Below are 121,896 nucleotides of genomic sequence, written 5' to 3'. Positions count from 1 at the left end.
CTAAACATCCTATAATGCACAGGACACCCTCCACACACACACACACACCCGAGAATTATCTGGTCTAATACGTCAACAGGTGAAAAAAGCCTGTGTTACAGGAAAACTGATACATATCCCTTTCCCCTAGTAAATTTATAAGAGAAACAAGGTCATGACTTTCTGAGCCATACAATTGAAAAAGAAAAAAATTAGTTAATGAACAAATAAATAAGCAAGATAATTGCAGCTTGTGGTACACACTGGAAAGGAAATAAATGGATTAACAATAGAGGATAACTGGGTAACCAGGAGACACTTCAGATAATAGAGCCAAGGAAGCCCTCCCTTACAGAGATTAGGATATTTTTGTCAGCAGATAAAGTGTTAGTTGCTCATTCATGTCCGATTCTTTGCAACCCCATGGACTGTAGCCCACCAGGCTCCTCTGTCCATGGGATTCTTCACGCAAGAATACTGGAGTGGGTTGCCATTCTCTTCTCCAGGGGATCTTCCTGACCCAGGGATTGAACCTGGGTCTCCTACATTACAGGTGGATTCTTTACCATCTGAGCCACCAGAGAAGCCTGTCAGCAGGTAACAAACTCCCAATTCAAACTGACTTAAACTGTAAGGAAATGTATGGTTCATGGAACTCAAAGCAGAGGTGGGGTGGGTTTTGGGGTTGGCTTAGGCCCCTGGTTCCAATGTCTATCCAACTCCACACTGCAGCTTCCTTTTGAGGATGGTAACATCACTGTGACATCATAACCTCACAAGATCGTGCCTGGAGGAAACAGGAGGAGGTGGAGGGCACAAAGATGGATAGGGGCAGAGAAGTAAGGCTCCCATCCCTACTATCTTTCTTCTTTAAAAATTATTTGGCTGTGCTGGGTCTTGGTTGCAGCATGTAGAATCTTTGGTTGTGGCATGCACACTCTTATTTTTGGCATGCAGAATCCAGGTCCCCAAACAGGTATCAAACCCCAGCCCCCTGCACTGGGAGTATGAAGTCTTAGCCACTGGACCACCAGGGAAGTTCCCCCATCTCTACTTTCTAAGTGATGGTACTGAGAGTCACTTGGTTGGGCTGAGTAGGTCACGTGCCTACCCTTGAACCAATGACTATGGTTGAGAGGAATGAATGTGCTGATTGGCTCAAGCCAAATAGTGACTACCCTCTGGTGCCAAGTTCACCTTAATAACTAAACAAACACTGGGTATTCCTTGGGGAAGGGTGATGTGCTTATAGGTTAGCATTCAGGAACTTCTGTGGGAGATGAGATTTATATTGAGCCTTGAAGAGTGATAAGGAGCTGGCCTAGCCAGGAACCTGAGGAAGAGATTTCTATAGACTAGACAAGCACAGAAGCTTCCAGGTCGTGTGAAAGGCCTCGTGTGCTCCAAGGGAACCGGGTCTCAGAGAGCTTGGAGGGACAGATACGAGCATTATCCCATGATTTAAGTTTTAGCTTCACCACATTTGTTATAAAATATGATGATCCTTTGTAGGTTAGAAGAAAAAAAACCCATATAGTCTTGGTTTTCTTCAGGATTTTTCCATGTATTTCTATTTTTAGGTGATCTAACATGACTTAGTTCAGTTCAGTTCAGTCACTCAGTCGTGTCCAACTCTTTGAGACCCCATGGACTGCAGCACACCAGGCCTTCCTGTCCATCACCAACTTCCGGAGTTTACCCAAACTCATGTCCATTGAGTCGGTGATGCCATCCAACCATCTCATCCTCTGTCTTCCCCTTCTCCTCTTGCCTTCAATCTTTCCCAGCATCAGGGGCTTTTCCAATGAGTCAGCTCTTCGCATGAGGTGGCCAAAGTATTGGAGTTTCAGCTTCAACAACAGTCCTTCCAATGAACACCCAGGACTGATCTCCTTTAGGATGGACTTAAAAACAAGACAAAATAGAATCTATGAGTACCAATTAATTTTTAAAGAATACAGTTCAAGTTAATGTATGAGAAGGAAAAAAAATAAACCCTTTAGAAAGCAGATACTGAAAGAGACTGAAATGGACAAGATTTCAGGTACTGACATTACAGAGAAGCTTTACCAAAGGCACCCTGATTTAGAACAACTTTGATACTTCTTCTGTAACCTCCAGCACTCGGCACCTTGCTGAATACAGAGGAGACCACAACATACTGGCTCACATCAAAAGCTGAAAGTCATGAGCACTTTCATGTATATTATTCTGTCTATATATCCACTCTTTGCTCATCTCTTCCTTCCTTTCAAGGAAGTCTATCACAGCCCTTTACATCTACTGCACATTATCTTTTGAGATTTTGATTTGGGCTTTTCTTTTCTTAATGTTTGAATTTTTGTTTTATCATTTTTTTTTTCTGCCATGTGACATAACATGTGATATCCTAGTCTCCTGACCAGCGATAGAATCCATGCCCCCTGCATTGGAAGCGCTGAGTCTTATCCATTGGACTGCCAAGGAAGTCCTCATCATTGTTCCTCTTTGGGAGCTGTTTCTGTTTCCAGGTTTGAAAACCCTCTTTGTTCTTTAAGACACATATGGGGGAAAAAACCCAGTAACTGCAGTGGTAGCCACCAGCAGACTTAGGATAAAGTCACCTTTATTCCCTGTTTACCTCTGGATCCACAATGACAGCAATCTGTTGGGATTACTTTTATTTGGTTTCATTCTAAAATTTCTCACACCATAATAGAAATAGTGTGAGAAATTGTATATATATATAAAAAACATAATAAATCAAAATAAATAAAATACAGTAAGGTAATAAAAATGATAAGGATTTCAAGCATGTCATAAATGCATCATTAGATAATACATATGATGGTTCATATGGCCCCCACTCATTCACCTGTTTCAATAAATAAATAAGTAGGCTGATTAAATACAAGAGGGCTATACAAATGTACAACTCGGCATCAACAGTATGAGTTGAGCTCAAAGTTCTGGCACTTGCTTTTCTTGAATAGTATTACTAATACACAGAGAAAGCAATGGCAAGCCACTACAGTACTCTAGCCTAGAAAAGCCCATGGACGGATGAGTCTGGTAAGGCTGCAGTCCATAGGGTTGCTACCAGTCGGACACGACTGAACGACTTCACCTTCACTTTTCACTTTCACGGATTGGAGAAGGAAATGGCAATCCACCCCAGTGTTCTTGCCTGGAGAATCCCAGGGAAGGGGGCGCCTGGTGGGCTGCCGTCTATGGGGCCACACAGAGTCAGACACGACTGAAACGACTTAGCAGCAGCAGCATTACTACAACAACTTTCTGAATATCTGAGCTTCCCTGGTGGCTCAATGGTAAAGAATCCATCTGTCAGTGCAGAAGAAAAGGGTTGGGAAGATCCTCTGGAGAAGGAAAAGACAGTCCACCCCAATATTCTTACCTGGGAAACCCCATGACAGAGGAGCCTGGCAGGCTACAAAATTGTTGGATAAGACGTAGCGACTAAGCAACAACAACTGAGTATCTACTACCAAACTAGATGCTTTATTTATATCTAACCCTTCCAAACTCCCAGAAAGATAGGTATATGTCCATTTTACCCATATTGAACTGAAGCCCAAGGGAGAATATGAAGAATATTAAATGAAAATCAAGCAATAATGACGTATGTTTAGTGCTTTACACATCCTTTTAATCATTACACATATCCTGTAGGGCCAGGCACAGGAAAGCTTAGTAATTATCTCAAGGTCACAGAGCTGGCAAATGACTGAGAAATATATATGGCCAGGATTCATGCCCATAAAGTCTACCTTCAGGAGGCCTGGTGGTATTGTAAGCTATATTATAAAGCATATCAGTATTGCCCAGGATTTGAACCTGATCCAAATTCTTCTGGCTCCAAAGACCGAGAACTGTTCCTTTCTCCTTTCTGCACAACAGTTTCCTCATATAAATGTGGGAAGCAGACCAAGAAAAAAAAAATCTCAAAGTTCTATTTCTGTTCAAAAGTGCTATGATTCCAGGGAAAAAAATTTTTGCGGGGGCCATGACATGTGGCAAGAGGGATCTTAGTTCCCTGATCAGGGATAGAACCCGTGCCACCTGCAGTGGAAGAGGGAAGTCTTTTAACTATTGGACAGCCAAGAAAGTCCCCACGGATTTCAATATAAGGTTTTGATATGCAGAAAAAAAAAAGGGGGGTAGGGGAGGCAAAACAAAAAGTAACAAAAAATAAATATAGCTAACTATACTTTCAAATTTATGAATACAATCACCTTTATGAAATTCTTCCCACCTTGAAGGTGAGTTAACTGAAGCATGTAACATTATCTAGCTTGTCTGAGCCAACGGGTACAATTGACTATATTTGTAAGGTAAACCTGGCCTTCCTTCTTGTCTCTAGAGGATCGCCACACTGTTGTTGCTTTTTTTTTTTTTTTTTTAATTGGAGGATAATTGCTTTACAACGTTGCATTGGTTTCTGCCAAACAAGAAGGTGAATGGGTGTAAGATTACATATATCCTCCCCGCTCCCCTAGACTGCCTTACTCTTAATTTTTCTAACTGCAGGTCTAAATTTCTACCTTTTCATATATCTCTATGTATCTGAGAGTCGGCAAAGAGCAAACTTAAAAAGACACCGAAAGGTATAAAAGATTCGATAATAACAGCAAACTGCCATTCCCCCCTCCCCCCGTTTTTAATGCTCACCTTCTAATAAAAAATAAGTAATAGGGACATAGCTTTTCAGGGGAAAAAACAAAAGCTGTTTCAGACCAAGTGAAAAGCAAAACTTATCATTTTGGCTTGGGAGTGGCAGGGCAGAATAATGTCTGTTCAAGTCAGATGGAGCAAAATTAAGGAGAAAGTGGTATCACAGATAGCTTTCCAAATTACGCCACACCTAAAATTCGCTTATAAAAAGTAAAACGAAAACGCTGACATTTTATTCCACAAAAGAATATCCTGCCGCTGATGAATACAAGAACATTTAACACAAATTCTAGGATTGTTACTAGAAGTTGAAACGGAAATTCCTTCTTCCAATTCATAATTCACCAGCTGTGGCGTAATCAAGACAATAATAGAAGCAGATACCGAACAAGCACGCAAACAAAACAACGCTGTAGAGGGAGAAAGCGCGCAAGAGCAGCACAGAAACACGGCCTCTCCCTAGAGCCTCCCAAGACAAAGCCGACTCCCACCACGCACCGCGGCTAGGACTACACATCCCAGCATGCAAGGCGACCCTGACTCCCAGCTGGACTACGGTTCCCGACATGCTCTGTGACAGCTGGCCAACCTCCCCAGCGTACGGAGGTCTCGGGTCTCCGCAGAAGTGGGGGGGTGTGTCTCCGCCACCTGAGCCTCCTCTCCCAATCTAAGGGCCAGACACCATCGCCCACTTGTACATTACGAAGATTACGATTTTTTTGAGTCATTCTTCGTTGCCCATTTTATTAGGACGGCAAAGAGCCTCTAGCTAGGGCGGGCGGGGGCGTAGGCGGGTCAGCCTGGCCAGCTTGAGCCAATAGCGCAGGAGTGGCTTTCTGGCTGCCATGGCAACGGCGGCCGTCCCCAGAGGGACCAGCCACTCATTGGGTAGAATCTTTCGAGAAGGCTCGAGAAGAAGGAAGCGGAAGTAGCACGTGGAGGGGCCGGTGGAGGCGCCGGTGAGTAAATGCCGCAGATTCTGGAAAGTTCCGATCAGTGAGATACATAAGGCTGAGGCTCTGGGACCTCCCCTTCTGGGTCGGTAGTTCAGCGTCGCGCCGGTGAGCGAGCGGCGGAATATCCGGGCCGGCAGCCCGAGCTGCGGAGCGACTCGCGGACACCGAGCGCCGCCTTCTCCCGTGGCTACTGCTCTGCGAACCACCACTGTCCCTGGGAAGCCGGAGGCGCCAGACCGGGAGACTGTCCGTGTGTCCGTCCGTCCGCGTGACAGGAGCGGACCCCACGGGAGCCGAGTGCGGCCGGGGCAGGAAGCGGCGGCCAGGAGGACGCAGACCCAGACTCATAACCGAGCCGAGGAGGAGGTGGACCGAGAGCCGGCCATGTCGGTGGTGGGGCTGGACGTGGGCTCGCAGAGCTGCTATATCGCGGTGGCCCGGGCAGGGGGCATCGAGACCATCGCCAACGAGTTCAGCGACCGATGCACCCCGTAAGTGGGAGCCTGGTGGTGGGGGCAGCCGGCGGGGGCTGGGGATCCTGGGGAACCCAGGCTTGCGGCTGGCCGCGGAACGCCGGCGGCAAACGGAGCGCGGTGTTGGGAGCGGTGCCTCTCTCCGTGGTGATCGGGATGCGGGCTGCCTGGCCGCCGGGTAGGGGAGGGCGCCTGCAGCCGCATATCGGAGAAGGGGTGTCTCTGGGATTCGCGGGGGCCAAGGGAAGCCCGAGAATCGAGTCTCCCCTGGGTGGTCACTTCGGGCGGGCTTCTTCCTGGGAGCCGGTCGGGGGCCAAGCCGGAGACTTGGCTCGCTTTTCTTGGCGAGAAGTCTCTGCCAGCTCCTTCCGCGACCGCCCCCGTTTCCCCACCCGGCTTCTCGGAGCTGGCTGAGCCGCCCCCAGCTCGTCCCCCTCTTTCCTAGCCTGTCTTTGCGCACCGCAGAGCTGGGGCTGCCCAGCCTTTTCTTCCGCATTGTGAATCTCGAAATGAGCTGGAAGCTTCCAGAGCCTGTATGCTGCTGCTTGTGCTGTGAGCCAGTGGATTGTTGTTAGCGACCACAGACTCACTGCTCTGATAGATGAGTGTATCTTCTTACTCAAGATTGGATCATTCGTGAAAGATGTAAAAGACCTTTTTGCTCGTTTTATGAAAGCCATTATAGAGGAATCGTGTTCTAGTTTTTTTTTTTTTTTAATTTTTGCACAGCTTAAATAAGGAGAGAAAATAAAAATTGCACACTTGTACACTAGAACTGGATGTTGTCACTGAATTAAACGGTATATTCTACAGCGGCATGGGGTGGGCAAAGGGTAACGTTTTAAAAAGCAACTTTTTGGAGAGGGTCTTAATTTTTGAATATAATGTATAAGGAATGAAGCATTGAGCCCAGAGGTGAAATGACTGGGCTTCTATCAATATTTGAGTGCAGATGAACATTTATAAAGTGATTGGAAATGAGAAAATACCCAGAGACAGTGTCAGTACCAATGGGAAGACTTATTCCCTAAGCATCTCATGCATCAGCCTTTTTATAAATCTACAGTCTTTTCTTTAGCTGTGCCAACGTCTCTGATTGGAGTATATAGTAAGGAAAAAGACAGAATCTCAGGTTTTCATGCCTAGGGGCAGTTTATATCTTTGTTCTCTTTCGTCCAATAAAAGGATGCAAAGCTACTGTAGGAAAAAAATTGTATTTGTGGTTGTAGAGATCACCGTGAAACTAAAGATGACAGATGTGTCTCTCAAAAAATACAAGCGGAGGGCAGTATTGGAGTTTAATATTTTATATAATAGATGTTTGACTCAACTGCATTGGCTACTATTAATTTGTTTGGTGTAATTAATTTTATTCTCCCCTTGGAAAATGAGTAAATTCGTCGGGCAACTGTATGTTTACTTTGAGTCGGGAGTGACTGTTTTCAGAAGGTATTTTAAAGGTCCAGCCTTTGCTCCAACAGTTCTCTGGCTTTTTGGAGGCTATTTAGCACCTGCTCAGATGATTTAGGTCTGAGATGTCTCTATTACAGCAAATTTGAATTTGATTCGGCTTGGTATTTAATGTCCTCAGTGTATTCCCACTTTGCTCCTATCGCACTGTTGCTCTTTTTCCGCCTTCTAATATGAAACCTAATTCACTTACATTCTTCTGACAAGACTTGTGCTTGTCTCTGCTTTGTGCTGCCATTCTGTTCCCACTGCTCTGAAGGCTATTTCACAGTTAAAAGTCACTTCATCTCTTAAAAGCTGACTTAAAATGTCACTGATTATTCATTTTGCTCAGCATTTGTACTTGGTTCTGTTGTGGTACTTGCTCTGCATCATTTTTACTTGACTTGCTCAAGTAGAGTCTTCTGTATAGGACCCTCTTTTGTGATTTTAAATTCCAGAAGCATAATTGAGGCCCACTTGTTTCTCATTATATAAAAATTTTCCTAAGAGTCAAATGGCTTATTAGAACAGCAGTAGGTAGGATAGTGATGTTTAGATTTCTATGAAGTTGGTAACTGCCATATTTTTGTCAGTGGTGTCTAGGACCAAGTTAATAATACACTTTAACTGTTCAAATCATTTTCAAAGTAAATGTCCACTTCCTAACCAGTGGGGCCTGGAGAATTATGCTTGTACTTGTGCTCTTGAAAAATGTCCTCTGAGCCTTGAGCAGCCTGGAGTGGGAGCTGGGGTTGGAGTAGTGGGAGTATGGCTTCCACTGATAGGATTCTCAGAGTAGCAGTTAAGTTGGGCCCTCCTAGAGTAGCTGACCAAAGCTTTAGACTCCAAACTTGTGCTAAATTGTGTCCCCCTTGCCTAAGAATGGAAATTTATAGAATTTTCCTCATGTCAGTTAAGAAACATTTGTGAAACATAGGCTTTTTTCATCTTTTCTAGATCAGTCATATCATTTGGATCAAAAAACAGAACAATTGGAGTTGCAGCCAAAAATCAGGTATGTTCAAGAGGATTCTGATCATTTTTAAAAGAAGTTGTTTTAAAAGTAAAATCTCAGAAACATACAAGAATATGAAATACCTAAGCCTATCTGTTTTTGAGTTTGTGGACTATAATGCAAATAATTCTCATGAGCCCTTGCATGTATGTTCAGTCGCTCAGTCATGTCTTGTTCTTTGCAACCGCATCAACTGTAGCCAGTCAGGCTTCTGTGTCTATGGAATTTTCCAAGCAAGAATACTGGAGTGGGTTGCCATTGCCTACTCCACTTATGAACCCTTACATCCTTATTTTCCTTTTCTCTTCCTTTTGTTTTATTGAATAAGATATACTTTAACTCTCTAATCCTACAACCTTAGTTTTTAATGTGTATCCTATTTGCTAAGACATTTGATTTTTTAAAATGAGGTACATGAAATTCCTTCATGTGAAGTTTCTCATGATACTCATTTAAGACTTAAAGATTCCTTTTATAGAAGGAACTTCTAAGGAGTTCTGTTTAAGAGCATTTTCAAGTTACTTAGTAATTAAGGAGAACTTGTTGTCTAGGCCTGTGGTGTCCTATAGAGTAGCCATTAAATATGGTTCTTGAGCACTTGAGATGTGCCTAAAATCTGGGTTAAAATGTGGAGTATGAAATACATGCAATTTTGAAGGCTTAAAATGAAATAAAAAAGAAAACCATTTCATCAGTTTTCTACAATGAGTACATGTTGAAATGACAGTATTTTAGATATATTAGGCTAAATAAGTTATTGGAATTAATTTTACTTATTAAGAGGACTTGACAATTTACCTATGTGACTCCCATTTAGGGCTCACATTATAACGAATTTTTTGGGTTGGGGAGAAAAAATAAATATGAAAATCTAAGAAAGGGACTGAAAGCAGTCCTATATATGTAAACATACCAAAGTAAACATACTCTGTATACCTTAAACTTACACAAGGTTATACATCAGATTTACATAATTAAAAATAAGGTTGAAAAAATTGTTTTAAATACAAAAAATAGTATTGCTACAAAGGAAACAAAACTCTATATAAACGCTGGAATTCTGTGTCACGGCTAGTTGGAAGAGAGGAACGAAAGAAAAGACAAAGCAGGGAAGAGAAATGGGCATGCCACTCAGAGTGACCTACTCAGGAGGGAGAGACTGGTGGGTAGCAGCCTCCCTGGCTGGCTGTAGAGAAGACTCATCCCAGACCTGAGAGCCACTGCATTGTTACACAAGGAGAATCCACTGAGGCTTCGATCTAGCCTGTAGGGTACTAGACATCTGTCATCTCAGTTCTAGAATCACAAGGAATGTTAGTACATAAACATTGTTTGAAATATTCCATATTATTTGAAAGCTAGTGTTGCCAAGCTGTATTTTTCCCCTTTATAAGAAGTAGATCAGAGACAGACGTAAACAGTGAACTGTTTTGCTGTTTGCAAACTAGTCACTTTAGAAGTCTTAGTTTTTCATCTTTTATTGTAATTATTTTTGTGCTTTAAATAAGGTTCCCACTGCTGACATCTTTGAGTGAAGTATGCTATCAAGTGTAACTTTTGTATATCCAGAGCCTAACCATCAAAAATACCTACAAGCAGTTGAAAGCATTTCCTCATATGGAAACTGTTTGAATTATCCTTACCTTTTCAGAGTCCAGAGTGCTCAGCCTTACACCATGGAACCACTGTCTATCCTTACCTTTTCTGCTTTTTGGTATAGATTATTAATATTCCATGCTATTGATAGGAAAAGTAGCAATCCATACATTTTGTGGCTCAGAATAACTTATCCTGGCCACTTAGCGACTTAATAGACTATAACAGTTAACTCGTTTTTAGAAAAATGTGATTGGACTCTAGGGCTTTCTAATTACCCTTTTTCAGTTATTCGTTAGGTATAAAACAAGTGCAGTGGGAGAAAAGGAATGAAATAAAGTGATACATAAAGTTCTTGGGGCTTGTTCCGAGTTTTAGTTGATAGTTTCATTACCTTTGAGTTCATCTTGCAGATTTGGAAGCCTGTGTGTGTATTCCTCTCACTGCTTCCCTCTTGGCATTTCTGTAGGAAAAAGAGAGAAAATAAAGTGTATTCATTGGTGGAGAAATTCAGGGCTCTTGGGCAAGTTACTTATATCCTGGTGATTTGAGTTGAACAAGTGACTTGCTTTTTAATTGCTATAACTAGTGATAGATGTTGAAATTAGAATTTAATTTTTTTTTTTTTTCCAGCAAATCACTCATGCAAACAATACAGTGTCTAATTTTAAGAGGTTTCATGGCAGAGCATTCAATGACCCTTTCATTCAAAAGGAGAAGGAAAACTTAAGTTATGATCTGGTTCCAATGAAAAATGGTGGAGTTGGAATAAAGGTAATTTAATTGAACAATGTTAGATTCCTTACTAAAAAACTGTTCAGTTCATCTACAGAGAAAAGTACTTAATTCTTAGTAAGTATTTAACTTGGTTTCTCTAATTGGGCAAGGTGGTCTTTTATTTTTCATCTGGTTTTTCTTAAATTATGGGTCTATGTTTAAATCATCCTTGAAGAATTAACTCGGATGGTATATACTGCTATAAAACTCAGTTTGTGTTTCTTATAACATCTTGGCAATTAGAAAAATGTAGAATTTCTGGCGTCTAAAGAAATCTAAATTGTGTTGTCGTATCAAAAGCAGCCTGTTCACTGTAGCTCGTTCGCAGTTGTTTGGAGCGCTCTAGTGTAATACAAGCAGAAACCTTTTTTTAAACTACAGAGGCATTCCTGTCTTATGATCTACACAAAATCATATTTGTCTCCGTGATTCATCTCTTCAGTGAGATTGGAACTTCACTGCTGTCTAGAGTGCTTGGTCTAGTACTTTGGGTAGGGGAAAACATGCCCCAGCTTCGTTTCTCCTCTTCATCGCTGGGGAAGAATATTTCTTTTTTCCTTCTGCTTTGCTTTCCTATCCACTTTTCTCTTTCTTTTTCCCTTTCCTCCTTTTAAACAGCCAAAACAATAAAGGTTTTCTGGAAGAGAATATGTAATTATGTTTGGACGTTAATATTAGTAGCATGTAGCTTTGAGGACTGCAGTAATGAGAGCATTTTCTTTCCTCAACGCAGGTGATGTACATGGATGAAGAACATCTGTTCAGTGTGGAGCAGATCACAGCCATGCTGTTGACTAAGTTAAAAGAAACTGCTGAAAACAACCTCAAGAAGCCAGTAACAGATTGTGTTATTTCAGTAAGTAGAATTCAGCAAGGCAGTGTGTTTTATTTTAATTTGCCTTCTTCATGTTACTTTTTAGTATTAAATGTGTGAAAGCTGTCCTGCTACCAGAGATGAGAATTCTGCTGCACTGTATCACTGCAGTGATGAGCAGCATTGCAGAGTAGGTTTGAATGCTATCTTTAGCCAGAAGTTGCAAAGTTTTTTGTGTGGTGGTGCATATCAAAATTTCCTGTTGGGCTTTTTGAAAATATAGACTGGCTGATCAAATTGGAGGATGTTCTAAAGTTAGTTACTGTATTGAGAGACAATTGTATACGTCCATGAGAGATTTCACCCACACATGAGAACCAGTGAGTTCTTGGTGAGCAGTAGTTTTAACTAGGGACTTCCCTGGCAGTCAGTGGTTGGGATTTCACCTTCCAACACAGAGGGTGCAGGTTCTGTGAGCTAAGATCCTACATGCCTAAAGGCCAGAAAGCCAAAACCTGAAACAGAAGCAGTATTGTAACAGATTCAATAAAGACTTTAAAAATGGTCTACATCACTCAAAAAAGATTTCATGCCTTAAATGTTTTTGAACTGCTAGCAAAATTTTATCAAGGCTACCAGTATATACTTCACAAATGGTGATATGCCTGATGGTCCCTAAAGATGTCTAATAAATGGAAAAATTATGGGGTAATGTACTCTGAAAAGAGAACTTACCATTTGACCTGAGGCAGTAACTTACTTATTCCTCTGGGTTAGAATTTTCATGTGGTAAAAATCAGAAGTTTATTATGGTAAAGATTAAATGACTTTAAGGTTCTTATATCCTTAAATTACTAGGATTCTAAATCTGTATTCTCTAGTATGGTAGCCAGTGGCCACACATGGCTTCTGAGCATTTGAAAAGGAGCTAGTCAAAACTGAGATGTGCTGTATGCATAAAATACACACCAGGTTTTGAAGAGTTAATATAAAAGAAAGAATATGAAATATTTTGGATATGTTGGATTAAATAGAATATTTTATTAAAATAAAAAATAAAAATGATCCACATAAAAAATATCTTTAAAAAAAAAAATGTAACCAACCAGTAGTGACAGAACCCAGGTTTTTAGCATTGGTAAACTCACTACTTCCAATGGACAGTCAATTGTTAAGTTATTCAGGAGGATTTACAGTGGACAGGAACCCTCTTTTCTTGGTAGGGTGACCTGCCCAAGACCCATCAGGAGCCTTTATGGTCATGCACCTTGGGATATGAGAGAATCCTGAGATAAGAGATGCAGAAAGTGTTCTACTAAAGGAATATCTTGGAGAAATGCTGTTAGAGAGGGGCTTCCCAGGTGGTGCTAGTGGTAAAGAACCCACAGCTATTGCAGGATATGTGGGTTCAGTCCCTGGGTCAGGAAGATCCCCTGGAGGAGGGCATGGCAACCCACTCCAGTATTCTTGCCTGGAGAATCCCATGGACAGAGGAGCCTGGCGGGCTACAGTGTCACACAGAGTCGGACACGACTGAAGTGACTTAGCACAAAGTTATAGTTTTGAGTCAGTGGTCCTTCCTCCTCCCCCACTTCCCTTTAAATAACCTCATATGGAAAACTGCAGAAAGTAGGGTTATGATTGGAAAGGTGAGCAGAGACCTTTGCTCTTGGCGCTCTTTCCAAAGCATTTATAGATACTTAGGGATAAAATGTGGAAGCTCCTGTACCAAGTTTTTTCTTAGGTACTTTCCAGTTAAGTGATTATGTGAATGTATTATTAGATGCTCTTCTGGAAGAATGTGCTAGTTAAAATGGTGTCCTAGAAAGTGATCAAGAGGGTTCATCTAGGTAGAAGACAGCACTGTTAGAAACTATCCCTTGAGCTGCTTTTTGTTCTTCCTCTTAAAAAAATCAATAGGCTTTGACAAAAAGTTTCATTTTTGTAATCTTAATAGGTCTGCTGAATTAAAAGGTACCCCATCTACTAATGCTTAAATCCAACGAATAGCAAACCCAAGGGCAGTGGCTAGAATTAGCTTTGTATTATCTTTAAATTTCTGTAGTCTTTATAGTGTAATTACATTTAATGATGACTTAGCAGAATAATTTCCAAATGTCAGTAGAAGTACGACCACTTTAGAAGTAGTATTTCTTCCACTTAAATGTAAAACTTTGTTAGATTTAAAGAACTGGTTAAAGAACTGGTAATATATCTTATGAATATCTTGATTAGTTTTTATTTCAGGTTAAAATTTGGTTATAATAAACCTGATACTTAAAATTATAGGGCAGTCTTCTCAAAAGTAGTTACTGTTTCTTAAAGAACTTGCCAGAAACTTAATCTAAAGTCCTTCTTTTTCATGACATGGCTAGGCACCTGTTTAGCTGGACTGTTGTGAATTGATCGCTGGTGGTTGTGAGGGATTTGTATGTATTTTGGTTTTCTAGGTAAGTTAAAGTTTTTTCCCTTCTTGTTTGCAGGTCCCTTCTTTCTTCACAGATGCTGAGAGGCGATCTGTCTTAGATGCTGCGCAGATTGTTGGCTTAAACTGCTTAAGACTCATGAATGACATGACAGCTGGTAAGAAAAAAACTGTTTTTGTGTAAAAGTTAACATACTGTTGAAACTAAAGTTGAGACACATGTGGTCCTGTTATCAAACACTTCCATGTAGAAATACCACCTATTAAAAAACAGATTTGAAAGCAAAAGTTCTAGTCTTTCAGATGCTTGTTTTCATCAGAAGTTGGAACTTTGTCAAATGGATGAATCTGTTTTCATTAGGAAACACTTGTGTATATTTTTTAATCTTTTGAATTAGTTGTGTTGGGTTTAGTTTTTTTATTTCCTTACATTGTTTTTATAGTTGAGAAACAAGTTTTCCCACAACCTTATTATGGGGTTTTAGAACTACCTCAACTATTGATTTAGCGGAAAACTTTTTTTCCCCTCATATGTTTCCCAATTGTTGGTAGTTGGGAGTCGGTCGTTTCTCTTATGTCAGATGTTGATTTAAGCCGTGCCGTTTGCTGGGCACTTTGCTAGGAATGAGTCAATGGGGAGCATAGTGCTCAGTAGCGCTGGTGTCAGTTAATTGTGATTAAGGATGGACTCAAAGTCAGTTACACCCGAGTGTATTCAAGCAAAGCAAATATGACTTTGTTTAGCATATTTTTAATAGATATTTTAAGGATTCTTAAAGTATTGATAAAGGTGTGTTCTTGAGTATCCACAGTGGTTTCAAAATTCAGAAAAAGCAAACCATAGACTGTTTAAGGTAGATCAGTTATTTGCCTTGAATCCAGTTGGTAGGAACTGTAGTTGCTATAGTTATATATTAAATTCTTAAATTTTTTTGGATAAGCAGTCTCCTAGCAGGTTGTGGTTCAAATGTAAGTATTGCGTAATGAGTCTGATATTGTCTGTGTGTGGTTTCTTGTGGTTTACATGCCATTGTTTTTGTATTACATATGTCTTCTCTGTCACATCTCTTCATGTATTTAAAAGGGATGAAGTATGAAGTCAGATATAAAAGAAATGTGTTCACCTTTAACTGGTCGAAGTATAGTCAGGTTCCCTGCATGTGTAATTATATCAGTAACTATGAAATTACTGAAAGAATGTGAACCAAAGTATTGAAACATACTGATTTCCTTTTAGTTGCTTTGAATTATGGAATTTATAAGCAGGATCTCCCAAGCCTGGATGAGAAACCTCGAATAGTGGTTTTTGTTGATATGGGGCATTCAGCTTTTCAAGTCTCTGCCTGTGCCTTTAACAAGGGAAAATTGAAGGTAAGGTCATAAATTGGAACTAACTGACCCAGATATTAATGTGTGACAATTGTTGTTACTTTAAGCTACTGAGCTTCTTGGGTAATGAAGAGTTTGGGATAAAGCTATTAACAGAGAATTGTTCTTAAGGTTGCTGTCCATAAAGACAATGCAGTTGTCTTAGCATGCTCTTAATTGTTCTTGCTTAGGAAAGAAAAACTTTCTAAGATTATCTTCTATGTGATCATTAGAATTAAAAATATCATAGAGATGTAGCATTTCATTTGGATTTTATACTGACATACATCCTAATTGACTTGGGTTTCATGTTGTAGTTTAAATAAAAATTTTGAGCTTATTAGTCTTTGAGTTAGCAACATTTAAATTTTTGGTTACAAATATGATTGAAAATAACCAGATTTTTTGTTGTTTTAACTAAATTAGGTACTGGGAACAGCTTTTGATCCTTTCTTAGGAGGAAAAAACTTTGATGCAAAGTTAGTGGAACATTTTTGTGCAGAATTTAAAACTAAGTACAAGCTGGATGCAAAATCCAAAATTCGAGCACTCCTTCGTCTATATCAGGAGTGTGAAAAATTGAAAAAGCTGATGAGCTCTAACAGCACAGACCTACCACTGAACATCGAGTGCTTCATGAATGACAAAGATGTTTCCGGAAAGATGAACAGGTGTGTCTCAAATTCTGACAAATTAAATAGAAGGAACTTCTTGCTGAAACTCTAGTCCGGGTGTCAGTTCTAACTGAGGTCTTCTGAGTCCTGGCCCACATTTCAAGATTGTACTATCTGAAAGACTGTCAGCATCATTAGAACTAGAATTGCTTCTGCAAAGAGGGTTTTTAAGAAGATCTGTGCTAAGTGTTCTCATAGTGAAGTCTTTTTAGTATTATTTCTGGGCCAAAAATGTTTTGTAATGAAAATGGGATCACATAAAACATTAAGGACTAAAAATGGAAATCTTAAAAGTGATTTCTTCTGTAGTTACTAATTTTCTTTTCATTCTCCCTCCTGCATCTGGATTTTGTATATTTTTAGGGGAAAAAGTTATTAACTATGGTATGGCTAAACCTGGCCCATGTGGAATTCAGGGTGTCTGAGAAGAAAAAAGTTTGTTGGGTTGATAAGAATTATTTAAAAAGTAGGACAGGATATTGGCCTTAAGATCAATTTTCTTAACGTTTTCCTCTTAACTGCCAAGGGCACAATTTGAAGAGCTCTGTGCTGACTTACTGCAGAAGATAGAAGTTCCCCTTTATTTGCTGATGGAACAAACTCAGCTCAAAGTAGAGGATGTGAGTGCTGTCGAGATAGTTGGAGGCACTACACGAATTCCAGCCGTGAAAGAAAAAATCGCCAAATTCTTTGGAAAAGATGTCAGCACGACGCTCAATGCAGATGAAGCAGTGGCCAGAGGGTGTGCGCTGCAGGTACCGTCTTCGCGTCTTCTCCGGGAGTCACTCCTCAAACCACTTCTGCTTGATCTCATCCTGGCAGAGTCCTGTGCCCAGTTAGACACCACCAGGGAGTTACTTTTCAATAAATCAATAAGGCTGTGGGGACACAAGGATCTTCCAGTATTGGATGACTTGTTGTATTATTTATCTTTCATCTAGTGAATGCCACTGTTATGTATCTCTGTATCTAGTGTTTGGATGATACTTTATGAATAAGACATATATATACACTGTAAGCAGTTTTGAATTTGAACCTACCCGTCCTATTTGAATTGATCTTTATGTTAGAAGCTGAGTGGAATTTTTCATGTGCTCCTGACAATCTCTTTTTCTTTTTCTTTTTTAAGTGTGCAATCCTTTCCCCAGCATTTAAAGTTAGAGAATTTTCTGTCACTGATGCAGTTCCTTTCCCAATATCTCTGGTCTGGAGCCACGATTCAGAAGATGCTGAAGGGTAAGTAGGAGAAAATAATGTTCAGATACTTGGTTTTAATATATATTAAAAAAATGAACACATGACATTGACGGTAGAGTGTTTGATTAACTGAGATCTTTTAGCAGTCAAACTTAACAAAATACTTCTCTCACTTTGGGTTATACCTGGTGAGATGGGGTTGATAAAGCTTTTAGGTTGTGTTCTGTTTGTGTAGCGCAGTGAGCTTGAACCCTTGAAGTACTGAGTACCTTTGCTTTCCTCCTAGTATCCATGAAGTGTTCAGTAGAAACCATGCTGCTCCTTTCTCCAAAGTTCTCACGTTCTTAAGAAGTGGACCTTTTGAGCTGGAAGCTTTCTATTCTGATCCTCAAGGAGTTCCATATCCAGAAGCAAAAATAGGTAAGCAATTAATTGTATTTATTCTTTTGAAGATGTAGTGTACCAGCTTAAACATTCTGCTCTTAGCAGTGTTGAGTGGAATGCAGTGAAAACGTGAAGTGGAACATAATTGAAAATGTGAGGACGGTTTCAGTTTGGAATAATGAAGATGGGGAAGTCTCTTCTTTTATTCATGACTAAACTGGCCTAAAGAGATGAAATGACTTGTGTGTGTGTGGACACTTGAGTATCTTTCCTTTTCTGATACAATCTGTACTTGAAGATTATCACCTACTTTTAGTATTAACCTTTCCTCTGGGTGAAATGTTACTTGCAGAACATTACTTCAGTTTAAAACCTGGCTTGGAAACCGTTGAAACTATCTCCGAAAGCTACCTTTGTATTGTAATCTTTTTTTTTTTTTTTTTTAATACATTTTTTGGGTACATTTTTCTTTGAGAAGTTTGACACTGTCCATCTATTTTGGCCCAAAGTGACACTGAAAATCGGTGGGAGACCTACAGGCATCTTGTATCTCTTTTCCCAAGTAAAATGCCAGTATTGCTAGAGCCTGTTGGGACTCGCCTTTGCCCAGCACTGTTTCATAGTGAAATTGTTGGAAGGAGTCTGACCTGGCCAGTTGTGTTTTCTTTCTTAATCCTTAAAACTGAAAATGTTCTGACACAGGAGGGTTTTGTATTTTTAAATAATTTATTCTTGTATTTGTTGATAGAGAGTTTAAGTAATCATTGAATATAGACTAGACTAAAATTTTGACAGGCTGAATTGTAGTCCCCATTCAACAGAGGATAAAATCTAAGCTCTTTAGCCTGGCATTAGCTCTCTCATTTTGTCACCAAAACTGAAAAGCCTGCACAGACTTAGAGAGCCATCTTACATATCTCTCCTGTGAGTCTTCTTGAGTACCCTGTGGTTAATGCTGTTTCTTTAACTGGATCTTACGACAGTTACTTCCTGAACCTAGTGATTTGATAATTAATGAAGGTCTATTCCAACCTATTTCACTGACCTAGTAAATAAATGTAACTTTCTGTGTGTTTGTGTAAACAGGACTTTAAATACAAGACTGTTAAATCCCATGTAGCGCTCTGCACATAATAGGTTTAAAACGCTTAGTTTTTTTCAGTGGTATTTGTAGTAACAATACTGTTGGTAGAGGTGATAACTAACACGTAGCACCTGGTTCCGTAGTAAGTGCTCACCATAAACCCTTATGAACTCAAAGAAGCGTAGATGAAGTGACTTACAGCCGTCACAGGGCCAAGATTCAAGCCCGGGAAGTCTGGGTCAGAGTCACCACTCTTGATTTCTACTCGGTCATGCTCTGGAACTGCTCTGGAGTGCATCATAATTTTAGGCTTTGATAACAGGTTTTATCTCACCTCTCCTATTTGAAACAGAAGAAAATGTTTAGATCAGTCAGAAAACAGTATACCCTACCCTGAAGTTCCTACAGAATCAGAATGAGGCAAGCACTTGATACCATTTGCCATATACTTGGGATTTTCATGTTGAGGTTGTGCTCCCCTGTAAAGTGGGGTAGGAGGAGGCGAGGATGGCTGGTCTGTGTCTCACACAGTGTCTGTGTCAGAAGTGTTAAATAGAAAGTTGCGAGAGTGCCCTTGCCTTGGAAGGTTTCATGGCATTTTAAGACTAATCCCAAGTATTATAAGTATACTGTACTTATGAGTCTATTTTAAAAGGTTATGTTTCTGGTATATACTAAAGGACTTAAGTCTAACTCAGTTGGTAGAGAAAATGGAATTTTGGAATCGCAATCTTTCTTAGCCTTTGTCTGCGTGATAGATTTAGATTTGGTTCTGAAATTGTCGATTTCTTTTTGCTGTAGGCCGCTTTATTGTTCAGAATGTTTCAGCACAGAAGGATGGAGAAAAATCTCGAGTGAAAGTCAAAGTACGAGTCAATACCCACGGCATTTTCACCATCTCTACAGCGTCTATGGTGGAGAAGGTCCCAGCTGAGGAGAACGAAGTGTCTTCTCTTGAAGCCGACATGGACTGTCAGAATCAGAGGCCACCAGAAAACCCAGATGCCGAGGTAAGTTTGTAGGTAAGCCTTTGAGATTGAATATATAGTTGACTTAATTCTAAGCCTGAAGAGATGGGTAGGAAAAGGTTGAAGTGTATTTTGCTTCATGATAATTAAACTTTTCATTAATGATGCCAACAGTGATTACTAGAGGATGGTAATGTACAGCCTGCAGTTTGGTGGACTGCGGTTAAATTCTGTGTGGCTTTATTTGAACCAGCATGTGACAATTCGATTCAGAGTGGGCAAAGTTTCTTGGAATTATATTTTTTAAGACCTAGGCCACATATTGAGAAGTCAAATGCTGACTGATGATTAAGAAATAAAAGACTAAAGAACTGTTCATTGAAATATATAGCAGATACTAAAACTTTTTTTGTTTGGTTTGTTTTTTAGTCATATGGCAAAAATCAGTTTTGGTATTTTTTAACTTGCTTGTAGTTACATGGTTTTCTGGGTTGTGAGAGGAAGGAAGTGCAGTATCCGACTAAAGTTTAGAAAGTTGTTAATTGTTCATGATGTTAATTGAGACTTCTATTAGCCTAAGTGCTAGTTTTACACGGTCAACCAAAGAATTCTAAGAAACTTTAAAATAGATGAGCTCTTATAGTTTACTTCTAGACAGTAACCAGAAATAGCTTAAATGAAGAGGTAAGGTAGGCAGTGTTTTAGTTCCTATGAGCAAGTGTGACATCCCTGTGGTCAGAGAACTGTTAACCACTGTGACCATTCCTAGAACATTTAAGGAACAGGAGCATCTGAGCCTTAGCTTTGTTCTCATCAGGAGAAACTTCAGTGTAATGAATTAAATGACCAGTGCCACACACCAGTGCTTTCCCATCTGGCTACAGACACCATTATTCTAATGCCTGTTGTATCCAATCTCTTAGTACCTTTTAGATGTATATACACCAGGAATGCCTTGCTTCCGGTACTTCAGTCTGCCTTAGGATCTTGAGACTCTGGAAGAAAATTAATGAGAGACTTCAGTCATTAAAGTTACAATGCGTCAGGCTTCTAAGATCATAACAAGCTCTGATTTACTGGGGGATTGAGGCATCTACTAACATGTAGCATTTGTTCTTTTCCTGGGATTTTTTTTGAGGTGTAGACTGTTGGGTCACGGAAAGAGAGTGGAGACAGAGAGGGTCTTGCGTCTCTAAACCGGAGTGATGAGCTCCCAGATGATGGATTGTTGGCTGTTTTATATAACTCCTCAGTCCACTGACATGCGGATACGTTGAGATGTGTGATGGCTGCTGGTGAAGTTGGGTTTTGGGAGCTTAGTTTTGGGAGAGGCCTGGAGTAAACCTACTTGCTTTTGAGAATTAATGTCTGTGCAGTGCTAGAGGGGAGCTTCTTGAAGGACAGATGTTATCATCACATCAGTCAAAATGCCTACTACTTGTGTTACTTAACTATTAACTGTTATCATTCAAAGAATTTCTTACAGGTTTACAATATCTAAGAAGTTTTCAAATACTTGTTCGTTATGCTTTTATCCAGTATCTTTTCCCCCCACCTATTAAGACTTCGGAAATTGAGTGTACTGTCTTTGGTGCCCTGTATACCTTTTCAGTTTATACAAGTACACCTGCTTTCTACATCCTTTGTGCCTGGGCTTTCATTTCAGAAAAATATCCAGCAAGACAACAATGAAGCTGGAACACAGCCCCAGGTACAAACTGATGGTCATCAAACCTCACAGTCTCCCCCTTCACCTGAACTTACCTCAGAAGAAAACAAAATCCCAGATGCTGACAAAGTGAGTGACTCTTCTAGTTCATTCCATTAGACAATGTTGCGACATGTGATCATTAATGATATCATTCAATCTGCAGTTTCAAGAGCAAGCACCAAGTTACCTTATTCTAGATAGGATTTTTTCTCTCCTGTTAATTTTCTGTGTTTTTCAACTGAAACCAGTGAGAGGTACTCCAGCTGAACTATTCTACTTTTTGGACCTGAAAGCTTCTCTTGAGTAACTGCCGCTCAGGCACGCGGGGCGGATGCACAGCTTCTGTTGTCTTGTCTAGTGCTGCGGGTGCCTGCGATGCCAGCGTCCAACAGAGACATGTCAGTGCTGCGTGATGAGTTTTCACTCGAAGCCATCTGATGATAAATACATGGGCTATAGGAGTCTAGTACAACTTTTTTCTCCTCTCAAATTGCCTGTCAAATTTATATAAACTAATTACAATGATCTGGTAATAAGTTTCCATGGTTATTCCAGATCTGTGCTTTGCAGAACTTCGTTCTTTGTGCAGGTTGCATGTAAATTATTCTTTCATTCGAAGTTTGGTTTTCTCTCATTCTGAGGATAGAATTCTTTACCTTCAAATGAATTACCGAATGGTCCATTGCAGTCCAAATACACGTTACTCTTAGTAAAAGTATCTGGTTTTAAGCTCCCATGCCCTGACTGATCCCCTCGGGGGTCCTGATTCTGATTTCTCAAAGAAGCTGCCGCCGCCTCTTGAAGAGTTGGGTGTGGATGGTCTGGCAGCGATGGCCCCTTAACTTCAGTGTTCGTCCCCTTCACCTAGTGCTGAGCATTGACTGGCTCCTGCCAGTGGTCTCCATGCCTGTTAGAACACGACCTTAGCATCTCATGTTCCTAGCTATAAGTGGGACCACTAGAGCCAAGCCCTTTGGGCCATTATCACCCTTGGAGGGTCCCTTGTCCATGCCATGTCGGATCCATTTTGTTTTGTCAGCAGTTGGTTTAATGTACTGCTAGCCTATCCCACTTAACCTCCATACCTGTGGCTGTCGTCCATTCGATTCTCAGTATCTGTTGCACCCTGTGTTTCTGCCAGGTGTAGGTGTCGCTTTTCTTTCTTGGGTTTCGTGACCCCAGAGCACACACAGTATGTTGTGGGGGTGGTGGGGGAGTTCTCGTGCTCACTGGAGGGGAGAAGACAGGGATGCGGCAGGCTGGCTGACAGGATCCTCCTCGTGACCCAGCTCTCAGCACTTCACAGACAAGTGATCTCTCAGGAACGTAGAAACAGAAGCCTGGAAAACACGCCTGAAAAACAGTCTCTGTCCTTGTGATTGTCAAGCCATTGAGCCTCTTTCAAGTCCCAGTTTCTTTTATAGAGAGTCTGAAATTTTAGCATCCTTCATGACTCCCCCCGTTACCCAGTGTCAGCTCCTGTTGTGCCTCGTGGGCTCGTCCGTTGCTGTTTTACCATCGCAGCCAGTCAGGGTGCATGTTAAATGCCCCTTGGTTCCTCATCTGGTCTACAGCTGAGTTCGCTGAAGTTGTGCTGTTTGTCATTTGTGTCTAGAAGAACCTGCAGAAATGAAAATGCTAAGAACATCTTGGAAAATTAAAGGCCATAGGAGATACTTACTTCTTTAGCCCTGTATTTACGTATTTTGGAAAAACTTAACAGTAAACATAGCATTTGCTACATCATTCCATTTACTGTTCTAAGACTGTAAAACTTTTTTTTGACCTTGCAGAGTTGCTTATGAGAAGTGGTACAACTCAAAGGCAGATAGTAGAAATAAGGAGATGAATGTATACACACACATATATATGTGTGTATATAATATCCAAATTCAGGGAATTTTAAAAGGCACTCATCAGTGTACTGATAATTGTAGCTGGAATATAGGGATTCAAATATATATTACAGGAATAGAGTTGATCCTGACATGCTTAGCAGCTGGTCAGAGTCTTATCTGTGGTTACTATTAGATTATAGACTATAATTTAAAGAAGTGGTAATTTAATAGTATTTTTGACTTTGCCAAGTCGCAAACATCGCTTAAAGGGATTAGAAAGTTAAGGACCTGTGAAGAAAAGCTTTAGCCAGAGAGATTAAATTTGAGATGAAAATTGTTCTGTTGAATTCCTGAAGGGGGAAGTATGGCAGGTATAAGTGTGATTGCAGCCCTGATTTAAAATGGATGGGTGGGTAGGAGGTAGATGATTTTACACATTCTTCCAGCTTTATGATTTTAGGGATTTCACTTTTGCCTGAGTCCTCAGTAAGTATGATAGGGATATTTCTGTTATTCAAGAACTATTTAAGAATTTTTCTTTTCTTTTTTTTTTTTAACCCCTCTTCCCAAGGCTAATGAGAAGAAAGTTGACCAACCTCCTGAAGCTAAAAAACCCAAAATAAAGGTGGTGAATGTTGAGTTGCCTATTGAAGCCAACTTGGTATGGCAGTTAGGGAAAGACCTTCTGAACATGTATATTGAAACAGAGGTAATTACTTCACTTAAATATTTTTATTTTGGAATATATTTATTTGTTTGGCCCTGTTAGGTAAATGGCTATAATTCTTTTATACAACTTTTAGGGGCAGAATGAAGCCAAAAACTAATGGTTTTTAGTTAAATATTTTTAGCAAGTTTTTTTTTTTCCCTAATATTTTTGCAACTTTATTAAAGAAATCTATATCATAGATCATTCTGCTTGGTGTAAAATTGATTGCCCAGGTTCTTGTGAAGCAATTGAGTGCTGATACCTTCTAGCACAGAGCACAATACCATTGGTAGTCAGGCCACACTAAATATTTCTGTTAAAATACATTGTACTTCTCTGTAGTTTGAATAGGTGAAATGATTGAGACTCTGTTTTCCTTTACTGAGATGGGACCATTGTGTTTAGAAATTTAATAATAAATCCCTGTTTCCGTTTGATAAAGAATATGTTTGTGTATGTTAAGTACCTTCAGTCATGTCTGACTCTTTGTGACCCCATGGACTGTAGCCCGCCAGGCTCCTCTGTCCATGGAATTCTCCAGGAGAGAATACTGGAGTGGCTTGCCGTTTCCCCCTCCAGGGGATCTTCCCGACCAAGGGATTGAACCTGCGTTCCTTGTGTCTCCTACATTGGCAGGCGGGCTCTTTACCATTAGCACCAATAATGTGGTGGCAAAATTGTGTGGCTGTTACACATTGGTCAGTATTAATCCCAGTAGGAAACAACCATATAACTACATAAAACAAACAAAATTGTATAAAAACAGTAGATAATTTTTGTTCCCTTAATGTTAATCTGAATTGTGAAAGTTACATAATTTATTGCGTTCAGTTGTGTCCAACTCTTTGTGGCCCCTTGGGCTGTAGCCTGCCAGGTTTCTCTGTCCATGAGATTTCCCAGGCAAGAATACTGGAGTGGGTTGCCACTTCCTGGTCCAGGGGATCATCCCAACCCAGGGATCGAACCTGCATCACTTGCATCTCCTGCATTGGCAGGTGGATTCTTTACCACTAGTGCCACCTGGGAAGCCCTATACAATTTATTATATAATGTTAAAAACAAAAAACCCTCATTCTGTGTATTTAGAAGATGAAGAACTTCGTAGGAATTGTTGGAAGAATCTTATGAGATATAAATTAGAACTATTAAAACTGATTTTTGGTTGGGGGTTGTATAATTGTTGACTTTATTAATTCCAGAATCTAAATAGTTAAAGTTCAGTTGCATTTAGCAGAAGATGGGAATTAACCTTTTCTGTTTCTGGACAGGGTAAGATGATAATGCAGGATAAATTGGAAAAGGAGAGAAACGACGCTAAAAATGCGGTGGAGGAGTATGTGTACGAGTTCAGGGACAAGCTGTGTGGACCATACGAAAAGTTTATATGCGAACAGGTGTGTTTAGGGCTGTGTTTATTCAGATAATCTCACTTTGAAGTGCTTAATAGCAAATTTGACATTTAAAATCTCTACTAGATTGTGTAACTTGAGCTTTTTGAAAACAGATAACTTGAAATAGAAATCATATAAAGAGAGTCATGGAGAGAGAGAGAGGCTAACTAGCAGTGTGCAGTTTTATACTAGATTATCCTAGTGACTTTACTCTTTACCATTGAAGAAAGAACTTGTCAGCACTTTTATTCATAGTCTGCAACATCACAGTTATTGGGGAGGTAGAAGCATAAATAGGAGAAAATCCTTATTTTCAAAGACCTCAGAGCCTTGGTTGCTCTGTCATTGCTTTATCCATAAGACTAGTTCATCCAGTCATTCCAGAGTGTGTCAGGGACCATAAATCCCAGAGCAGAAGCATGTCTGTGGAAGATGGGCCTTGGAGAAAAATTGGGCTAGTTATAGAAATCCAGAGTGGATTTGTATAACTTTACTCAACCTACAGCTAGAGTATAACCACATACTTTCTGAGTTCATTAGGAATGGCAGTTGTGTGCAGTGATTGAACTAGCAACTTGGCTTGGTTCCCTTTCAGTATTTGGTGATTGTGGAAGTGAGTAGGAAGTTACTAATCAAAACCTAATTGTTTCGGAGAATAGGAAGAAAATTGCTCTTCTACGACGACATTTTAGTCAAATTGTGCAAAGTTGAACTAAAATTTATTTTAAGTCCATAAGAGCAGTTTACCACAGATTTTCATACATCCTTATGTGAAGAGAGACTAGCCTAAGCCTAGCCCCCTCCCCTGTGTAAAACACTGTATGGAGCAAGCTGTGGCATGTTTTTGCACCTTGATGTTTTTCAGTGAAGAGAATCCAGGTAATCAGGTTTGCCATCCTGGAAATAAGATGAGCTTGATACTGAACACTTCTGAGGATGACTGTTTTGTCATGAAAGCTTTTAAAGTAAGGTAGGCACTAATACTGATTTTCGTGTTCCGTATGTAGGATCATCAGAAGTTTCTGAGGCTGCTCACAGAGACTGAGAACTGGCTCTATGAAGAAGGGGAGGACCAGGCTAAGCAGGCGTATGTTGACAAGCTGGAAGAATTAATGGTAGGCGCTTCTCTCCCCTGGAAAGTGGTACTTGTGTTTCAGACTGTAGACTTCTAAAATATAATTACTGCGAATATTAATTTATCACATTTGGTTTTAGAAAATCGGCACTCCAATTAAAGTTCGGTTTCAAGAAGCTGAAGAAAGGCCGAAAATATTTGAAGAACTAGGACAGAGGCTGCAGCACTATGCCAAGATAGCAGCTGACTTTAGAAATAATGTAAGTCTTTGTACCCAGTGAAGACGTGAACCCTGGATTTACAAGCTGCTGCTTAAGTGGAGGAGTCTTCATTGTGAACAAATGGTCTTAAGTCAGAAATTAGGTTTTGGTGTATAAGACGAGGAGTTATTGATAGATTTGAACTTCATGGAGAATTGGGTCCAGTTAGATGTTAGTTACTGTTAAATACTTGATTCTACAGAATGGCCATGTTTTTCTATTTAGGATGAGAAATACAACCATATTGATGAGTCTGAAATGAAAAAGGTTGAGAAGTCTGTTAATGAAGTGATGGAGTGGATGAATAATGTCATGAATGCTCAGGCTAAAAAGAGTCTTGATCAAGATCCTGTTGTACGTGCTCAGGAAATTAGAGCAAAAATAAAGGTGAGTGTCACTGTCTAGTGTTTACTGCTGTGGTTTCTTAGGGATTCTGGTTGCAATGATTTGAATCTTGAAAATAGCCATTTTTTCTAAATCTTTTTACCTCATCCCAAGATCAGATTTCTTAATGGTTCGTTATTGATATTACAAAATGTGGGAAGGCCTTGTAAGTTGCGTCCAATTTCTATTTCTTCATTTAATTCAACAAATACATTTGTTGAGCTTCTACCATGTGCCCAGCTGTTGTTCTAGGGGTTAAACTGTCAGTGTACAAGGAAAGTCCCTACTCGTGTGGAGGTCACCTGCTGATAAATAAGTATGGAAGGGTATCAGACTGTGTTAAATGCCAAGGGGAAAAAATAGTCAAAAGGGACTAGGAAACTTGGCGATCAGGGGGAGTCCCAGGTTGGTATTTTATCAGGGAACGTCTTGCTGAGTTCATGGGGCTTGAAGAAGTTGGTAAGAAAACCAAGGAAGGTGCTCTGTCTGGAAGAATACTCAAACACAAAGATGGTTAACATGAGCTTTTGAGGTCATGGGCTGTAAGCTTGAATTCCAGCTCTTTGCTCACTACTTTTTCTGTTCCTAAGGTTAAGTTACTTAACGTCTCCTCTGTAGGAGATGATGCTAAGTCACTTCAGTCGTGTCCGACTCTGTGCAACCCCATAGACGGCAGCCCACCAGGCTCCCCCGTCCCTGGGATTCTCCAGGCAAGAACACTGATACCTTTTAATAATTGCTATGAGGAGTAAATGGGTTAATAATAAACTGAATAGTTAGCAAGTCCCTGACACATTGTAGATGAATATTTACATATCTAGATCAGGCTTCAAGCTATAGTTTTAGGCAAATGTACTGAGCAGGTAGAAGTCTTTGAGATACGTTATGATTGGAGTTGGTTGAAAAATACTGGTTTAAGTATGTAGGAAAGTAATTGAAAACATTGGAGTTAGCCTGATTATTAGTTTTGTTTTCCTTTCTTAGGAGTTGAATAATACTTGTGAACCTGTCGTAACACAACCCAAACCAAAAATCGAATCGCCCAAACTGGAAAGAACTCCAAATGGCCCGAGTACTGATAAAAAGGAGGAGGACTTAGACGGCAAAAACAATTTCAGTGCTGAACCTCCACATCAGAATGGAGAATGTTACCCTAACGAGAAGAGTTCCATTAATATGGACTTGGACTAGATGACATGAAACTAATTTCGTCCTTCAATTAATAAAATATTTTTGCCATAGTATGTGATTCTACATGACATACTGAGACTATTTATATTTTCTTTTTTAAGGATGTTTGGAAATTTTGTGTATTATATGGAAAAAGAAGAAGCTTAAGTCTGTAGTCTTTATGATCCTAAAAGGGAAAATTGCCTTGGTAACTTTCAGATTCCTGTGGAATTGTGAATTCATACTAAGCTTCTGTGCAGTATTACCATTTGCATCACTGAGGATGAAATTGACTTTTGTCTTTGGAGAAAATAAAGTGTACTGCTTGTTCAAGAGGGCTGTGATTAAACTCTTTAAGCATTTGTTCCTGCCAAGGTAGTTTTCTTGCATTTTGCTCTCCATTGCAGCATGTGTGTGGGTGTGGATGTTTATAAACAAGACTAAGTCTGATTTCATAAGGGCTTTCTAAAATTTAATTCTGTCCAATAGAATATGACTTTTGCTTTGGTATTAATTATATTAAAAATCCATTGACTAAAAGCAAAAGCTAGTGAAATGTGTTCGCAGCATGCAGAACAAAATCTTTAAAATATCTCTCTTGTTATACAGTGCGTTGTCATGTGAAGGTGCACCATGGAAGAAACATTGATTCTGTTTGTAACTGATATTGTGAAGCCTCTTATGAGCTTTAAAATAAAGTTCATCTTATGGTGTCATTTCTAAACAGTTTTGTCACTAATTTAAAAATGGGATGGGGGCAGCATGATACAAACTGTGAAAACCCAACTTCTTTGCTGTTTCCTACATATGCTATTTCTTTTATAAATGAGAATGATCCCCACCCTGATAAAAAAGGAGCATATATTGATTACAAATTTTTAAAACTATAGAGTTAAATATAACTCATCTGCCACCCAGAAAAACAAACTCATGGTTATTCTTCCAGCCTTTCTTTCCTGAAAGTGGTGTGTGTCTTTTAAAGTTCTGTGTATCAGAGGATTTGAAAAAAATGATCAGGTGTTCCATATACTCTTTTGGACTGGCCATGTGCCATGTGGGAGCTAGTTCCCTGACCAGGGATCAAACCTACACCCCCTACATTGGAAACACGGAGTTTTATTAACCTCTGGACCACCAGGGAAATTCTTGGTCAGGTGTAAGCCACTTCACTGTTGGTAATACTGAGTCCCATTATAAAAAGATCCATACATAAAAATATTTTAACTGGTTCCAGTATGGGTGGGCTTTATTGTAGGCTAAACACTGCTGCAGTGAAACTTAAGACAAAACTGAGGCTGTGTTGAGGGTTGGGTAGGGAGAAGGCCTGCATACTTAGGGTGGATAACTGACAACCACACTGCACACCAATGTGCAGCAGTCCCCTCCCTCACCAGCAGTGGAGTTCATCTACCTGCTGCCACCCACGAGGTAAAGTAAATTTACAAGATCACATAGGAAGTTGATCAGAGTGTAAAGCCTACACTCAGGACAGCCATTCTACCCTAAGTGACATGTCTTCATTTGTGTAGTGATAACTTTCACACTCTAAATTTGCTCATTAGTGTTTCATGAATGGAATATTCATTCTCATTTGTAATGTTTAAACATCAGTTTTTTCATGAAGTGTTCTTAATCTTCCTTGTGGCTCAGATGGTAAAGAATCTGCCTGCAATGCAGGAGACGGGTTCAATCCCTAGGTCAGGAAGATCCCCTGGAGAAGTGGGGTATGGCAACCCACTCCAGTACTCTTGTCTGCAGAATCCCATGGATAGTGGAGCCTGCTGGGCTACGGTCCATGGGGTCCCAAAGAGTTGAACATGACTGAGCGGCTAACACTTTCACTTTCTTTCATAAGGATCTTAACCATTCTCCAGGTAGTTAAACATTTTACCACTTTGTAATATCTTAAGTCTTGCCATCTGGAACCTTACATTTATATGTAATCTATGGGTTTTCATGGTTTTTCTTATGTTCTCTTAATGCATGGTAACATACATTCTGTGCGTATACATTTACCCGTTGAGAGGTGAACACAATTCTCTGTGTACAATCAGGAAGCTCATAAAAACAAAGATTTTTAAAAGTATGAATGGAAAAACTTTTTTTTTTTCTTTTATCTATCCCCAAATAGCGCCTGGTGATAATAGAGAAAGTACCTACCCAGTTGTAAATGGTCAGAAATTTTCTGTAGCGTCACTTTTCTATAAATACGAAGCAGAATCTCAAAAAAATGGCTCAACTTGCTACAGTTTGCAGGCCTCAGAACCGCATTTTTGGCTGTGGGGTGAACACATTGTCACGTTGACTATTTTGAGTACTTGTTAATATCATACCTAGTAATCACCTAGAATCCCCAGGACCTAGATCAGTTTGGATAAATGTTCTGTTTAACGAAGGAGTAGATTTTATAATTTTCCTTTATATTGTCACTTGAGGACTGTTTCTGGAAATGTCTAGTCATTCTAGTAGTTGAACTTTGAACACTGAATCTGGTTCATCTTAAACACTGGTAAAGCCACAATTAACTTGCTTTCTTGGGTAATGTCCCCAAAACTGACTTGATTTCCATTGTCCTTGATTCCTTATCAAAAAGAAATGTAATATACCCCTCTATGAAGTAACCTGTGGACAGTTAGACTTTCTGAAAGTAAAAATAAATTTCACAGTTAACGTGATCAATGACCACTCACTTTTATCAGCAGCTTTTGAGAAAATTTTTTTGATATTAACCACTTAATCAATTTACATCCAGACTTCTGTCTTGCTTGTGTTTGCTGTGAAGAAATATCTTACTTTATGTAATCAGCACAAAACAGTCATGTCATAGTTTTATGGGGAACACTGAGTCTTAATGTTTGGAGAGATTCGTTTTCTCCCAGTGGGCAGGATGATGAGAAAGTTTCCCTATGCTATTGCTATGTGCAGTGGCTTTGTTGTGGTCTAATTTTTACTAGCCCTGGGTGCTTGCTAAAAGAGAACTAGTGGTAAAGAATCTGCCTGCCAATGCAGGAGACATAAGAGACTCAGGTTCGATCCCTGGGTCGGGAAGATCCCCTGGAGGAGGAAATGGCAACCCACTTCAGTATTCTTGCCTGGAGAATCCCATGAACAGAGGAACCTGGTGGGCTACAGTCTATGGGATCGCAGAGTCGGACACGACTGAAGCAACTGAGCGCAATTATTTTTGAGTCTGCATGTGGTCTTTGAACAATATAAGCATGTGTAGTATAACTGAAAACTTTAGGATAAATTTAGCTTTGTTGGTCACTGGTGGTTTTACTTTCTTAGAATTGTAGTATAACATGGGCCCCTTAATTTTTCTGCTGAAGGACTAGTGGCAGTATAATGGAAAGAGCACATTTTGGGGGTAGGAAAATATTTGGTTTTTCATCCGAGAATCTAAACTACTGCTCCCACCCCGACTGGCTCCAGCACTGTGGTTTTTAGGCAGATCGTGTAACTTTTCTGAATCTCCATTTCCTCATCCAAATCTAGAGAAGGTAAACTGAGTCTGTTTCTGATGTGGATTCCTCTAAGGCAGGGTCTTTCAGCCTTAGCTCTATTGATATTTTAATCTGGGTAATTATTAAAAAATTTAACACTCAACTTGTTTTTATGTAAAAATGGGATATTTTGTTCATCATGGACTTTTTAACTTGAATTTTTAAAGTATAGTTGATTTACAATATTAGTTTCAGGTGTTCAGCATAGTGATTCAAAATGTTTATAGATTATACTCCATTTATCCTGGGGCTTCCCAGGTGATGCAGTGGTGAAGAATCCACCTGCCATTGCAGGAGACGTGGATTTGATCCCTGGGTTGGGAAGATGCCCTAGAGTAGGAAATGGCAACCCACTCCAGTATTTGTGCCTGAAAAACCCTATGGACAGAGGAGCCTGGCAGGCTATAGTCCACGGGGTTGCAAAGAGTCGGACATGACTGAACACACGTGCGCCTTACATTCCATTTAAGGTTGCAACATTTCGGCTAGATTCCCTATGCTGTACGATGTGTTCTGCTTGTTTATTATGCACAGTGGTTTATATGAGCTAGGTAGTTCTTTGTTGTGGGGGCCACCCTGAACGCTGAGGCCCGTTTAACAGCATCCCTGCCCTCCACCCACTGGAAGCCCTTGTTGAGACAACCACAAATGACCCTGTCCCTTGAGGACTTCAGCTCTAGGGAAAGTGGCTTTGGACTTCAAAATCCTACACAAAGAGAAGGAAGTATACTGGCACTTACTGAATGCATTCTAGTGAGCCGGCTCTGTGCTCTTCCTCAGGGATCATGATAATTCTCTCAACTCTTTTATTGGTGGGAAGGCGACGTGAAAGGTCATCTGACCAAGTTAAAAGGTTAATCAGAACTTCTGACAGACTCCAAAGCCCCCGTTCTTCTGTATGGGGTAGTAGAGTGACCATAGCATGCACTTACCCAGGCCGAGAAGTTGATCAGCACCGTCAACACACAGTTTCATCCTCACTGAAGACTGTAAATGTGAGTTCTCCGTATCTTTTCTCTGAAATTACCCATAAAGGTCAATCATGTTCAGCATTTGCTGTGTTTTCACCAGGCTGTACCCAGTTTTCCAACCCTGTACTTACATGAAACACTACAGCTTTTCTTTACTAAATAAATATTCTTAATCTGGTGTTTTCAAACCTGATCAAGATCAGAATCTTTCCTTGATATTCCCTAATATCAGTGCATTAGAAGGAGGCGAGGAATTATTTATTGAATGCTTTTGTTTGACAATTGCAATTGTTCCTTTGAAGAACAAGAAACAAGCTTGCCTTTTCTTTGACCAATATATTAGAAATAGTGATTCAGAACACTGGCTGTGTTTCGGAATTTCTCAGGGGCTTATAAAAATATGAACCCACCCTCAGAGATTCTGACTGAATTGGTCTGGATGGGAATGAAGCATCCAGATGACTGTAATGTATGAACTGAAGGACCACTGGACTGTGAGCCATCCTATGTGATAACTGACATCTCAGCCCTAAGAACTAGAAGTTTCATTTATGATCATTGATGCTGTATTTGAAGGATAAACTGATGTGCTTATCCATTTATGTGTTTCTGTACTTAGCTTTTTCTCACTGGCTATAGATGTTTACTACCCCTCACCCCAACAACTTCTGTACAAATACATCCTCCATCCCAGACATCTCCTACAAATATGGTTTTGTCTTTTATTATTAAAAATAAGTAAAGTGCAGATAATCAGAAAACAACCCCCTCTGTACTGAGTCTTGACTCCAGCTGAGTTAGAAGGCAGTTGGGCTTCCCTAGTGCAGAGTACATCATGCGAAATACCAGGCTGGATGAAGCACAAGCTGGAATCAAGATTTCTGGGACAAATATCAATAACCTCAGATATGTAGATGACACCACCCTTATGGCAGAAAGGGAAGAAGAACTAAAGAGCCTCTTGATGAAGGTGAAAGAGGTGAGTGAAAAAGTTGGCTTAAAACTCAACAACATTCAGAAAACTAAGATCATGGCATCTGGTCCCATCAGTTCAGTTCAGTTGCTCAGTCATGTCCAACTCTTTGTGACCCCATGAATCACAGCACGCCAGGCCTCCCTCTCCATCACCAACTGCCGGACTCCACCCAAACCCATGTTGATTGTCGCTGATGCCATCCAACCATCTCATCCTCTGTTGTCCCCTTCTCCTCCTGCCCTCAATCTTTCCCAGAATCAGGGTCTTTTCAAATGAGCCAGCTCTTCACATCATGTGGCCAAAGGATTGGAGTTTCAGCTTCAACATTGTCCCACCAATGAACACCCAGGACTGATCTCCTTTAGGATGGACTGGTTGGATCTCTTTGCAGTCCAAGGGACTCTAGAGTCTTCTCCAACACCATAGTTCAAAAGCACCAATTCTTTGGTGCTCAGCTTCCTTTATAGTCCAACTCCCACATCCATACATGACCACAGGAAAAACCATAGCCTTGACTAGACAGACCTTTGTTGACAAAGTGATGTCTCTGCTTTTTAATACGCTGTCTATGTTGGTCATAACTTTCCTTCCAAGGAGTAAGCGTCTTTTAATTTCATGGCTGCAATCACCATCTGCAGTGATTTTGGAGCCCAGAAAAATAAAGTCAGCCACTGTTTCCACTGTTTCCCCATCTATTTGCCATGAAGTGATGGGACCAGATGCCATGATCTTAGTTTTCTGAATGCTGAGCTTTAAGCCAACTTTTTCACTCTCCTCTTTCACTTTCAAGAGGCTCTTTAGTTCTTCTTCACTTTCTGCCACAAGGGTGGTGTCATCTGTCTCTGAGGTTATTGATATTTCTCCCAGCAATCTTGATTCCAGCTTGTGCTTCCTCCAGCCATCACTTCATGGCAAATAGATGGGGAAACTTTATTTTTGGGGGCTCCAAAATCACTGCAGATGGTGACTGCAGCCATGAAATTAAAAGACTCTTGCTCCTTGGAAGAAAAGCTGTGACCAATCTAGACAGCATATTAAAAAGCAGAGATATTACTTGACTGACAAAGGTCTGTCTAGTCAAAGCTATGGTTTTTCTGGTGGTCATGTATGGATGTGACAGTTGGCCTATAAAGAAGCTGAGCGCCGAAGAACTGATGCTTTGAACTGTGGTGTTGGAGAAGAATCTTGAGACTCCCTTGGACTGCAAGGAGATCAAACCAGTCCGTCCTAAAGGAAATTAGTCCTGAATATTCATTGGAAGGACTGATGCTGAAGCTGAAACTCCAATACTTTGGCCACCTGATGAGAAGAACCCACTCATTGGAAAAGATACTGATGCTGGGAAAGATTGGAGGTGGGAGGATAAGGGGACAACGGAGGATGAGATGGTTGGATGGAATCACTGACATGATGAACATGAGTTTGAGCAAACTCTGGGAGTTGGTGATGGACAGGGAAGCCTAGCAGAGTCGGACACGACTGAACTGAACTGAACAGTGGCTCAAATGGTAAAAAATCTGTCCGTGATGCAGGAGACCCAAGTTCGATCCGTAGGTTGGGAGATCTGGAAAAGGAAATGGCGACCCACTCCAGTGTTCTTGCCTGGAGAATTCCATGCACAGAGGAGCCTAACTGACTACAGTCCAAAGAGTTGGACACGACTCAGTGACTAACATACACACACACTGGATGGTAAAGTAAGTGTTTGTGTGGCTTTTTCATCAAGCACTCGTTGCTTTACCTTCTGGCTCCACTTTTTACACTCAGCACGGCCTTGGCATTGGTTTTCCCCGGGCAGTTTCCTCTGTGAGATGGGTTTGTCTCTCTGTGAAGTGATTGTAAGGATTAAAGGAGAGAAGTGTTTGGTGGTGTTCAGTTCAGTTCAATTGCTCAGTCGTGTCTGACTCTTTGTGACCCCATGGACTGCAGCATGCCAGGCTTCCCTGTCCATCACTAACTCCTGGAGCTTGCTCAAACTCATGTCCATCGAGTCAATGATGCCATCCAACCATCTCATCCTCTGTTGTCCCCTTCTCCTCCTGCCTTCAATCTTTCCCAGCATCAGGGTCTTTTCCAATGAGTCAGCTCTTTGCATCAGGTGGTGAAAGTATTGGAGTTTCAGCTTCAGCATCAGTCCTTCCAATGAATATTCAGGACTGATTTCCTTTAGGATTGACTGGTTTGATCTCCTTGCTCTCCAAGGGACTCTCAAGAGTCTTCTCCAACACCACAGTTCAAAAGCATCAATTCTGCTCTCAGCTTTCCTTATGGTCCAACTCTCACATCCATACATGACTACTGGAGAAATCATAGCTTTGACTAGATGGACCTTTGTAGGTCAAGTAATGTCTCTGCTTTTTAATATGCTGTCTAGGTTGGTCATAACTTTTCTTCCAAGGAGCCAGCGTCTTTTAATTGGTGATGTTGACTCAGGGCAGACACCCGGTGAAGGTTACCATAGCCATGACCAGAGGGCTCTGTCTTCTGTCTGGCCCTTGCTAGTTTTCTTTTTCACCGTCAGTGTATATCCTGTTTACTCCTCACCTCCCACCACTGCACACACACACAAACACACCAGTTTTTTAAAAAATTCTTCCCTTTAATGTTTTCTGTGGAACGTGTGGCTTTTTAAATGACACAGGCAGTCAGCTCATGCCTTTCTTCCTGCTCGGTGAACCAACCAGCCACTCACTATGGGTTTAGTGGAAACGCAGCATCTGCTTTCACTGCCCAGGGCTACCTCTCTGCTAACCACTTCCAGGCCAGGGAATGTTCAGAAAGCCAGATGGGGTCACAGATGTCTCTGGGGAATCACGCCGACTTGACAGTCCATAAACAGGGGACAATATCTTCCCAGTTCCAAAGATGGTGATTGTCAGAATTGGTGGATTGTCTATTAACATAAAAACCTTCTCTGCAAGAGCCGCTTTGATAATCTTCTTTTCCTTTCAAATGATAACAGTCCCAGAGTAGCATTCTTTTTTTTAATGCTCCACCTTTTAATTTAGAGAAGTTGAAAGCTTAGTGCGCTGAACCCAGGACCAGTTACTGCAAGACTCACCCAACATCTTCACCACAAAGCCTCTTAGCATAGGGACCTCGTCTTCCCAGCAGCAAGTCTGGTTTCAAGTCTGAGGACTCTCTTGTGGGCATGATAGTATTATCAGGTTCAATGTCCCCCAAATGTCCTTTACAACTATTTTTTTGGATTCAAGATACAATCAGGGATTATATGCTTCATTTGGTTTTCATAATCTGCTCAACACTTTTTAAAAATGAAACCAGTCTTGTTTCAGAATTTGGGGCATTTTATAGCAATATTATAGGTGACTCAGTGGTAAAGAATCTGCCTGCTAAGCAGAAGATGCAGGTTTGGAGGAAATGGCAACCCACACTAGTATTCTTGCCTGGGAAATCCAGTGGACAGAGGCGCCTTGCAGGGTACAGGCCAAGGGGTTGCAAAGAGTTGGACACGATTTAGCAACTAAACAACAGCAAAAATAGCAGTACTAGATGTAAATGTTTTGCCTAAAGGATAGCTTTATTAGAAGAACTAGCAAAAAAAAAAAAAAAAAAAAGAAGAAGAAGAACTAGCAGATGGTCTTTATCAAATAATTTTTGTTAGTACTTCTATCCACTTAAATAGACAAAAGCAGCATTACATGTGGCTCATCAACCAAAAGGTTCATATAAAATTTGTAGAATGTACTTGTTAAATTACATCTTTATAAAAGCCACTGGGTTGATCCAGTGATAAGGTCATAAACTTTCTTCCACTAGGATGCAATATATGACCAGGCATAAACAGTCCCAATGCTTAACAGCCACAAAAATAAGATCTAGGCCAACAAGGACTTATCGTATAGCACAGGGAACTCTGCTCAGTATTCTATAATAACCTATATGGGAAAAGAATTTGAAAAAGGATAGATACTTGTATATGCATAACTGAATCACTCTGCTGTACACCTGAAACGGACACAGCATTGCTAACCAACTATACTCCATATAACATAAAACATTTTTAAATTATTTAAAAACTAGAATAGAAGATCTCTGCTTGACAATTGCTATTGTTTTAATGGAACATAGGTGTGTGCCCTGCACATAGCTGATCTACACACTTCCCACGAACAGCTAATGTGTTCTGGTCATGCTCACCAGGAGTGCTTGTCTTCCTGGAATTTCTCTCTGCCCGGCAGCCCTGGGCCCTCTGGAGGGGCCGTTGCCTTCATGACACTAAGCAGGCCTCCAGGTTTATGGTGCATCATTAAAGAGCTTGCAAAACACAGAAAACGAAGCCCCTGCCCTTCCCCACTGTGCTTGCTGAAGTTTTGCTTCCTGGGTGGGACGGGAAGCCCCCAGCAGACACATACCTCCCTGTGTCAAAGAGTCCAGAGAACATTTGTGATGGGGACCCTCCTGGGGACCAAATATGCCCAGGGGTGGGCTCTGTAAGAGCTCGGCCACTGCCCTGAAAGTGGTGGGTGGGGTAGAGGGGAGGTCACTTCTCAGAACAGGGGGCTGCAGCTCCCAGAAGAGGAAACACACACACACACCTCACTGGCCCCACCTCCCACAGCCAGACCCCTTTACTCCCTCCCTAGGCCTCTCTCTCCCCAGGAATCCTGGCCAAACCTGCCAACATCCCTTAACTCTCCCTGGGGAGCTCCCTTTGTGTCTGCTCCTGACTCAATGGGCATGAATCTGAGCAAACTCCAGGAGATAGTGAAGGACAAAGGAGCCTAGCTGGTGTGCTGCAGTCCATCGGGCTACAAAGAGTCAGGCATCACTGAGCAACTAAACAACAGCAATAACAGTGATCTCTTTACATTTCTCTCTCCCAGTGCGCTGTGTGCTCCTAAGACAGGAAGAGAGTTTCTTATACTATCCATGTCCTCCAGAGCTTAGGGTACAGCCTGATGCATAGGTGAAATGTTAACTAAAGGAATAAATGAAATAATAACAGGTGCTGGCCAGATACCACATTCTTTGCCTTCTTTTTTATTAAAAAAATATTCATTTATTTGGCTATGCCAGGTCTTAGTTGCAGCACACAGGATTTTTTTTTTTTTTTAGTTACGGCATGTGGGATCTAGTTCCCCAACCAGGATTGAACCCCAGCTCCCTGCATTGGGAGCATGGAGTTTTAGCCACTGGACCACAGGGAAGTCCCTCTCACATTCTTGAGAAGGAAAACCATGTCCCATTCTAGAAACCTTGGAGTCTGTATTCATTTCCCGAGGCTGGTGTAACCAGTAAACACAAACTGTGTGGCTTAGAACAACAGAGATTTATTCTCCTACAGATCTGGAAGCCTGAAGTCTCAAATCAAGTTGTTGGTAGGCCCCGGTTCCCTCCAAGGGCAGAATTTCCCTTTCCTCCTCCAGCCTCTGGTGGCTCCAGGCATTCTCTGGCTTGTATTCCCTCTTTTCCTCTGTTTCTCCCTCACCTTTTCCCTTTTGTGTCCCTGCCATCTCCCTTTGCCTCTCATAAGGACCCTGGCAATGGCCTTGGGGACCCACCTGGAAAATCCTTAGTAAAATCATCCCATGAGCCTGAATTAAACACATGTGCAAAGACTTATTTCCCAATAGGGTCACATTCACAGCTTCCAGGAATTGGAACTTGTTATCTGTGGCTGGCCATGATTCAGTTCATACAGTGCTCCACCGTGAAAGAAAAAAATATTGCCTGTATCTTTCTTGCAATGTTTTCCTGCCTGTGCTTCACCAGAGAGACATCTCCCAGATGCAGTGTGCTTGCTTTGGTTTTGTCTAGGAAAATTAAGCTAGTAACACCTTTGATTGTCATAAAGATGCACACAGATGGCATCATTCTTCATGAGAGTCCACGAATAGGAGGTAGAAGGAAGAAGGGAGGCTGATGGGTGAGTTTCAGGATGGGAGGTCCAGGAAGGTGTGATAAGCTACAAAATATTCTCTTGGGGTTCTTGAAACCGAGGGGAGGGTGGGCCCAGGTTTCACCTGAGCTCAGCAAGGGCGGGGGTGGTGGTGGTGTGTGAGGGATGGAGGGAAGATGATGATGGTCCCTGGAAGGGGTCCCCAAGCAGTCAGGTTTCAGGAAACACAGAGTGGCCTCCAGGATCTAGAAGAATGATCCTGGCCCCATCCTGAATCTCAGAGGGACCTGACCACGCTTTCAGGAACTGTAGCCAGGCTCCTCCTGAGCATCTGAAGTGGAAAAAAGACCACAGTCCCTCCTTGATGGGCCCCTGTTTTCGTTATTTTTTCTTTCTTTTTGGCCGCACCATGCAGCGGTGCAGGATTTTAGTCTCCCAACCAGGGATCAAACCCGTGCCCCCTGCAGTGGAAGCTCCAAGTGCTAATCACTTGACCTCCCACAAGTCCTGATGGGGCCCTATTTTCTACCAAATAGGGGTAGAAAAAACAAACAGCTTGTGTCCTGAGGCTTAGCCAAGAAGTGCTCCTTTGGGTTGTCCAGACAGGAGGAGAGAAGACAGTCTAATCCTATGATACCACTGATTAGCCACCAGGATCCTGACTAGCCTTCATAACTGATGGCAGGTCACTCACACCAGGACTGTCAGGCTCACAAACTTGGGGTCAGATCTGGGGAGGAGGAGGCAATTCCCCACTCAGGAGCCAGGACAGACAAAAGTCAGATGTTCACTCCTTTGTTTCATGACTTTGCCCTGTTTTTTTCCAACAAGGCCAGACCAATTGGAAGCAGCATCTGGAATCCTGTTTGGCTTGATTTATAAGATAGGTTTCACTCTGAACACCGCTGACTTTGTATAATGGTGTTATTTCCTCATGGGATTAGTTAACAGAGGCAACACAGCCCTCAGCGAAACAACGCTGAGCTCTCAGTTGAAAACAGTACCAGGCAGGCAGGCTAGGACCCTGAGGATTAAACTCTAAATGCTCTGGTTCAAAAATCAAGGATTAGAAACGAATATTTCATTAAAATAGAAATCCAGTTTAAAGGTTTATGAAAAGTAGGGTGGAAAAAGAGGTCTGGACAAGTTAGGCTGATTGCTCAAAGATCTAGAAACAGAGAAGGGAAACCTGTCTGCTCCCCCACTGCCTTTTTAACAGCTGAAGAAATTAAGGCAGAAGGATAAAGTCATAATTTGCTCTGGCCCATTAGCAAGTTGATGCCAGAGCTGGGACTGGGTCCCCTCTGTGCCTCTGGAGCCTGGATTCAGTGTGAAGGAGAAAACTCAGAATTCAAACCCAGGTCAGGAAGGAAGGAAGGAAAAGCAGACCGAGGGGGATGGGGAGGGAAGGGGTAGGCAGACAGAAACAGTCTCATAGTCCGAGACAATGCAACTTGATCATAGACTTTAAGACACTGTGTCTGTGCACACAATGTCCTGTTCTTTTCTTTCTGGGTAACAGTGACCGCAGGGCCTTTTCATCCCCATGGCTCTGTTTTTTTTTTTTTTTTTTTTTTAATTTTAATTTTTTGGCCCAGTGGCATGTGGGATCTTAATTCCCTGATCAGGGATCAAACCCTTGTCTCCTGCATTGGAAGCTCAAAGTTTTAATTGCTGAACCATCGGGGCAGCCCCAGAAGAGCCATTCTAAAGGAACCAGCCCCAGACTTCAGTTGGTTAGGCCGAAGTAAGTGCAGACCTGGGGATCTGCCAGCCAGTGCCTTTGCTGGGAATCTGGGACTTGGAACCTGAGAGAACTCGAAGTCCGTCTCTCTGTGAAGCTAAGGCTGCAGATTAAACCTGGAAATTGTTGTGGCCCTGTTTCCTGCAACGTGGAGGGAACTGGTCTGCAGAGAGAAGACAGGCAGCACGGCAGGGGCGAGAGCTGGAAGGACAGTCCTGATGGGGTTTTTAAATTCCTAGTCATAGTTTTTCCTGAAGTTCTAGGAGTCTATATATATATATATATATATATATATATATTGGCCTAAGTTTGTTTAGCTTGGATTTCCTTGTGGGTAAGTCCTCACTGATGTGAAGGTTCTCCACAAGCACGAGCTGGAGGGGCCCAGGTCTGGATTCCTGGCTAATTGGGTCAGAAAGATCCTGGAGGAAATCAGACAATTTAACTTGGTAGCAGAGCAGCTGGCAATTCAGACACATGTGAACTGTCAGTCATGGTGGGGGTGGAGGCAGGGCTGGGAGTCCTAAAAAGTGCCCAGTGAGGATCCAGTAGTCTTGGCAAGGATGGTCTGTCAAGGGGGATTGAAGTCCCTAAGTTCTTGAGGTGTGGGGTTAGAGGAGTCTGATAAATGAGCAGGAAGTCAGGGCAATCTCGCCCCTAGTATTTGGGGGATCCAGGACAAGAGTACAGATGGAGACCCAGTTTTTAAACATTAAGTGTCAAGTTAACAAACTTAAATAAAATATTTAATACATGGTAAGTGTTCGGTCTTTCTACCTTAGCCATTCCGTGACGCCCTGGAAGGCCAGTTTGGATGTAGAATTCTTGGGGTCCTCATAGTTCCATGGCGGATCTGGCAATGCACGGACAGTCGGCCCCTGGATCCCAGACCTTGGCTGGCCCTCCTTCTCCCTGCACCGTGAGGACCTCGGCATGAATATGCAGGCACCCCCCAGCCAGAATGTCCAATATCTGTCTGCACCCAGCAAACACCGTCCCTCAGCCACCTTGAGAGCCTGGGACCGTGTAGTACTCTGTGGATGGACAGGTCCTGGGGAAGCTGCTCAGGCTCTGAACGTGGACTCGGGGCCACTTGGGCATGAGATCTCAAATTCCCGAGATCTGCAGCATGGTCTAGAAGTGGGTATATGCTCTGGGGGGATGCTTCTCCTTGGTCCTGTAGAGCCCAGGTCCAGTGAAATAGGCCTGGCTAGGACAGCACCATCCTGCCCCTCTGAGAAGGATAAGGTCATGGGCTGACCCAAGGCGGGTGAGTTGGTTCTAGAACATGCTGGACTGGGGGAGGTGGGCAGGAGGCTTCCCAGCTGTGCGGTTGTGGGCTCTCTTTGCTACAAGGTCTTTGTAAAATGATGGCTCTGAGTCAGAGTAGAGATTAATAATCCACTGTTTGGGGCCAAATTTAAGTTTGAATTTTGAGGGCTTTTAATCCCTTTGCTGTGTGATTTTGGGCAAAGTATTTAATTTCTCTGAGGACTGATTTTCTCATCTGTAAAGTGCAGACATACCCTCTCCAGGCGGCTTTGAGGATTAAATGATGTCCATGAAGAGATCAGCGCTCTGTAACCGGCAGCAGCTGTGTTGTTATTCTTTTCCTACTATTGTTGAGATGGCTCACAGCTCTGAAGTGACTGCTCTAGGGCCATGCTTGGAAAGGAGAGACCATTGGCCCTCCGATGTTATTCCCTCTTCTCCGAGAGTCACTGCTGTTGATAGTCAGGGGCCTGGGCTCTGATTTCCTTGTATCATTTACTTGACTGTGAACCACTGGCAAATCACTTTGCTTCCTGGAGCCTCAGTGTCCCTGTTGGAAAAATGGGACAATAACTGCATCCATTCCTGACATTGCTATTAGGAGTGAGCGAGATGATCCATCTAAGATCTTAACCAAGGTTTGCCGGGCACAAAGCAGGCTTTCAAAGCTGTTATTTACTTTTCAACACCTCCCTTCTCTCTCCTGCTGTCCTCGGCCCAGCTGTGGGCAGCTGCTGTTGTGATATTCAGGGTTCTAGGGGAGCTGTTTCAGGACCCATTTGTCCTGGGCAATCTTCACTCCATGGAATAACAGCTTCTGAGGAAGGAAGACCTCGAATCTGATTTGTTTGCTTAAGTCCAAGCTCTAATTGCTTTGGGAAAAGGCCCGTGTTGGCTGAAATCATTTCTTGTTTTGTTCTTTTTTGGCCCCTGTCGGGCAAAGCTTAATCTCAGTCAGACTTCTTGATTAACCGGGGAAGAAGAATTTGCCAAGGAAAGAAAACAGCAGGCTGGTTTCTTCAGAACTCAAACGAGGAAACTGCTATGTGATCAGTACGCTTTCTGGGCAGCCTCACTTCCTTCTTTTTCTTGTGTAAGAAAATCTAAGTTAAACATATCTGCACCAAGGATGGACAAATCCAGCTTCTCTGGGAGCGCTGATAGGCAGGGGACCTGGTGGCACTGGAGGCTCTGGTAGATGCTGGGGGTCCCCAGCGCAGGTGTGCCCCGGGGAGGCTTGCTCTGCTCCAAGGGCGGCCTGGAGGAAAGGAAGCAGGTGAGTGCAGATTCCTCAGGCACCTGGGGGCTCACTGCTGCCCCCTGCTTCCACGTGAGCCCTGGTCGAGCACCGTGGGCCCCATCATCAAAGCAGGTTGTCCACTTGCAAAGACATGTAAACACTGATTCTTTCTACTTGATCCTCCATCACCAGGTCTTTCCTCCTGTTGATCTCTGAACACGTTGAAAAGCCATCTACTTCCACTTCTCAAACACCTTCCTTTCACGTCCAGGTCCCTGCCACCGTCACCTTTGCCCAGTTCTGTGCCAACCCAGCTCAGAGCTCCCAGAAGCTCCCCTTTCTGCCTTGCCTGGGGCCATGCTCTGCCTTTATTTCTCTCTCTCTCTCTCTCTCTAAGTTTTAATTGGGGTAAAATATGCTTCCCTAGTGGCTCAGATGGTAAAAAATTCTACCTCCAATGCAGGAGACCTGGATCCGATCCCTGGGGTGGGAAGATACCCTGAAGAAGGGCATGGCAACCCACTCCAGTATTCTTTCCCAGAGAATCCCATGGACAGAGGAGCCTGGCAGGCCACAGTCCATGAGGTTGCAGAGTTGGACATGACTGAGTGACTAACACAACGCAGAACATAAAATTACCATCTTAGCCACCTTAAGTGCACAGCTCTGTGGCATTAAGTGCTTTCACATGGTCATGCAACCATCACCACTGTCCATCTCTGGAACACTTGTCATCTTGCAAAATTGAAACTCTGTACTCAGTAAAAAAGAATTTGCCCTTCTCCTCCCCACTAGCCCCTGGCAATCACCATTCCACTTTTTCACTTTCTGTGAGTTTGACTACTCTAGAAACCTTGTGTAAGTGGAATTACACAGCATTTGTCCTTCTATAACTGGCTTATCTTCCTGAACATAATGTCCTCATGGTCCACCTGTGTTGTAGCAGCTCTTCCTTCTCTTAGGGTTTCCTTTGGAATGGCTGCACCCTTCCTGTCTTTAGGGTCTGAGTGTGAACTCCTTTCTTCCAGGAGGCCTCCTCGACCCCTGCCACTGGTGCTCCCACAATGCTTTGTACCCTCCTTCAGGGATATCCAGGCAGAGTAGGGGCGGAGCCGAGAGACCCCTCTGCCCTCCCAAGCACAGATCCTCAGGGCACAGGCTCCTCTGCATTCCTGGCTATATCCCAGGGTCCCATCACAGCCCCGTGCCCAGCAGAGCAGAGCGGACCACAGCAAACAGTGCAGAGTGAATGCTGAACACACTTTTCCTAAAATATTCACTGACAGTTTCTACTGACAATTTCTCACAAACCTTGAGACCAAATTAGCACATACTTGGCCTATCGGGGCCTGGGGAATCTTAACCAGCACAAGGTTTGTCTCTAAGGCACAACTCTGCACCCGATCACCGATTCTCTGGCCTTTCCCTCAACCCTGCTCTGTTAGCACCCACTGCTTCTTGGGGAGCCCAGTGGTGTCTCCAGCCCTGAGTTCCAGGCGCAGTCTCTGTCACCCACTCGCCTCCTGGTGTGTGTTTGTGGAGGTGGTCTCCCCATCTGTCTCTCCTGGCCTCACTTCACCCTGCACAGCCTGGAAAGCGCCCACTCCTGGCCACCTCTCTACCCCTGTTCACTCCAGGAACCCCGGCCCTGGTGTGTCTCAGCGAGTAACACTGACGCCGTCACTCAGGGCTGCCCTCTGGGGAGGAGTCCTCATTCCGCAGTAATCTGCCCACTGCCAACAGCTTCTACTTCCTTCTTTTCTATGCTCATACAGAAGCCTTTCTCCAAGGCCTGGTCCTTTCACTGTGAGGGAGTGGACAGACGGTGGGGCCATGTTCCTGCCTTCCCATTGACCAGTGGTTTAACTTTAGGCAAATCACAATTCATCCCTAAGGCTTGGTTTCCTCATCTTTAGGTAGAGATAACAAGGAGTATGCACCACACAGACTTCGAGAATGATCTTATGATTACTGAGGGGAAGGATGGGAGGAAGGGATAGTTAGGTAGTTTGGGATGGACATGTACACACTGCTGTGTTTAAAATGGATAACCAGGGGCTTCCTTGGTGGTTCAGTGTAAAGAATCTGTCTGCCAATGCAGGAGACCTGGGTTCAATCCCTGATCCAGGACGATCTCACATGTCATGAAGCAGTTAATTCTATGAGCCACAACTATTGAGCCTGTGCTCTAGAGCCTGGGAGCCGCAACTCCTGAGCCCACTTGTCACAGTTACTGAAGCCTGTAGACCCTAGAGCCCGTGCTCTGCAATAAAAGAAGCCACCACCGTGAGAAGCCCACGCACCAATAGAGAGTAGCCCTGACTCGCCACAACTAGAAAAAAGCCCACGTGTAACAACAAAGACCCAGCACAGCCAAAAATAAATAAAAATTAAAAACTAAAATAAAGTAAAATAAAATGGATAATCAATAAGGATCGACTGTATAGCACAAGGAACTCTGCTCAATGTTATGTGGCATTCTGGATGGGAGGGGAGTTAAGAGGAGAATAGATACCTGTATGACCCAGTCCCTTTGCTGTTCGCTTGAAACTATCACAACACTGATAATTGGCTATACTCCAATACAAAATAAAATTAAAGATAAAAAGGAGTACGTCCCCAGAAGCCTGTGAGGATGAAGCCAAGTCATGGAGCAGTTCCCCACCTTGCTGTCAGTTATGGGCCTGGTGGAAGACTCTGGACAGGGGTTGACCCTGGAGGAGGCTGGTGCTGTTGGAGGAGGTCGGGCTGCACGGAGGTGGAGCTGGTGCAGGTGAGGTAGCGCTAACCTGGGAGACTAACCACGAAGACACCACCTGCCTCCTCCCACGTTTTCCCTCCCTGGCCTCCGTGCTGTGGCCAAACTCTCCACAGAAAGCATCCATCTGATTTCTAGGGACTCCTTGCTGCTCAGGGGATCACGTGTGGTGGACACTCTGTTGACTGAACTGATGGACTGACGGACTCTGTAAACACCCTGCGAAATGCCCACAGAATGCTCTAGACACTCACGTCTGCTAGATGGTACTTCTGCTCCCAAAGGCTGGGAGTTGAGTCGTGTACTTAACAAGAATCAGCTGTGTTTGCTCCCAAACTTGTGAATGCCAGTTGTACATTTTATTGTGATCATAAACGTATTTAAACAAAATGAAAATTGATGAGATTAGTGTGAAAGAACTTTGTGAAAACTAAGATGAATACTTGGAAAAGACTAGATGAAGGGTCATGTTGAATTGAGGATAGATGAGACAACTGTTAAAGCTTGAGGGAAATTATAAAGAGAAAAAACTAGAAGTCTAGTGCTCTCTCATTGCTTTGCAAATATCTTTAAGTTCTAGCTCTACTTTAAAAAAAGCAGAAACTGAAAACGATAAATAATGCATTTATGGCAGACTGTGTTGAACTTGCCTCTTATGCGAAGAAAAAGCCTTGGCCCTACATCAAAAGATTGGGGATGACTGTACGTTCTATTCTTGCAAATTGAAGTAAAATGTTTACAGGATGTACATATCATGTTTTAATGGCCCCTTGCTTTAACATCTGTATTTTTAAATTAACCCAACAAGCACTGATATTGATCCAGCTGGGTGAGAGGGTTTCTGCCGTTCAGCCTCCTGTTTGGGGCCCTCCAAGCAGCCCCATTCTGTCCTCACTCACTGCACACATCTCCCACTTTCTCTTCCACTCATTTAGCCCCTCACTGAAGATTGACTGAGAATCAGAACCAGCTCTGAGTTCAGAGCCGACTTCTCTTGCTGTCTCTACCTGGAGACGGTGGAAGCCAGAGAGTGTAAGAGTGTGCCTGGCCCCTCCTGCTGCATGGGAGCTGCTTGTCTATGGTGTCGTGGAGTCTTTCCCCACTTGACAGCCCACCACACTTTCAGTGCTTTGGATAGAATTGGGTCCCAGCCCGAATTCACATGTTGAAGCCCTATCCCCCAATGAGATGGTATTTGGAGGTGGGGGCCTTTGGGAGGTAATTAGGGTTGATGGGGTTGTGGGGCTGGGGCCCTTCTGATAGAATTAGTGGCTTCACAGGAGGAGGAGGGGATAGAGGTTGCTCTGTCTCCACCCTGTGAGGACACAGAGAAAGTGCCAGCCTGCCAGCTAGGAAGAAGGCCCTCCTGCACCTGGAACGGAATTGGTGGTGACCATGAACTTGGCCTTCCAGCTTCCAGGACTGTGAGAAGTAAATGTCTGTTTCTTGAGCCGCCTAGTCTCTGGTATCTTGTCACAGCAGCCAGGGCAGGCTAACACTCTGAGGCCCCTAAGACCACAGCAGGTCCTGGGGACGTATGTAGAGGATGTCTATGATCCTGCTGCCACCATCGAGGAAGATGCTGTCGGTGATGCCACACCCTCAAACCCCCAAGGGTCCCCCTTCCTTCCCAGTCTCAGACTCCAACACACTGGCAACATTCACCATCTCATGAGACCACAGACCCACAGGGAAATCTGCAGATGTACAGTCAGGGAGTTGATTGTACAATCAGGGAGTCTCACCTGAGGTCACAGTGTTTTCAAAGACACACCTGTGACTGTAACCAAAGCCCATGACATGTTCTGATAAGCCAAGTGGTCTCCCAAATAAAATTTTAAATTCAAGACTCTGCTGTGAAATGCATGATGAATGATGTTTCTATGTATGACACCCTCTGACTCTGATGGCATCCAGAGCATTTAACTATTTGACCTCCCAGAACAGAGATTTCTAGTTGTCTACCCTAACCCTCTCCTGCCGTTCTCCTTAGTTACAGAATTCCCAGCCTCTCCTGCAGGGAGATGTGGCCATGTGACTAAGTTCTGGCCACCAAGACATGAGCAGAAGTGTTCAGGACATCCTGGAAAAGTCAGTAAAGGGGATTGATCTGATTGGAAAGTGCACCCTCTCTGTCGTGGACCCCTGATTTGCATGCCATTTCTTCCCGCTGCCTGGAGTGTGGGTGAAGCAGGAGGCCCCAGCAGCTGTCTGGACCATACAGCACTGTGAACCTGGAAGCCAGAGCTGAGAGGGGGCAGAGGCATACAGAAGGGGCCTGGGCTCATGACCACGGAGCCACTGCACCGAGAAAGTGGGAACGTTGAGGTGGGGGGCAGGGGTCATCCCTCATGCAGGTGCACGACCTTGATCTTAGCCCCGTGATGAGAGTAGTGGCGGGGAACACTGAAGGGATCATTTCTATAGTTGCCTTGGTGATGGGCCCTCAAGAAGCCCGGTGTGGGGCCTGGGGAACTGGAGTGAGTTGTTATTCACTCCCCTTACTTCTCTTTAGAAGCCAGGCTCCAGTTTGGGGAGAAGGTGGTGCCCAGGTTCTCCCAGCTTTGGAAGCCCAGGCCCAGACCCCCCACCCTCTCAGGGGTTGCACGGAGCTCCCAAGGAAGGAACAGTGAGATGGTCCAGCCTCACACAGCCTGGTGGGCAGTTAACGATAGCCACAAAGCTCAAGACAAAGACCCTATGAGGTAGCCCTTGACTGCACGTGATGGCTAGACAACACAGGGACTTCTGAGAGTGTCTTGAGCTGAGCAGGCAGGACATTAAACTGGTGAGATTTGAGTTGTGACCTTGCTGTACTCACAGGCTGTGGGGCTTAGGGACAGATGACTCATGATGATGACAGAGTGGCCTGGATCCCTCAGCCAGGAAAGGCTGCCTTTTATTTCACCTTCAGCCTGGCTCACCTGTCACTGCCGAATCCATCCCCGCCGCAGGAGTCTTCCTTCACTTCAAGGACGCAGTCTCATGGAAAGTGAGGATCAGAGGTCTTTTCAGGCTGGAAGGAGATGGAGCAGATTTGGGAAGAGAAACCCAGGATCACACTGTGACGGGGAGCAAGTTTAACTCCAGTTACATGGAGTTTCTGTGTTAGAACAAGACCCTGGCTGGCTGAATCCATGAGATAACAAGAACATTTTCCCCTGAGCTTTCACTCAACTCTCAAAATCATTTGTGATGTTTTCCAGGTAAATTGTTTTCTGCATTCAGTCAACTAATTTTAGTTTGTGGTTGTGTTTGATAGGCTGGTATGCTGGGAAAAATCACTCCAGACATCCAGAATCCAATCAAAATAGATGTGCAGAGAAACACGTGTTTAGGGCTGAAATGAAACTGGAAAATCAGCCAACCCCACTCCTCATTTTACAAATCAGTGGAAGTGATTCCTGGAGCTCACACAGCTAATGAGGGCGAACTTCAGAGCAGACCTTAGTTAACCCTAACTCATAAACAGCGCTTCAAACACTTTGCTTCTTGGGTTTGTTTGTTTGTTTTTTTTTTGGGGGGGGGCTTTGTTTTTTGTTTGACCGTGCCTCAGGCATGGGGGATCTTAGTTTCCTGACCAGACCAGGGATCAAACCAGTGCCCCCTGCAGTGGAAGTGTGGAGTCTTAACCTCTGGACTGCCAGGGACATCCCCTCCAGATATACTACGTAAGAGCTCCTCAGGTTCTTTGTGTGTGTGTGTGTGTGTGTGTGTGTGTGTGTTCATTTTTCTTGTAAAGAATTTACAGAGTGTTTTCTGAGGCATTTGGGGTCAAGCTGGACAGAACTACAAACGTCGAAGCAGCTTTCCCTACACAAGATCAAGGTCACTCATGAAGTCTGTTGCTTGACCCTCTTTCCCATCATAGGAGTTGGGCATTTGGATTGTGCTGAACTGAGTATCCTTCCTCTCCTCCCCCTCCCCTTGTCTTGCTTCCTCCTCCTCCTCCATCCCCGCTCTCTCCTTCTGCCTGATGCTTCCTGCATCACAGTCTGATTTTCTCCAGGTTTGCTGTGCTGTATAGCATGGACCCTGGATTTTGTGCTGATCAGCATATTTCCCTCATTTGCTTCTTCCTTCCTCTCTTCCCACCCCTTTCTGCGCTTTTAGTTTCCAAATTGTGGGCCTATCTAAATTAATGAACTCATTTTTTTCCCTCTATATCAAATGCACAGCAAAATGACTGTATTTCTAAATAGGCCAATAGTACCATGTAGACGCACTCTGAGCCTCCCCGGAGCTATGAAAGCACCATGTTAAGCTCATGAGAACAACATGGGGAAATGAGGGAGCCCCTGTCAAGGCAGAAGGCTTTCTTGATCAATGCATGCCTGGTCCCTCTATTCCCCATGTTGAGTGTGTCTCTACGAAGATGTCAGTGACGAGGATCCATTGTGTGATCAGTATTCCAAGAGGCTGCAGATACAAAATCCTAGACACATTATTTTGTGGGCAGAGCAGGTGTTCTGCCTTGAGTTGTAACATAACCAGTGAGCAATACTTCATGAAATGACCTTTTTTTCAGTTTATTAAAGGGCAAGCATTTCCTGGAAATTCATATATTTTACTGAGCTCTAAATCAAGACTGCATCTACCAGGGTCTTTTCACCATCTCTTGCTCTGACATTGACTTTCATGGACCCAGGCACTGAACCCATTATTCCTTCCTTTCACTCAGGAAGCCCTGTGTTAAAATGTATTTCCTAATGGGGACTGTGTGCTGCGGGCTGCAGTTTCAGCGTCTGTCTCTCTGATGTGACAGAGTGTCGAGCATGGTGCTGAGTCTGTCTGTGTTCCAAGGCCACAGACAACAACCTTTTTGCTGGTGAAAAAGAGGGACAGTCAAGTGATGCTGGGAGATCAGCTCCAACTACCCCCAGATGAACCAGTAAGCCCCCCGGCCCTGGTCAGTAGAAGGATCTTGGGATATGCTTTTATTACTGAGTTGACTTGGTTCTCTGGGTCATGCCTTGACCCTTTCAGGGTGCAGTTTATAACCGGTGCCAATCTGCCTGGAGCTATGAGCAAGCCCAGGTGAACTGTATGTGCCAGGACCAACCTCAGCACTGGCCTTGCCTTCCACCACCTTGTCTTGTTCTTCTCCTCTGCACGTGGCAGGAACAGCTCCTTCTAGCACTGGGTGAGCAGGCATGCTCTGGGGATCTGTCAGGACTTCATGGGGCACTCTAGGGTGGCTCCAGGAGGCAGGAGTGAAAATATCCCAGGGGCTGCTCTGCCCAAAGGTCCCTGGAAAAGTAAATTGGTAAACAGTAAGCATAAGATGGGAGGTAACCTGTCTTCTCTTAACTCTTGTGTAACTCTCTTCCCTTCCCCAGGGGACCTTCCCAACCCAGGGATCGAACCCAGGTCTCCTGCATTGCAGGTGGATTCTTTCTTTACCAGCTGAGCCACCAGGGAAGCCCAAGAATACTGGAGTGGGTAGCCTATCCCTTCTCCAGCGCATCTTCCTGACTCAGAAATTGAAGCGAGGTCTCGTGCATTGCAGGTGGATTATTTACAAACTGAGCTATCAGGGAAGCCCCCGGGCCATAAAAAGACTCAGCAAAAGGTGTCCATAAAAGGAGCTCATCTGCAAACCAGGAAAAGTCCCCTAAGCAGCCCCTGACCATGCTGGGACCCTGATCTCAGCCTTCCAGTCTCCAGGGTAGCACACACGTGACAAACAAAATTCTGTGGCTTAAGCGGCCCAGTCTATGGCAGTTATTTCATCATGTCAGCCTAATCTGACCAACACCCTAGACCTCAGAGAATTCACGACCCGATGGAGACTTCAACTGAGGCCCCAGACTGGGACTGAACTGGTGGCCAGGTGGACGGTCCTTACCGATGAACGCCCCATCCCTGCTCCACAGGCGCACGGTGCGGTCCAGGGAGGATGAGAGCAGAAGCTCTTCTTCTTCTATCAGCTCCAAACTAATGAGATGAAAGGGCAAGGGAGAAGCACTGAGGCTGCCCCAGCAAGAAACGCTCAACGCGTCAATACCCCATTATTTACAGCTGGAATATAGAAGCCAGGTTCATTTCCTGGATTATTCTTGGTACCAGCCTCTCCCTGCCTCCTGCCATGCCACACTCCCTTCAGATGCCCCAACTCCAGTCCCAAGATAGCAGACAAGATATACTGGAAGCATTTCATGGACTGTGGGAACTGATGGGTCTGTGGGAACACCAACGGGTTGGAAAGAAACTTCTGACCAGGGTCCAGGCCCCACGCCAGCACTGACTCCTTTTAACTCCAGTGAAAAAAATCTTAAACATACTAAGTATCTACACTTACACTAAAATAGTGGATCAATTCAAGGAAAACAATCATCATTTATAAGAAAACTTACTTAGGATCTCTTCCTTTACTCTGTGTAGGGAACATAAACATCCAGTTCTCACAGCAGCAGAATTATAGCACTGCTCTTGTCTTCTGGTTAATTCAGAAGGCTTCTGAGAGAATCCATTTACTCAAAGCTGGGAAAAGTATTTTGACTCTGTTATACATTCTTAAACTGTAAAATAGATGGTACTCACAATGTCACCATGCTGATGTGGGCCCGCCAGAATGTCACATCTAAAGCAGAGGAAAGAGCACAGCTGAGTGCGGTGGGAGAGGTCCACCCTGATGGTAGATGCTGGGCAACAGTCACTGCAGGCTGGGGTCGGAGCTGGATGAGGGTCCAGCAGGGAGAGAGGCCCACCCTGATGCTAGACGCTGGGCAACAGCCACTGCAGGTTGGGGTTGGATCTGGATGAGTGTCTAGCAGAGAGAGAGGTACTGGTGTGACAAGTCGCCGGTCTTGCTACATTAATTTGATACAAGTTTATCAAGCATCTACTATGTGCAAGACCCCATGCCAGCTCCAAAGATATATAAAATGGGGCCTGTTCAAGGTCCTCACCCTACAGTTTCCTTTAGCACTTAGGGTTTGGTAAGCCTGCAGGAGTGGGAAAGTAATAAAAGATAATTTTTAATACAGCCTGGTGAAAGCTACGTTCCCAGTACTCAGAGTAAAGACCAATGCAAGGCTAATCACTCTTACTTCTAAATTCCAATTTCTCACACTTTAGCATTTAAACTTCTTCTGTGGTGGAACAGGAAAAAGTGAATAAGGGGAGGTAGGTGAATATTTGCCTCTAAATTGGCTTTATAGAAATATATTTAATGAAATATTATATAGCCATTCAAATATGCTAAGAAAAACCCCTAAATATGCTTATATGTAAAGCTGGCTAAGATACAAAGGAAAAGATGAGTCCTGAAAGTATGTATCGTGGGTGTGTGTGTATGTGCTCCTGTATATATTTTATATATATACACATGCATAGAAACTTTCTGGAAGGAAATTGAAATTCATTAATAGTGTTGCTAGGATGCAGAAAAGTTGGGCTGGGTGATGGAGGAGGTCAGAGAAACAACTACTGCTTTTCATTTTATATTCTATCATGCTGCTTGATTTTTTTTCTAAACATGAGCATTTCTACAACTGTATGAAAGGCTTTTAACACTTTAAACATATTCTGTTATTACCAAAGCATTATATCTCCAGAAAAATTAGAAAAGACATATTTTTAAAAAGAAGATAACCCTGTATGCAAGACAGCAAAAGAGACGCAGATGTATAGAACAGTCTTTTGGACTCTGTGGCGGGGGGGATGATTTGGGAGAATGGCATGGAAACATGTATATTATCATATGTGAAACGAATCACCAGTCCAGGTTCAATTCATGACACAGGATGCTTGGGGCTGGTGCACTGGGATGACCCAGAGGGATGGGATGGGGAGGGAGGTGGGAGGGGGGTTCAGGATGGGGAACACATGTACACTCATGGCGGATTCATGTCAATGTATGGCAAAACCAATACAATATTCTAAAGTAATTAGCCTCCAATTAAAATAAATAAATTTATATTTAAAAAAAGAAAATAAAAGCATAACTAAAACCTCAGTGCGGGCTTCCCTTGTGGCTCAGCTGGTAAATAATCTGCCTGTGGGAGACCTGGGTACAATCCCTGGGTTGGGAAGATTCCCTGGAGAAGGGAAAGGGTACCCACTCCAGTATTCCTGCCTTGAGAATTCTGTGGACTGTATAGTCCATGGGGTCACAAAGAGTTGGACACCGCTGAGTGACTTTCACTTTTCAAAACCTCATGTACAAAGAGGTAAGGATTTGTTACATCCTTGATGTATATTTTTCCAGACTTTCAATCTTCCGTATATGTCTTCATTTTAACAAGGGTTGCATTATTGTTTTGTGACCTAATTTTTCACTGAACAATTTTGTCATGAATAGTCTCCCTATAAATACATTTTCATATATGGCATCTTTACACAATAAACTCAATGATATTTCAATGTGTTATATTCTATACCATCACATATTTAATTATTCCCCTTACACTGGACAGTTTGGTTTCTCTATTATTTTCTTCTGCCTCTCTTATAGACAATATGCTGATTCACAACCTTATAACTAAGTCTTTGTTTATACTTCTTACTGTTTTTTTTGGCCAAATCCTTAGAAGTAGAATTGCTGGTTCAAAGCTTTAATGCACATTGTTAACTTGCCCTTTACGCCCTTCGGACAGTATATACCAACTCACCCTCCATCCAAGAGCATGAGTGCCATTTTCCTCTCACCTTGCCAATATTGAATACTTCCATGAAAATGTTTTTCTCTAGAAAAACATTAAATTTTATTTAATCTAATATTTAACTAAAACTAAAGCAATGCTCACCATAGCATCTCACATGGAGAGCTCATGCCTACTTGTGGGAGGCTGCAGCTCCTGTCCCTGCAGGCTGTACTCCTCAATGTCATAGACGTGCACAAAGCCGCACTGGTCAGCCACGTAGGCACAGGCATCTCCCGCTGTCACCACCATGCTGCTGACCAGGGCTTTGTCTCTAGACTGAAGACACGTACACACAGGGATCATTACACACACACACACACACACACACACACAGGGTCCATCACAGACAGACACACAGATACATGCACGCACACACACACATAGAGGGCTCATTACATACACACACATGCACACGCACAGAGTCCATCACATATACACACAGACACACACAGGGTCCATCACAGACAGACACACAGACACATGCACACACACACATAGAGGGCCCATTACATACACACACACACACATGCACAGAGTCCATCACATATACACAGAGACACCCCAGGGTCCATCACAGACAGACACACAGATACATGCACACACACACATAGAGGGCCCATTACATACACACACAGGCACACGCACAGAGTCCATCACATATACACACAGACACACACAGGGTCCATCACAGACAGACAGACAGACACACACACACAGGGTCCATCACAGACACACACACACACACACACACAGGGTCCATCAGCAGTAAAGCTTACCTGTCAGACAATAGCAAGTGAAATACATTCTCCTTAATGAGAGAGACACTAGTTTTTTGACACAGGCTAGTGTCAAAAACGGCAACCCACGCCAGTATTCTTGCCTGGAGAATCCCATGGACGGAGAAGCCTGGTGAGCTACAGTCCATGGGGTCGCAAAGAGTCGGACACAACTGAGCGAGCAACTTAAGGGTCAAAAAACAAACCAACCCAAACATAAGGTATAGAATTTATTTCCAACCCACTACCCAACTTACAGGAGCGAAGTTTGCAATGGGACGGGCCTCACCGAACAGCCTCCAGAAGGTGACAGAACCTGGGAGGAGGGAAGCAGAAGGGAGGGCCTTTGGGTGTTGGTGCTTTGCAGTTCTGGAGCTTCTGGTCAGAGTCTGGGAGTCTCTGTTGAGAGGCACCGTAGTCTCAGGACTCTAGGGTGGTGCCTGGGTTGCTTGGCTTAATCTGACCAGCTGAATGATCAATCTGTGTGTATCTGGGGAAGGGGCTCCTCTTGGAGGCTTTGGATTAAATGTCTCAATAGCCTCTCCCTTCTCCACTATTCCAGGCAGCCTTCCTGACAGAGGAGGCTTCCTTGGGCTGTGGAGGTGAGATATGGACGTTTGTGCTATGGTGACAATTAATGTGTGTGTATATGTGTGCACACAGGCACTTGTGTGTGTAGGCACATCTTTTAAACACATTATGGGACTTGCCTAGTCGAAGGAATTCTCTGGGACCTCTTTTGGCCTGACAGTCACAATTCTTGAGTGCTTTGCCGGTGGGTGTTCACAATAAGCCTGTGAAGTGGGAACCCTGTGCATACCTCTTCGCCTCAGGAACTCCCTAAATCACAGACTGTGGGATCCTCCTCTTCTCTCAGGGGAGGGGGTCCTGTGCTGCTGACAGGTAAAGCAGAAGCAAGGGATGCCCAGGGTGGAGGGCGCCTGGTGCCAACAGGCCAGAAGCTTCAGGGCTGGGCCAAGGTCGGGCATCGGGAGGAGGCGGTCCCCTTGAGAGTGGCAGCCGAGTGGGGAGGCAGTCTCCTTCTCTAGTGAGGAGACTGCAAACAACCGAATGCCCTGGGGCCTGGGCTCTTGCAATCAGAATAACACAGGTGGCTGCTTCTAACTCACTGTTTAAAATAAAATTCCTGTGCTTTGGAGCAGGACACTGGCCCACTTCTTACAGTTCACTGAAGCCAGAGGTCCTGTCATCTATGTGACATCACCAAGCTAGTTAGTGGTGGAAGTGGCCTCAGGAAATGTCCTCTACCCCAGGAGTCCCCAGCCTCCGGGATCTAATGCCTGATGGAGCTGATGTAACAATAATAGAAGTAAACTGCACAATAAATCATCCTGAAACCATCTCCTACCTCCCAGTCTATGGAAAAACTGTCTTCCACAAAACCGGTCCCTGGTGCCAAAACAGGCTGGGTATGACTGCATCCCTGCAGGCTGACCCTCATCACACGACTCTCAGCTCTTTTCTCAGGCCTCCCGTGGGTGCTGTGGCAGTCTGCCCCTCCCTGGCTAAATAAACATTTGATGTTTATTTAACCTCACTAAATGACATCCTTTGAGCCCTATGTCCCTGCAGGAATCACCAGAGGCCTCTGTGGAGGCAGCAGGCAGGGAGACTCAACTGGGAGGAAGCTGCCCTCCCCCAGCTGGAAGGCTAGGCTGAGTCGGCCAGGGAGTGCCTGGCGAGTCCTGAATGCCTGGGGGGTCCTTCCTCTTGGAACCCGGGCCTGCAGTGGCCACTTCTTAGAGACGAGCCGACGGCCAGTGTGGGCTCCATTCTCACCTCGGGGCCTGTTGGCCATCAGCGAAGCAGAGGCTGATTCCAAGTTGGCTGCCCGAGTCTTGAGGAAGGCGAGGCAGGAGACACTTCTTTCTGGGCCTGGAGACAAGGAGAGGGCTTTGGTTGTGCTCCTCATGCAGCTCCCAGCTCTCCTCTCGTCCTCTCTGGTGATTGCCCCGGGGCCCCAGAGTCTCAGAGCTGCCCCTGGACCTGGGTTGAAGCGGTCGAGGCATACACAAGAGCACAGTTGGCCTCGCTGGTTGAGAAGCAGCCCAGCCTGGCTGGGGGGTAAAGTCAGATGTGAAGGCAATCCAGGGCACCCTGCATTGCCCCAGGACCCTAGGGCTTTTAGAGAGTCAAGGATGGGGAACTTGGTTAGGGCTTGAGGGAGGGGCTGAGAGAGATGGTAGGGCAGTCAGGGGCTTTGCCTGGAGCTCTATGGGTATTTCCTAGGAGGTCCCCACTCTCTAGAATTCCTGGATGGGAATTAGTTGCTGTTCAGTCGCTCGGTCATGTCCAACTCTTTGTGGCCCCCATGGACTGCAGCACACCAGGCTCCTCTGTCCTCCACTGTCTCCCAGGGTGTTGGAATAACTTCTAAACCCACCTCCCTGCTTCCTTGCCATCCACTCCTCCTGCTGGACTTGAAGCACCATCAACACAGGGCTCACATTTGTCTTTTTCCCCACTCATCTCCAATGTCTCCAAGAGCTTAGCATATAGAACTCAAAATTTGCTCTTGCATATAAGTCCTGCAGACCTACTTAGATGCAAACCTCCAAGAACCACAAGAGACATAGCTGTTTGGGTGTTAGGAGATGGGTAGGGAGCTTCTTCATCTCACCCTCCTTGCGTCTGTGGGCTCTGGGGTGACTTGCCTCGACTGGAGGTGAAAGGAAAGTTCTCAATGTAAACAATGGAGTAGGTGCTGGAGTGAAATAAAGAGCTGCTGCTCCCTTGTCTCGGAGAAGGCAATGGCACCCCACTCCAGTACTCTTGCCTGGAAAATCCCATGGATGGAGGAGCCTGGTAGGCTGCAGTCCATGGGGTCGCTAAGGGTCCGACACAACTGAGCGACTTCACTTTCACTTTTCACTTTCATGCATTGGAGAAGGAAATGGCAACCCACTCCAGTGTTCTTGCCTGGAGAATCCCAGGGACGGGGGAGCCTGGTGGGCTGCCGTCTATGGGGTCGCACAGAGTAGGACACAACTGAAGTGACTTAGCAGCAGCAGCTCCCTTGTCTAGCGCCATAGGACACCCACGACCCAGGCTAGTCATTGTTCAACAGCGTTTGTTTGGGCCTGACTCTGAGCTCAGCGCTGTGTTGTGCACTTGGGAAGCCACAGTGGATGTGGCAGACTCAGGCCCGCCCTCAGGTGGACCACGATCACAAGTTGGATTACCCACCTAGAACACATTCTGTGCCAGACCTGGAACTAAGCACGTCTCAGCACCACCGTATTCAGCGATCACAACAATCCTAGTTAGACGTGATCTCTTGATTTTACCAAGCAGTGAGAGTGTGGTTTAGAAAGAACCGCATTGCCTGAGGTCATACAGCTGAGGGGCTGACATTCAAACCCAGATGTGTTTGTATCCAAAGCCCATGCCCTTGATACTGGGCTCTGTGTTTGTCCTTAGGGGGCTGAGGGATGTCCTTGAGGGACTGAAGGTTGTCCCTGGGGGAGCTGAAGGTTCTCAGAGGCAGATGGAGGGCCACCTACATGGTGTCCTCCCTGGTGCCTGGGGCACACAGTCAGTGATTGGGCTAAGGGTCGCCTTACACTCAGGTTATCCGGCTCTTGGGGAATTGACTTACAGGGTGGCGGGAGGGAACATGGTGAGTAGGGGGAGGGGCAGGAAGGATAACCCTCCCTAACTTGCCCACTTCATCTTGGGTGGGGGGCTGCAGAGTCCTGGGATATGGGCATATGTACAGCCTCCCCACTTACCCATGTGTGGGCTCAGGGAGCGTTTCACTTCCCTAAACCTGTTTTCTTCACCTGTGATAGGGAGACAATACTTCCTGTTTCACAGAGTTTCAGTGAAGATTACATTAGAGACTCTATGGGAATTGTGCTCCATGGCTTTGCAGTGGAGGCTGAATGGAGATACTGAACCTAAGGTACTCAGAACACAGGGACACTCAGCAAATGGTAACGGTTATAACGGCTGTTAGTTAAGTCTCTAGCCTCAGTTTCCTCATCTGTGAAAATGGGTCCAAGAACTCCTATCTCTCTGGATCAATGTGAGCACTAAGTGAGATAAAACATTAAAAGCACTCAGGAAAATTACATATAAAATCAAACATGTCATTTATGTAATTATTAACATATTGTTATTATGTTCATTATAATTCTACTATTAAACACTATTTAAATATTATTTTATTAAAATTATATTAAATATTTTGCTATAATAAATATTATTACTTACAAATGAAGTAAATATTATTAGTTTCCCTAAGTAAAAAACCTTAGTCTCTTAGAACCAATAAATGAATTCCTCAAAGAAGCAGGAAACAAAGTCAACACACAAAAAATCAGTTGCATTTGTATACATGACCAAGGAATAATCTGAAAAGTAAATAAGGAAAAAAATTCCATTTTCAATAGCATTAAGAATAACACACTTAGGAATTTACCTAGGAGGTGAAATACTTGTATAATGAAAACTACAAGGCACTGTTGAAAGAAATTAAGACATAAATAAATGGAGACACATCCCATGTTCATAAATTGGAAGAAAATATTGTTAAAATGAGAGTACAACACCAAATGATCTACAGATTCAGTGCAATTTCTATCAAATCCCAAAGACATTTTTGGCAGAAATAGAAAAACTCATTTTAAAATTCACATGGAATTTCAAGGGACCTCCAAATAGCCAAAACAATCTTGAAAAAGAAGAATAAAACTGGGGGCTCTCATACTTCCTGATTTCAAAACTGACTGTACTAAATGTACAGTCATCAAAACAGGGTGGTACTGGTATAAAGACAGATGGGTAGAAAAATGGAATAGAACAGAGAGCCCCAAAATAACCCCCATGTTTTTGGTCAAATGATTTTTGACAAGGGTGTCAAGACCCTTTTCAGTGGAGAAAGGACAGTCTTTTCACTAATGGTGCCAAGAAAACTGGGTATCCACCTGCAAAATAATAAGTCTGGACCCTTAATCTAATGCCATGTGTGAAAATTAACTCAAAATGGATGAAGGACCTAAAGGGAAGACCTACAACAAGATAATTCTTAGAAGAAAACAAAGGAGAAAAGCCTCATGACATTGAACATGGCAATAATTTTTTGGATATGACACCAAAAAACATAGGTAACAAAAGAAAAATATAGACAGAGTGGACTTTATGAAAACTGATCTTTTTCTGCATCAAAAGACACCATCTGTAGAGTAAAAAGACAGCCTGCAGAATGGGAGAGAATATCGGCAGATCATTTGTCTGGTGATGAACTAATATTCTTAGAAGAAGACTTCTAAGAAGCAACGACAAGAAAACAGATTCAAAAATGGGCAGGGGGTGGTTTCCCTGGTGGTCTGGTGATTAAGAATTTGCCTTGCAATGCAGGGGACGTGGGTTCAAGCCCTGGTTGGAGAACTAAGATCCCATGTGCCTTGGAGCAACTAAGCCAGCACACGCTGTAACTGCTGAAGTCTGTACACTCTGGAGCCCGTCTGCCACGACTAGAGAGTCTGTGTGCCGCAATGAAAGATCATGCATGATGAAACTAAGACCCCATGCAGCCAAATCAATTAAATATATATTTTTTAAAAAGGGCAAAAAAACTTGAACAGACATCTTTCCAAAAAAAGATATAAAATAGCCATTAACAGGTGAAAGGATGAGACCACAATGAGATACCACCCCACATCCATTAGGATGACTATTATCGAAGAAACAGAAAACAAGTGTTGGTCAGGATGTGGAGAAATTGGAGCCCTGTACACTGTTGGTGGGAATGTGGAATGGCAGGGCCAATGTGGGAAAACAGTAAGGTGGTTCCTCAGAATATCAAAATAGAATTACCATGAGATCCAGCAGTTCAGTTTCAAGTTTTCTGCCTGCAATGCGGGAGACCTGGGTTTGATCCCTGGGTGGGAAGATCCCCTGGAGAAGGGAACGGCTGGCTACCCACTACAGTATTCTGGTCTGGAGAATTCCACGGACTGTATAGTTCATGGGGTCGCAAAGAGTCGGACACGACTGAGCATCTTTCACTTTCACTTCACTTTTTCCCCAGCAATTCTACTTCAGGGTATATACCCCAAAAAACTGAAAGCAGGATCTTGAAGAGATATTTGTACAACTATGTTCGCAGCAATGTTATTCACAATAGCTAAAATGTAGAAGCGACCCAGCTATCCATCAATGGATGAATGGACAAGCAAACTGTGGCATATATAAATGGTGGGATATTATTTAGTCTTTAAAAGCAAGGAAACAGCAATATGCTACAACATGGATGAACTTTGAGGTCATTATGCTAAGGAAAATAAGCCAGTCACAAAAAGATAAATACTGTATGATTCTATTTCCATGAGTAATCAAAATCATAAAGACAGAAAGTGTAACAGTAGCTGCCAGGGGTTGAAGAGAAGGGAGAAGGGAGAGGCATTATTTGATAGATAAAGACCTTTAGTTTCAAGAAAATTTATGGGGAAGGATGGAGAGTATGATTGCATGACAATATGAATGTATTTAAAACCATTGAACTGTACGCTTAAAAATAGTTAAGATGGTATATATTGTATTATGTATATTCTTCGTGTGTGCTCAGTCACTTCAGTTGTGTCCAACTCTTTGTGACCCCATGGACTATAGCCTGCCAGGCTCGTCTGGCAGGGATTTTCCAGGCAAGAATACTGGAGTGGGTTGCCAGGCCCTCTTTCAGGGGATCTTCCTGACCCAGGGATCAAACCCATGTCTCTTAAATCTCCTACATTGGCAGGCAGGTTCTTTACCACTAACACCACTTAGGAAGCCCACATGTATTCTACTACAATAAGAAAAAGAGAAGAAAAAGTCTTCCAGAGAGCTCACAAATTTCCTGGATTTTAGCCTGGTTGAAATCTCTTGGTCTCTCTCTTTCACTCTCAAATTCTTTCTCTTGGATGTGGGAGAAGACATACAGTTCTCAATATGCATAAGGGAGAATGAAGCTAAAATGTAGAAAAGTTGGCAGAAAGAATGTATTTTCAGCTCATCAGCTTTGCTCACACAATTGCCTTTCTCTCTTAGCTCTCCTTTCCACTGAGAATGACTTCAGAAGACTCGTCCAGATGGTTTTCCAAATAAGACGGCGGTCTCTTAACCAACCCCATGTGAAAAGGACCACCGTGCTTTGTTTTGACCTTCAGGCCGAGCCCGTGCTGCTCTTTTCTGGAAGGCCGCAGGAACTTTCACATCCTTCCACCTAATTTGTGCATTTTTTTGCACTGTTGAAATGTGAATAATTAGGAACTAGGGCTGGCTTTTGCATTTTTGGAGAGAAGAGGAGTTTTTCAAAAACCAATGGCCACATAACTTGAAGCAATAAATGTTGCTGCAAAAAGGGTTTTAAATTAGAACTGCTGGCTGAAAGGTCAACACTGCATTCTTGGCCAGTGACTTAATTCTCAGTTTAATGCAATGAAAATAAACCTTTAGAAGGAAATGCCACCACTTTTTCCCCAAAGATTTTTTAAACTCTTAGGCACTCTCAGAAACAGCTTCACAGAAGGGTCTTTTTTTTTTTATATGCAGCAAAGGGGCTAGAAATAGACAGGATCATAAATCTACAGGTAAGAATTTCTTTTTAATCTCACGGCGTCCAAAGGTTTCGGTTTCTAACCACTGCCCTCCGGAGCGCCTCTCAAGCACAGCAGGCTGACTGCATCACTTTATCCTCATTTAACCTGTTGAGCATCACATCCTGTGCCTGAATTTAGACTGTGAGTCCCTCGGTGTGTACAGCACCAGGTCTCACATGTCTCTCTAGCCTCTGGTACACAACTCCCATGGGCTCCCTTGTGAGCCGTGGGAGCGGCTCACACATATTTTCTGATCCAAGGAGTCACTGGAGATTTTCCTTGGCTACTAAGTCATCACATGTCTAAAGCAGGGATCGTAGTCTGAGGGTCATGGCTCTCTAAGGGTGGGCTGGTTTGGCTTCTGGAGATGCAGGAACTCCCCAGTTTTATGCAAAAATTCCCAGCACTTCTGTCTGTGTCTCCCCTGCTGGGGCCCATGGGTGTGAGGAGTGGGACCTCTGGCTGTTGGCTGATGAGCATCTGCAGATGGCCACTTGGGAAGGATGAAGCTGGACTCTGGACATGGGGAGAGAGCAGTGGTAAGAAGCTGCCTGTGTGGCTCCGGGTTCCTGCCACTTTTACAGTCCAGCAGCACCAGCAATGGAACTGATAGATAAGTGGATCTCCCCACGTGTGTTTTCCACATGGCTCAGGACTCCTGGGGAGAGAGGGTTGCGATTACCAGCCCAAGACCTAGCACTAGGCCTGGCACATAGCAGGAACTTGTCTGTATTCTTTGAATGAATAAGTGAGTGAACGGACCCATGATCACATTAGCAGATAACAGAGAGAGAGCCTTGAAGAACTAGGACCTGTGCAGAAGAATTGGGAAGAGTGCAGTGGGACAGTGGGGAGTTTTGTAGCATACAAGTAATGGGGCTTCTCAGATGGCGCTAGTGGGAAAGAACCTACCTGCCAATGCAGGAGACATAAGAGACGCCCATTCGATCCCTGGGTTGGGAAGATCTGGAGGAGGGCATGGCAACCCACTCCAGTATTCTTGCCTGGAGAATCCCATGGACAGAGGTGATTGGTGTGCTACTGTCTGCGGGGTCACAAAGAGTCGGACATGACTGAAGCACACAAACATGTAATTGACTTACAATGCTATGTTAGTTTCTGGTGTGTGTGAGATGGGCTCTGAGGGACAGGGGCCCAGGGATGTGTACTGAGCTAGCTGAACTCTCAAGCTCCTCCCCACCGCTCCTGCCTTCCCCAGCTCTGAAAATCTCCATCTCACAAGTTAAGACCTGAAACCAGGCCACTCCCTTATAACTGGGAAGCATTCCAGAGATGAGCTCCCTTTAGATAACTTGCCAGGAGCCTGAGCCTGCCGGATTCATGCAGCGTGGCCATGGAGGCCACCCCTACCTTCCCTATCTTCTGTGCCATCAGAGGAGCTGGGGGAATTCAGCTTGCAGAACACATGGCCTGAGATGACATTCCAGATGATAATCCCCCCATCATAACTGGAGGTGGCGAGGAGAGAAGGTGGACAATGAGCCACACAGAGGATGCCTTCCTTGTGCCCATGGTTCTAGGAAAGAGAGAAGGGGACAGAGTGAGAAACCCAATCCCCAGTCACCCACAGCTCACTTGCCTGCATTTGACGCCTGGACAGAGGAGGAAGAGGCGTTCCTCCTGCGGTTACCCCTGGAACCTGGTGGCCCAGCCCAGATCAGCCAGAGAGGAGCTGCATCCTCCTGTGTCAGTTTCATCACCTTCCCCGGGGAAGTGCTACATCTATCAGCTTCCTTACCACCCCCAGTGCTAGCAAGGAGGCTCTTTGCAAGGAGCCCTCTTTGGGGCTGATGTTGATGGAAATGTGACAATGGAACCCAAGCACTGGCCAAGGGGGTCTGGCCTCCCATGAGCCCCAGGTCTAAATTCCAGGGTGTGGAGTCCCTCAGCTCAGTTCCTCCAGGGCTCCCCTCTGCCCCTCAGTGTGGCCTACAAGTACCCTTAGGAACTGGAATTACCTACTCTCCTTGAAAGGAGGATTTGGGTATATGCGTGCTTAAGAAAGACAAGAAACACAACAAAAATGTTTTTGTTTTTCAGACCAGAGCTGCAGAGCTCCAAGAGTGCCTGACTATTCTCCAGCTGAAGGTTGAAAGTTAAAACTTTCTCCCTGGGGTGCAGTTCCATTGTGAAGACAACTTCTCCTGGGACTGTAAATGATATTCTTTCTCCCTTGTCTTCATGTGCTTCCTGCAGAGTGTCCCTTGAGGACCTGTCTGTTATCGGCTAAGATGTTCCTTCTGCCTGAAAGCAGCTGGGAAGGTGATGGGAAGGACACGTGGAGAGAAAGTCAATGACCTTCTCCTCCCAACAGTCTGCCTCCAAATCTCACCTCCTTCTCAGGTCTGTGAGCACTGGTGTCTGGAGATTCTCCCTCCACGGTCCCCACTACTTGTGGAATGCAGTTTCATGCCTTGGATGGCTTTCAGACTCTGGTTTAACTTCCAGCCTCATTTCCCTCCTGTACCTGAATCTTCAGCCGCTCAGACTATTCATAGTCCTTCCAGACAACATGCTTCTCCTGCTTCCAGACAGGCCTCTCCCCATCTCCCTCATCCAGACTGCCTTTTCCTACTTGGCCTCCCAGAAAAATCCTAGTAATCTTTTAATATCCTCCATGATGTTAAAGCAAAATTGGTAGTTCCCATCTCTGGGTTTCTCTAGTATTTCATCCATTATTACATCATCTGTCACATCGTATAATGATTACTTCCTTAGTTTATCTCCTTTCCAGTCTGTGAGACCCTGGGCTGGGAATCACACTTTATTCATGTTTGTATCCTGTGTGCCTACCCACAAAGGACGGCACTATATCCGTGCTTGATAAGTAGGGGTTGAAAGAATTGATAACTGAATGAATAAATATTTGGATGAACTAATACTTCCCTGACTCTTGCATGATTTCTGCCCTTACAGTGGCTGTGGCTTTCCTAGGGACATTTTATGCAAACTCTGTTCTTTCACTTAATAATCACTCATCTGCAAACTTCATAAAGGCAGGGACCATGTGACGACTACTTTGCTCATCATTGCAAGCTCAGTGACCAGCACAGGCTGGGCGCATGTTTGACACATGTTGGTTGAATGAAAGCCTATTAATATAAGCTAGGCACTGAGCTACATCCTGGGAATACAATGGAGAAAGCAGACGAGGTCTGTCTTCATGACTTTGTATTCTAGTGACTTGTGGCTTTTGGAATATTTACAGGGCATAAGGTGGGGTTGGCTGATGGGAAATGCTTGTGCACAGTGACCTTCCTTTCTTAATACTTGTCTTAATGGCTTGACATCCAGACATTTTGTTAAATTTATTTTTAATTGGAGGATAAGTGTTTTACAATGTTGTATCCATCTTTGCTGTACTACAACAACGTGAATCCAGACAGTTTTGAGGGAGATCATTTGGCTCTGGGAAGCTGCAGAAGGTTGGGGGCAGTTTAAGTGCTAATAAGAATTATAAGACGTTCCCTGGTTCTGGGTCCCTAACAAGCCATGGGGCAGCAGGAACGTCATTGCTTAGGTTCCCTGGCCACCCAAGGATGGCATGGTGAATGCTTGTGGTTTTGCACTGGAGCAGAAGCAGGAAGTGGATGCTTCCTTGAAGAAAGTCATCCCCAGCAGGTCCTGGACTGCCACTCTTGCACAATAGGACTCCAGGCTGAATTCAAGGAGAGCTGTGCGGACTTGCTCCTGGGCCTCATGCCCCAAACAGCACAGGCCATCCCTCCTGTGGAGCAGAAGCAGCTGCCTGGAGCTCAGGGCTCCTGGCTCTACTTGGACCCAATCATGAGTCCCACCACACCAGAGGCTCTTGAGATGCTGTGACCACCCTAGGCAGGCCCAGAGGACTCAGGGTGAGCCTCTGGAGGGAATGACATCCCCATCAAGTGCCACTGTTTGGGTTTAGAGTCGGACAGTGGACCAGGGCTCTCCAAGTCATCTTGCCAGTGTGGCTGTGGCTTCCGGAAGTGATGAAAGTCACACGGTGTGTCCTGCATCCAAAGCCAAATAGGAGACGTTATACCAGCAATGAAATGAGCTGCCAACACACTCACAGCTTCAGGGAGAGGTGCTGGCACATTTTACAACCCTACCCCTCACTCCACCAGTGATGTAGATTTTCAAAATGTCAAAGCAAATTCCCCTAGTGCTAGTGGGAATAAAAAGCAATCCACTCCTGACGTTTGGGTGATTGCATTTCAGCAAATCATATGCCAACTGACAAGCTCTCCTTGGATGGTCTGCATAGCTTCACCTCCATAATAAGACCCATAGCTATTGCATGAGCTAAAACAAAAGCCATCAGCCCAGGAATCTATAATACCAAAGGGTGAATTCAATGCCAAGACCTCTCAGGTAGTCATGTTGCAGATTATCTGAGGATGCTGGGCTTAGGCTGTGAAATACAGCATACTTTCAAATGAATAAAGAACTTATAATGTTTAAAGATTTTGGAAATTCAGGACCATCAACATAGCAAGCAAGGGAAATAAAATGCCACAGGTAGATTTAAAATGAAGTTTTAAGTCAGAATTTTCATCTTCCCCTGTCTCTTAATTCCCTTTCCCAACTGTAAGTCATAAAAAAGAATTTTTTCCCCACAGAGATGCTTGGAGATGGCATTTATTTCCTCTTCTCATTTAGAGACGGACTGGGGCACAAAGAAAGAAATGATAACCCACTCCAGCATTCTTGCCTGGAGAATTCCATGGACAGAGGAGCCTGGCAGGATACAGTCCATGGGGTTGCAAAGAGTCGGACACGATTGACTTATTAACACTTTCACAGGGAATAAAGACAAGATGGGAGAGAGAAGGAAGAATTTAAAGAGCCAGAGAGTTGACAGTCTGGTTAACCTTCAATTAGGGGTGAGGGTATCAGAGATGAAGCTGGAAGCCCCTGCAGGGAGAGGGGAGCACAGCCACCTGCACAGAGGGTGAGGAGACCCGCAGGGTGCAAGGAGCTGCAGCTGTGGGGGCTAGCCTGGTTTGGATCCCCGGAGATGTCCTCTCTGCCCCCGAGAGCTTTTATACCCAGGACTTTGTGATATCATGATTTATAATAAGACCCATCTGTTTGGGCTTTGTCCACATTCTGGCACAGAGTTGCTAAAACCTTGCAGTTTCTTGAGTGATGAGACCAGGGAGGCTCCTTGCCCTTTCCCATACCTCACTGTCTTATCTCTTTCATCTGACTGTCCCAGAGTTATATCCATTTGTAGTAAAATGATAATCCATTAAGCAAAGTATTTCTCTAAATTCTGTGTGATGCTCAAGAAAATTAAAATAATCCAAGGAGAGGGTTGTTGAACCTTCTAGTCTATAGGCAGTTGGACAGGACTTGCAGATGGTGTCTGAAGTAGAGGGGCGGGAGTCTTGTGTCTTGGAAGAGGGAACTCTGCCCCATGGAAGCCGATGCTCTCCCCAGGCAGACAGGGTCAGAACCATAGGGTACCAGCTGGTGTTGGAGAATGGCTTGCTGGGAAAACCCCCACACATAGAACTGGATGTGGTGTCATTACACTTCTTCCCATAAAAAAGAACTAAAGAAACTGAAGGAGAAAAACTCAAGTTTTTTAAAGGGAAGAAAGGAGGAAAAATGGGGAGAAAAAGGGGAGAGAAGGAAGGAGGAAACACTTTTTTTCTGTATTACTGCTTGGCTTATACCAGATAGAGGTATAAAGAATTTCTCCAAAAATCTGTTTTTAGAGAGAAAAGATTCAGCAGGGGGTGGGGTGGGGAGATGCATATCGGTTTGAAGCAGGGTTTTGAAACATCATAATTCTGTACGTTTCACTTACAAAGTACACATCTATTCTTCTCTCCCATCCAACTGCTCTGATATACCTAGAACAATAACAGATGGTTATATTTTGATACTTAAGCTTATCATTTGCTTAATTTTTGCATGGAATCAGCACTGTGGCTTGATTTTGCCATGTTCATGTGACAAATGAAGAGAGCAAGAAAGTCACCTCTTCTGTTTTTTTATGAAGAGCAAGATAAAACATGATTTGGTAAATGAGGGTCAGTTTTTTAACTGGCTCCTAAAGGATTAGGAACAGAAACAGGATACTCTGTTGTTCCCAAGGTCTGTTCCATGAGCAGCTGCCTTTCTGAGGATTACTCGGTCCTGAGAGCCTGGCTGAACCATGGAGGCAAGGACGCAAATAGAAATGGATCAAGTACTGCTTTTTAACACTTTCATGTTCAGGAGGGAATTTATCGGATTTTTATTCTTTGACTTATGGCTGCTGAATTTAGCTACTCTAGTTTGTGATTTATTCCTTGATAAAGCATTTGGTGGAAGACGCACTGTTTCCTATCTCTACCTCTAGACCATTATCAAAATGTGAAGAGAATTGTTTCCAATATTCTGGAAGAGATGAGTTGCCTAAATTGCCATCAGGGAGCAACCACAGTTTGGGGAATTCTTTGACACATTTCCTTCTGGAAAATTCCCTTTGCTATCTTTAGTATCCTTCCCTAGGACAAAGTTTGTGTCAAAAAGGATACCCAACCAAATATTCCAAGTTGTCTCTCTTATATTCAAGCTGAATGTAACTCACTTATTTTGGTTCACTTCCAAGTAGGTACAATCACAGACTTCACCTTGGTCTCCATCTAGAAAGATAATATTATCAACTAAGAATCCAAGTACATAAGAGTATAAATAAAGTCCAAGTAAATAAGATAAAAAATTTTTTCTATATTAGCTCTTGAATCAGTTTACACATGTTGGCTCAATCCAACTGATGACTGGGGAAACTTCAACACTTACTTTCTGGTTTTCAGACCACAGTTAGGTGTCTGCGGGGAGCTGGCAGGAGGACCTCCACCCGTGGCAAAGGTCATGAGGAAGGAGGCTCGACATACGCAAAGGTGGGATCGAGCCTCAGGAGTCCCCCTGGAAATTCTCGAGCATCTACCCCCATAACCAGAGCCTGCCTACTTTACTACTTTGTGCTCTCACCTACACCTCTGACTTTACGGGGGGCTGTCCCCCACCACCTCTTTCGGAGAAGGAGTTAACTTAGAGCTCCAGTTAATAAAGCGTGATAGGAGTGTTTCAACCTACAAACTCCTCTGAAGGTTCTCTAGCCTGCCTGACAGGCTTGTCTGGCCACATGTGATTGCTCACAGCCTCCCAACCGTGAGAGGTACGAGATGCTTTAAACCTTCTAAAATCAGGTTCTTTAGAGAAGTTAGAAAACTATTAGTATAAGTATAGTGGGCTGATTAGAAATTGTATTGGTGAAGGGTTTTTCATTTGTTGAGCCAATGTTTACTGCTAAGTCTCCACATCCCCTGCCCTTACACACATTAATGAATATATAGAAGAAATAAGTATTAACCTTTTATATAAATCACATTAGACCTTAAGCTAAGTTAATTCTTTCCTTAACTAAAACCCACTACACCCTCACCCTATAGGAATGTAACTTTATCTGGTACCTTCGGAAGGTGGTGTCTGTTTCAAAAATAATCACCCCTGGAGAAATAAGTGTTCTGGTTGACTGACCGCTGTCACAAGGAGAGGGTCATAAAGTGTCAGCAGGCCCCCCTGGCCAGAAGATGATGTAACACCCCTAAGACCTCTGTATACATCTGTATGAAGCACCTGACTTTAATAAAAGTCAGGACTGCTGTCCCCACGTGACTTGTGTATACCATCTCAGTGTATAAATACAGACCCTGGAAAATAAAGAATGGGATGAGTTCCTCGAAATACTGGTCTCCCCATGTCGTTCTCTCTCTCAAACTCTGGCTGAGTTTCCATCTGGAGCGCGGAGCCCGCCATGCTTACTAACTATGCCTGGGCTTCTAAGATCCGACCGGGGAGGCCTCAGCGTCTCCTCTCCTTCGGGAGAACGGAAGGACGCCTGCGGCCTACGTAAGTGGTGCAAGCTTCTTGTCTTGAAGTTTTACTGGTTTCCCGCGTAAACCAAGCTACTCAGCCTCTTTTCTCCACTGAATTTTCCTACTGAGCTATTCTATTACTCTTTATATCTCTAATTAATATCTAATTAAAGCCAGTGTATTCGCCAACGGCGTCTCCCCTTCGAACTCCCTGGATCAGCTGGGGCTGGACCTCGGCAGGTGTCTTTTCAAGCCATCAAAACACAGTTGATGCCGCTCTCACTGCCCTAAAAGGTCAATTCAGCCCTGGATCAGCTGTGGGAAGAGGCTCACCTTCTCCTGCTGCGTGCCTGACACTTATGACAGCGAACCAGCAACAAACTCTCGAAGTCAAAGGCGAAACTAGGAACCACACACATGGCGCTGAGCAGTTTTTATCTTATTTACTTGGACTTTGTTTATATCCTCCGATAGTTGAAGAACATTTGCCTCTGATCTTCCTCATAGTTTCACAGGCCAGAATTGCGGAAATTTTTACCAGGAATAGACCTAGCACGTGAACAAAGGGAATAAGCAAACTTGAAAAAAAGATCACAATGACACATAAAAAAGACTTGCTTTTAGTTCATCTAAGTTCATCTAGACTCTGTGATGTTTGACTTATGTGATATTTAAAATGTTTAGAAAAATCAAATATTTTAAAGATTTTTTGGGGGGCGGGGAGGGGGGGTTGCTTTTCTCATAGCTCATGGATAAAGAATCTGCCTGCAATGCAGGAGACCTGGGTTCAGTTCCTGGGTTGGGAAGATCCCCTGGAGAAGGGAATGACAACCCACTCCAGTATGCTTGCCTGGGAAATCAGAGGAGCCTGGCTGTTTTTAAAGCATTTGTTGAATTTGTTACAATATTACTTCTGTTTCATATTTTGGGTTTTTGGTTATGAGGCATGTGGGATCTTAGCCCCCTGACAAGTGATTGAAACCTACACGCCCTGCGATGGAAGGCAAACTCTTAACCACTAGACTGCCAGGGAAGCCCCAGGTTAAACTTTTTAAAGAATTCAGGTCTATACCAGGCAGTGAGGGAACAAATGCACAGGCTATAGATGGGAACACAAACATATATGTGAAGTATGTCCCTCCTGCCCAGTAGTTTAGAGTCAGTGGCAACGAAATACCAGAGAGAAAGGATATAACATTGTTACATGCATCCTAGACTCTGTCTCATTTGATTTCTCCTGTATTTGCCCCAAATGCCTAATGTGTGTCATTATTTTATGGGGACCCTTGGTAGGAGATGACTCCCCATGTTTCAGAGTGTGCAGACAATGTCCACTGCTGTCGCTCCGTATTTTCAGACAGCTGTCTCTGCCCCCAGAAACCAGCCTAAAAAGCAGAACCCTCCATCAGGACAGAAGTCAGGGGTCATCCTGCCTAACAGTAGAAGATTCTGATGAAAGCACATACCTTCTTCCACTGGAGTCGAAGGTCAGACAGGTGATTGCAGCATTGCCATGAGCCCCAGTAAATTCAGACAACAGTCTTCCCGTTTCAAAGTCCCATACTTTCACCACCTGTAACAGGAAGTTTAAAAAAGTAGCTGGAGACAGGCTATCAAATTAGAGAGAATTTACATTTAGAGGTTTAGTGTCATAGATATGAAAAATATGTTTACTCTGAAGGTTTCTGTACTTTTAATACAAGTTGGCTCACCTGAGTGTGTTTGTTAGCTGCTGCTGCTAAGTCACTTCAGTTGTGTCCGACACTGTGTGACCCCATAGACAGCAGCCACCAGGCTCCCCCATCCCTGGGATTCTCCAGGCAAGAACACTGGAGTGGGTTGCCATTTCCTTCTCCAGTTCGTTAGCTAGGGCTGCCATAACAAAATACTGTAGACTGGGGCTATAAACAGCAGACGCATTTTCTCACAGTCCAAGATCAAGTTGCCAGCAGGGTTTGGTCTCTTTCGAGGCCTCTCTCTTTGGCTTGTGGACAGCCACCTTCTCACTGAGTCCTCACGTGGTCTTTCCTCTGTGCCTCTGCACCCCAGTATCTCTTTATGTGTACAAATTTCCTCTCGTTATAAGAACGCCAGTCAGATTGGATGGGGGAGGACCCACCCTCATAGCCTCAGTTTAACATGATGATCTCTCTAAAGACTGTCTCCAAACACAACCATATTCTGAGGTACCGAGCATTAGGACTTCAACACATGCATTTGAGGGGAACACAGTTCAGTCCATAGTACTGACTGAGAAGATCAGAAAATTTAGAAGCATTGGATAAAGATCTCCTGACCATATAACTCAGAGAAGAGAGGTGTGAATTGAATTTTGAGCAGCCAAATTTATTTACCACCAAAGCAAAACTGAAGAGAAAAGATGACACATTTTCTGGGAAGGATATATAAACCCTCAGCTTTAAAGCTTTGCTCAGTCCAGCTTGTTCCAGTCTTGCAGTTACTTTCTTTTTGCCTCATCTCTTGAGCACTCTTTGAATGAAAATAATCTTTAAAATTTTTAAAAATATTTTTTGACTGCCATGGCACGGTGGGATCTTAGTTCCCAGACCAGGGATTAAACCTGTGCCCCCTGCAGTGGAAGCAGGGTCCTAACCAATGGACTGCCAAGGAAGTCCCCAAAGTTGTTATTCTGATAAACTTTGGTATTACATGTAACTATGCATGTGTTAAGTTACAGTTCATAAGTAATATATTGTAAACATTTAATTGAACTCTATTAATCTTCATTGTACAGCTTATAAGCATTTTGAAGGCGTCAATTTGGTGGTCCCTAGTGCTCAGTTTATACAAATGAATGAATACAATGTGATATAGTGGTATTCATAAATTCAGGCCTTATCAAGATCTTGGGCAATGGAGTCTAGATGTCATGAATTGTGATGATGGGCATGACTATGCTACAAAGACTTCACACAGCAACAGATTTGCAAGGTCAGCAAATACTTAAATCAATAATTTAACTCAGTAAGTATAGGGGTGTTTATTACTGCAAGGCGGAGAAGGCAATGTCACCCCACTCCAGTACTCTTGCCTGGAAAATCCCATGGATGGAGGAGCCTGGTGGGCTACAGTCCATGGGGTCGCTAAGAGTCGGACACAACTGAGTGACTTCACTTTCACTTTTCACTTTCATGCATTGGAGAAGGAAATGGCAACCCACTCCAGTGTTCTTGCCTGGAGAATCCCAGGGACAGAGGAGCCTGGTGGGCTGCTGTCTATGGGGTCGCACAGAGTCAGACACGACTGAAGCGACTTAGCAGCAGCAGCAGCAGCAGCATTACTGCAAGGAGATCCAACCAGTCCGTCCTAAAGGAGATCAGTTCTGGGTGTTCATTGGAAGGACTGTTGTTGAAGCTGAAACTCCAATACTTTGGCCACCTGATGCGAAGAGCTGACTCACTGGAAAAGACCCTGATGCTGGGAAAGATTGAGGGCAGGAGGAGAAGGAGACAACAGAGGGTGGGATGGTTGGATGGCATCACTGACTCAATGGACATGAGTTTGGGACTCTGGGAGTTGGTGATGGACAGGGAGGTCTGGCATGCTGTGGTTCATGGGGTTACAATGAGTCGGACATGACTCAGTGACTGAATTGATTAATTGATTGATTCAGTTCAGTTCAGTAGCTCAGTCATGTCCGACTCTTTGCGACCCCATGAATCGCAGCACACCAGGCCTCCCTGTCCATCACCTACTCCCAGAGTTCACTCAAACTCACGAGTCAGTGATGCCATCCAGCCATCTCATCCTCTGTCGTCCCCTTCTCCTCCTGCCCCCCAATCCCTCCCAGCATCAGAGTCTTTTCCAATGAGTCAACTCTTCACATGAGGTACTGGAGTTTCAGCTTTAGCATCATTCCTTCCAAAGAAATCCCAGGGCCGATCTCCTTCAGAATGGACTAGTTGCATCTCCTTGCAGTCCAAGGGATTAAGAGTCTTCTCCAACACCACAGTTCAAAAGCATCAATTCTTCGGCGCTCAGCTTTCTTCACAGTCCAACTCTCACATCCATACATGACCACTGGAAAAACCATAGCCTTGACTAGACGGACCTTTGTTGGCAAAGTAATGTCTCTGCTTTTGAATATGCTATCTAGATTGGTCATAACTTTTCTTCCAAGGAGTAAGCGTCTTTTAATTTCATGGCTGCAGTCACCATCTGCAGTGATTTTGGAGCCCAGAAAAATAAAGTCTGACACTGTTTCCATTGTTTCCCCATCTATTTCCCATGAAGTGATGGGACCAGATGCCATGATCTTCGTTTTCTGAATGTTGAGTTTTAAGCCTACTTTTTCACTCTCCTCTTTCACCTTCATCAAGAGACTTTTTAGTTCCTCTTCACTTTCTGCCATAAGGGTGGTGTCATCTGCATATCTGAGGTTATTGATATTTCTCCTGGCAATCTTGATTCCAGTTTGTGCTTCTTCCAGCCCAGCATTTCTCATGATTGATTGATTAGCATATGCCTAATACATACAGTTATAATTGTAGAGTATTTATATCTCAACTTAACCTCTACTTACCACCCACCACTGGGGGAGACTTGCATATCAATATAATGCCATTGAGGGAGGCAGACTGTGTTAGCATAGAATTAGGAGCCCAAACACTAATGGAGCCATTCATTCTGCCTGGATGTGGGAGGGGATCTAGGACTGTTACAGGGGATGGTGTCTGAGTTGTGCCTTAAAGAATAAGAAGGCTTTTGACAGATTAAGAAGGAAAGAAGAGGGAAACATAGGTGCTCTGATTCCTGCCCTCAAACACCTGAAGAAATTGTTTAGAGGTGAGGCTCACACATGAAACAGAGCAGAACACCATACAGAAGGCTCAGGGGGTGATCAGGAAGAGGGAGGTGCCCACACAAGTCAGGGTGGAGAAGGCAAATTTTCCCTGGTGGAGACAGGACTTGAGTTGGACCTTGAAGGGTTGCTTAGGTGTGTGTAGGAAAAGAGCAGGAAGAAGGAAATTCCAGGGTGGGGATGGGAAAAGTTTGTGCAGACCCAGGGGCAGGAATGTGCAGAACGCTGAGAAGGATGATAAGACTGACTTCCTTGGAGTCAAATCTGGAGAATAAATGCTTCTCCGTAAGTTTGAACCCAAACTATGCAGGAACCCAACTATGCAGGAACCCACTTTCTTTGAGATGAACTGAGACTGAGTCATCATAAAAAATTTTTGACCAAGAGATCAGGTAATTTACTTCTTTTGGTACTTAATAAGACCATGGTGACCATTAATCTCTGGAGCAGAAGCTTGTCAAGAAGAGATGCTGAGAGTGCAGCTGAAGTGAATGTGATTAGGAAGAGGACGTGTCCGGGCTGTGATGCTCCTGATGCTGTAAATCCTAAAGGCAGGGTGCACCAGGCTCTGGCAGGAATGAGGGAAGAGGTCACGGCTGCACAGCCAGGGACACTCACTTGCAATGTTAGAGCCTAGGTCAGTAATAAAGTAAGTGATTGAACTAATATTAGAAGATTTCAGAACATTTCAGCAGCACCAGTGTACTTGGGATGTGCCCTCCCATTGCCTCAAGGACAGAAAAACATAAGTTGTGGGATGTCCGTGTTTCCGTGCTCTAGTTCCTTGTTCAAGGAGCAATGATTGCTGATTATGGCCCCTCCTGTGGGCCAGCCACTGTGCAGGTCCTCCAGGATGGGGCCAGCAGGGTCCTCATGAGCCCTGGTGAGAGGGGAAGTAGACGGCAAGTTGTGAACCCTCATTCCCAGACTAGAGTTGCAGGGGGTTAGGGGTACACTGATCATCCACACAAGAGCATTGCCATGAAGTCTTAACCATTCCATAGGACCAGACAGACTGTCCTTCCAAATAGCTCACACTGCAAGCCCCTGCAGAATCTGTGGGCTCTTCCATCCCTGTGAGCATTCACGGAAGAGTGTCCAAACACTACAGGTGGTCAGCAGAGCAGACCCGAACCTCTCATTTTTCACTTCTAGAGACAGATTGCCCCGTGAAGGTGAGGACAGTGGGGCCGCGCTTGCAAGCACATCATTGCTAAAGAGACTAACGCTTGATACTTACAGATGCTTCTGAACAGCTGACCACCTGCCTGAATGTGGGGTTGTACCGGCAGCCTACCACAGGCTCCTTGTGGGAAACCACTGGGTGAGGCTCATGGGGAGAACTTGTTCATGAAAAACAGAGAGAAAGAGGATGAAAACTTGAACCGAGGGCACAACATGCATACCCGGGATGAAACGTCGATTACTTTGATTAAGAGGATGGTCCTGAGCTCAAATGATGGGTCTGTGACCTTGGGCAAGTCACTTAGCTGCTCAGAACTCTACTTTTATGATCTATTAGATAGGAATAATGGTATCTACTTTAAAGCATTGTTTTGAGGATTAAATGAGAAGCCATATATACAGTCATCCCTCAGCATCTGAGGGGGGGATTGGTTTGAGGACCCCCAAGAACACCAAAATCCACAGGTTCTTGAGTCCCTTATGTAAAATGGCATAATATTTGCATATAACCCATGCACATTCTTTCATATACTTTAAAACATCTCCAAATTATTTATAAAAACCAATGCAATTTAAATGTTACATATATAGTTGCCATAGGTGGCAAATTCAACTTTGGGGGTCCTTTTGCTTTTTGGAAACTTCTGGAATTGAAATAATTTTTTTCTTCCATCTCCAGTTGGTTGAATGTCTGATGCAGCACCCACGGACAAAGAGGGCCAACATGACGTCCTTAGCCCAGGACTTCACATAACCTGATAGGTCTGCAATGAGGAGCAGCCACTAACCATGAGAACTGATGCCATGTCCCCTTGATGGGGCAAGAAGGAGTGTGACTTCATGAAACTGCAAGGTGGACCTTCTTCCCTATTAACGTACATCTTCCTGCAAACAAACAAACTGTATCATCCCGTTCTGAGTCCCCAGGCCTGAATGGCAGTGCTTTTCCCTCACAGCAGGGACAGGCCAGGCCAGATCCTGGGAGGCCCTGCAGAGTGCCTCCCACTGGCACCCAGGGGCATAGGGCTCGCCTGTGTCCTTGGACTTTGCCTCTTAAGCCACCCGATCCCTTTACACTCATCGCCTCATCTGTAAAATGGAATCCTTTATAGAAACTTTGTGAGGAAAAAGAGCGGGGAAGGAGGTAAAAGGCTGGCATGCAGTGGACACTGAAGAACCGAACGTTGGTCACCAACCGTCACTCTCCTTAGTGCCCTGCGATGGTCAGCCCCAAGCCTGGGCTACTCACAGAGATTTGGGGGACCCGCAACCTCAGACTTAGTGCTGGAAGAGTCTCGGTGTGGGCAAAGCAGGGCTTGGCATAAGGATGATTAGAACTTTTGGGAGCAGGGTCTCCACACGTCACAGATGAGACCGCAGGAGGCTTTTGGCTGACCTGGTCAACATCACAAGCTCCCCAGAGATGGAGCAGGGACTGGCAGACAGTATCTGGCATTCAAGTGTTGGTGCTAGAGAAGAGGCTATTTTTGCCGTGAGGTGGAATTTCAGACACTTTGCTCTAAAAAAATCAACCCAGCAGGCTGTTTGTTCTGCACAGTGATACCATGTAGAACAAACAGCAGTTTGACTCAGAGATGCTCCCGTTTTTCAGCTGGTTGTTTTGGCCTCTTGAGTGAAGAGTCTGCCTTCCAGGCCTGGCTGGAGTGATGACCTGGCAGTGCCCGCTGTGTCCTAGAGTGGCTGCCCTGCCTGAGGGACGGGGGTTTCGGGTATGGGCACTGCTGGACCGTGGGACTACAAGTAGGCCGATGCCTTAGGACTGAGTAAGCAGCCCCGGGCTTTGTAGGACAGTTTCCTATGGGGGTGGGCTGGTGGGTGGAACAGGCTCAAGGGGTGGATTTCAGTCTTTAGGATGATATAGGGAGGTGGTGTCAGAGTTAGCAGTGGGCATGTTAGGGAGAGCTCACCAGATATACAATGTGCTCTAGGGTGTGGGGCGTATAGCCGGGGCTCCCACAGAGTCCTTAGCTCTGGATTGTTAGGTAGAAGGTCCTAGGCAGCTGCACTGAGCTCTGCAGAACCTTCTGGAGAGCTGACTGCCAGGGCCCAGAGGACACCCTCCTACCTCAGCCTCAGGTGCAGAAGTGCTAGGATACCAGCGGCCACATACAGAGCTCTGGGACCGGGGAGACAGAGGCAGGCCCCGGGCTCACCCCGAATGCCGCTGGCTTTGGAGGAGGCAGTGAACAAGCAGCTGTTGGTCTCCAGATCCCAGATCTGAGGAGGCAGTGAGAAAAAAGTGATCAGAGCTCTTGACTAGCCTGTTTTGCTGGGTTTCCAAAGCCATCAACTGTTGGGGGATCTCTTAGGCTTATGCAAAGTTCACGCACTGTCCCTCCTCCCACTCCCCCAAAGGAAGAGTAGTTGTCTAAGGAGAAGGAAATGGCAGCCCACTCCAGTATTCTTGCCTGGAGAATCCCATGGACAGAGGAGCCTGGTGGGCTACAGTCCATGGGGTCGCAAAGAGTCGGACACGACTGAGTGACTAACACACACACACACACACACACAGACAAGGAAGCATGAAGTGGGGACCGAAGTCCTGAGCCCTTCTGCCAGGATGAAGCTGCCCAGCAACTGCAGCTAAACTCCCCAGAGTTCTGCTCTACTTTCCCACCAGGAGATGCTTCTCTTCCATAGACACAGCTTCCTCGATGGGGGCTCACAGTATGGGTCTGATCTGTGGCTCAGAGCTACTGCTGCCCCCAAGATATGCCCCCATTTCTTCCTATTGATCCTTAAAACCCATCCCTGGAGGACACAGGCAAGAAACCTCAGGGTGACTACTGGAGGAGAGCGTAACACCCCGTCCCTGGGTTGGAATCCCAGCTGTACTGCCTAATCACTGTGTGGTGGTGGACAAATAACTACATTTTCTTTCCCTCAGTTTCTTCATCTGTAAAATGGGGAGAATAATAGTAGCATTTGCCTTATAGAATTGTTTAAAGGAATCTAAACATTTAATAAAAGATGGAGTGCTAGAAGACGGTATAATATGGCTAGAATAATACTATTATTGTTCATCAGTAATTTTTTTTTTTTTTTTTTTGCCTGCACTGTGTGGCTCACAGGATCTTGGTTCCCTGACTAGGGATTGAACTAGCATCTCCTGCAATGGAAACACAGAGTCTGAATGGCTGGACTGCCAGCAAGGTCCTGACAGCTCTGTTCTTGAAGGGAGAAAAAGTGCCCCTCACCAGAAGCACTGGTGCTGGATTGTTACAATAGACAGAAATAAATTTACATTGTTTCAACCTATGGAAAAAAGGGGTTTATCTGTTACAGTGGCAAGCCTTACCTTAACTGACATACCATGCTATCTTCCTTCCAAGAAATAGCTTTCTTTCCACCCTAATTCTTGTTGACATAAAACAGCTTTGTTTGTGGTGTGCAATATTAAATGCACAAAAAATAACAAGTGAAAATGGAAATCTGAATCAGTCACTTTGCTCTTCTTTAGAGAATGCCAGAAACTAGCAGACTCTTGAAACATTTTGTGGGTCCCCATGATTTACAGACATGAAATATTCGGGCTAAAAAAAAAAAATCAACCAAAGAATGAAGACTATCTGATCAGGCATGCTAGAAATTTAGCTGTTTGCTTCCTAGTTGATTAGTTTTTATTTGATAGGAATAATATATTCTGAAATAAATTACACACCCTATTTCCAAGATAGGATTTCAATATATTTTAAACATACTTTGGGAAGTGATTCAATATGCCTGAATCATCACAGGCAAGATGCTAATCTTGTCATCATGAGTTTAGATTGGAAGAAAATGGAGAGGCACTAGGAAAAGAAATAGGATAGAAGACGTGTCCTCACATACAGAATTATGATTATCTGATGGTGGCAAGTTTTGAAAAAAAAAAAGTGAATTAAAAATATGAAATCTCCAACTTTGTGGCCCTGGAGAATGCCTTTGGATGAATTTGATTTTCAAAATAAATAAAAAACTAAAGTCCATAAATCTTACCATTTTAATCAGTTTTTCTTGGAGGACTGAATTGAGTTTAGGTCCTGGTTGTATCCCTGACTGTGATCTCAACACCTAATTTTATATAAATATGTTCTTCATTGCCATGAGATGGACTCTAAGCTCACTACACAGGAGCCATGCTGGACCCCACAAACAGTAAAATCCCAGAGTGTCACAGGGCCCCTGTTCTCAGTCTTTAGAGCTTTTCTCTCTTTTGCCCACTTTGGCTCCCTTTATGAGACTTCCCCGATGGTTCAGCAGGTAAAAAATTTGCCTGCAGTGTAAGAGACACAGGAGATTTGGGTTTGATCCCCGGGCCAGAAGATCACCTGGAGAAGGAAATGGCAACCCACTCCAGTACTCTTGCCTGAAAAATCCCATGGACAGAGGAGCCTGGCAGGATGTATTCTGAAGAGTCACCAAGAGTTGGACGCAACTAAGCAGGAAAGCATGCTCCCTTTATGATCTCATCTACTCCATGGCTTAAAATTCCATCTAAATGCTGATTCCCAAATTTGTATCTCCAGCCCTGACATCTCCCCTCTCTCAGGATGACTCTCTCCAGCACATCCACGACTGGGCTCCTGACATTATACTCCTCTCATCCACCACCTTCCTTATCACAGACCTAAAATCTTGGTGTCATCCTTGACTCCTCACTCGCTCTCTTCTTTAAAAACAAAACAAAACAAAATACAGCTTTACTGACATTTAATCCACATACTACAAAATTTGCATTTTAAAGCATACAATTCAATGGTTTTTAGCATATTCACAGAGTTGTGCAACCATCGCCACTTTGAAAAATTTTCATTCCTCCATAAGGAAACCCCATGCCCATTAATTGCTACCCCCTATTCCCAGCTCACCCCACCCCCTGACAAGCACTAAGCTCATTTCTGTCTCTGAATTTGCCTACTCTGGACATTTCATATAAATAGAATTATACAGTACACAGCCCTTTGTCACTGGCTTTCACATAACACTTAGAGCTTCTCATGTTTTCTGTGTTGTCCCATGTGATAGTGCTTCATTTCCATTTTTTGTTGCTGAATAATATTCCATTGTATGGCTGATCGGATTCTGTTTATCCATTCCTCGGTTCATGGACATTTGGTTTATTTCTACTTTTTGGCTGTCATGAATGCTGCTATGAATATCCATATGTAAGTGTTTTTGTGAACAGATGTTTTCAATTCTCTTGGGTATAAACTCAGGAGTGGAAATGCTAGGTCATATATTACCTTTCTGGTTAACATTGAAAGAACTACCAAAATATTTTCCAAAGTGGCTGTACCATTTAAATTCCCACCAGCAATCCACAAGGGTTCCAATTTCTCTATTTCTTTGCCAACATTTGTTATCATCTATCTTTTAATGTTAGCCATCCTAATGGGCGTGGTTTGAATTTTCATGATGTTGAGCATCTTGTCCTGTGGTTACTGGCCGTTTGAACATTTTCTTTAAAGGGCTTTCTGTCCAAGTCCTTTGCCCATTTAAAAATAAGCTATCTGTGCTTTTACTGCTGAGCACTGAGTTCTTTGTATTCTAGGTGCAAGTCCCTCATCAGATATATGGTTTGCAGGTATTTTGTCTCATCCTGTAGGTTGTCTAATCACTCTCTTAATATTGCCCTTTAAAGCACAAGTTTTCATTTTTGAGGAAATAACTCATTTTTTCCTTTAGCCTTTTATGCTTTTGATGCCATATCTAAGAAATCATTGCCTAGACCAAGGTCATGAAGATTTGCTCCCATGTTTTCTTCTAAGAGTTTGGTAGGTGTAGCTCTTTTTACAGTTAGGTCTATGATCCATTTTGAGTTAACCTTTTTGTACAGCGTGAAGTAAGAGGTTTAAGTCCAAAATCAAGGCATGGAAAGGTTTGGATTCTTCAATGACCTTTCTCCTGGGCTTGCAGAAGACCATCTTCCTGCTGTGTCCTTGTAAGGTTGCCTCTCAGTCTGAGTGTCCTGATTTCCTCTTTTTGTAAGGACATCAGTCATACTAGATTAGGGCCCACCAATATGACCTCATTTAACCTTCAGTATTTCTTTATAGGGGCTTCCCTGGTTGCTCAGTGGTCAGGAATCTGCCTGCCAATGCAGGGGATGCAAGAGACTTGGGTTCAATCCCTGGGTTGGGAAGATATCCTGGAGAAAGAAATGGTGACTCACTCCAGTATTCTTGCCTGATAAATCCCGTAGACAGAGGAGCCTAGCAGGCTACAGTCCATGGGGTTTCAAAGAGTTGGTCATGACTTAGCAAAAGAGTTGGACATGACTTAGTGACTAAGCAAAAACCCAGCAATTTCTCTATAGGCCCTATCTGTAAATACAACCATATTCTAAAGTACTGGGGGTTAACACTTTGACATATGAATTTTGAAGAGACACAATTCAGCTCAGTGTCTATCAATAATTTATTATGTGAGGGGTCAGTGAACTGGTTTATGTATCTGCAGTGAATATGATCTCTGTCCTGAGGTTCCAGCAACTCACATTGCTCCAAACACCCATCCTCTGGCCCTGTGACAGTCCAGAAAAGAAGGTGGATGAGCCATGGAAACTTGTCATATTCACTGGAAAAGCATATGAGGTGATGGATGAAACAAATCAGTGAGGTTTTTCTTCTTTTCTAATTTATAAAACTGTGTATTCCAGAGATAACAGAGTGACTGGGCTTTGGAGGCAGAGAGGACTCTGGGTATAAAAAGAGGTATGAAGGCAAACAAAATGAAGGTAGGGATGTTGCTACCTCTGCCAGGGCCAGAAAGGTTTAAATTCTAAGCCTTAGAGACAGCATTTCAGAAAGGGCCCACTTGCTCTATGTGTCCTGCAAGACAAGATGATCACCTCTAGAGGCAAAGGACTGCTGACTCCATCTGTCCCCATTCAGTCCCCAGCTCCCCCTCTCCATCCCCAACCTGCATTCTCACAAGGAATCTCTGGATGGAGTGTAAGCAGAGGGCTCAGTGCTATAACGTTTACTCATCCCAACAAAACAGCAGGTATAGAAAGTTCTCGGAGAGCCTGCCCTTCCCCTGCTTGCCTATTTTCCCTTTCAAAAGCAGATCCATGGAAGCAAATGCCATCTGAGCATCTGCTAATCAGAGGCCCCAAAGGCTCCAGTGAGAGGAATGAAAACATGAAAGGAACACCTTCTCTGTCTGAAACCGCATTGGATAACACATCAAAACATAACAGGGCAAAGACCTTAATAGTGTTGTCGGTGGACATGGAAAATATCTTGTTATCCTCAGCAGACACATGGATGTAAATCACTGGAGCTGTGTGGCTTCTCAGCATACCTGTTGGTTTTCTAGAATGGAAAAAGAACAGATGAACACCAGGCAGTTCTAGCTGAGGCTTCTAAATAAAAATGCAAGACTAAACTTGGCCCGGATCTGGCAGCTCTATTCAGCCTGAGGAGGGTTATGTCTCCCTCTGAAACGACGTGCGTATATATCTTGTGTGATAAAAGGAGTGAAGCAGATAATATGCAGTTACAGCAACATAACTCGGTGTGAGATGAAGCCCTGGGCTTTGTTTCTCCCAGGGCTGACAATACTGCTATAAAAGGAATAAGCTTGGAAGAGCGCAGGGTGGGGTTGGAAGAGACTCCACGCAGGTTGTTGCTTTATGCAGTATTCAGATCTGGCGTGAATGTCTTTCTAATAAGAGTTTATTTTAAGGAGTTCTGAGGGATCGCAGGGCCCTGAAGGGTGCAGGGCTGTGTGTGCTGTGCGAGGGTGAGGGGTAAGGAGAAGGGATGCTAGGCTGAGGTTGACAGGAGAGAACAGTGTCTTTTTATAACCATGTCACTGGGAAGTAAGCAAATTTTTCTCAGTCTTCTGACAAACAGGAGGCTAAGGTAATAGAAGTGGGTAGAAAAATCATGTTTCTTTTTTCCTTCCTTCCTCCTCCCTTCCTTCCTTCCTTCCATTTATTTCCTTCTTATTAGGCATCAGACATTGCACTGCGTGCTCTATATGGATGGTCTCATTTGCGATCTGTATTGCTAATCTACAGAAGACTCCCAAGAGTCCCGTGGGCAGCAAGGAGATCAAACCAGTCAATCCTAAAGGAAATCAACCCTGAATATTCATTGGAAGGACTGATGCTGAAACTCCAATGTTTTGGCCACTTGATGTGAAAAGCCGACTCATTGGAAAAGACCTCGATGATGGGAAAGACGAAGGGCAGGAGCAGAAGGGGACAACAAAAGATGAGATGGTTAGATGGCATCACCAACTCAATGGACATGGGTTTGAGCAAATTCTGGGAGACAGTGTAGGGCAGGGAAGCCTAGTGGGCAACAGTCCATGGGATTGCAGTCCATACGACTTAGCTGACTGAACAACAACTACTACTACTACTAATCCAGGAGTGGATATTCTTGTTATTTCCAAAGAGGGACTGGAGGCTGCAGCCCTTGCTCAGGATCATTCAGCTAGAAAGGGACTGAGGCGAGACAGAGGCTGGGTCCGTGAGCTCACTGCCTTGGAGCACTGCCCAGCAGCTGAGGGGGCAGGGGTCACCTGGCAGGCCTCACTGATGTCTGTGCAGAGGCTCAGCAGTAACCTGGGCTTTCTGTAGGTGACTGGTTCTTACTCCAAACCCCATATCAACTCCCTATTTTCCTCCTCTCCTTCCTTCTTCAACACTTCTCAGCAGAAATGACATAGCTTTTAGCAACCAAGTTGCATTTGAATCCTGATTCTGCCATTAGTACCCCAAAATTACTCAGCTCCTCTGAGCTTCAGTTTCTTCCTTGGTAAATGGAGTTGACGTGAGGATTAGAGAGAATGAATATGGGGCACAGTGCCCGGTACCAAGTAGGTGCTCAGTAAAGTGACAGTTTCTGTTATTTTCAAGAAAGCATTTCTGAGACTCGTTCTGCAGGGACCCACATGAAGGTCAGGGTGGGGGGGGCACTCTCAGGAGTATGATAATTACACACTGAAGGGGTGATGGCAACAGGCTGCTCTTCTGATTAAACAGTTTGCTACCCTGGCTACCCCAGTTCCAGGCTTTCCAGAAGAATCCCTGTTTTCTTAAGGTCAATTCTTCTATATTTCAGGGGTGGTGGAGTCCTTAAATAAGATGGGGCTACACAACCCCAGCAGAGAAGTGAGGGTAAGCTTAGGGCCATCTGAGTGAGGTGCACAGAAAGGACACTGATTGGAGATCAAAATCCCTAATTGTTCTCTACAACTGATCATCATTCATTGTAGGGAAGACAGCAATCTGATCAAAGAAAATCCTTCCAGTTGTGAGTGAATGATGGTTTTACAAGGTTCTACATGATCTCCGTGTCTTTGCAAGATATTTGCATTTTAAATAAGTTGCTTATTAACCCCCCCAAAATGACTTTGTAATAGCCACAAGCAGAGATTTCCTGGGTTGTGTGTCTGGGAGATCAGATTTGGACAGGGGCTGTTAAATTAAACGGGACTTTTAGTGATCCTCAGTCCTGCTCTCCTGTACTTATGAGGTCAAGGGCACCCTTGGCTGGAGAGAGAATGAAAACTTACCCAGGCAGATGAGGATTCCAGATTCTAATTATCCGATCCATTCCACCTGTCAACAGCAAGTTCTTTCCCTTGCAGAATGTAAATGCCTTGACTCCTTTGTGGATGCAGAAAACCGTTTGATCACATTCTGCTCGCCTTTGGGGCAAACCGAGGAATGCTTGGTCTTTTCTTGCTTTGACATTTTCCCCAACACCCTTTATTTCTTTCATCTTTTGCTTGACATTTGTTGTTCCCATAGTGCACCCTAAAAATATTCACAGAGAAGCAAAACAGTTTCTCAACATGATCAGTCAATTTTTGGACAAGTTACTAATTTTTAAAGCTGGTGCACTGGAACGACCCAGAGGGATGGTATGGGGAGGGAGGAGGGTTCAGGATGGGGAACACGTGTATACCTGTGGCGGATTCATTTTGATATTTGGCAAAACTAATACAATTATGTAAAGTTTAAAAATAAAATAAAAAAAAAATAAGGATCTCAGGCTCATTTTCAGTGATGACAGTGTTTTCTTCATTTTTACCCCAGGTGTTAAACTATAGATAGTCTGAAGAATGAAAATGATATTGTAAGAAAAGCTAGGTTTCCCCAAATCTCTGCTGAGTGCCAGGCATTGGGCCAGAGCCTCCCCATACATGATCTTGTTTGAGGCTCAAAGAAACTCAGTGGGGTAAGCACCTTTACCGCTACCTTTCAGGTGAGGAAACTTACACAGAGAGAGGTTAAACCCTTGTCATCAAGAACACATTGGAGCCAAGGAAGCACCATCTGACTCCTAGATCAGGGCCTCCAGGTTTCATTAACTAATCAGCCAATTTCATTTACAACTATTCTGACAGATATTTGAGTCAAATGACTCAAATGGCTTTTGGGTTTATGAATCCACAGAATAGAATAAAATAGTAGCATCACACAGAAGTGTCACACAGAAATGATCAAGGGCCTTCCTGCAGGCTTTAGACGTTGTTTTTGAGACAGGCTGGGACCTAGGACCCTTGACTAGAGTTCTTGCATCTAGATAAAAGTCTCCTCGAGCAACAAAAGTACAAGAAAGTATAAGAGGCTAAAAATAACTTATGTGTGTGTGCTAAGTCAGTGCATGTGTGCTAAGTCACTTCAGTTGTATCTGACTCTTTTCGATCCCATGGACTGTAGCCCACCAGGCTCCTCTGTCCATGGGATTCTCCATGCAAGAATACTGGAGTGGGTTGCCATGCCCTCCTCCAAGGGATCTTCCCAACCCGGGGATTGAATCCACGTCTCCTGCGGCTTCTGCATTGCCGGTGGATTTTTTACCACTGAGCCACCAGGAAAGCCTAAAATAACTACATGAAAGCCCAATCGGGGCAATTATGAACTATAAGATACAAAAAGGCCACAAACCAGCCACCGTTTCTGAGGTGGGGAGAGCAAAAGTAGGGTACTGTGCATGATCCTTGCACACAGCACTACCAAGGGGGTGGGCAGGCCACCTAAGGCACCCTTCCTGCCTGACCTGCCCATCTGCCCCCACCCTCACCATGTTTAAGGAGCCAGCTTGCCCCCTCCTGGGGAGCGAGCAAGGCACCTGTGACTTGTTTTTGCTTCCTCCTGCTGTAGGCCAAATCCCAATAAAGCCTTGCCTATATTCCTCATCTGGCTGCTTATCAATTCCTATTGATTAAAGAGTCTTAGGACCCGAGGGGGTAAATAGTCTCACCAGAAGATGATCATGAAGGAAATCCGAAATACACTCACCAGTGCCTCTCCCGTCCACCTGCCTGACTTCCCCCTTGACCTCCGCCTTGTCCAAGGAGCCTGAAGCACCTTGGAGGACGAAGGTGGGAGACTAACTGTCTTCACCCCCCTCCCCAACCCCCTCCTGATCCCTCTACCCCCAAGTAAGAATCCTCTTTCATCATCTGTGACTTCAGCAAGCGACTGAAGGATTATCGGTTTGGTCTGGGTCTTGTGCCTGCTAGCACAAATTACAACTCAGCTTTCTTCCAGGATTCAGGGAGAAGAACACGCTACTCAGGAAAGTTCCCTCAAGGCGACTGGAGGCTTCCACCTCCTGGGCGTGGTGCTACTGCAGCTCAGAGGACCCCCGTGAGGCAGCCCTGCCCATTTTCCCATAGAAGTGGGAAATCTCCATTTTTGACTGGATATTGCCAGAACTTTACATGTTGGTGACCAGTTTTAAAACACGCTTTAGCTCAGTCTGTGGCTGTTTCTCAGGGCCTCTGGGTTAGGGCGTGTTGTGCAAGGGAGGACGGGCAGGTGTCACAGTTGGGGGAAGGGAGCCCTCCTCTTTCCACTTCAGAGCTTCTCTGCTTCAGAGTCCCGTGGCTGTTCTCCTTTCCCTGAATTCCAACAGGGAAGCAGAGTCATTTCTGAACAGGGGTCTCTGACATCCCCATTATTTGAGGCTATATAACCCGAGTCCAGAGTCATCCCTGGCTGGTTTATGGACAGTGAGTTGAGGTGAAGACCCTGCCCTCCATGGCTCCTCCCCACAGTGGCCAAGGGCTGGGTCGGGTGGTCCCTCTGGCCCCATCCTTCCTTTCTGCTGTAGCATGCAGCAGGGAAGGTACACAGCCTTGAACTTGCAGCTCTTTCATCTGCCAAGCAGAGGGGAGGGGAGGACAAGTGCTGAGTGTACATAATTACTTCAGATGACAGTGTGAGCCTGCGTTATCTGAGCACTTGAAATGTCAAAGCAATGCAGCAAACCCTCCACAAACACCAGTTCAACACTTTCACCCCTCTTGTTGTGAGCAGAGAGCTGAAACATCTAAGCAGGTGTATCAGTTTATTTTTAATTTTTTTAAGTGAAGGGAGAGCAGCCAGTTCATTTGCATGATCTCAAGCGGTTCTTTTCCAACCAAGCCAGAAAGAGATACATGTTTAAGTGGTTGTCATGGAAACCAGAGAGCATTGCTCTCCCCCAAGGTCTGAAAGAAGGATGATGAAAAGTTTAAGCAGTCACCATGGAAACTGAGAGCAGATTCAAGGAGGGCTCAGATCTCAGCACACTAAGTAGCAGCTAAGCGTCAGGTGCTGGGGTCCTGGTGAATTCTGGCTGTCACTGCAGCTGCTATGTCAGGGCTGACCCACAGGCCACTTTCATGGTCATGGGCGTAGAGCATCCCAGGGGGTCAGCACTGAGGTGAGTGTGTCCTCCGCAGAGCTCAAATCCTTATTCTTCCTGTTCTGAGGTGGCCTCTCTGCTTATCCCTCCCTGTACTTCCTTCCCTTCACTCCATCTGTTTCTTCAGTGTGGCAGGAGCCCACAGATCGGCCGTCGCTAGGTGGAACCTAATGCTGCTCAGGGTTCGAGGCCCAGCCTGGTCTGTCTATGGCCTTGACCAAGACGTGTCCCCTTTCATGTTCATGAATAATGAAAACAAGCAAGCAATTCCTGCCTTCCTTCACTGCAAGGGACCAAATGCACTTGAAAGCACTTCCTGTGCCTCACGCAGAGCCTCTGTGCCGCGTTGGTCTCTCCTGTTAAGGTTTTTCCCTCTTGCTGGAGGCGATCCTGTCTGGGGACAGATGGCTGACCTGAAGCTGAGTTTTGAAGTTCAGGAGTATGTAAAGGGTGGCCCCTTAGGGGCTGCGGAAGGGGACAGACCAGAAATAGAAGCTAGAATTGATTTGAAGGGGACTGTGGGATGGTGTGAACCATCTACTTTCTTCCTGATGGGGTTACTGTCTCTAGGGACCATTTAGGGGTGGGGTGGGGTGAGTCCTATAGCACAATGGAAGAGTGTGTGTGTGAGTGTGTGGGACACATACATATCCGACTGAGCAGTGACACAGGTGTAGGACACTGTGGGGGTGTGTAGGGGGTGGGTGGGTGGGGACAGGGGGGAGAGGGCACAGGAGGAAACACTCGACAAGCTCGTCACTACAGAATCTTAGCTTTCCTGCTGTGTGTGGCCTTGAGCACTGCTTTGGGAGAGAGATGGATTTGTTATGTACTCTGACTTCACAAAGAAATCCATTAAATAAATATTTATTGAGCACATACTTATGTGCCATGTGCTATTCTAAGTGTTTGAACAAAACAATGACTAACACAGACAAAACTCCTGCCTTCAAGGCTCTTGCCTTCTGATGAAGACAGACCACAAGCAACAAACATAATAGATAAATCATATAGTATATTAGGAGGTGATTAAATGCATGGAATTAATCAAGGGCAGAACAAGGTAAGAAAAATAGGGAATGCTGAGGGCAGCGCCTGGGCTGTTCCATTATAAAATAACGTGGACAAGATGGCCTCACTGAGAAGTTTGAGCAAAGACTTCAAAGAGTTGAGAGAGTGAGCAATGCAGGCATTTGAGGGGGAATTTTCTAGGCATAGAGAAGAAGCAGTGAAAAGATCCTAAATAAATTCAGGGAGGTTGTATGACTAGCACAGAGAGACTGAAGGAAGGAAGTAGGAGACCGAGCCAGAGATGTAAGGGTTGGGCTGACACGCGGGGCTCAGGAGGACCTGGCTTTGACTGAGGGAGTCGGGCGCCCACTGCAGGATTTGCACAGATCAGATCTCTTGTTTTACAGGATATCTCTGGCTGATGCATGGAGACTGCAGGGGCAGGATGGAAACAGTGGCCCAGGGAAGAGAAGTCAGTGACTTTCATGAGATGGTAGTAGTCGGGCTAGGACAAGCAGCCAAATTCCGAGTGTATAATGAAGGTGGGACCAACAGGTCAGGATGGGTTGTGTGTGAGAAAGAGAGAGAGAGAGAAGAGTCAAGGGTGACTACTAGATTCTGGCCGAGCAACTGGAATGATGAATTTAGAGCCAACTGAGATGAGCTAGACGGCCTGAGGGAGATGATCTAGATTCAGGTTTGGGCTTAACTTTGATGTCTATGAGATACCCTAGTTGGAGAGATCCTTTAGACACAGGTCCAAGGCAATGGGAAATACCAGACTGAAATTCAGGGGGATGTGCATTTGGGATTTGATAACATCATCAAGAGAGTGATGCAGATGTGAAAGAGAAGAGAACTGAGGATCGAATTCTGGGGCCTCCAACATTAGGTCCTGGACATTATATCATGGAAGGAGCAAGTAAGGGAGTCAGAGAAGTCATCCAGCAAAGAGCTGGGTGGAAGGGAAACCAAGAAAGGCTGGATCTCTCAAGCCAAAACACCAGGGGATTTCCCTGGCGGTACAGTGGCTAAGACTCCACACTCCCAATGCAGAGGGCCTGGGTTCAATCCCCTGTCAGGGAACTAATCCCACATGCTTGCAACTAAGAACTGGTGCAGCCAAATAAATAAATATATTTTTTAAAGGCATACAGGAAGGAAGCTGAGTGACCTGCAGCTTCAAGTATTAAGAGAACAAGTGGGATGAGGACGGGTCACTGACTCAGCAACAAGAGGGGCATTTGGTGGCATGGCAGGGACAAAGCCAGGCTGGAGTGGGTTTTAGAAATACTGGAAGGACAGGGAAAAGAGAGGGCAAGTAGAAACAACCCTTCCCAGGAATTTTGCTCCTAAGGTTCGCCCACATTCTCATCCTAGTCCCATCCCAGGCACATCATAAATGCCCAACACACACAGAAACTCTGACAGTGTGGACAGGGGATCGAAGTGAAGTAATTCTTTCTGCACTAGCGTTATCTAGGTCTCTATAGACACTTCACACGGGTTTAGAGCTGTTAGCTACTGCAGTGGCCCCTGCTTTCCATGATGTGAGGAGGAGGAGGGGATGGACAGGGGTCTCACAGGAGAATGAGGATCTTCAGATCTGAGCTGGACAGACCCTCGCGTCCAACTTCCTTATTGAACTGGAGAGGGAACCAGGGCCTGAGGCCACAGCTCTGTGAGTGGCAGAGCTGGGGCTGGAACCCAGAGACCCTCCTTCTTTCATTGAATTTTGTTCTGCCATAACAAACACTGAATTCTGAGCAGTTTCTGAAGGCTGACTTTCAGTTTTTTAAGATTCATATCCATTACTGTTCTAGAAAATCATAATTTCCTAGTTCCCAGAAAGTCTAATGAAAATTCCCAAGAAACTTCTTATAGCACATCTCTTGCTAACACTTTGGTGATTTAAATGTCAGTGAATCAGAAATTGATAAAGGGAGCTTTCCTTGAAAGATAATATGAGTTCCAAGGCTGTGAATCAGAGGTAGATGGAGTTCCTGTCAGATTCCTGTCAAGAAGAAGCAAGAAGGTGTTTCACAGGCGGTGGAGACCTTGGACATGACTCATTACTGATTCTCCAAGATGTTCAGTGGCCACTGAAACAAGATTCTACAGGAAAGGAGGAAAAAAAAAAAACTCTAAGATCTCAGTTTTTGCAAAGCTCAGAAATGTTCAGGCACAGCTCAGCTGAAAGGCTTCATAAAAGAAAGACTCATCATGACGTGGGTGGCTGACTTCTGAGTCGCTGAAGATGGTGTTAAATACTTTATTCATTACAAATTCATTGCTTGGTGAAATCAGGCCCTTAAAACCCAGGAGTGGGGCCAGGAATGGATCTAGGAGGAAGAGAGAGAGGGCATTTAGGACGGTCAAGAGGGAAAGGTGAAGATCATTGCAGCAAATGAAAGATGATCTCATGTAGAAATGCTGCTGCTGCTGCCCAGGTGTACAAGGACCCCACCCAGGGATCACAGAGATCAAAGGCAGCCTCTGCCAGCTAACACTTTCTCACCGCCCTACGGTGGATGATGAGGATTCAGAGATTTATTTTGCTCCAGGGTCACAGTCTCCTTTGGAAATGTCATTGTTTTTGTTCAGTCACTAAGTCGTGTCCTACTCTTTGCGACCCCATGAACTGCAGCACACCAGGCTTCCCTGTCCTTTTGAAATGAGGCTGTCCCCAAACAAATCCCAGGACCTGAGGGGCAGGGCCTTACCAGTCCAAGTCTAGGGAATGAAAGGTGGAATACTGGCATTGGGGTCAGGAAAACTGAAGTCGAGGCACAATTCCACCTCTTCCAGCTAAGTGACCTGATAGGCAAACTTCTCTGAACTTATGTATCCTCATTTGTAAAATGGGAGTGCACACAGGTATACCTCACCACCTACTGTGAAGATCAAATAATAAATACATGTGAGTGGTTCTCAACCTTGGCTGCAAATTAAAGTCACTGGGAAGTATCTAAAAAATACTGGTGCCTCAGACACAGTCCTTGGACAGTGCTTTTAATCTTGGCCACATATTAGAATCACTGGGAGAACTTTTAGAAGTCCCAATGCCCAGGAACTTCCTGGTGGTCAGGTGGTTAAGAATCCACCTTCCAATGCTTCTCTGATAGCTCAGTTGGTAAAGAATCCACCTGCAATGCAGGGGACCCCGGTTCAAATCCTGGGTTGGGCAGATCCTCTGGAGAAGGGATAGGCTACCCACTCCAGTATTCTTGGGCTTCCCTTGTGGCTCAGCTGGTAAAGAATCCACCTGCAATGCGGGAGACCAGGGTTCGATCGCTGGGTTGGGAAGATCCCCTGGAGAAGGGAATGGCTACCCACTCCAGTATTCTGGCCTGGAGAATTCCATGGACTGTATAGTCCATGGGGTCACAAAGAGTAGGACACGACTGAGTGACTTTCACTTCACTTCCAATGCAGGGGATGTAGGTTTGATCCCTGGTTGTAAAACTAAGATCCCACGTGCCTCAGGGCAACTAAAGCCTGCATATTGCGACTGGAGAAGGCTGCGTGTTGCAACTGAGATCAGCATAGTCCACCTGCGCCACAAAAGCCCCAATGCCCAGGCTTCACCCCGGGGCCAGTTAAGTCAGAATCTCTGAGGGCAAGACCCAGGTAGTAATCAGATTTAATGAAGTACCCTAGAAGATCCCTAAGGGCAGCCAAGACCGAGAAATAAATGTGAAAATTCTTTATAAGTTAGTAAGTGCCAAACACATGTAAGGAATCATCACCAGTATCACCTTGACAAATTAAATATGAAGACAGTGACACTGAGTTAGTGGACAAGGCTTTTCAACATGCTTTCAGGAGCTTCACAAGATAAGAATGAAGTTTAACAAAGTAAGTGTGAAGAATTAAGAAGATTTTCAAGTGCCAAGTTATTAGGAAAAATAATTTTAAATAGAATAAAATAGAAAAAACAAAAAATTAAGTAAAAAAATATACTATTGTGATTATAGGATACCTCTTGGACTTGACATGTACACAAGTGCCCTGCAGCTCTTTTCAAGGGCAGACCAAAAAAAGAAAAATCCCTGAACAATACCTGAGGACAAGTTACTTATTCTGTGCTGTAGTTTACTCACCTGTGAGACGAGGCTTGTAGTGGGCTCTACTCACAAGGTTATGATAAAGAATCTGCCTGCCAATGCAGGAGATGTAAGAAACCTGGGTTCGATCCCTCTTTGGGAAGATCCCCTGGAGGAGGAAATGGCACACCACTCCAGTATTCTTGCCAGGAGAATCCCTTGGACAGAGAAGCCTGGCAGTCTGCAGCCCGTGGGGTTGAAAAAAGTCAGACATGACTGAGCATCTGAGCACTGAGCAGCGAGCGCATGATGGGGATTAAATAAAAGCAAGCATGGAAGGAGCTTAGTGCGGGGCCTGGCAGTAAGTGTTCTAGTTAGAAGGCCCCAGGACCAGTCAGAGGCTGCATCTACTTCGGACCATGAGCTGGTCTCCGGGGAATGGTCCATGTGAAAACACTGGCTCCCGGGTCAAACCTAAATCAGCCAATCTCCTGGGGTTCATCCAGCACCAGGATATACATCCTCTGGTTGGCCCAGACAAAATGACTCCCACGCGAAGAGCACAGGCTCATCAGATTCCTACTCCAAAGACCCCAGATCAGTCTGGTCAAGTCCACGCCCAGACCACTGTGTATCTGGGCCTGGAAGAGGGACAGGGACTGGGGTTCTCCTTTTTCTGAATTCACTTAATCAAAGGCCAGCTTCCAGAAAAATCCAAAGGCCTTCAAGTTCTGGGTCTTCCTCTTGCCATTGCTGACAGTTGTTACATCAAGCGTGCCTTTTGAATTCTTAAAATATTCCAAATCCTACTTGATACAAATGCCCCCAAGACCACTGTTTTATGTTGATACCACCATATATTTAATATCATGTAGCACCTTAAGGCTGCTCAAATGGTATGGCCTGAGATTGCCTAAAGTGGATTTTGCTTTCATTTCAACCCAACAAATACAAATATGGATCGAGCTCTGGGTGTGAGCGAAGGCTGGGATAGGCCTGCCCACCCTCCCTCTGCCTCCCCGGCAGCTGAGAGTGAGGCTTATAAAACTCAGCAGTGGGAGGATGTCCCATTTTGAGCTGCACTGGGAGTTATTATCCAAGTGTGGGATGCCTGCTGCAATGTAGAAATTCTAAAGGTGGGAGAAAGTCAAGGGTCTGACACACAGAAAGGGAACTTGGGAAACTTAAGAGAAGGGCAAGCAGTACCGATGACTAGAGCAGTGGGCTGGTGGTTGGAGCTTGAAATGACAGCTTTGATAGAATCGTAGTAGTTCAGCTAGAAATGAAAAAAAGAAATGTTAATTTGAAGATCACACACCAGGTCAAGTAAGAGTCTATAACAATATCTAAGGTGTTCTTTCAACACACATTTCAAGAGGGAGAAAGGAGCCTCTTGTTCACAGGACAGGTGCGACTTTACAGAAGCACATTTGAGTGTGGGCGGCGTGATGGGTGACAAGCTCACAGGGGGCTCACTTGCCTTTATACTCGCTCAAGACTAGTATAGGAACAAGCAATTCCTGGGTGTCCTGTCTGATAGACTGTGCCCAAGTTTCTACTGCCTCGTTTAGGTATTTCCAAGAAAATCAGAATGCTCCCTGTACAGCCGCAGGGGTTTCATAAAGATAGCAGCGTGTCCTTCACTGTAAATCAGATTTGAGTTGGAAGCTATGCTGCGTCGTACTGGGAAGGGTAATGACCTCTTTTCCTCAGCCTTTGAAAATGAAGCGCTGGGCTCAGTGGCAGGTGCTCTGGGGATGAGGAGGCAGAGCTTTCAGGCAGGACCCTGAATGGGGGTGGTGGTGGGTGGGGTTGGGGGTGGGGAGTAAAGGGTCACTCCTGGGGGGGCAAGGAAACAGGTTGGGAGGGATTTGAGGAGTTCCTCTCCTCTCAGGCCACCTTTTCCACCTGCAGAAGTCCTAGTAAGGACAAAGTATTAGTCACTCAGTTGTGTTCAACTCTTTACCATCCCATGGACTGTAGCCCTCCAGGCTCCTCTGTCCATGGAATTCTCCAGGCAAGAATACTAGAGTGGGTAGCCATTCCCTTTTTTAGGGGATCTTCCTGATCCAGGGATCAAACCCAGGCCCCCTGAATTGTAGGAACATTCTGTACCACTGAGCCCCCAGGGAAGCCCTCAGGTAAACTGTACCTCAAACAAATTGAAGGAAAAAAGAACCTGGTTCCAGCTGCTTTCGAGAAACACATTGAATTACGCTACAACTTTGCGTGTGCTTGTTCAGTCAGATTACTGTTTTCTTTTTTGTACCTAGCTTTCTTAATTCACATTTCCTTTCTATTGTGGGATGGTGTTCTAGTTTCTTCTCTTTGTGTTTGGAACTTTGTTGGTTTAATCTTTTAGACAAGATTTTCCAGGTCTGATTTTTCTTCCCCTTTAATTTTCCTTTTCACTTAGCACATGTTTGATTCTTTTCCATTCACCCAATAACATTCCCTACCTTTCTTTTCTTACATTAGTCTTCTTTATTAAACATCTTCACTACCTAGTTTCAACCTGACGTGTTTATAAAGAGACGAGGGATCTTTATTCTCCCCCAGGGGAGGATCCCCATCAATCCCGAAGGACCACTGCTTTCCCTTCTGCATGTCCACTCTGTTTGGCTTCTGGGCTTTTTCTTTGTTTTTCAATTTAAAGTGTATAATTTAACATTTTGTTAGTATATTCAGAGTTGTGCATCATCACCATTTTCAATATTAAAACATTTTCATCGCTTCAGAAAGAACTGCCAGGACTTCCCTGATGGTCCAGTGGCTAACAATCTGCCTGCCAGTGCAGGGTACCTGGGTTTGACCCCTGCTGGGCAACTAAGCCTGTGGACCACAACTACTGAAGCCCACACCCTCGAGCCCGTGCTCTGCAACAAGAGAAGCCACCGCAGTGAGAAGCCCATGCACCACAATGGAGAGTAGACCCGTCTGCAGCAACTAGAGGAAGACTGTGGGCAGCAATGAAGACCCAGGCAAAAAAATTTTTTAAAAAAAGAAAAAGAAACACCCTTAACATTAACAGTCACTCCCTGTTTTCCCACTATTTCCTCATCCCTGTTCTTGTCTGGAGAATCCCACGGAAAGAGGAGTCAGGTGGGAGACAGTCCATGGGGTCGCAAAGAGTTGGACAAGACTGGAGCGACTTAGCAGCAGCAGGCAACCACGAATTTGCTTTTTTGTCCCCATGGATTTTCCTTTTCTGGACATTTCATATAAATGCAATCACATAATTTGGGATCTTTTGTGACTTGGTGTAATGTTTGAGTGTCATTCACGTTACAGCTTGTATCACGACTTCATTCCTCTTATTGTCAAATAATATTTCCTTGTACGGACATACCAGATTTTGTTTATCTGTTCACCAGTTGATGGACATTTGGATTGTTTCTACTTTTTGACTACTGTGAATAATGCTGCCATGAACGTTCATTCAGGAACAAGTTTTTATGTGGACACATTCTTCATTTTTCTTGGTTAGACTGGGCTGTCTTAACATAAAGGACAAAGTCTTGCCTTTTTACACACTTGGGAAACACTAACTTCGCTTCTCAGAGCCAGTAGAAATCTTAGGGAACAACTCTCAAGCCTATAGTCACGTTGTGGGTCCTCAGACACGAGTCATCTGAGTGAGTCTCACTCCTACAAGATGGAGAACAACCTACTGTCTTCAGACCCATAGGGTATCTTGGGTGGAAACTCCCAGAACAAACATGCAAGCAAGTTCAAATTGATGATTTTCACTCACTTCTAGAAACCATTCTTTGTGCCATTCTGTGTATATCATATGACATTTATTTTTGTGTTTAGCTAAGTTAATAAAGTTACCTCAGGACCAGTGAGGACTTGTTAAAGAATACATACACTATTATTTGATTACTTGTGTGACACCCCTGCAGAAAGACGTAGCGTGGCACATTGCAAGTTACTTTTGCTTCTTCTTTTTACCTGAGTAACCCAGTCCCTGTGTGCTTGCCAGCAGATATAGTTCACGTTTGGAGAGTTCTCAGCATTATTAAGGTTAATGTTTGGCATGTTCTCAACTTCAGGCAGCTTCTTCCAAGTTCTAAGGAGAAAACAAAAAATCTCAAAAGAATAGGAATGAATGTTCCCCCTCATTCTTCTATTATGATTTCAAGCAAACGGACCACCCTAGAGCCTCAGCTTCTTCATATGCAGAATGGGAATCATGAGCATACTCCACACAAAGTTTACATTGTTGAATAAAGTGTGTATAAATAAATTTTAGATCCTTAAAAATATAAAAAGAATGAATGTCCCACCCATGTCCTGCTGACTCCATCCAGGAGCTTTTTCGTAGGCTAGCCTTCTGATCAGGAATCTCCTCTCCTTGGCTCGTAAACTCTTCTCATTCACTGCAACCTCAATAACTCCTCCATGGGAAACTCTCTCTATGCCAGACCGTTTGATTGCTCCATTTTCTGGACTCCAGGAGAATTGAGCATGGAACTCATGCTTGATGTGTGCTGCTCTTATTTTCTCATCCGTGTATGTACAACCCAAAGGCCAGGATGCTTCCTTTGGAGCCCCACGAGGCTCAGTAGAGAGCAGGGACTCAATTGGGTACCTCTGTGTGTTCTAATCAGGATTTGAACAGCCTTTAAGGAGAAGATACTGAGGTCAAGGTCCATCTCCAAAAGAAGTGGGCCTTGCTCATCTTCCTATCATATATGGGAAGAACTTAGCGGTGGTATCAGTGGTTTCGTATGTTACAAGAGCTCTGTGATCATTGGTTAATTCACACAAATGCTCTAAGAGACACAACATCCTCCCGCAGCCAAAGCAGGAACAAAGCAGCTGGTATAACAGGAATGATTAACTGTGGAGGTCCCGTGGTTGTCTCCCTAACAGACACTGTCTCCCCCTTTTTCTGCCAACAAAACCATGGCAGAGGGCTTCCTTGGTGGCTCAGTGGTAAAGAATCCACCTGCCAAAGCAGGAGACATGGTTCAATCCCTGGTCTGGGAAGATCCATATGCTGTGGAGTAGCTAAGCCCATGTGAGCTAAGCTCACAACTCCTGAGCCCATGTGCAGCAACTAATGAAGCCCAAGTGCCCTAGACACCATGCTCCACAGCAAGAGAAACCACCACAGTGAGAAGGCCATGCACTGCAGCTAAAGAGTAGATGCAACGAGAGAAAGCCTGCACAGCAATGAAGACCCAGCGCAGCCAAGAAAAAAGAAAAAGCCAAGACAGAGAGCTCTTGATTTCAGAGATATCCTGTGACTCAGTTCTGGCCAATGAGATGAGGTGAAATCAATTGAGGTGCTCTGGGAAGATATTTTGCTCCTTCATAAAATGTGAAAATAATGTGAGAGAGTCTCTTTTTCTATCTCACTTTTCCCTCTCCCCTGGATGGTATTGTTCTTTCTGATTTTAAACACAGTTGAGATGTGAGATATTTGGAGCTATGGCAGCCATTCTGAGACCATGAGGCCATGGGCTGAAGGACAAAAAGCCAGCGTATTAAAGCTGCTGAAGTGACATGACAGAGATTGGAGGTGCGTGATGACACCATTGATAAGCTAAACCAGTGCAGCAATCATCTATATTCTGATATTTCTTTAATGAAAGAAAGAGAACTCCTTTATCATATTAGTTATTTTTTATGTTTCTGTAATAGCAAGCATTTATCAACTTCTTAGTATCTGTCAAGCAGTGTTCTAAGCAATTTATATATATCAACTCATTTACTCCTTAACTTTATGAGATAGGTACTATTACTATTCCCTTTTTAAGGCTCTATTATTATTCCTTCAGAAGGAGGAAACTGAGGCACAGAAAGGTATTAAATAATTTGCCATAGTTAGCAAGTGGCAACAACAGGATTCCAGCCTAGGCAGCCTGATTGCAGCTTGAAGCATATTTAATGGATAAAACTCTACACAACAGTCTACAATTGATGTTCTCACAGTTTAACAAGCCCCAGAATTGTGGAACTATTTAGAGCTCAGAGGTGTTATTCAGATGACCTTGAAAATATTAAAGTAGATGGAACCTGGAATGGTGACCTATGTATCACTGAAAACTGTAGGCAAGATGTTTTAGTACATACTGCTAGCAATTACAGAAGTGCATTGGCTTTCCCAAAGCAGTCCCAAAACTGTTTTTTTCATCTAGTGTTTTATTATTATTATAGGTTATGTCATAGTAAAGTTCTCTCTGCACATTTTAATTGCTAGTATGACAGTACATTTTTTCATTTAAATTGCTCATTACTTCTGAATATTTTCCAAGTATTAAACTTGAAAATTTCAGTATACTCAAAAGCTATATCTTGGACTTCCCTGGTGGTCCCGTGGTAAAGAAATCCACCTACCAGTGCAGGGGACACTGGTCCGATCCCTGGTCTGGGAAGATTGCACATGCCAAGGGACAACTAAGACCTGTGCCATGACTACTGAGCTGATGCTGTAGAGCCTGCGAGTCGAAGCCTGCACACTCTAGAACCTGTGCTCCGCAGCAAGAGAATCCACTGCAATGGGAAGCCTGTGTACTGCAACAGAGTAGCCCCCCTCTCCACAGCTAGAGAAAACCTGCGGGGAGCAACAAAGACCCAGTGCAGCCAAAAATAAAAATTTAAAAAGCTACTTTTGGGGAATCTTTTACAAATTAGCGGTCCTATCAAAGCAACAGGAGACCCTCTAAACTGGTGATCGCTGAGCACGACCTCTCAGTTTGGTTATCATGCTTGCTGGACTGCCTCACGCTGTAGAGTGCTCAGGGGCAGTCTACATGAACATTCACTTCCTCTCCAAATGAACTTCTGTTGGGGTTCATTCTGAACTTCTTCATGTCTTGGACACACCTTCTCATCTGTCTTTGCCTGATGAAGCTCTTTATTTCTGAGTTTTCTCAAACTTTCCATCCAAGCCCCCTGATCCCCTACACTCTTAAGCCAAGAGTCAGAGAACTATAGACTGAGTAGATTTCAGTCCCCACACTTCAGAACTCCCAAGACCCGTTGCCCATCTGTGTTTGCATTCAGATTACAGGCACTTCAGAAACGAATCCTGGGTACTCGATAATCTCCATTTTGCCCATGGTACTGTCTTTCTAAGATTTCTGTTACAGTTTAGATTCACTTGGCTTCTATAACAAACTCTGATCTCACTGGTTAATGGAACTTCTCTCTTTAAAAAGCAGCTTTCGAGAAGCAGTTAACAAAGTCTGCTATTGTTACTTGAAGAAGTGCCTGCTTTCCAACAGTAAAGTGAATAATAAGTCTCTTCAGCCTGAATGTTTCTTTGTGGTACCTTGAGAATCCTGCAACTCACTTTTACTGTCAATTAATCTTCTCTTAAATTTCTCTCAGATAAGAACTTTTCTGACCCACTTCCATTAACCGCTCCATAATACCATTCATCATCAATGTTACCTTTCTCTGGATACATTTATTTCTGGGGAGGAATTTTCATGACAGAATATAGGTCAGAAGAGAAAAATCGGCCAAATTCACAGACTTAGATTAAGGAGATGGTGATGGTACTCAGTAATCAAAGGTAACTGACTTAAAACATGCATTCACACCTCAAGAGATAAAACTTTAGGAAAAATCTTTAAATGCTTAGGAATTACTGCTTAGAAACATGAATTCAGTCTCCTGTGGGTAAATTAACTGATGAGGACAAAGTTTTTAAAACAAGGACTTGATTGTGATTTATTTTTCATTTTGTTAATAGTTTCAGAATTACCCACTAATATTTTCTTAATTTAGACAAAAATCACGTATTTTTAAAAAATCTCCACCAAGCATAAAGCAGATAGATATCCTGGGATACTTCTGACACAAGCTATTCCTTTTTGAAGGCATCTACAGGGGGAGATTTAGATAGTCTTTGCTTTATCAGTTTTTCATCTACTCTGAATTGGTTTAGTTAGATCAGAGTAACAGTTCTGCGTGGTGCTGCCTTTATGGTTTTGAGTACATTTGTGTCATCGGTCAATTGTTCACCTTGAACTTCATCTTTCAGCTTGTCAAAAAATAATCTAACACTTATCCAAGCACCAGCATGAACTGCCAAAGAAGCCTGGAGGAGGCTGTCATTGCAACTGGAACCTCAAGACTCTTGCCCCCAATCCGGGTCCCCTGAGAAGTGGTGAAGTGTGGCACCTCTCCACACTCCACAAGGGCACAGCATCCTGGCTTCATGGCTGTGGAAGGCTTATGACACGTGGGACTCTAATTCCTAGCAGTACTGGTGTGTGTGTGTGTGTGTGTGTGTGTGTGTGTGTGGCTGGGTGGGGGCAGGGGGTGGGGCTCTTTATCCATTATAGGGCAAAGCTCCAACAAATTCATTCCCTTTCATCCAAATGCAACTGAGGAATACTATGAACTGTCCTGCTGTGACTCTTTAGAAGGCATAATTCCTGGAATCATTACCAGTACTTTTTCTTTTCCATGCCTCTCCCAAAAGTGTCTTTGCATTACATCTTTGAGCAAATGAATAAACACCTCTACTCAAAGCAAAGTGCCAAGGTAAATGTCGGGTGAATGCCACCCTGGGGAAGGTTTAGTGACTCAGGACCCTGTTCTCACTGTACTGGGTTCAATGATCTTTTCTAAGACTTGGATAAATTCAGAGAAATACTGTTAAATTTATTGATGACACAAAGCTGAGAGAGAGACAACGCCAATCTACTGGGGGGTATTATCAGTATTTAAAATTATTTTAACCAAATAGAATTAGGATGCAAAAGAAAATCAATAAAATGAAATTTAGCAAGAATGAAAGCCTTGGGTTTAGATTTAAACCTCAATTTATAAAGAAAGGATGAGGAGTGTCTTCCCTGATGTTCCAGTGGCTAAGACACCATGTTTCCAATGGAGGGAGCCCAGTTCAATCCCTGGTCAGGGAACTAGACCCCACAGGCTGCAACTAAGAGTCTGTATGCCACAACTAAGACCAGGTACAGCCAAGTAAATAATAAATGTTAAAAAAAAAAAGAGAGAGAGAAAGGATGAGGAATACATGGCTTGAAAGTGGAAGATAAGATGCCAGTGAGTAAAGTGTTGGTGGGCTGTGTGATGCCTTTCTCCAGAAGAGAGGCCAGGATGACCTGATATCTTGAAGTGAAGTCAGATAAAGGATGGCTGAGAAAAATAGAACAGTTTACCCGAGAGAAGGGAAAATCTAGTCATTTTCAAGTATTTGAAAATGTGGATTTTGGGGGGAAGTTATGTTTTTATGTTTTGCTTATTTCTCTTTTCCTTTTTTTAAAAAAACTATTTTTATTTAAGTTGTATACTCAGTGATAAAGAATCCGCCTGCAATGCAGGAGATGCAGTAGGGGCCAAGGGTTTGATCTCTGGGTTGGGAAGATCCCCTGGAGAAGGAAACGGCAACCCACTCCAGTATCCTTGCCTGGGAAATCCCATGGACAAGAGGAGCCTGCGGGGCTACAGTCCATGGGGTTGCAAAAGAGTCGGACATGACTTGGCAACTCAACAACAAAGTTATATGCAGTTGTTTGAAGAATCAAATAGTTCTGCAAGTTTAAGAAGCCTGACCACTTTCTTCATTTCCATCCCTGAAAACTTCCACATTTCTTTCTTTTAGGTGACTATGTGGTATCTATTCCCTGTCTCTAAATAGCATGCTTGCTGTGCTTCTTCTTGGTTTTTCAGTTTGGGATATTATCTTATGACTCTGGACTTTCATTTGCTTAGACTTCTGAGCACTTAGCATTCGTATTTACCAACCATCTTAATCTTTTCTCAAGATACTTGGCTCCATCAGATAGTCATTCCATTGGTTTCATCTTCTGAGGGGCCCTGGCCACCCTTATGCCTGGGACGCAGTTGCCATCTCAGGTCTGGATGGGGAGGAAATGTAATTTTTCTTAAATTCTTCAAGGTTCTTGGCTGGGACCTCCCCTCTAATAGAAGACAGAATAGCAGGAGAAAACCAAACAAGTAAAAGAATATGTATATATGGGAGATAGTCAGGAAAACTGAATAACTCCCCCAAATGGCCTAAGCCATTGCCTTAAACACCATCTTCAGCTAAAGGTAAAGAAGATATGTGTGAGGGAGCCAGGTATGGGAGATTATTAGGCAAAACACAGTAAACAATGGTAAAGTCATTAGATTTAAGTCATCATCTTCTTCATTCATACAACTTTCTAGAGATTTGGTCATCCTCCCCTTCAGTACAGAGAGGTTGTTGTTGTCTGGTCACTAAGTCATGTCTGACTCTTGCAACCCCATGGACTGCAGCATGCCAGGAAGACACCCCTACACATGGAGATTCCCCTTATAAATGTAAAATGCTCTTACAAAAAGGTAACTTCTACTTGGCTTTCAGAGCTCCTCCTGTGCCTGCTGTTTCTTAAAAATAATCAGCCTGAAATAATCCTTATGGCAAAAAGGCGTATTTGGGGTGATGTACTCTGCTGCCCTTCAGGGCCTTCCTTCCCCATCATCCTGAGGATGCTATTTGCTATTCTGCTTCATTGCATCTCCTGTTTTCCTATCCCAGGTCTTCTTCTTTTCAGTTTTCCCCTTCACTTTACAGAGAAAATCCTTCATTGGTTTCCTGAGAAGGATACCTATATGGGAAGTACTTTTTGAAACTTTACATCTTTGCAGATGACTTTATTCTACCCTCAAATTTCAGTAATAGTTTACCAGGATATAGAATGCCACACTGGAGACAATTTTCCTTCCATTTTTGAAGGAACTGCTGCTTTGCTTTCTAGCTTCCAGATCTCCTATGGTGAAGTTCAAATCCATTACTGAGTCCTGATCCTCTGCATGGTGAGCTGACTTGTCTCCTCTGGACACTTCTAAAAATCTTCTCTTTGCTCTCAATGTTTTGGAAAATGTTCTTAAACTATTGGATTATTTTCTTCCCTCTCTTTTCTCTTTCTGTGTGCATAGTATTTGAATATTGTACTTCCCAGACTGGTTGTATGGTTTTTGTTAATCTTTTCTCTTTATTTCACTTTTTTCTGCTTTTTGTTGTTGTTGTTGTTCTGCTTCCTGGGAAAATATTATCTTCCAACCATTTTATTAAGTATTTAAAATCACAATTTTAATTTCCAGGAATTCTTTTTTCCCTCTGGATTTTCCTCTGTACTGGCGTCTTCTTATTTAATGGGTTCCATCTTGTCTCTCCAAAGATAATAAAGGCATTTTATTGTTGTTTCATACCTAGAAGGGAAGAGTACGGCTGTCAGCGATCTAGGAGGCAGTGCTGCTAATTCTTGGGCCTGGGGGGTGAGGATGTGGGTTCTGTCTTATGAAATGAACTGACTGTCAGTTTTTCCCACAGCTGATCTCAAGGATTTAGTGTTTTGGGGCTTCCTAAGTCACTTACCATTTGTTTTATCTGCTTTCCAACTTGCAAATTTTATTGCTGCCGTTTCCTCTCATTCACCCCATCCTTGTGGGACTGTGCCTTCAGGACAAAAAAATCCCTTTTCCATGGTTGAGACCAGTGTTATTTAGGAGGGAATTAAAGTAGGTGCATGAATTCAGCCTACTCTGCTTCCTGGAAGTGTGGCAGGCCTATTTGGAGTCACCTAAGGGACTGCTTTCTAATATCTGTAAATAATCCACAGCTTTAGGGGCTGTCTTGTGAGGCAGGGGCTCCCCTTTCCTGGAAGTTGTTGTCAAAAAGTGGGAAGTTTTGTTGTTCAGTCGTGTATGACTCTTTGCAACCCCGTGGACTGTAGCCCGCCAGGCTCCTGAGTCCATGGGGTTCTCCAGGCAAGAATACTGGAGTGGGTGGCCATTCCCTTCTCTAGGGGATCTTCCTGACCCAGGGATGGAACCCAGGTCTCCTATATTGCAGGCAGGTTCTTTACCACTGAGCCACCAGGCCAGTTTGGAAGTCTGCCTCTCTGGGATGTGGCAGAGAGGCTTCTGCTTCTCTGGGTGGTCACAAGTCAGATAAGGTGCCTCCCTGGGGCCTTCCCACTCATTTAAAACTCTGATTACATTGTGCTTAATCTAGTAATGTTCATATCCAGATATCTCTGAGAAACGTGCTTTTGTTTTTGTTTCATTTTCCAGTGTAGCCCACTGTGTATTTTGTGGAGGGAGAGTTTTGGTGAAGAGGTGACACCTGGGGGAAAGTTTGTCTTCTAGTTCTGTCATCAAAAGATTATAGGTGATGAGAAGTCAGTCTCTAGTCACTGCCAACTGCTTCCTGGGCCTCCCTAAAACAGCAGGTGGTGGGGAAGAAATCCACTTTTGCTCTAACACATACAGTCAGCATTTTCCAGCGTTTCTCAAGATAAAAATGGAGACCCTAAAGCCCAACCCAAACTAGACAGGGCCAACACCAGAAAACAAGAGGCGCTGAGAGGTACTTGGGTATTGTGGAAAGACCCTCATGTTCTTGAAGGATTCTCCTCGGTATTTGCTAACAGAAGTCAATCATTTTCAGCTGAACGATGTATCTGACAGTGGCTGGCAGGGAGAATTGAGTTAAAGATAAGGAACTTAAAATTTACAGCATGAGCTACTGCTAATTGAACAGCATAACAAGAAAGTAAAGCATGTCTGAAATTATTTGGTCAATGGGCAAATTAGGTGCAATTTATAAAAACTATTCTTATATACAACTTTCCAGCCATCATTCATCATCAGTCATCATGTGTAGCTGATGTGCAAACACGCTCTCAAGTTCAGCCACATCCTCCATGGAGAAGTTAGCGAGTTAATGTCTTACAGTCAGTTTTCAAGCATTTCTATTGCTTAACTAATTTTAAACAAAACTCAAGAAGTCAAGATTTGATGAAAGAGCCAGCATCCATCCACCCATCCATCTGTTAGATAGTTAGAATAGGAAAAAAGAGTCCAAAATGGCGGTGGTAAAAGACAAAGAAGGGAAAAGCCTGCGAAAATAGAACAAAGGAAGGTCCGAGGATCAGAGTAAGGACCTCAGGTAAAACAAACAGCACTCCTGGCTGGTCCAATTTACACAAAACAGGCCCCGGGGGAGGAGGAAAAAACATATGAAAAGAGGAACCAAAATTGGGCCAGGGCCTCTCTTCTCTTTCCGTCTTTTGAGTGGGCATCCCTCACGCCTCGAGGATGGATTTTCCTTTACTTCCTAAATAAAGCTGAGATATAACATGGTGCTGTAACACTGGTCCGTCCAAGGGTTGTAACGCTGGTCCATCCGTTGCTTCCAATTTTTGTTGTGATGAGACAGAACCGAGGAAATTACACACTCCCCCAACACATCCATTCAACCATCCATCCACGTCTACTAGGGACTCAAAAATAAGAGTTCTATTCTCAGTCCTGTAGAAGTTCCCAGTCTGGTGAGAGAGACAGACTGGGGACAGAATATTCTGACTCAGGGCTATAATCCCAATCACTGAAGTACACATAGACTGCTTTGGGGATGTGTAGTTCCAAGAAGAGAGAAAAGCTCCCCTGAGGAGAAGATGCTCAGTGAAGGCCCAGAAGGGCACTGTCTTCAAGCAGGGAAAACCACCTACACAGGTGCCTGGTTCCACGAAAGATGAGTTGCTTGCTAGAAGCCCATCTGCCACCAGAACATGGCAGGGCTTGGGGGCTGAAAGTGCCGGGAAGAGACAAATCTGGAAAAAGAAGTGAGGTCCCCATCCTGAAGTGCTCACAGACGAGAGTTTTGATTTTATCTGAAATTGAGGGGAGTCACTGAAGGATTCTGAGAAAGACAGAGACAACATGGCCTCTCACAAGCTCTGCTGCTGCCCCTGGTCTGACATCATCATCACCAGAGTGACTGTTCAGTATGGATGTCAGCGCATGTCACCCACTGCTCAAAACCCTGCAGCAGACCCACCTGCTCCAAGCCCCATGTGACCAACCTCCCCTCACTCTTTGAGCTCATGCCTGCCTCTCTCACCCTGCACCCACTCTGCTTCCAGTACCCTGGCCCATGCTCCTCCTTAAGGCTTCCAGGTCATTGCCCACGGTGCACTTCTCTGGCTATTGTGTCTGCAGGGAATGCTCTCCCTTCAGATATGCCTGGGGCTCATCCCCTCCCCTCCCCTGTTAGTAAATACCAACCTCTCTGTAAGGCCTATCCTGGCCACACTGCTTAAAACCACACACACACACTCGGTACTCTCAACCCTCTGTATACTGCTTCTTTTTTCCTCTTTTCCACAGCATTTATTACTTTCCAAGGTATCATATAAAATGTTATATTTATTGTCTTTCTCCTCCTGTTAAACTATGGGCAGATGTCTTTGTTTTGTATACCTAGCACCTAGAATGAATACAGAATGAATAGAAATTAGATTTTTTTTTCTTTTTTTACAAAACCACCCTATGAAAATATGGAGGTCGATGTACAGGGGTGTGATATTAGGGCTCGGGAGGCCAGTTAAGGGTTTGCTGTGATGACAATGACAATTTGAATGGGGCAGTGACTGTGGGGAGAGAAGAAAGCAGGGTTCCTGTTAGAGTTTTTAAGGGAACAGAGTTGTCAGGACTTGGTGACCAATTATTTGGATGTGGGAGCTCAGTGGTACCAACATTGGATCAGGAGGAAGGGGAAGACATGCTAATTTTTGGTGGATGACAAAGACACAGTGAGGTTACCTTCAGCTCTCTGTGGAACCAGTCTTTTTATATTGCCCAGTACATATTGATTTTATAACTTATTTCTTTCCCATGTATTTGCAACCCCATGGACTGTAGCCTGCCAGGCTCCTCTGACCATGGGATTCCCCAGGCAAGAATACTGGAGTGGGTTGCCAACTCCTTCTCTAGGGGACCTTACTGATCCAGGGATGGAACCTGTGTCTCCTACACTCGCAGGCGAATTCTTTACCATCTGGGAAGCCCCATCTATATACAGCCTCTATGAAAATACATCAAATTTACCTAAAATTTTTACCAAAAGCAAAATAATTGATTACAATAATTTATGGCTTATCCTATAGTCATTGACCATCCTTAGGATCTTATTTGAGGTTTTAAAAAAAGTCTAATCTGAGGTACATCTAAGTTTCTTTCCCATTTTCCACTGTCCATTTTCACATTGACAACCAGAGACAAGATCTCTACAGCACCATACCTCAGACATCTCCTGACTTTTCTCTAAATGATGATGCCCTTAACTAGTTTACTTTAGACCTGCAATCCAGTCCTTAGGGAAACCACTCGACTGTTTTTAAATGGCTCTGGCTTCTTTCCTGTTCCCCAAAGCAGTAACCTCCTCTCACGATAAACTGCACCCACTTGCTGGAAACTCAGCAACTTTGTTCTTCCCTTTCCCCGCAGCCCCCAGATGGCCACCAGCTGGCCTGAGCTATTTCTTGCATCCTAATCCCTTTATCCGTCCTCTTGGTTTTCTTTTTGATCTCCTTGTCTCTCCCCTCCTCCTGCTAGCAGCCACCACAATCTACTCCTCTGTGGAAGCGCCTATTTTTCTAAGAGAATTTGAGGATTTTTTTTTAGAGCATCACCTCTTTTTTCTTCTGCTTTTGTATTGTGAGGAGACCAGCTAAAGGGCTGTGTGGGAGGAAAGCTGTCTCTGGGAGCAGGACGAAGTCTCCCGTGAGAAAGAGGTCAGGACAGACTGTCTCCTGAACGAGGCCCCTGGGGGACAAAGGGACCAGCAGGTCCCAGAAGTCACACCTGGGCCCCAGGGTGGTGCTGGCCACTCTTGAAGGGCACAGCGGGAAGTGTCCCCTCGCTGGCTTTCTCATGGGCACCATTTGACCTCATTTCAGGGGATTTCTGTCCCCTTCCCCAGTACCAGAGAGGGTCACACCATATTCTCAGTTGTTAAACAACTTTTAAAGGACTGTTATTGATTTTTTAAGATGACAACTGGAAGACAGCTGAGGTGTCTGTGTCTTTGTGTTTGTTGGGCCTCTGAGCTTCCGTGTTCACGGGTCTGGAGGAGTGTTTCTGTGAGGTGAGCCTGAGAGTGTGTCTGTGAAGATGGAGTGGTAGTGCAGGGAGAGGGGTGGACACGCTTGTGTGTCTGAGCTGTGCCTGTGTGTGTGTGTGTGTGTGGACAAGGCTGTGTGTGCATGAGCCTCGGGTCTGGATGTGTGGCTGTCCATGAGCAGGGGGTCTGGGCAGGGTGCCAGGTGTGGTCTGGCCTGTGAGCCGTATTGGAGGTGATTGTGCTGGGCCTGTCGGGTGTAGAGGGCAGGGGGCTTTCTAGGGAACTCCTGAGTGTCTACTTGGGAGAGTGTGGGATGCAATTAGAGACTGTGTGGGAAATCTGTGGGAGACCTGTGGAGGGCTGTTGACATGGGTTTGGGGGTATATTTTGGAGTGTTTGTGGAATATGTGTGGGTGTCTACAAAGTCTCTGTGTGGTGATAGTGGGAAATGTGTGGCGAAATGTGAGTGTGACTACTGATATCTACAGACCATCTATGGGGTGAACGTGAAGGTGTCTCTGAAGGTTTGGGGGGAGCTGTGGGAATGTGTCAGGGGTCCTCTAGAATGTCTGTCTGTGGGACAGTGTTGGTGGAGGGCCTGCTGGTGACTGGGGACGTCTGCAGATCTCTGAGTGCCTGCTCTGCCTCTGGATTCACCACACCTAAGAGTGTGACGGCCTCTAAACGTTCCGCCAGGACTATTCTCACCTCCAAGCTTCTCTGCCCCCAGTGTCACGGTGACTGGCTGAACGGAGGTATTTTCTCAAGGTCCTCAGCCACCAACAGTGACAGCACAGTTGATCTAGAGTGACGTCTTCCTCGAGGGATTAAGGGTGTGGTGAGGCCTCCCCCCTGAGAGGGACCTGGGGTGACCTCCCCGCTGAGAGGGACCTGGGGTGAGACCTCCCTGCTGAGAGGGACCTGGGGTGTGGCCTCCCCGCTGAGAGGGACCTGGGGTGGCCTCCCCACTGAGAGGGACCTGGGGTGAGACCTCCCTGCTGAGAGGGACCTGGGGTGTGGCCTCCCTGCTGAGAGGGACCTGGGGTGAGACCTCCCCACTGAGAGGGACCTGGGGTGTGACTTCCCCCCTGAGAGGGACCTGGGCTGTGACCTCCCTGCTGAGAGGGACCTGGGGTGTGGCCTCCCCACTGAGAGGGACCTGGGGTGAGACCTCCCCACTGAGAGGGACCTGGGGTGTGACCTCCCCACTGAGAGGGACCTGGGGTGTGACCTCCCCACTGAGAGGGACCTGGGGTGTGACTTCCCCCCTGAGAGGGACCTGGGCTGTGACCTCCCTGCTGAGAGGGACCTGGGGTGTGGCCTCCCCACTGAGAGGGACCTGGGGTGAGACCTCCCCACTGAGAGGGACCTGGGGTGTGACCTCCCCCCTGAGAGGGACCTGGGCTGTGACCTCCCTGCTGAGAGGGACCTGGGGTGTAGCCTCCCCACTGAGAAGGACCTGGGGTGAGGCCTTCCCACTGAGAGGGACCTGGGGTGAGACCTCCCCACTGAGAGGGACCTGGGGTGTGACCTCCCCCCTGAGAGGGACCTGGGGTGTGACCTCCCCCCTGAGAGGGACCTGGGGTGTGACCTCCCCCTTGTGAGGAACCTAAGGTGTGACCTCAGTCAGATCAGCCTGGTGATTAACTTTCCTTGCTCTCCTTCTGGATATACCTGAATGACCTCATTCAAACCTCAGAACCCCTTCTGAGAGGACGGTGCAGGCAGTACCATCTGGGTTATGGATGAAGACACTGAGGCAGCCGTGGGGTCTGGCAATGGCCAAGCCAGGGGGACAGAGCTTGGGATGGTGTGTCTCACCACCCACTCTCCTCTCTTGAAGCCAGATCTTGAGCTCCTGCCAGGTGGCAGGCGCCATCCTCTCTGAAGATTTTATGTTTAGTTAAAATGTCCATCTTGACTTTTTTCCATGACTAGTTTTTGGTTTCACTGCTCTGTCCTCTGAACCCAGCAGAATGATCTGATGTATCCTCAGGAAACATTTCTTGAATGAATAAATGTCCCCACTTCGGAGGTCCATAGTGGTATCCACGAGAGGGGAACGTCAGAGAAGAGTAGACAAATGAGTACAGTAGGGGGTGGGAAAGAGAAAATTAGAAAGAAGAAAAAGCAAAGCCAAACCCTAAGCTATCTTAAGAGCATTTTTCTGGGTTTATTCTCTTACCCCATGGCAACAGTTACATAAAGAGATTATGTCCTTGCTTTAAAAAAACGTGTTATTCCCCTTCATTTAGAAATTAGACTTAAACGTCAATATTTACCTTAATAGTTCACTGACAGAAGCCAAAAACAGAATGCTCACACATCCCTGCAACACAGTTTAAAAAAGAGAAGAAAAATAAATTCCCTTCAGAAGTAAAAAGCCAACACATTCCATTTATTTCCCACACACTAAAAGCTTGTGGTTCTCTCAGCAGAAACAACAAGTGATCTTTTTCCACTTAAGAGGGAGTGGATAGTGTTCAGGCATCTCTGTTTCTCCCCACACAGATGGGCTTTCATATCCAGCAAGTGGAGCTGTGTAACCTTGAGTGAGGCACGAGCTTGGACAAGACTCCCCTGTCCAAATGCTCAGGCTGGGGTCACAGGGAGCGCCCTCCCTCGTGTGGCTGGCAGTGTGCTTGGAGGACCTTGGTCACCGTGGGACGCGTGTCGTAGTGACCTGCACTGGGTGCAGCATCTGACACAGAGGAAGACACTGGAACAGCACCCGGGCACGCAGAACAGCAGGGCTTGCTGTCCTTCATACGAAATCGACACTGCTATTCTGTTGACAGCGTTCCAGTGTTCCACGACTAAATATCTCCTTGAACAAGCACCAGGCACTGCTCTAGCTAGGTGGCTCAGTGGTAAAGAATCCGCCTGGCAATGTAGGAGACTCAGGAGACTTGGGTTTGATCCCTGGGTCGGGAAGATACCCTGGAGTAGGAAATGGCAACCCACTCCAGTATTCTTACCTGGAGAATCCCATGGATAGAGGATCCTGGTGGGCTACAGTCCACGGGGTAGCAAAGATTCAGACATGACTGAGCACACACACACACACACACACTTCTCTACCTAGCTGCTTTGCACGCCTTATCCATTAAATATTCAACATGATCCTCTAGGGTAGGCGATTTTATTACTGCCATTTTACAGATGAGTAGACTGAGGCAGGAAGAGCTTGAATGGCATGCCCAGGGTAAGAGACGTCCTGAGAGGCATTATTACATTTCATGTGGTCTCTGAGCTCAGGTAGATCAGTGTCTGATCAGGCTGTGGTCTTAGATCACAGTCTGTGAAGTTCACGGTAGGTAACATCATTTTCTTGCTCAGTCTGGATACAAAAAGAATCCCAGTATACTGTTTTTTCTTTTTTTCTTAACCTTAGTATGACATACACCAAAAATTCTGTGTCACGTGTCTTCTGTAAGATTTTTCTAGCATATAATCTATCAATGAGAATTACATTACTGTCATTGGGTTCTGTCACTTTCCCCTGTGGTTATAGTATGATTTAGAAACTCACTTTATTTCAGGAAATCATGGTATCCTCTTGCCCTCTCTCCACATCTCTCCTCCTAGTTCATGTGTCACTGTCTTCCTTCACGTTCCCTCCTCAGAGTCCTGCAATCCGGCTTGCCTCCCTCTTCCTCTACTGATATTTTTCTCACTACAGGCTCCCTTTCTAATACATCGAATGGAACTGTCTTGGTCTCTCACCTTCCCTGAGCTCCCTGGATGCTTGGCTACTAAAGAGCTCTTTCCTCCTGGACACCCCTCCTCCCCTGTTTGCTGCTGGTTACTAGGCCCTCTCAGCTCCTTGTGTCCCTAAGGTTGGGATCTTAGCCCTCTGCTTGTTTCTTCCAAAGTGCTATCCCACGCCCTCTATCACTCTCTCACGCTTCAGGAGCATCACAGCCGAGCTGTCTTCCTAAGCCAGTGGTGTGCACGTCTGCCTCTCTACCCCAAACCCTGAGCTGGGATCACAGTTTCCCACACGACTCTGAATGTTCAGGATGTCACGCTCTCTGCGTGTATAAACCACACCGATGGCTGGAACACAGCTCCCCTTTGCCCCTTTTCTGTCAGGCTGTGTGGTCCCTGGAGCCTATGAGTCTCTTGGTGCCCTGAGGACCTATGCTGGGAACTGGATAAAGTGAGAAGGACTGAGGAAGCCCAACACAGAAATCGTGCTCCATAAAAATGGTTTTCTTGCTATTTCCATCCCTCTCTCTCCCTCCTGGTGTCTACCTAGGCATCAAGTCTGTCTCGTGGGGAAGAGAGCACCAGCATTATCCCACCCCATCCACCCTGGGGCCACCTCCATTTAACCCTTGTCTGTTGGGCCAGAACAGAGCTTGGACTCTGTCTCCCCAGTCCTGACTTATCCAGTTAACCACTGATTTCCTGGCACCAGGCGAGTGTTTCTAACCCATGACTGTCTCTCTGCCACTGTCCTGCTAAGATTACCATGAAGGGTCCCTGCTACCAGTTAGACTAGGTAAAAACCCTTTCACTTAATTTCAAGATCCTCCATCAGTGTGGCCCCTCATTCAATCCACATTTCCACCCCGACACCCCAAAATGGGAGCTCTTCCCTCTGGACCACCAGCTGTCCCACCTCTTACTCTGCCCTTATCTGTATGATTTGCTCACATCAGATCCCCCTCTCTACCCAGAGTTTATATTTCCTTCAGGATCTAGCTAATCTATTAAGATTGCCTCACTTCCCCCGGTCCAAAATGCTCTTTATTCCCTCTGAATTTCTCTAGTATACATAGTCAAGAACATATATCCTTTAACTACCATAAGTAAAGTTTGTTGAATTTTTACACTGTGCAAAATTGATTCAATCTCTCCTAAAAATAACCCCAAGAGATAAATGCCCACATAGTTTTTCACATGAGAAAACAAGTTCAGAAGGTGAATTTGCCTAATACTGCATCTGGGATTCAAACCCACAAAGTCTGATCCCAAAGCCCACATACCTCTCAACCGTCCTGTGCTAAATATTCTGTATTTGTTTCATCTCCCAAAGGATTCAATGGAAAAGATCATTTATTGTACAATTTTTTTTTTCTTTTCCAGTGAGCCTAGCTCAGGGTGGAGCAGGTATTTATTAAATAAACACTCACTTCTTTTGTCTTGCGGCTTCTAGACTTAAAGATACTGTGACCCCAAATGAGTTAAACAGCCGAAGAAAGCAGTGGTCACACCAGGATTATTTGCTTGAAAAATAGCAGATGACAATAAAGACCAGGCTACAGTGACCAGTGACATACTAACAATAAACCGCTTAGCTTTGGTGGTCCCCTTTTTTATTTTTCCTTTGGAAAAAAGAAAACCAAGGTATTAAAAAAAAAAACCAAACCTGAGCACTCAGTGCTCATTGCTAGTCTGAAATCATTTTGCTTCCAACTCTTATTCAAAGCATCTCAGGGGCTTTGTTGACATTATCTGCTAATGATTGTAATCCCTCTTTCCAAAAGGAGAGGCGGCAGGCTGACAAACAACACCCTTCGGTCCACAGAGATCTGAGGTCTGAGGCCACCTCCCGACTTGCTCCTGGGCCAGCTGCCTGCACCGGGCCTCCGGATGCATTTCTAAAGGGTAACATTTACAGTGTTGGATAGCTGGGCCTTGTGGAGCTTAATGGGATTCTTAATAAAGGTGGCTTTCATTAAGACGGGGAGCACAGGCAAGGTGCCCTTGCTTTTGAGGAAAGGATGGCCCAGCACAACAAGTAATGCTCCTCCTGGGCTTGGAAATCTTGCAGGTCAAGTGCCTTGTCATACATTAACAGGCTCTTTAAGTTCCCAGGCAGATTGAGAGGAACGTCTAGACAAATGAAGGCAGAGGAATCATGCGATCTGTGTTAGGAGCAGAAACACTGAGACACAGCAGCTGCATTTAAACAGAGCAATTTGCTAAATGAGTGGTCGGCTACATTCCAGATGGCCAATGTGACACGGGGCTTAGAGGAAGCCTTTATTCAATCCTGCATCTGTCTAGACTGAGACATGAAAGGCCAGGTTACACTTACTGCAGCAACAGCAGCTTTGAAACTCATACATAAAACCTGCTTGGTATCACCAATGAGGCAGCTTGGCCAGAGGCCAGCTGGAGAAAATGCGGTAGCAGGGCGTGTGTGCAGCCCCGAGGAAAGCCAGCTTCTTGGCTGAACGACAGCCAGCCGGAGGTGGGGGCTCTCACTGTGCACTTCTGCCGGCTGTACCACTTCACCCACCTCCCACATGCAGGGAGGCAGGTGATCGTCATAGGAGGAAGCACCAGGATAAGGTCAGAGAGCAGAAATACTGGATGAGTTCCACATGTCTTCTTTTTCATTGTTGTTCAGTCGCCAAGTTATATGTGACTCTTTGTGACCCCATGGACCATAGCACGCCAGTCCTCTCTGTCCCTCACCGTCTTCTGGAGTTTGCCCAACTTCATGTCCGTTGAGTCAGTGATGCTATCCAACAATCTCATCCTCTGTTGTCCCCTTTTCCTCCTGCCCTCAATCTTTCCCAGCATCAGGGTCTTTACCAATGAGTTGACTCTTCCTATCAGGTGGCCAAAGTACTTCATAATCATTTCCCATGTGTTTGACTTTGGATTTTCTAATTAGGTTGTCAAATTTCCAATGTGGATGAAAGAACATTCTTAGCTTTCACCTACGACCCCACTCTGTGTTCCCATCTCCCTGCCTGTAGCACCTAATTCAGTCCTGGCTCAAGCACCTCTTTAGAGATGATATATCAAAGATATTGGCTGAGTAGGCTGGGGGGCAGACCAGATGACCACCTTGTTCTGGGACCTCTGGGTCCACAAGATATGTTGACTGACTGATTTAAACTAGGTCAGCCAAAATCAAATGGAACCACTTGATGGGCATCTTGCCTAGCTTTAATAAAAGAGGCAGCCACAGAGCTTCATTGGACTGATATGAGGACCTACAGGAATCAGCTCTACTGACCTATTTCTCTCTGGTAAGTTCTACCCCAGGCCTATTTAATTTTTATTGTTGGATTGAAAGTTTCCATGGGTTGAGGCTTTCACTATGTTCTTCAGCAGCCATTGAAGTTTCATGGATGGAACGTACTGACCAGTCAGTAAACAAGCCTGCTTCCTCTCACCCCCTCCTTCTGGGTCCCAGAACCCTCTGGGCTTCCATGCTGGACAGCTGTTTTTTTCTGACTAAGGAGGAAAAGTTTAACCTGATGAACCACCAGCAGCCCTTCCTGTGATAGTCTCAGGAAAACTACAGTCTGCTTAGGAAGAACTCCGAGGCACTTCACTTACTGTGGATTCTGATCTACACAGACATGGAAAAATTTGAGTTCTGCTCTGTGTCTGCACACCAAAGCTTCCTTACTAGCGCTTTTCTCTCTTAGAGATTTCCTATCATCAGGACTATGTCTACCCTACAGTCAGTCCGAAATAAATGAGCTAAATGAATAGGGCTGTCCTAGGGGGGAATTTATCACTATCCCCATACTAATCTCACCCACATACCACTTCTTAGGTAACCATCTGAGGTAACTGCTCAGTTTCCTCATTTGTACCAATAAGCACAGAAAACAATTCAAGAGACTATTATTTTCAGTTCTCCCAAGGGTGGCACACGACTAGCATTGCTTTAGATGCACAGGTAAAAAGCTAATCTGTGTCTAGAAGAGATGGCTTTGGACATAACTGGCCTAGACTTTGTTAATGGAGGTCTTTGTGGCAAGAGTCCAGGTTATGGAAAGGAAGCTATTCTAGTATCTATAATATTCTAGCAGTAGATATGCCAAAACTTCAGAGAAATAATTTCACTGAACTTCAAGATAGTCACCAACCTTACAATACTCAAATAGCTCAGAAAGGGTATAAAAGTAGATTATTCACCTCCTTAAGAAACAGGTTTCTTCAGACTCACAGACATAGAGAACAGTTGTGTGGTTGCCAAGTGGGAGGTGGGTAGGGAAGGATTGGAAGTTTGGGATTAGCAGATGTAAATTAGTATATATGGGATGGATAAACAACAAGGTCCTATTGTATAGCACAGAGATCTATATTCCATACCTGTGATAAACCATAATGGAAAGGAATATAAAAATAAGAATGCCTATATGTGTATAACTGAGTCACTTTGCTGTACAGCAGAGATAGGCACAGCAGAGTACATCAACTATACTTCAATTAAAAAAATTAAAGAACCATGCTTCTTAGTATGCTGAATACAACACTGATAAGTATATCTAAAAGATGATCCTAGATGAGATGTAGCAAAGAAAGAAGCCCAAGAATAGGTCAGTCACTCATCAAGACAGCCTTTGTGGTATGACGGTGATAAACCAGGTTTCCCTTGCCTTTGTCTCAGTAGCTTCCTTTATGCTGACTGTGTCCCTGATTCCAAGGATACTTGCCCATCAAGAAGTAGGCAAAATGTGAAGACCTTGAAAGCCGACAAAGGGTGCTTAGGGGACCTTACGTGATAAAACAGCCAGAGTTAGTGCATCTGCTTCATATATAAACTAATTTCTCTCTTGGGCACAACTCATAATTTTGTGAGATGGCAAGGTGAGCTCCTTAATGATATCTTCATTGTAAGCTTTTTATCAGCCTAAAGAAAATTCATTTTTTTAAAAAAATGAACATCTAGCAAAGGCTCAATACTGTTTAAAAATGTCCAGACTTTTAAACATTCAAATATAGTTCCACAAAGAGCCACCCATGATTGACACTTTATCTTATTAAAGTGCTGTTAATTAAGAACCATAACCACGAGCTACAAGGATTAAAGCAGCATACTCTGCAATCTATTCCTGAAACAAAATGCAACTCTGATTTGCTTGGAACCTAAATCAAAGAACAGTCTATGGGGTCATTCACTTCAGGTCCACTAGGGGGCAGTGAATGATCGGGTTTCCCCCAGGCAGCTTTAATGACGGTTGCTATATATACACCTGAAGTGTGGCAGGCCTTTTACACAAAGTGAGCAGTGCCGCAGTGATGACAGGTGCAAGGAGCAGCCCGTTATTGCTACCAGCACAGTCTGTCAGGAGGATGAAGTGAAATGGATCATTTGCATTTTTACCAATGAACTTGCATTATAATGAACAGGCAGTGTTGCCTGGATGGGGCCCCGGCTTTGCCTCCCTGGCTTCTGTTGGACTGCTGCCAGTCACCGGGCTGGACCGCACCCAGGACTGCAGCGTGGTCTGACAGAGCCGGGGAGCTGAATTTAACAATTGCCTGGGGCTGGTGACCACAGGGGCACGGATAAGCATGGTGGGGGTGCGTGTGGGGTGGGGTCGCTCTCCCATCCCATCCCTGTACCAGTGTCCACTGCGGGGAATTCCAGGCCTGGGAAGCTGCAGCAGTGCGTATCCAGGGATCCAGACCATGCGTGCTGCAGTCTGTGTGAATGGCGCCCCCTGGAGTTGGGCAGTGAGGCTCTGTAGAATCACCCACCTGCCCTCTCTTGGCTGCTCAGTTTTTTAAAAACAATCTGTCTTCAAAGGCTCTAGGGAAAATAGAAAGGCCACATATAGGCAGAGTTGAAATTGAAACTAGCTGGATTTCAGAGTTGGCCAGGGTCCCTCTCCCTTCTTCCTCAGTCCCACCCCAGATCCAAGTATCTGGCATCCTCCTGATGGTCGTCTTTGTCCTGTTCCAACATGCTCTTCAAAAAGATTCTAGGACATCACACCATCTACCTCGGTTGTGTTTACATCACTTGGTCTCCTCTCCCACCCGAATTTACATTTAAACCTTATTTCTAATTGCGAAGCAAAATCCAGAGAAAGGTTTCCTCCCTCCTGGGCCCTTCTCCTTAGCCCTGATTAACAGGAGCTTCCCCTGCCTAATGGGAGTTAAACCAGACGTGTGTTTCACGCTGTGCTCCGACTTTAAAGCTTTCCGAATGATTCCTTCCTTCTCAGCCCTGTTTCTTCACACATTTACCTGGAACATCCCTTTCGTTTTACTTGAAAGCCAGCAAAGCACAGTGGTTAAATGCAGGCTGGGATTAGACTGCTTGGGTTCAAATCCCAGCTGTGTCGCCTCCTAGCAGCACGTAAGCTGGAGAGACCACGTGACTGCTCTGTGCCTCAGTGTCCCCGTTATCACAGATGGCAGTAAGAGCAGCGCCAGATGGCGGTGGCGTGAGGATTGAAGACACAAGCACAGCACCAGGCCGAGGCCAGCACTCAGACATGCTACTTGTCAGAATTTTATGCATTTGCCATAAATGCTGTGTTTCCTCTTCTCTTTCCTACACTTGCACCTCGCCTTCCAGAAACAGATTCTCCCACCCGCTTCCCTCCCCCTTGCTCCTCCCTGAAAGGACAGCAGATGGTCTTCTGGCCCCTGAATCACTGCCGACTGCCCCCTCATGCCCCCTCCTGCCCTGCACACCTACCTGATCATCACCATAGAGAAGCAGGCACTTGTCAGGATCCTCGTAACTAGAGCAAAGAACGAAAAAAGAAAACATCTTCAGACATGGAGCACAACAGCAGCTCGGGGGAGGGGGACCCGAAGACTGTCCTTTATGTCACACTTATGTTCTATTTGCAGAACAGTCTTAGACATAGACACTTGTTTACTTCACCCAGATCAGAAGTGATTTCAGATTTCTCTTCATTTAATCATCTCCTTCCACTGTGTAGGTTCATAATTAAAATAAGAA

At 44.4% G+C, this 121,896-nt stretch overlaps 2 protein-coding genes across 4 annotated transcripts; one reads left to right on the top strand and one right to left on the bottom strand.

The window, feature by feature from the left end:
* Positions 1–5,730: 5,730 nt before the first annotated feature.
* Positions 5,731–29,095, top strand: HSPH1 (heat shock protein family H (Hsp110) member 1). Of its 3 annotated transcripts, XM_006053687.4 has the most exons (18): positions 5,731–6,097; positions 8,489–8,546; positions 10,776–10,916; positions 11,653–11,775; positions 14,217–14,316; positions 15,396–15,529; positions 15,953–16,197; positions 16,727–16,955; positions 17,330–17,436; positions 17,684–17,817; positions 19,667–19,875; positions 21,500–21,631; positions 23,954–24,091; positions 25,360–25,485; positions 26,490–26,597; positions 26,698–26,817; positions 27,043–27,204; positions 28,186–29,095. In XM_006053687.4, the coding sequence occupies exons 1-18, from the start codon at positions 5,991–5,993 to the stop codon at positions 28,390–28,392; spliced, it is 2,580 nt and encodes an 859-aa protein (XP_006053749.1). In that variant the 5' UTR covers positions 5,731–5,990; the 3' UTR covers positions 28,393–29,095. The 3 variants fall into 3 exon arrangements, with proteins under 3 accessions (XP_006053749.1, XP_006053748.1, XP_025118688.1); XM_006053686.4 differs by lacking the exon at positions 21,500–21,631 and having other exon boundaries at positions 5,849–6,097; XM_025262903.3 differs by lacking the exon at positions 25,360–25,485 and having other exon boundaries at positions 5,849–6,097.
* Positions 29,096–43,750: 14,655 nt separating this feature from the next.
* Positions 43,751–88,765, bottom strand: LOC102406344 (WD repeat-containing protein 49-like). The gene is made up of 20 exons (XM_044926888.1): positions 88,665–88,765; positions 87,148–87,391; positions 84,827–84,932; positions 79,700–79,851; positions 77,669–77,771; positions 73,073–73,179; positions 72,908–72,991; positions 72,518–72,519; positions 70,316–70,364; positions 69,548–69,593; positions 67,681–67,739; positions 65,098–65,264; positions 57,923–58,018; positions 56,380–56,438; positions 55,481–55,622; positions 53,242–53,281; positions 52,547–52,635; positions 51,778–51,948; positions 49,623–49,680; positions 43,751–43,958 (listed from the first exon to the last, which is right to left on the bottom strand). The coding sequence occupies exons 2-20, from the start codon at positions 87,381–87,383 to the stop codon at positions 43,751–43,753; spliced, it is 1,974 nt and encodes a 657-aa protein (XP_044782823.1). The 5' UTR covers positions 87,384–87,391; positions 88,665–88,765.
* Between the last annotated feature and the right edge of the window lie 33,131 nt (positions 88,766–121,896).

This window comes from Bubalus bubalis, chromosome 13 (assembly GCF_019923935.1).
Source record: "Bubalus bubalis isolate 160015118507 breed Murrah chromosome 13, NDDB_SH_1, whole genome shotgun sequence".
Classification (NCBI taxonomy): Eukaryota; Metazoa; Chordata; class Mammalia; order Artiodactyla; family Bovidae; genus Bubalus; species Bubalus bubalis.
Note: the sequence above shows the minus strand (reverse complement) of the source record. Positions and strands in the feature narration are given on the sequence as shown.

Coding starts and splice junctions, on each gene's coding strand:
- HSPH1 (XM_006053687.4), top strand. CDS start 5,991: ATGTCGGTGGTGGGGCTGGACGTGGGCTCGCAGAGCTGCTATATCGCG. Junction 14,317..15,395: donor CATGAATGACATGACAGCTG/GTAAGAAAAAAA, acceptor ATTTCCTTTTAG/TTGCTTTGAATTATGGAATT. Junction 26,598..26,697: donor ACAAGCTGGAAGAATTAATG/GTAGGCGCTTCT, acceptor ATTTGGTTTTAG/AAAATCGGCACTCCAATTAA.
- LOC102406344 (XM_044926888.1), bottom strand. CDS start 87,383: ATGGGAACAACAAATGTCAAGCAAAAGATGAAAGAAATAAAGGGTGTT. Junction 79,852..84,826: donor CCACCGACAACACTATTAAG/GTCTTTGCCCTG, acceptor CTGCCTCCTCAG/ATCTGGGATCTGGAGACCAA. Junction 65,265..67,680: donor CCACACTGGCAAGATGACTT/GGAGAGCCCTGG, acceptor CTCTCTTTCCTA/GAACCATGGGCACAAGGAAG.